Below are 121,896 nucleotides of genomic sequence, written 5' to 3' on the forward strand. Positions count from 1 at the left end.
TTCCCCTGAAATTCTTTACTGGATTATTCTATAAAGACTCCATCTCCACTTTCTAACCACTCGTTTATTTTTAACCCACTATGATGGAGTTTCAAGCTCGGGGAAGGAAAGTTGCTGTTTCTTGCATCGTATTGATAATTCCATACAGGTGTCACTTCTTAGATCTTATGTTTGGGAGTAATTGCTATGCACGGTACATTTCTGTCATGAGACTGGATCAAGACACCTGGACTTTAAGGACCATAAAATATGACTTGTGCTAGAACAAGTCATTTTGCCTAAGTAAACAGAGACAAGAGTAGTCTAAGAAGGTATGGAAAGCATTTACTAAGTACCCATCTGAGCCCTAGCATCTGTTCTTCTAATATGATGCTAGAAGTCATTCTTTTGTGCTCTGAAGACTTTCTGTTTTCCCAAATCTCTAATTACATTGCTAGGAAATACCTTGGGCTTTCATTAACAAATATCAGAGCAGGAATAGTTAGCAGCCAGTAGACCACAGATGGATAGACAAATAGGCTATAGAATCTGTGATGGGGAAAGGTGCTTCCAGAAGTGATTATGGACAGCCATTCATAACAAGTTTGCCCTACTTCTCAATCTGCAGTAGGTCTAGCCTGTATGCCAGTACCATCTCCCACAACTCTGGAAAATGTGCTTCCTTATTTCACTGCGATTCATTTTCATTGTCCCTCCTTGGCCTTTTCTATTTGTATTAATTGTGTTAATGGAGAAGATATTTTACTAAAAACTTTTGGTGTTTTCTTTCTATAACCAAATTGGAGTACTTATTAGCCATAAGTTTGCATCAGGGTTGAAATACTGTAGTCATCCCACTATATGAGCTTTGATTTTATTCAAATTCGTTACTTGAATTAACTAATTAGGATGGTCAGATAAAGTAGCATATTATGAATTATTAATATTGTTATAAAATCGATAATTAATAACATATAAAATATTGAAATTGCATACATACATGCATATGTGCATGCAATGACAGTTATTTTATATATAAAAAACCTGCTCAGTCCATGAAAATTTTTAGTTAACATTATTTAAATAGATCTTTCAGTCCAAAGCATTTCTGAATAGCCAAGTCCTATACACAAATCTCTGGTTACCTAAGAGAGAAAAATAACCATTGCTACTGGCTGCTTACAGTGCTCACACATTTCCTTAAGCTTTTATTTTGCCCTCAGTGGTAATAAGCCCATTCCAGTCCACTGGCGATCAGATAATGGGATGCATTTTCATATTTATCTGCTTTCACGTTGGTGGCCTCTTCAGGCATGCTCCCTGATTGCTCTCCAATCATTTCCCATCTCTTTTGAGAACATTAGGTATTAATTCAAGCTTGTCAAATCTTATATGATATATTCCATTTAGGAGCTAATATCTCATCAACCTTACCTGGCACTAGAAAATTCAATTTCTCAAGATACCAGCTGTTATCTTAGAGATCTTGCTTATCTTTTTGGAACAACTAATCAGAAATGTTCTTACAGAGCTTATATTTATTTATTTATTTATTTATTTACTTACTTATTTATCTATCTATTTCTTTTTGCAGCTGGTAAAGTTTTAAGAATTATATATGAAGTATATATTGGGTCTTCCAAATAAGTGAAAAAAACATCGTATAAGAGCTTCTCTGTTTTAACCATAAGTTATAGTAAGCAATACAACATACACACACACACACACACACACACACACACACACACACACACATATATATATATATATATATATATATATATATATATATATATGTATGTATGTATGTATTTTGCACCAATTTTGAGAGGATCTTCAGAACCTATTGTTATTTGATCCTAATGAAAGCACATTAAACTCTGTAGTAGTCTTTGATAAGGCTTAGGTACATTGCGTTAAGTATCTTATAGACTTCAATTATTTCTTTAATGGATGAAAACATTGAAAAATCTATGTGGAGCAATATATTGTGGCAAAATAAAATGAAAACTTCCACAGCTCATTTTGCAAGGCCAAGATTATCTCTCCAAGACATCAGAATGCTACAGAGTTTACTGCTCCAGTTATGAAAAAATTCAGTGAATCGTTTAACCTGGAGACGTGAAAGGTGCGGTCATGTGTACTGCAGCAGCAGACTAATGACTATAGTGATTTCAAAGAAGGGACATGCATAAGATGTAGATTAGAGTATCGCCATGACTGTAATCCAATGTAAAAGCATCTCTGTGGTATCAATAGTAGAAGCTGTAAATACTGTTAAGACTATGGTGGTTGGCTGTATTCCTTTATTATTGTTATTGTTCTTTTCTTTCTTTTATTTGTTTGTTTGTTTGCTCACTTTATAAATGCTGCCTCTGTCCCATCTGACAGAGCCCCTCCTCCATCCCTCCTCATCTTCCTTTCTGAGAGGGTGCCCCCCTGATATGCCCCTACCTGACCCATCAGCTCTCTCCCTGGTTAGGCACATCCTCTCCCACTGAAGCCAGACAAGGCAGCTCAGTAGGGGAACAGATTCCAGTCAGGCTACAGCTTTAGGGACAGCACTCAATCTGATTTCTGGGCAACTCACATGAAGACCAAGCTGCACATCTGCTACATATGTGCCGGGGGCCCTCGCTCCAGCCCTGTGTATACTCTTTGGTTGGTGGTTCAATCTCTGAGAGCTCCCGGGGTCCAGGTTAATTGACACTGTTAGTCTTCCTGTGGGATTCCTACCCTCTTTAGGGCCTTCAATTCTTTTTTTAAAAAAGATTCATTTATTATTATATGTAAAGTACACTGTAGCTGTCTTCAGATACCCCAGAAGAGAGCATTAGATCTCACTATGGATGGTTGTGAGCCACCATGTGGTTGCTGGGATTTGAACTCAGGACCTTTGGAAGATTAGTCAGTGCTCTTAACTGCTGAGCCATCTCTCCATCCCCAGGGCCTTCGATTATTTACCCCAACTCTTCCATAGGAGTCCCCAACCCCTGTCCAATGTTTGGCTATGGGTATCTGCATTTGTTTCAGTTAGCTACTGGATAGAGCCTCTCAGAGGACAGCCATGCTAGACTCCTCTCTACAAGCATAAGAGAGTATCATTAATAGTGTCAGGGACTGGTGTTTTGTTCATGGGATGGGTGTCAAGTTAGGCCCCTTATTGGTTGGCCATTCCTTCAGTCTCTGTCAACCCACTCACAAAACTTTTGATCCAAAATTCTTTCTGTCTAAAAGAAATGCAGGGACAAAGAAGAAACAGAGAGTACCTGTATTCCTCCTGGAAAGTAACAGTGTATTTCAGTTAGAGGCCAGAAAACAGAAATGGTTTAAAGTTTACATTTACAGTCATATCAAATTCTATGTGTGCAGTGACAAGTTTAAAAAGACCTGATCTGTGAGCTAACACATCCGAGTGCAGCATGAAGCAAAAGTCAGGAGGAGTTATAAAAGATGTGACCATGCAGTGTGGATTTCCACTCAGCCAGCACCTGTGCCATTCTGGTTAGGCATCCTATACTAAATTTCACCATTCTTCATGCAGTCTTACCCTCAGAAATTACCTTATTTTTCTCTGAACAGTGTCCTGCTGAAGAGTCTTTGCTCTTCCTGATCTCTGTACCTAGAAGAATACATACATACATACATACATACATACATACATACATACATGTGTGTGTGCATGCATGCATTTTGGTGACTTTAGATCTCTGCATAGTTAGCTCTTTAAACACCATTATTAAGGCTTCTCTGAAAAAAACAGAACTTGTGAAATGAAAATATATTGTAATGAGGAATTATGATGCTGGCTTATACAATTTGAGCTGGAAGGTGCAACAATTACTATATTGACACTGGAAAGTCTGAGAACTTGGTATCTGCTACATCAATGAGACTGGATGCCTCAATAGTTCTCTTCTTTTCAATATGTTCTTTTCTACTTAGAAAAAAAAAGAGCTGGAGACATGGTTCAGTGGGTAACAGTGCTTGTAGCTTGCTGTTCTTTCAAAGAACTAGAGTTCTGTTCCCAGAACTCATGTCAGGCAGCTCTCAAAAGCTTGTAATTCCAGTTCCATGGATATGATACCCACTTCTAGCCTCTCCAGGCATCAGCACACATGTGCACATGCCCACATAGAGGCATATATACACAGGTTCACATAAATAAAAATTAAAATAAATCTTTGAAAATAAAAAGAACTTGCTATTATTTTAAGCATTCTCACTTAGGGCAATGAAGGCTTGAAATATTCCTGAAAAGTTTCTGGTCTTTAATCCATACTAGAAGTCCAGGGGAAATGGATTCTAATGTTAGCAAAGGCAGCACAGAGTAGATGCACATAACACTAAGCAAAGGGAGGCATGCAAAAGGGATACTGGTTTGCTCTTGGATTTCTTATCTGGGAGCACTGAGGGAAGGTACTAGCCACTCTGGAAGAGATACATCCCCCTTCACCCAATCCTTATAGAAAATGATCCACACAGAGGAAGTCTTTTATTGGTACTAGATCCAATCTAGATCATAACCAAGATTAGTCATCATTGCTACCTTAACATTTTCACCAGCTGTTTAGAACTGAAATTTTAAATTTAGAGTAGCTATTTTTAATTGCAATCTCTGTCATGAGAACTAATTTATGTATAGTTAGTGTAGATATTAGCCATTCTGTTTAAATAAGAAATGCATCTATATGGCACTAACCCCTGGACAGGGCCTAAAACCTGGTGATTATAGTGTAACTTTGAGTGTGAGCAGGGAGACTGGGGGAAGTTTGTACCAGCTTGTCAGAACAGTATATTGATAACAGTAAGATCAATAGTTTGTAACCAGCCAGAGCAAGACCATCGGAGGTCTCAGCTGCTAATTCTGGTTACTTAACAGGAATGAACATATGCAGCCAACAACAGAAAGTCAAGAGCCCTTTGCCAAATGTGTTTCTCAGTACCAATGGTCTATGTCAACATGTGTGGCTCCTGGTGAAGAAAAAAACCTGACCCTTAGTTTATTCAAGATTCAATCACATTCACAACCAAGATTAACCATCACAATCACCTTGACATTTTCCCCATGGCAATGAATCTTCCAAAGAAAGATCAATGTATCCCTGGCCCTGAAGTCTCCAGATTCCTTCTTCAAGATAGCATTTGATTGCTGTCTTAGTTTCTTTTCCTGATGCCATGATAAAAACACCCTGACAAAAGTCACTTATTTGAAAAAGGGTTTGGTGTGGCTCACAGTTCAAGGCTAGGAAGTCAAAATAGCAGGAATTTGAAGAAGCTGGTCACATCACATCTACAATCAGGAAGCATACAGTGGTTAGTGTTATGCTACTGCTTAGCACTTACTCTTTTCTTATACAGTCCAAGATCTTAGCCAAATAATGATGACATCCTGAATGGATATCTGTCTTAGTCCGTGTTCTATTGCTGTGAAGAAATACGATGACATGGCAACTCTTAAAAGAGAAATCATTTCATTGGTGCTCACTAAGAGTCCATTATCATCATGTCAGGGAGCATGGCAGCATGCAGGCAGGCATGATGCTGGAGAAGTAGGTGACAGTTCTGCATCCAGGTCCACAGGTTGCAAAAGGAAACGTTATAGCTTAAACCTAGATCTCAAAGCCCATCATCAGTGACACATTTGCTCCCACAAGGACACACCCACTCCAACAAGGCCACACCTCCTAATCTTTCTCAAGTAGTGCCACTTCCTGACAACTAAGGATTTAAATATATGAGATTATGGTACCATTATTCAAAACATCAAAGCAAGTCTTCCCACTTCAATTAATATAATCAAGATAATGCACAATAGGATTGTCTCCCAGATGATTCTAGATCCTATCAAGTTGACAACACTAACTTCACAGTTATGGTATATATATATGGGTGTTATTTTAGTGCTCTTTCTCCATTATGTCTTTTTTGTCTTTGTTTTTGTTTTTGTTTTTGTTTTTTGACAGAGGGTTTCTCTGTGTAGCCCTGGCTGTCCTGGAACTCATTCTGTAGACCAGTCTGGCCTTGAAATCAGAAATCCACCTGCCTCTGCCTCCCAAGTGCTGGGATTAAAGGTGTGTACCACCACTACCCAGCTTATATTTTTCTGTCTTTTTTTTTAATTGATATATTTTTTATTTACATTTCAAATGATTTCCCCTTTTCTGGGTCCCCACTCCCCACAAGTCCCATAAGCCCTCTTCCGTCCCCCTGTTCCTCCATTTACCCCTTCCCCCTTCCCTGTTCTGGAATTCCCCTATACTCTTGCACTGAGTCTTTCCAGAACCAGGGGCCACTCCTCCATTCTTTTTGGACATCATTTAATTTGTGGATTATGTCTTGGGTATTCAAAGTTTCTAGGCTAATATCCACTTATCAGTGAGTGCATACCATGATTGATCTTTTGAAACTGGGTTACCTCACTTAGTATGATGTTCTCCAGCTCCATCCATTTGTCTAAGAATTTCATGAATTAATTGTTTCTAATGGCTGAATAGTACTCCATTGTGTAAATATACCACATCTTTTGTATCCATTCCTCGGTTGAAGGACACCTAGGTTCTTTCCAGCTTCTGTCTACTACAAATAGGGCTGCTATGAACATAGTGGAGCATGTGTCCTTATTGCATGCTGAAGAATCCTCTGGATATATGCCCAGGAGTGGTATAACAGGGTCCTCAGGAAGTGTCATGCCCAGTTTTCTGAGGAACCGCCAGACTGATTTCCAAAGTGGTTGCACCATCTTGCAATCCCACTAGCAGTGGAGGAGTGTTCCTCTTTCTCCACATCCTCACCAACACCTGCTGTCTCCTGAGTTTTTGACCCTAGCCATTCTGACTGGTGTGAGGTGAAATCTCAGGGTTGTTTTGATTTGCATTTCCCTAATGATTAATGATGATGAACATTTTTTAAGGTGTTTCTCAGCTCTCCAAAGTTCTTCATGTGAAAATTCTTTGTTTAGCTCTGTGCCCCACTTTTTAATGGGGTTATTTGGTTCTCTGGGTTCTACCTTCTTGAGTTCTTTGTATATATTAGATATTAGCCCTCTGTCGGATTTAGGGTTGGTGAAGATCTTTTCCCAATCTGTTGGTTGACATTATGTCCTTTTGACAGTGTCCTTTGCCTCACAGAAACTTTGTAGTTTTATGAGGTCCCGTTTGTCAATTCATGATCTTAGAGCATAAGCTATTGGTGTTCTATTCAGGTACTTTTCCCTTGTGCCCATGTCCTCCAGGGTCTTCCCCAGTTTCTTTTCGATTAGTTTCAGTATGTCAGGTTTTATGTGGAGGTCCTTGATCCATTTGGATTTGAGCTTAGTACATGGAGATAAGAATGGATCAATTGGCATTCTTCTGCATGCTGACCTCCAATTGAACCAGCACCATTTGTTGAAAAGGCTATCTTTTTTCCACTGGATGCTTTCAGCTCCTTTGTCGAAGATCAAGTGACCATAGGTGTGTGGGTTCATTTCTGGGTCTTCAATCCTATTCCATTGATCCACTTGCCTGACATTGTACCAATACCATGTAGTTCTTATCACAATTTCTCTGTAGTAATGTTTAAATTCTGGGATACTGAATCCCCCTGAAGTTCTTTTACTGTTGAGAATAGTTTTAGCTATCCTGGGTTTTTTGTTATTCCAGATGAATTTGAGAATTGCTCTTTCTAGCTCTATGAAGAACTGGGTTGGGATTTTTATGGGGATAGCATTGAATCTGTAGATTGTCTTTGGCAAGATGGCCATTTTAACTATATTAATCCTGCCAATCCATGAGCATGGAAGATTTTTCCACTTTCTGAGATCTTCTTCATTTCCTTCTTCAGAGATCTGAAGTTCTTGTTATATAGGTCTTTCACTTGTTTGGTAAGAGTCACCCCAAGATACTTTATGCTGTTTGTAGCTATTGTGAAGGGAGTCATTTCCCTGATTTCTTTCTCAGTCTGCTTATCCTTTGAATATATAAAGGCTACTGATTTGTTTGCATTGATTTTGTAGCCAGCCACTTTGCTGAAGTTGTTTATCAGCTGTAGGAGTTCTCTAGAAGAGTTTTTAGGGTCACTTAAGTATATGATCATATCATCTGCAAATAGTGATAATTTGACTTCTTCCTTTCCAATTTGTATCCCTTTGACTTCCTTATGTTGTCTAATTGCTGTAGCTAGGACTTCAAGAACTATATTGAAAAGATATGGAGAGAGGGGACAGCCTTGTCTGGTCCCTGATTTCAGTGGGATTGCTTCAAGTTTCTCTCCATTTAGTTTGATGCTGGCTACTGGTTTGCTGTATATTGCTTTTACTATGTTTAGATATGGGCCTTGAATTCCTGTCCTTTCCAAGACTTTTAGCATGAAAGGATGCTGGATTTTGTCAAATGCTTTTTCAGCATCCAATGAAATGACCATGTGGTTTTTTTTCTTTGAGTTTGTTTATGTAGTGGATAGCATTGATGGATTTCCTTATATTGAACCATCCCTGCATCCCTGGGATGAAGCCTACTTGATCATGGTGGATGATCGTTTTGATGTATTCTTGGATTCGGTTGGCAAGAATTTTATTTAGTATTTTTGCATCGATATTCATAAGGGAAATTGGCCTGGAATTCTCTTTCTTAGTTGGATCATTGTGTGATTTTGGTATCAGCATAATAGTGGCTTCAAAGAAGGAGTTGGGTAGTGTTCCTTCTGTTTCTATTTGGTGGAAAAGTTTGAAGAGTATTGGTGTTAAGTCTTCTTTGAAGGTCTGATAGAATTCTGCACTGAAACCATCGGGTCCTGTGCTTTTTTTGGTTGGAAGCCTATCTATGACCCCTTCTATTTCTTTAGGGGTTATGGGTCTGTTTAGATGATCTACTTGATCCTGGTTTAATTTTGGTACTTGGTATCTGTCTAAGAAAATGTCCATTTCCTCCAGATTCTCCAGTTGTGTTGAGTACAGGTTTTTGTAGTAGGATCTGATGATTTTTTTAATTTCCTCGGTTTCTGTTGTAATATCTCCGTTTTCATTTCTAATATTGTTAATTTGGATACTTTCTCTGTGCCCTTTGGTTAGTCTGGCTAAGGGTTTATCTATCTTGTTGATTTTTTCAAAGAACCAGCTTTTGGTCTTGTTGATTCTTTGTATGGTTCTCTTGGTTTCTACTTGATTGATTTCAGCCCTGAGTTTGATGATTTCCTGTCTTCTTCTCCTCCTGGGTGAATTAGCTTCTTCTTGTTCCAGGGCTTTCAGTTGTTCCCTTAATCTTCTAGTGTATACTCTCTCGAATTTCTTTTTGGAGGCACTCAAATCTATTAATTTTCCTCTTAGCACTGCTTTCATTGTGTCCCATACATTTGTGTATGTTGTGCCTTCATTTTCATTAAATGCTAAGAAATCTTTGATTTCTTTCTTTATTTCTTCCTTGACCAAGTTATCATTGAGTAGAGTATTGTTCAGTTTCCATGTGTATGTGGGCTTTCTGTTGTTTTTACTGTTATTAAAGACCACTTTTACTCCATAGTTATCTGATAGGAGGCATGGGATTATTTCAGTCTTCTTATATTTGTTGAGGTCTGTCATGTGACCAACTATATGATCTATTTTGGTGAAGGTGCCATGAGGTGCTGAGAAAAAGGTATATTCTTTTGCTTTGGGATGAAAAGTTTTATATATATATATATATATATATATATATATATATATATATATATATATATATATATATATATATATATATATAAACTCCAATTGGTTCAAAGCTTCAGTTAGTTTCACTGTCTCCCTGTATAGTTTCTGTTTTCCTAATCGGTCCATTGGTGAGAGTGGAGTGTTGAAGTCACCCACAATTATTGTGTTAGGTGCAATGTGTACTTTGAGCTTTAGTAAAGTTTCTTTTATGAATGAGGGTGCCCTTGTATCTGGGGCATAGATGTTCAGGATTGAGAGTTCTTCTTGTTGGATTTTTCCTTTGACCAGCAAGTAGTGACCTTCCATGTCTCTTTTGATGACATTAGGTTGAAAGTCAATTTTATCTGAAATTAGAATGGCAACTCCGGCTTGTTTCCTGGGACCATTTGCTTGTAGAATTGTTTTCCAGCCTTTTACTCTAAGGTAGTTTTTGTCTCTGACACTGAGGTATGTTTCCTGTATGCAGCAAAATGTAGGGTCCTACTTACATAACCAGTCTGTTGTTCTATGTCTTTTTATTGGGAAATTGATGTTAAGAGATATCAAGGAGTAGTGATTATTGCTTCCTATCATTTTTGATTTTAATTTTATACTTGTGTGGTTATCTTCTTTGGGTTTGATGAAAGAAGCTTAATATCCTGCTTTTTCCAGAGTATAGTTTCCCTCGTTGTAATGGTGTTTTCCCCCTATTATCCTTTGTAGGGCTGGGTTTGTAGAAAGATATTGTGTAAATTTGGTTTTGTCATGGAATATCTTGGTTTCTCCATCTATAGTAATTGAGAGTTTCGCTGGGTATAGTATTCTTGGCTGACATTTATGTTCTCTTAGAGTCTGCATGAGATCTGCCCAGGATCTTCTAGCTTTCATGGTCTCTGGTGAGAAATCTGGTATAATTCTGATAGGTCTTCCTTTATATGTTACTTGCCCTTTTTCTCTTACTGCCCTAAGTATTCTTTCTTTGTTTAGTACATTTGGGGTTTTGATTATTATGTGACGGGAGGTATTTCTGTTCTGGTCCAGTCTGTTTTGAGTTCTGTAGGCTTCTTGTATATTCATGGGCACCTCTTTCTTTAGGTTAGGGAAGTTTTCTTCCATAATTTTGTTGAAGATATTTGCTGGCCCTTTAAGTTGTAAATCTTCACTCTCATCTATGCCTATAATCCTTAGATTTGGCTTTCTCATTGTGTCCTGGATTTCCTGGATGTTTTGGGTTACAAGCTTTTTGCATTTTGCATTTTCTTTAATTGTTGAGTCCATGGTTTCTGTGGTATCTTCGGCAGCTGAGATTCTTTCTTCTGTCTCTTGTATTCTGTTGTTGATATTTGCGTCTATGGTCCCTGATTTCTTCCCAAGGTTTTCTATCTCCAAAGCTGTCTCACTTTGTGCTTTCTTAGTTGTTTCTACTTCTGTTTTTAGATCCTGGAAGTTTTTGCTCAGTTCCGTCATTTGCTTGTTTGTGTTTTCCTCTAATTCTTTAAGAGATTTTTGTGTTTCCTCTTTCATGGCTTCTGCCTGTTGATCAAAATTCTCCTGTATTTCTTTAAGTGATTTTTGCATTTCCTCCTTATTGGCTTTTGTATTTTGAATTTCTTTCAATGATTTTTGTGTTTCCCTTGTAAGGGCTTCTAATTTTTGATCCATTTTCTCCTGAATTTCTTTAAGTATGTCCTTCGTGTGTTCCTGTACCAGCATCATGACCAGTGATTTTAAATCCAAATCTTGTTTTTCTGGTGTGTTGGGGTATCCAGGACTTGCTATTGTTGGAGAATTGGGTTCAGATGCTGCCATAATGCCTTGGTTTCTGTTAGTAACGTTCCTATGTTTGCCTTTAGCCATCTGGTTCTCCCAGGAGTTAGATGGTCTTATTGTCACTGGCTGGTGCTTCAACCTACTGTCGATCTTTAAGGTTATCTCCGCAACACTGGATGACTGGGTTTCCTCTGGCACAGATTACTGATATGCTGCACTAAAGCTCTTTTGTGCCTTTAGAGCCCTTCTCAGTCTTGCCTCAAGCAATGTTATACTTAGGTTGACAAGGTCAACCAAGTGTTCTCTGTCTGCTCTATTATGGAGCAAAGATCCACAGGTCACTCCCTCTGTTGATTCTCACATAGGACACAGGTCCTGTGATGGACTGGCTTGCAGATGAACCACCTATGTGCTCAGTTCCTGAGTGCAGGCAGACCCCTGGCAGTTTGCACCACCAGAAATCTAAAGCTCAGGGTGATCCAGTACCTAGTGATCCTTTTCTGTCCTGGCAGGCAGCAAATATGGCCGTGGTGCTTCTCTCCTTCAGCAGCATCCTGGGCAGGACACAGGCCCCCGAGCCCAGCGTGCTGGCAGACAAACCGCCTATGTGCTCAGTTCCTGAGTACAGACAGACCCCTGGCAGTTTGCACCACCAGAGATCTAAAGCTCAGGGTGATACAGTACCTAGTGATCCTTTTCTGTCCCAGCAGGCAGCGAGTATGGCCACGGGGCTTCTCTCCTTCTGCAGCTCCCTGGGCAGGACAGGGGCTCGAGCCTGGCAGGCTGGCAGACAAACCCGCCTATGTGCACTTATATTTTTTCTTAAGAAAAATTAAAATTAAGCACTCACATTTAGGGTCAGTCCCATGAGTCTTCTTCAGCAACTTTTGTTACAACATAACTGCCACTATTATACAACTGAGTACGCAATTCCTACCTCCATCTTCTGGTCGACTTGTTCCCAAACTATTTATCTCTATCTCCCACACTATATATTTTACTTATTTACTTTATATATTATACTTTCATTGGTTATTGCTTTGCTTGTTTTTCTTATTTAACTTCCACTAGGAGTTCTATGAAAGCAAGGTTTATGGGGTTATTTTTTACTTCATTATTTCCACCAGCTGAACCATAGCAGAATTTCTGAAATTATCCAATGAATGAAGTGAAGAAAAGAGAGAGAAGAAAAAAATCATTTTGAGTTCAAGGCAGTTTTAGCTTAGCTCTGAGCCTGAAAACTAATGCATAGAATCTTTAAAAGATGGAAAATAATAAGAGTATGTTCACCTTTATATTCAAGTCAGTTATCATAAGAGACAGAGATGTTAACTGACAGCCAGCTGCAATAGGAATTGATGCACATAATCTACATTGACTTAAAGACCAAAACCTGACGTCCATAAAAGGCCACAAGTAGCTAAGCGCTTCTCTTCTGACAGTTATTTTAGCTTCTGAAGGAGACCAGAATCATTCACGTGTGGCATCTCTTTCACCTGCTTTAATACTTTCAGAAGCTTTTGTTTTTTCAGGAACTTTGCTCTAGAGGTGGGAGAACAAAATGGCATTTGGCAAGCAGCACAGAGTTTGTCAGTCAGCTACATCAGCACTGAAGCTTGGAAATCTAAGAGTTTGACAGCTTTGATGCTCCACTGATTCAAGGGTTAGGCTTCTCATCACTGGAAGCACTAGTCTGTAAATGTTCCTTCTTGGACTTCTGATCGAGAAAATGAGCATTGACCTAGAACTCTGCCCAGTTGAGCAATAACCAACTACTTCTTCTTTGTACAGCAGTGATTTCAAAACCTTGATCTGTATCAGAATCATCTGAGGATTATTTTAAGAACACAGATTCTGGAATGATAGGTCAGTGATACAATGTTACCTATCATGTGTGAAGCCATGAGGTTCATTGCCAACACCACACACACACACACACACACACACACAGATACACACAGAGGCACACACAAACATGCATGCTTATACACATACAAATATGCATACACACAGAGACACACAAACACACTCATGAGCACACACACACACACCTTTCCTCTGTACTCCCCACCCTAATTAAAACTCTAAATTGTTTATTCTGAGCTTATGGCCTAGTGTCCACTTAGAAGTGAGTGCATACCATGTGTGTTCTTTTGTGAATGGGTTACCTCACTCAGAATGATATTTTTTGGCTCCATCCATTTGCCTAAGAATTTCATGAATTCATTGTTTCTAATAGCTGAGTAGTACTACTCCATTGTGTAAATGTACCACAATTTCTGCTGAAGCAGTTAACAAGGGCCAGTCTCACTGTATATGATCAAACAGTCACTAAGAAGCAGTTAGGTCTGGTACCAGCTGGTATTAGCTTCCAAAAATCTGACTGAGCAAATATATTCCCAAGTGCCATTTTCCATGGCATTAGGTTAGTGACTTAAGATTGGCTTCTATAGACACACTTACACCACAAGACTTGGTAAGCTGCACAAATCGTATGTTAGCATTTTTCCTGTTTTCTTGTATGCTAACTTCTTTACCAGCATCAGAGACTGTTTCCAAAGCCAAAGTAGACAAAAAGCCAACTACTGCTGTGCTGTTATTGTGGTCAAGTTAAGCACTTATTAAAAACTGTCCTCTATGTTGAAAGCAGCCATCTAGGAAACACTGCCTGGTTGTTCCTCACCAGGCAAAAACAATCCCCTCACTAATTTCTGAGTCATTTTTTAATGAAAAAAAATAAATTCAAAGAAGCCCATTATATCTTTGGATCATTATTTCAAGAGCGCTCTTTGTCCACTGTGACAAGCCTATGAAGATGAAGGTTTGTGGTATAAATCAGTTTTGTTCCATTGTTGTTGTTGTTGTAGTGGTTTGGATTTTTCATTTTTGTGAGTACTAGTTATTTATTTGTTTATTTATTTATTTATTTTTACTGTTTACTTTCAATGTAGTACAGCTGCAATGAACTTGTCAGAGTAAAGGTTTCCCCTCTTAAAGTGGTTGGCTGCCTCTGGTCCTGACATGGAATGGAAGTAGCATGAGATACAGAGACTCACAACCCAAGGCAAATGATCTGCCAGCCTCATTGCACAACCAATTTGGCATCCCCACCACTGGTGGGACACCCACTGTACAACAGCTGCCTCCAATGCACAGCTTATTGAACTGAAGACAGGAAACTGCTTAGTCATTAATCAGAGGGAAAAGAATCCTCATGGACACATTTAAAGCCTTAGAACTTGAAGTATAAGGATTCCTATTGCCCAGTATTTCTAGGTGCCTTTCTTTGCAGTTACGTATGCATTTCCCCTCCCTCTCTTCTCTTACTACAAATGTTGGTGAAGTTTCACTAAACCCAGTTAACATAGAAGCCATGGCATCAGAATTTATTAATGAGCCAAAAGCCATAACAGGGAATGTTTCCATCATAAACGGCTGGCAGCTATAGGCTATGCAGAAATTTATGGAGTTTTTGCTCATCATCAGCAATTAGACAGTTTCACGGCATAACTGAGACATGACATTTAAAATGAAAAACCCCACAGTTAGTGTCGGTTTGGGAAGGTTCAGAAAGGGGAATGGCCATGTGATGCACTAGTTACTAAAATCTTCTAAAGACACAATGTGCACCTCCAGTGCCGTGTGTTAGCTTTATTTGAAGATTCCTTAGACTACACGGGGGTGGCAAATGACCTTTAAATTTAATAAAATCAATCCGTTCCATTAAATCTAGACAAGTATATCCATTATGAACTATTGCTATGAACTCTACTTTGGGTGAGTTCATGCCATGAGTGGCCTTTCTAAAAGTATAAATTTGATTTTTTTTTTTTGCTCCCTCCATATTGTCCAGTGACAGCAAGCATAGAGGACTACTGATCTTCATCTTATAAGAAATCCTGAAAGAAACGACTAAGTGTTGTCTGATTATGACTTGGTATTCACAACTATTCCATAATTTTTTGGTTACAGTGAATAGAACTTGTTTGCACTAGTTCAAGCAGAGGGATAAAAATATCATATAAAAGGGCTCTGTATGGATGCAAGGTTCCAGAAGCAACAGAAACAAAGGCATTCCAAAAAGTAATAAGACATGAATATGAATACTTACTCTGATATTCCATCACTTGGCTCAGCTGTCCATTCACCAAGTTACTATATTGTTTGATCCAAATCTCCCAGAGAAGGAATGTGAGGGACCAAAGTCAGGCCTACAGATTTACTTACTATGTAAGTGCTGCCCATATGTCTCCTCAGATCAAGGGCAAAACCCTGAAAGATAGTTTCCCATGGTTATAAATAACAAGCAGGAATAAGGTAAGCTAGGAGGTGAACTATAGGTCCACTAGCATCTTCAGGCAGTACCTTACTGAGCTCCAGATTAGTGCCATAGCCTGCCATTAAGTTTATAGTGAATGCTAATCCAAATTTACATATTCATTAGTTTCTTTTCTCCTAGCTAGAATAAAATACCTGTCAAACACAGTTTAAGGATGGACAGATTTATCTTGTGCCTTAGTTTGAGGGGACAGTCCATCATGGCAAGGAAGGCATGGCTGCAGAAGCATGAAGCAACCATTTGTATTCTGGTGCTCACATCATTTTCTTGTTTGTTCAGTCCAAGACCAAAGCACATGGGATAGTGTTGCCTATAGTCATGGTGGGTCTTCCCATAAAAGTTAATCAATTCTGGAAACACCTTCACAGACATGTACAAAAGGATATTTCATGGTGACTTTAAATGCTGTCAACTTGATAGCCATCACAACTTATCTTAAAATTTACCTTATGTTAGGGCCACCTACCTTCTAAGGCTTAAAAACAAAAGTGTACCCTGCCCCAGCCATCCAGTGAGCTAAGTCACTTGGGGAAAATTTTATGTGTCACAACTGTTCATCTGGTGACCTGCACTAGACCCACACTAAGAGAAAAAAAAAGGATTTGACATTTATGCTATTAAAAACATATTAGAATATTAATTATGCTTACTTCTGAGTGTGAGATAAACATTTTAGCTCTTCATTGCTAATTCTAGGTTAGAGAGCAGAAAATCCTTTTTTATTATTATTATTATAAAGGACCAGGCAGTACATGATTTAGGTATTTCAGTTCACATAGTCTCTGTCAAAACTCAGGATTGCTGTAGTACTAAAACACCACAGACTGTGCATGCACAATAGAGACATAGAGCTGCTAGGTTTCAGACAAAAGTAATTAGAAGAACAGAAATCCAGTAGTGGAGCTTGAACTTTAGCTTATTTTAAGGCTACCTTAGGCTGTAATTTCAGCACTTGGGATGCTGAGGCAGAAGAATTGTCATGAGCTTGAAGTCAGTGTGGGTTATATGTGAGTCCAAAGTTAGCTTGGGCTACAGGCTCAGAAGTAGCTAAAAATGATAATAGAGGGCAGGAAGGAGTTGTTCTGGTGACCAACATTTTTCAACATTTTTTATTTATTTATTTATTTATTTATTTATTTATTTATTTATCTATCTATCTATCTATTTATTGCCAAACAGTTTTACATCATTTCTTCCTCCTCCCTGAGATGCCTAAGTTGTTTTTTTTTTTTTTTAATTCACACTGTCATAGGACACAACTCACCTCTCAGCTTTACTGTACTCATTAAGAAATGTGTGCTTTTTAAACCCTGTTTCCCATCTTCCTCCTAGGCATTTTTTCACTGCTGTGGGCAACTTTTGCACTCATGAGAAGACAATTGAGATGGCGTCTGAGTTTCTCTGTCCTTGAGGACTTCAGTTTCAATGATCTCATGCTCTATTCCATAACACAAACTACCCTTAAAATGTAGATTTCAAGATGCTCACCAAGAATCAGTCTTTCTTCTAATTCTCTGTGGAAGGGTGACTCAGATGATGACAGTCCTTTGAGTCACTGAGGCCATTGAGAGTTCTGATAGCCCAGTTTTATGACATCATTATCGGCCAGCCTGCTCTTCTCAAGTCCTGCTATTCCTCCTTGCATAGTTTAGACAGAAAACATCCAATGGTACCCTCCGCGTTTACTCCATTAGATCCTTTTCCCAGTTCTCCACCTCTGCCATCCCTGTGCCTGAGCACTGAGTGTGGTAGGAGGGTAAACACAGCCACCAACCTCAGTTCTCACACACTAGCAATCATACCACATTTCTATTATTAACAGAGTTCATTTTTTCCACTTGGGGAAAACTATTTATCTTTTCTATCTCTTAATCTCCCTCAGAGCTACCACCCATACCCCAATTACATTCGGTGTAATTGAGAAAATAGGTACCACCTAAGCTTGCACTTCCCTGGCTTCCAAAACATTGCCTTTTGTGAGCTGTGACTAGTGGCAGTTTGCTGAGTGCACATGTCCTTAGGCAGGATGCCCACGATTTGATTCACTAAGGGAACTCTGTTCATTTTCCCAGAAATGAAAGCGAGAGAACAATAACATGGAAAGACATTAATTCCCCCCACACACAAATAAAAGAGAACTGTGACTTTTAAGTGGGTCCCAGAAGCACGTATTCACATCCTCTTCCCACACAGAGGCTTGAAGAGATAGCATAGAATTCAAAAGGAGCTACAGGTTCTCTATAGGAAGGCTAATCTCAAGCAGTAGGGCTTCCAGCTCCTGAATTCCATGGCTGCCTGAGCCTCTTGTCTCCAAAGACCAACAGGAGGCTTAAAAAGAAGTATCATGAATTGTCAGAGTATCCTTGCAATATTCTGGACAGCATAAAGCCTTTAACAGTCCTGCTTAACCCTTCACTGGAGTCTCTATTGTGAGTGAGCTTGAATTTCCAGACAGATTGGTGGTGGCTCATGACCAGCTAAATTCATTTCAGAGAATGACATTTTTATGTACTATGTTGAAAAGCAAGCTGCAGCCCACTACATTTGATCTTACACAATGCAACTCGGAGGAATCAATTTCTGCTGGTGGCTTTCTGAAGTGCATTCTTTTTCTTCTTTTTTTCTCTATTTACTTTACACATGCTTACTGCCCCTTCCTGGTCACCGCCTCCCACAATCCCTCCCCCTCCCCTTCCTCTCCTCTCACCTCCTCTGAGAGGGTAGAACCCCTGTGCCAGGTATCCCCTTACCCTGGTACATCAAGTCTCTGTGGGGCTAAGCACATTCTTTCACACTGAGGTCAGACTAGGCAGCCCAGCTAGAAGAACATACCCCACGGACAACAGCTTTTGGGGTAGCCCCTCCTCCAGTTGTTCAGGATCCACATTAAGACTGAACTGCACATCTAGTACATGTGTAGGGTGGTGGAGGGGCTGTTTGGTGGTTGAGCCTGTGTTTGTTCTTTGGTTGGTGTTTCAATCCCGGGAGTCCCCAGGGTCCAGGTTAGTTGACACTGTTGGTCTTACTGTGGAGTCCCTATCTCCTTCAGGACCTGCAATCCTTCTTCCTATTCTCCATAAGAATCCCCAAGCTCTATCCACTGTGGATGTCTGCATCCCTCTGAGTCAGCTGCTGGGTGGAGCCTCTCAAAAGACAATCATGGTAGACTCCTGTCTGCAAGCATAACAGAATATCATTAATAGTGTCAGGGATTGGTGCTTGCCCATGTGATGGGTCTCCAGTTGGGCCCGTTATTGGTTGGTCATTCCCTCAGTCTCTGCTCCATCCCCCATCGCTGCATTTGCTGTAGACAAGATAAATTTGGGGTTGAAAGTTTTGTGGGTGGGTTGGTATTCCTATCATTCCACTGAGGTTCCTGCCTGGCTACAGGAGATGGCCTCTGAAGTACATTCTTACTTAGATAAAATGCACAAAATGTAAAGGGAATGAAAGTGAGGGTAGTATTATATCCAGTCTTCAAGGCCAGGGCTTGGCTTCACAGCAGAAATTCTTGGGCTTCCAACTAGGATACAATAGAGATATCTTTTTTTAACCTATTAAGTTTACACACCTATAATATCACATTAAAATTTCTATAGAGGCCTATGGAACAGTGTGATTCCACTGTACTCAACAAAAGAAAGTAAAGAACAAGATGTGCTTTTCAAAGGAGCATAGAAAGCTAGAAAATCTCGTATCACCAGGAGTGAGCAAAGAAGCCTTGGATGGGGAAGAAAGTGAGTGGAAATCAATTTTACTTGCTTTGGTCTCACAATGGATTTTGCAAAGTAAAGGGTAAAAAATCAATCTTGTCAAATCAGTGAGTATTTATATACTTGAAGAAGTCTAAAGGTCTTGGATTGTGTATTCGGCCACAGAACATTCTTGTCCCCGCTCACATCATGAAGGGCTACAACATGAAGGTTGAACTCTTTCTGTACTGAGAGAACAGTGACTAGGAGTTCTGCCATGTTCATCATCAAGATGTGACCAAGGCAGAAGCCAAACCTGGTATTAGCTTTCGTCAGTCTCATTTTGAACAACTTGAAGACATTGCACCTAACAGAGGCCTCCTCCTCTTTTCCCCTCCTACTCCCCCTCCTCCTCCTCCTGCATCTGATGGGGTGCACTGGGAAGCTGGCTGCTAAACGGTATGACAAGGCTGATGTCCTGGGATCATAGCACACACCATAATGAGGAGCAAATGATTACTCTGACAGTGGCTTCATGGAACAAGACAGAAAATTCGAGTATGAAAGATGTGTGTCTTGAGCAAAGAGATACTATGTCATTCTCTGAACTTCCCTTTCCTGGGTATAGAAGAAAGATCACAGGTAAGTGCTAAAAGAAGATCAGGATAAGCAAAGAACTGTACCCTCTGTCCTGGGAAAGTTGGCCAGGAAAGTTGGTAGACCAGGAGGTGGATTTACAGGAAGTTTAATTGCAGTAAACTCAATTGCCTATTGTATGAAAATTGTCCAACATCACTTCTGGGTTCCATAAACTATAGTGAGTCTCTTAAAACATCTGTCTGGTCCAATTGCCATACTTAGACATACAGAAGAGTCATGAAAGCCAACATAAGTGACAGTGATGCCCCACCATGACACTTGGCACACTAAGCAGCGATATTAGTGGCTTTGTTCTTGTGAAGAAGTCCCCAAGGTGAGTTGACTTTTCTCTACCTCAGCTTCTCTAGCTGTAAATTTAATATACATTTTATATTTTATATCATATATTTTATATCATAATGTATTATAACTATTTTGTGTGACAATATTTGTGAAAGGTCTTTGCTCCAGGCCCAACATGGGAATCATATATTAACTGCTATATACATCTTTGATATAATAACAAAAGTAACCATCATTATGCTACTGTATATTAGACTTCAGGCAAATTAACACAGACTTGATGGCTATTGGCCATCAACAGGTATGGCCACCCAGAGGCATTCTAAAATGCCTCCAAAGCATTTGACCTTAAAGTCAGGATATTACCCAGATAAGCTTGATCTAACCAAGCAATCTATTTAGAAGCAGAGGGTATTTTCCAGCTGCTCACAGACCAGAATGTCAGGGAGATGTTTCCCTTGCTCCTGGTCTGACAGGAAGTAAACCTCAATGCTGGGACCTTCAAATACATGGCAAGGAACTCAGTGGTCTCTAGAGGCTGAGAGCAGCCCTTGACTGACAGCCAGTGTGAAAGCAGGGGTCACAGTCCTACAGCTACAAGGAACTGGTTCTGACAATAAGGATGAGCTCATAAAAAGCAAACATGACCCATAAAGCCCAGATTTAAAACTTGCAGGCAAATACATGTGTTAAGAATAATCCTGTTTGCCAAATTAATCACATTAAGAAATGCCTGAGACATTAGTGTTACATACTTTGGGGTGTGTCTATGAAGGCAATTTGAGAGAGGAATTGATGCAGGGTGGGGGAAAAGGGGAGGCCTGCCATGAATTTGGGGGAAGGGAGTACTATCCATCCGCATAGCCAGGCTGAATGAAAAAGGAAATAGGAGAAAGGTCAATGTTAGTGTCCCTTTTTCTCTGTTCCCTGGTCCACTGAGATGTAAGCAGGCAGCCTCAAGGGCCGGGGCCTCAGCTGAAAGCTGCCCTCTTCCATGATGAGTTTCCTTCCATGATGGACTGTATCTCCTTAATCATAATCCAAAGCCAAACTTCCCTCCCTTCAGTTGCTTTTCCTCAGCTATTGAGTCAGAGATGAAAGAAGGATCTAATACACTGTGGTTCCAGTCCCATAGAGACCCCAAAGAATCTAGCTCTCTGCACCTGAAATCCTGACTAGTGGGAATGATGACATAAGCACTTCGTGCTGCATTAATCTAGTAAATGTGTAACAATTTGTTGGGTAGCAGCCTAAAACTATTACAGATGGAAGGAAAACAGCGAACTCAGAAGCAGCGGTTAATATATGAGTAGTCACTGTTGCCCAAAGTGTAGGTAGTATCTCCATCACCCTATCCTGTGACTGGGGAAACATGGTCACTGGCAAGATCGGTCCACAGTGTTCTTGGCTCATCAAAAAAGAGTTAATTTGCAATACCAAATTTAATCTTCCAAGATGGTGCTGCACTGTATCTACTTGACTCACAGGAAGGTCAAGGCTGACTTGCCCCAAGAGTTACCATGCTCTCAGGCTGAATCATGAACTCCCAGAAAGCACTGTGTAATGTATAGACCATAACATTGCTTCTCAGTATCACAGTGAGACCTATAACTTAACAGACCTACTTCTCAACCCACGTTCCAAGGACCACTAGGAAACTGGGAAGGGTGTTTAGGATCTGTAGAGCAGAGCTCTGTAGTTGATTAAAGAAAAGAGAGGGCGAAGATGTGATTGGTAAGAGATTTGGCTTCTGTGTTTTATCCTGGTTTTACTAGTGGCTAACTGAGATGTTTTAGAATTCCCTTAGCCTTTCTGTACCTGTCTGTAGAGAGGGATTAAAAGTTTTATGGTTAATATAAGTCACTAATGCATCATGCCTATCTTTTTGTGAGCCCTAGGAAATAGGAGTTACTTATCAGCATGTGATCCTGACATGTTATTTTGAAACCCGTAGACTGGAATTTAATCATATTGTGAAGCCCCACCCCTGTGCCCAGAATAGACAGCTGAGCACACTTTGGTTCCTTCTTTCTGAACCGTAAGTGTCTGTTTATTGACTGACCACTCCAGACTGGTACACAGAGTACCAGACACATTAGCCAAAGCTAGAATTAAAAAGCCATCCTTTTCCTGTGCTTTTATCTTGCTTTCTTCATTTATCATAACATGAATTATGCTAGCCATGTACACCTAGTCCAAAACAAGAAAAATACTGTAATGCAGCAACATGTTAGTCTATATAACATGTTAGGTTACAATCTGAAAACAGATAGTGATGCTTGTTTTAAAAGAACGCATCATGAAGCCAAACTTACATCCATCATTCTTGTACGTGGGTACCTGAAGGGTTTTAGTGCAATAAAAAAATAAAAAAATAAAAAAAACCCACACACACATAACTAAAAACAGTTTGGGAGGAATAGGTTTATTTTGCTTATTGTTTCCATATTATAATTCATCATCAAAGACAGGACAGGGACCTGGAGGTTCCTAATATATAGGCCATGGAGGCATGCTGCTTACTGGCTTGCTCATCATAGTTTGCTGTTTTCTTATAGAACTCCAGATCACCAACACAGAGCTCACCATGGAAGGTGAGCTTGGCACTTCTGTGCCAATTCTTGATCAAGAAAGTGCCCTACAGGCTTAAAGCATTTTTTCTCAATTGAGGTTCCTTCCTCTCGAGTGACATTAGTTTATGTCAAGTTGCCATAAAACTAGCCACGACAGTGGAAAGGGGTGTTTAACTGTCATTTATACAGCTTTGATGATGGAATTGGTTACATTGCATTGGGTTAACAAAGCATTCAACGATGTACACAACTAGTAAACACAATCACATCCATACTCACAAAAGTGGATCTTTTAAAGGCGTCTTATTTCTATCCCTAAGTGAAGTGCTTTAGCATTTCCCTAAATTGCAACAAGGGACATGGTGTTAGCACTTTTCTGAAGATGACCATTTGTTGTATGGATTTATGACTTGCTTAATTGTAATATTTTTCTAGTAATTCTGTTACAGTTTTGGATTACCATAGAAAGGGTTTGTCTGAGATATTTTACACGAGACACCAGACTACTGTTTAATTGATGGTGTGTGTGTTTATATGTGTGTGTGTGTACTGTGTTCATGTTTATATATTTATGTATGTATGCATGCATAGTTGTCCCTTTATGTGTGGATATTATAGGTCAACACTAAGTGTCTTCCTCAATTGCTCCTTTCCTGTTTTCCTTTGAGACAGGGTCTCTCCTGAACCTGCCTGCAATTTGCCATTTTGGCTAGAATGTCTTTGCCCCTGCACAAAGTAGGTTGACAAGTGTTTGCTGCCATGCCCAACTTTTACATGGGTTCTGGGAATCACCCTAAATACTTGGCTGCAAGGCCTACACTTTCTGGGCCAATTTCCTAGCCCTAAACTGATGTTTTCTGAAAGAAAACACTGGCAAAATGCTCACAGCTCCTGTGTCTGGGCAAAAGCCTGACTAAAATGTAAGAGCTGGGAAACCGGGTCTGTTGTTAGAATATGCCAATCTCATTAACTTTTCCTCCTTGGTGTCTAGAATAGTGGCTACCACAGACAAAGGCATTCACTAAATAATCCCTGAATAAACAAACTCAGTGAGTGAATGGAATGAAATAAACTAGAAAATGCAGGAATGCTTCTGTTCATATAAATTCTGAGTAGAAAAAAGACAGTCCAGTTAAGACACAGACAGATTGGGGGGGGGGGTTATTCAAACTAGAAATATATGGGATGTGGCACCAGAGAAAGAAACCGTTGTTGGTAGAATCCATTATCACAAAGTTTTCATTCCCAAATGGAAATTTCCAGAGACTCTGTTGCAGACCATTTTGTGACTGGACATTTATGAGTATCAAGGCTTTTGCTTGAGTAAGTATGTGGCAATAGCGCCATCTTCTGGAAGAACTTGTGACTTTTAGAACAGTAGTCTAGACATTTTCATATAGCAAGTTAAATTAAGAAGCACCAGAAAATTATAATGGATATATCTTTCAAGATCATGTAGGCCATATGTAATCTCATACGTAATGATTTCCGTTAAATGATTGCAATATTTTCTTTAGAATGATATTAGTGGAACCTCAAATTCATCTCTCAGAGCAAGAACTACAACCAGCCATACTAAACTGCATCCTAGGTTTTGTGTAAATCTGAAACGGAAAAGCAGTTACAAATCCATTAACTGACCATCTCAGGAACCCTGTCCAGCAGAAATTTCTGCAACTATATCTGGGTCATACAACACAGTGACCACTTCACCTGAGTGGTTATAAACACTTGCTATCTGGCTGGTGGCACTGAGGTGAAGTTTCTGTTTTCCTTGGCTTTAATTGATTTTGTTTTGATTTAATTCACCATATATGTGTACTTCAGGGTCTCGGCAGCCCAGGAACCATTTTCCTGTTGATTGGATAATGCTTTGTTATGGGTGGATGCTATCCTGTGAGCCGTATGACAGCCAGCTAGATGCCAAATCATGCACAGTTGAGAATTCCCAATAGTACAAATCTCCTTAGTAAAAACAACTACAACTGTTTGCAGCCATTGTCAATATTTGAGAATGAGGGAAAGGGGCAAGTGGTGAACAATCACCCACAGTGGAAAGCCCTGGAGAGCAGCTACTATATTACCCAGCAGGGTTCTAGAATATACTTAGTACACATATGGGATCTGAGGTGGAAGATAAACGCGCTTCTATATCTAATGCAGCCAGTCATGCCATAAAGGAGAAAAGGTTAAGAGCATAGACACAAACAAAGAAACACTGTCTTTTCTTTGTCTCCCTTTCCATGTCATGGAGATGGAGCTAGGACCATAATAACAGAAAATTCTGTCTTAGCTGAAACTGTCCAGGTCAGCAGCAGACAATTTATGTTTGCATCTGGCTCCTCTGTCCTTGATCTCGGTAATTGGATATATTGATCAGTCTGAGCTCTAGTGTATCACCTGGCAAAGGTAGTAAATAGTACCCACCTGGGCAGTTGGCTGTGAAGGCTCAATTAGACGATGCAGAAAGTGTTCATTGCTTGGTGATTGGCATGTAGGACATGTTCAAAACCAATAGCTATTTTTAGAATCACGTTTAAGTAGAAGACAGGCAGTCTTCACACTCTCTAACCAACCCGATAAAGTACTCAGTGTGCTCTTATTATAAATAAGGTTATTGCTGAAAATAATTAAAAAAGAAGCCACTAGTCTGCCATTATAAACCTAAGTTTATTTGAAACTCAGTGGCAAGAGTTTCAACACCGTTTTTCAGCTGTTTGTGGATCCAGTCCCTCCACAATTAAAGGTGTAGAAGGAAGCGCTTCAGGTCTTCCGGGAGGAGGAGTCCAGTAATCTTATGATGCTGCCTGATGCCAAAGCATTTCCGGATTCTCAGGCGGCATAGTTGCATCAAAGACAGGGGTCCTAGAGAAAGAACGTGGGAAAAATGTTTGTTTTGCTAATTTAGAACTGCCTTTTCAATCATGCAATATATAACTTCTTATACAGAAACACTATACACTTGAAGACCGTGTTTCCTTGTTTTTACCATGTTTTTACCTTTTTTTGAGATATACTATAATTACATCAATTCCCTCTTCCCTTTCCTCCCTTCAAACATTCCTGTATACCCTTTCTTTCAAATAAATTCATGGTCTCTTTTTTTCATTAGTTGTTATTTGCATTTATGAAGAAGGCATTTTTTGGGTATGATCTCTCTTTTCCTGTATTTAACTAAAGATCATTAGATGTTTTCAGATATTTTTATCTATATGTATGTGTATATGTGATAGTATGAGCACATGCTTGAGGGTTCCCATGGAGGCCAGAAGAGAGCATAGCATCAACTATTTTACAGATGGTTGTAAGCTGCCACACAGAGGTACTGGGAACAGAACCCCAATCCTCTGTAAATGAAGGAGGCACTCTAAAATTGCTCGGCCATCTCCATTCCTTGTTGGATTTTAGTTTAAGACAGAGTGAAAGCTATCGAAAAGTTAGGCCACCTCACTAACAGAGGCTTAAAGAAACTAACTAGGGAATTAACAGCTATACAATAGTTCCAATCATAAAAAGTAAAACTCATATTTCATGGTGTTGTCTTTTACCTTACAAATTAAATCACAATTTCAGATGAAAGTATGTTCATAATATTAGCAACTTAAATATATTCAGATATGCTTAGCTTGAGGTAAATCATAATAAGTTCTTGTAATTAAATTGTGTTTACTTTTCTAATCTGTACTCTATGCATTCCCAAAACTTTAGCTCATGGGTGAAAAATGAACTAACATAAACATGCACAGGAAACAGACAAGAGTTAACATTTTAGGGTGATGGTTCTCAAGAGACTGGGTAGGAAAAAAAAAGAAAAGGAAGGTACTTTCTCCCTGGGGTACGTTACTCAACATCTTGAGACACTTTTTGATGATCATTAGTTAAGAAAATGTTAGCATTACTTGTTAGCATTTGTACACAGCATTGCTCCTAACTAACTCCAACTATCAATGGTACCAAGGTTTAGAATCCCTATTATAAAAGATAAGGTATGGGCAGTGGTGGAGCGCACCTTTAATCCCAGCACTTGGGAGGCAGAGGCAGGAGGATTTTTAAGTTCGAGGCCAGCCTGGTCTACAAAGTGAGTTCCAGGACAGCCAGGGCTACACAGAGAAAACCTGTCTGGAAAACAAAACAAAACAAAAAAGGTAAGGTATAATCACCATCCTCAACCCCAGTCCTTGCATCAAATTAAAATGGATATTATTCTTTGGTAATTTTTTAAACACAAAACTAGTCATAATAAATTTCATAAGTCAGTAGCTCTTGATCCATGGTGAAATTTAGATTTGGCTGGAGTTGGAGAAGTTTAAGCTATATGATGCTGTGTCCCACTCCAGAGACATTGCTTCAATTATTGTTGGTTTGTACTGTGCATCTGGATTTTGTTAAAGCATGGGCCCCAGGTCATTTTCTTGTGAAGTCAGTCTTGAGAATACATTTGAAATGATATTGTGGCTTCCACTGTCCTGTAGCCTTATCACAAGCTACAGATAAACTTAGTTATGGACCTCTCTGGTGATGGGGAACAAGAACTGAAGATGAATATAGTCAAAAGAATGTGTGCAAGGCCCTAGATGGAGCCCTAACAGCACTTTCCAAAAGGGATTGGTTGCAAGTGAAGGCACCATCAGATTTTGTTCAAGGCACAGGCGAGCAAACCTTACAGCACACACTTTGAGAGACATGGAAGTTAGTCTAAATTCATTAAGGACTTTTGGAGGATGTGACTAATCAGGGGCAACTCTGGGAGGTCCTCATAAAGGACAATGAAGAAGAGAACTTCAGAGCAAGCTTGTCGGGAGTCATTGCACATTTTCAACCTGTGCCACAAGAAAACATGTTTTAGATGCCAAGCACAAGCACGGGAGGGGTGGAGGATAGTATTCTTGAAATTCTTTCTTTTGGCCTCCAAAAAACGGGAGATCTCCTTTCCTAGCTTCCATGCCAAGCCCAACTCAGAACACAGTTAAGTTTCAGCTAATACTCCCAAGTTCCCATACCCTTGAAGAAAGATAGCAATTTAATTAAGTTGCCTCCCTGAGCGCAGAGCATCAGGTAAGCTGAATCATCAAAGAAACCCAGGGACAGAAACTGACATGTTCTATTTGTGGGTCTAACTTTTTGTGCTTGCCTAGGACCAGTTCTTGTGGGCAACTGGACTGTTAAGAAATGCCTCACTTGAATCCTAAAAGTGGCCCCTAAAGGCAAAGCAGAGGTGATTTTCTTCAGTGGCAAATTAAACAGGATTAAACCTAGAGCATTTCATTACAGGAAGCATGTACTCCCCCATCAAGAGACACTCCTGAGCCAGCAAATACATGGGCCTTACTGTTGCCATGTCAAGTGTGAAAACAAAATTAAGAAAAGTCTAGGTCTCTAACAACTGCTTGGGGAACAATGTAGAAAGGAAACACCACGCCAGGCATGGGGATGCACATCTTTAATCCTAACAGTCAGGCAAAGGCAGGGGGAACTCTGTGAGTTCAATGCTAGCCTGATCTATGTAGTGAGTTCCAGAACAGCCAGGACTAGGCACAGAGACCCTGCCTCAAAAACAAAAGAAAAAAGAGAAAAAAAGAAAAAAGGAAGAACGGGTGGGAGGAAGGAAGGAAGGAAGGGAAAAGGAAATACCAGTGAAGACAATCTGAAAATCTTATAAGATGATATGAAAAGGATATATTCATCCCACTATGTGACTTTGCTGAACCCTGAGGCACAGTTGCCTCTGTATATCACATTCCCAATATAAATATTAAAACCAGTATTTTAGAACTATGTTAGTATAAAGATGAATATAATTCTGGTTAGGTTTTATTCATCCTTCTTCTGTTTTAATAGAATTAATATATTTTAATAGAATTAAAATATTTCTGTGAGCCCCAAGGAACTGTAAGAGAAAGTAGCCCTATGTATATACATAGAAAATTTTCAAAACAAGAAATCACCAAGATGCAGACAGAAATGTCCAGTGATTATCCCACAGTTTAATGGAAAGAGAGCGCTAGTTGATTCCTTCTGCCTATATCAATCTTTCTTAGCCTGCCCTGCAATGCAAAGGCATGCAAGCAACTGCACGATAGGCAATTTCCCTAGGGCAATGGGACTAGGAATAAGTCCTTGAACCACTTTATCAGTCTACCCAGATCCAGCCCTACTTTTCAGTCTGTGGGTAGAAAATAACCAGCTTACTTGACATCAGACTCCTTCAGATAGGAAGGCCTACTTCAGAGTCCCACAGTCCAAAAACAAAGCACAGTCAACACTCTGGTAGAACAACTAAAAATGCAATCGGGTTTCCTCACAACCTAAAGGAGTCTTTGCTCCAAGAAATGTCTCTTCTCCTGTGCAGACCACTGTTTAGTAATTTGTATGAACAGCATGAGTTCTTATTTATGGAGGAGTGTGGTAAACTTGCAAGAGTAAATATATCTTGATTGGTGTAAATCATTAAACAAATACCCTAAACTCTTAGTTAACTATGTCTTACCCCCAGCAATCACATACTCAGTGATTTGGCTGGTATAAGGGGCAGTTCAGACATCTTGAGAAACCATACAATTCCTAGAAGGCGAATGCAGAATTACTCTAAAGCAGTGGTTCTCAGTCTATGGGTCCCGATCCCTTAGGAGGTTGAATGACTCTTTCACAGGGATCAGCTAAGACCATCAGAAAACATAGGCATTTACATTACAATTCATACACAGCAAAATTACAGTTATGAAGTAGCTACAAAAATCACTTTATGGTTAGGGGTCACTAGTACAGGAGGAACTGTATTAAAGGGTCAAGCATTAGGGAGATTGAGAAGCACTGCTCTAAAGCATGTCACATTTAATTTTAATATCAAATATTTTTAAATAACAGCTGACCTCTTTAAAAACTGGCCAAACAGCCTGACTCCAACACATCAAACAACAAAAGGCTAAGTTTACTTCATTAGCAATGACGTGCCTGGTTGAATTATCTCAGGTTCCCCATGCATGTTGAAGGCAGAGTTATAGACTTGGAAGTCAGAACAGAGTAAGTACCTGCCTCACACTAGGGATCAAAGGAGTCTCTATGGGTTAGGGCTTAGATGTAGGCAATAGAGAGGCACCTTCTCTCTGCAAGAAGATCTGGATCAAAGGACTCTCCAGGGGCACGAGGTCCACAGGACGTTTGCCATCAGCATTCTTGGCTTGAGCATTTGCTCCGAAGTCCATGAGCAGATGTACCAGCTCACCACTGGACATCCTGGCCACTACGTGAAGAGGAGAATCCAAGCCTTTGCCTTGATTCACAGATGCTCCTAAATAGTCACAAAACCAAAAGCCGTCAAAGAGCAGCACTAGCCATCCCCTTTCTCAAAACAAACACTCCAAAAGACTTTAAGTATGGGGAATTCATGATGAACATAATTCTGTGAGGTTGGGAATTGATTTTATTTTGTGTCATTTAATATAATAGGAAAATTGGGCAATGGATAATACAGCTCTGTTGGTAAAGTGCTTACCTTGCAAAAATGAGAATCAGTGTTTAGTCACCAGCATCCAGAGAAAAATGTGAATGTGGTAACACATGCTTATAATGAGCTGGACAGTGCAGACAGACATACCCTTGAAGCCAGCCTAGCCTAATCAGTGAGCCCCTGGTCACACTGAGAGACTGTGTTCCAAAATTCAAGCTGGATGGTTCCTGAGGGACAACATCTAAGGCTGACCTTCAACCTCCACAAGCATGGGCACACATGCACACACACGGTCACATTCACATACGCATCTCCCTCCCTACATGAACATGGAAATTTTGTTTGACAACATGACTGAAAGAACAATGTGAGCTGTATAGCATATGCCATTAATAATTCGCCACCACAGAGTATTATACACAGACATGGCACAATCAAGAGAAAGTCTGGGTAGTATGAAAGCTGACAATTCATTATTAATACAGTGTATGTATTAATACAGACCACGAATGAGGCTAGATGGAGAAACCCCGCATACATCAAGAAGCTGGGCAGCCAGCACTGCATTTAAAGCCATGGGACGTGAGACTGTGTGAGCTAGATCGTTCCTCGCCCCTCTAAGTTGGAATAATAGATTCTGTCACCACAGGAAAGGTGGCAAGTTCTCTTTAGGAGTAAGGTGGATTTCTGGGACCATCCTTACCCAATTATCCCTCCACCATCTAAATAAATCCCCACCCTTGCTCAGAGCCTGGTTCTCACTGAGGTATATGCAGGCTCCCACTTTTTACCTGAGCTAGGGAATACACACACACACACACACACACACACACACACACACATGCCTGGTCACCTGATCAACAAATAGTTTTACTTTGGGAGAGATGCCAAATATGGCCCTGACCTGGATACAAGTCTTGAAGCTTAAAAACTCTCCCTAAAATAATAGGAAGGAGGGAGAGTGGCAGAGAGAACTGAGGAATAAGAATTGCTATAAAACAAGCAAAAATAAATAGGCATGTGAAAATAGTGTGGGAAGAGACTCCTGGAGCATTAAAGAGGGTCACAATGTAGATAAAAAGTTGCCCTAGTGTCCCCAGTGTTGAGAAGGGGACCGGACAACCACAGGGGAATGAAACGGAATGATAGAGCATCCCTTCAAGGAAAAGAAACTGGGGCTGGAGAGATGGCTCAGTGGTTTAGAGCACCGGCTGCTCTTCCAGAGGTCCTGAGTTCAATTCCCAGCAACCACTTGGTGGCTCACAACCCTCTGTACTGAAATCTGGTGCCCTCTTGTGGTGTGCAGGCATGCATGCAGGTAGAACATTGTCTATCCAATAAAGAAATAAGTCTTTAAAGAAAAGAAAAAGAAACTGTTTATGTCATTATATATACAGTAAATAAATCTTTTAAAAAAAGAAAGAAAAGAAAAAGAAACTGTTTATGGCAGACTAATTCTCTAATTGGGAAGAACTGTGGAAGATGGGCCCCAAAAATGAAGAGTCAGCTACAACCCAGCAGCTTTGCAGAATTCTGTCATATAACTGTCCAGCTAGAGAGAGGCAGAGGACATGGAGGAAAAGCTTGTTATAAATGAGGACCACCCTGGCAAAAGGTATGGGTGCTATCATCACCATCTTCTTTCCTCCCTCATTGTCTTGCTAGTTAGAAGTGTGACAACTAAAATGTAAACAGTGTAGAACAATGTCCCATCAAAACAGTGGGGTCTTACTCAATCCCCCTGCCCATTACTCTCTCCTCTTGTGTGACAGGAGGATCTTTAGGGGTCAACTAATTTACTCTTCATTTTCATGATTTATTTTGCCTTACCTGACTCCAGGAGCTTCTTGGCACAGGCTACCTGCTGGTTTTTACAAGCCATATACAGAGGTGTTCCGAGGTGGCTGATGTTATAGTCGATATTGGCCCCATGAGCTGCGAGGGACTCGATGCACTTCACATGGCCTACAGCACAAAAAGAAAGAAAGAAAGAAAGAAAGAAAGAAAGAAAGAAAGAAAGAAAGAAAGAAAGAAAGAAAGAAAGAAAGAAAGAGAAGAAAGAAAGAAAGAAAGAAAGAAAGAAAGAAAGAAAGAAAGAAAGAAAGAAAGAAAGAAAGAAAGAAAGAAGAAAGAAAGAAAGAAAGAAAGAAAGAAAGAAAGAAAGAAAGAAGAAAAAAGAAAGAACAGAAGAGTTACAGCATAAATTTATTAAACAATAGTCTCTGTTTTGTGTGCGTTTAAATGTACTCCCAACATATCCATATTATTTTACTTAGAATGGAGAATCATTTTAATGCAACAGAGAGTAAATGTCTATCCCAAGCCATTAGGTCAGCTCCCAAGTGGAGATCCTAGCCCATCCATCTTCTCCCATGAAGGAAAGAATGTGGCTGTTTTTGCCTTAGTTTCCCCCAAACAGAAAGTCAGCCAAAGCAGCAGTCTCAACCATCAACAAAATGTCATTTGCGGTTGAGAGTGGAACTGCATCCACTAGCCACGGAAAGCAACCAGCAGTCATTTCCTTTTATGGATCATGTGTTTGGAACTAGTCTGATCGGGGAAGAGACATGGTGAAACGGGGCTAAAGATGGTCCTGAAGGAAGACATGGAAGGAATAACAGGACAGAGAAGGAAGCTTAGAGCCTGCAAAGGTCGGACGCACAGGGCCACAGTGAACACGGGCAAGTCTTAGAACCTGCCAACTCCCATGGAGTCAAAAAACAGCCTGGCAAACTAAGTTTGCTCAGAGCTTTAGAACTGTGAGCTAAAAGAAACCCTTTCTCTCCTAAGTTGTTTTCATCCAAGTTCAGAGCTGAATGGATAAAGAAAATATGATACAAAAATTATAACACAGAATTGTATTCTGTCATAAAGAAGAATGAGATTTTACTGTTTGTATGAAAATGAATGGAATTTGAGAGCACCATATTAAACAAAATAAGACAAACCCAGAAAGAAAAATATGAACTACACATTCATTCATATGTGGAACCCAGATTATATGTGCATACATGTTGTCTTTTGCTTTCTCACTTTCTCTCCTGTGCATGAACACATTCACTCTCTCGTCTCTCCTCCCTCCCTCCCTCCCCTCTCTCTCTCCCCCTCTCCCCATTACCCCCATTAAAAGTAGAATGGAAGTTACTTGAGAAGGAACACTGCTAGGGGAAGAAGGGCAGGAGAGGGAAATGGAACTGAATATGGTCGACGTACGTGATAACCTTGAAAGAAAATGTTAGTATGGAACCTATTGCTTCAATACAATTTAATATGGACCTTGCTTTCTATGACATCAAATATTCCACAAAGATCCATAATTTACTATGTATTTACCATCCTAGTCTAGAAATCTAGCTCTGAAAGGGTGATTCTCAAACATAAATGTGCATCAGAGGCTGGAGCAGGTCCCAAGAGTCTGCATTCTCAAGCCCTGTCATATGGATGCTCCTACTAGCAAAGCGTCTTTTAAAAACTGTTGCTCTAAAATATCCCTCTGCTTTCCTATTTCTGTAGTTAGAGCTTCCTTGAAGGACTGGGCAAAACCCCTAAATATTACCAGTGGATTTACCTCTTTTAGCAGCCTCGTGGATGGGAGAGGCCAGGTCACTCTCAGGGTGGGGAGCGGCTCCATGCTGTAGCAGCAGATTGACACAGTCCTGGCTGCCACTGATACAAGCGTTAAACAAGGGAGTTCGCCAGTCTATAGTCATGCCGTTCACCTGCAAAGAAAACCCAACTCCAGGATGAAGAGAGGGACTGCTATGAACTGAACTCGAGCTTAATCCTTCCACTTTCAAGGTGTTTTTAAAATCTTCTCTGAGTCTTAAATTCCATCTTTTTCTGTAAAATGAGAGCCACCAAATTTGGAAAGATTGTCATGGAAAAAAAAGAAAGTATAAAATAGAAGGCAGTAATAATGTTACTGAATGGTCTTTCTTCCCTGCCCTCCTTGGGGTCATGAATCTAGTAGGGAGGACTTCCATAGCATAGCTTCCAAATTAATGCCTCTATTTTAAACATCCATCCTAAGGCAGTAGCCAAAGTAATCTGAAAATGATTTTTAAAAAGAATTTTTTTTTCATTTAAGAGGATGATTCTCATGTAGATATGCTTAACAGATACAAAGGATTTTATTCAGCTTATTTATTAATGAGAGAATTGGCAAGATGGTAGGGTTAGATCAAAAAATTATATGGTTAGTCAATATGAAACTTAAGTATGTTTGCAAATAGATACAGAACTGGTTAACAAGACTGTAAAACTATAGATTTCAGAGTTAGTTTTTATTAGAATAAAGACAAATCTCACAGACATTTGCAATCTAGCATCCATGTCATGATGTTTGGACTACAAAAAAACAATAGATAGCAAGCCCAAATCCACATGGATGCTTCTATCTTGTCATATGGTCATGTGAATCTGTTAAGTTACTGTGAGGATAAAACTGAATTCACCACCACACTATCTTTCCAAGGAAGGCCAAGACCTAGGTGAGGTACAGAAGACACAGAGTGCAAATTTCAAGGAGATGCTCACGCTCAAGGTCCCATAGTGCCACAGGACTATAAAGTGACTGTTCCTTTAACGTTTCCATTCTAGTTGCTTCTTCTGTATGTGGTTTTGTCATAAATGACAAGAAACCTTCTCATCCACTCTAGTCTCCTGCTCTAAGAAATGGGTTAATAAAATTTGCCCAATTTCACTTCCAGACTTTTGTATTGGTTATGTCTTGTAGATGGAATCCCTTACTTTCCTTTAATTCACCATTTGGCAGACTGGTTCTAAGGTCCTTCTGTTTTAGATTAGACATCATTTCCTATAGGAAGCTCCTTTTGAACTCCCCCACTGGAAATAGACGAACACTTGTATGTGTTCCCAATAATCCCTGCTAATCCCATGACTCTTTGTAAGTTTCCAAACTGGCACAAACTCTTTCCATCCCACAGTGCACATTCCTTTACAATATGGCTCTGCAGCCCCTTCCATCACAAGAGTGGCTGCTAGTTCTGGAAAGGCTCAGTGCAGCAGTATAGGGCAATACCAGAACAGGGAAGTGGGACGGGGTGGATGGGGGAACAGGGGGAGGGAAGAGGGCTTATGGGACTTTCGGGGAGGGGGGAGCCAGGAAAGGGGAAATCATTTGAAATGTAAATAAAAATATATGTATTAAAAATTTAAAAAATAAAAAAGAGGGCTATTTTTCCAATACTTGAATGCAGGCTTGCCTACAAGACTTACTTTAGCCAATATGACAGTAGCAAATGGGAGACAAGAAAAAGGCCCACCCTCTTTTTCTTCACTTGCAATCCTGGCTCTCCCATCCTAGAGCCACTTGCTAATTCTAGGCCAATTCTAGGCCACTTGCTAAAGGATGAGACATTATACATGCTCTTACTCCAGCATCCCAGCCAACCCTAGCTGAAGCTCTCACCTTTTCTGCAGGATTTCATTCCCTGCCACCCAGAGACATGAAAGCAGAGATAGTACAATTACATAGCAATATGTTTTAATGCTGTCTAATAAATAAAATGGTTCATACTCTAAGCACTGCATTTGGAGTGGTTTGAAATAGACCCCATAGACCAGATGTGGTGGTGTGTGACTTTAATACTAGCACTCAGGAGGCAAAGGCAGGAGGATCTCTGAGTCAGAGGCCAACTTTGAGTTCCAGGACTTCCAGGGTACGGAAAAAAACCCAAGGAAGAGAAGAAGGAAAGGGAAGAAGCAGAAGAGACAGAGGCAGAAGAAGAGGAAGAGAAGGAAGAGGCTGAAGCAGAAGCAGAAGTACCAGAAGCAGCAGAAACAGAATGAGGAGAGAGGGAGGGAGAGGGAGAGGGAGAGAGACAGAGACAGAGACAGAGACAGAGACAGAGAAAGAGAAAGAGAGACACAGAGAGAGAAAGTCAGAGAGAGTGGCAGAGTCATAGAAACACAGAGAGTCAAAGAGGGAGAGAGAGAGAGAGAGAGAGAGGAGGGAGGGAGGGAGGGAAGAAAGGAAGGGAGGGAAGAAAGGAAGGGAAGAAAGGAGAGAGGGAGGGGGAGGGAGGGGCAGGGAGGAAGGGAGGGAGGGGCAGGGAGGAAGAGAGGGAGGGGAGGGAGGGAAAAGTACCTAATAAAAAGGTACTGGAAATTATTCAGAGGGATAGAAATAGCCATTCTTCATTTTGTGATGTTGTTTCTATTATTTAAGCTTCACATACCTGAGCTCCATGACTTATTAAAACACTTGCGCAGGACAGATGACCTCTGAGGCAGGCTTCATGAAGTGGAGAAACGTGATCCGCTGTGATGATGTTTACAGGCCAGCCCTGGAAGAAGAGAAATGGGCTGAAAACGCAGTACAAGGCAACAGTATCCTCGGGTTGGTTCTCAGATGTAATTCCAGTACTATGCAAATTCTTCAAAAAGTTAAGCTTTGGGCGGCGGCGGCGGCGGTGGCGGCGGCGGCGGTAGCAGTGGCTGCTCCAGCTGAAGGGCCATCAGCAGTGGAACCAAGGCGACACAGGGTCCAGTTAGGCCCTGCGCCCACGACCACTGACCTTCGCTGACCAGCCGGGCGGCAAGCAACTGCGGTTCTGCGGAGCCTTTCGCTGCACGGAAGCCACTTCAGAACTCGGCTGCCCGCCAGTCAGGAGAGACTCACCGCCATCTTGATCCCGGGCTCCAGAGATCGGTCAGACTGAGGTACACAAACATAATCCTAGGCCCAACACCGCAGGGGTCTGAGCCAGACGGGCGTTGGCCTGCACCCAGGCCCTGGGCTGTTCGAGTGGCCATCGGGGCGCCAACCCAGCCAGGAGTTTTTTTTTTGCCCCGGCCGGTGCACGCGCCGCCATTTTGCCTACAGGAGCCAGAGTGCTCGGGAGGGCAGAGATTGCTAACAAGCGTAGCCTGAGGCTAACAAAACGGGGGTCTAGGCCCCAAAAGGCACAGGACTGACCCCAAGAACTGGGCGGCTTGGTGGGCCATCTGTGTGTCAACCAGCCCAGGAGGTTATTAGCACAACAGACTCTCCAGGTGCTTTCGCGGAGCGCGGACGCGCACGCCCGCCATCCGGGTCACCTGGCGGACCCAAATAACAGACATAGCCCTAGGGGAACTTTGCTCGGACCTTGGCCTCCCAGGCGTTTGCCTGGACTCAGGGCCCAGGCGACAAGGCTAACCTAGTGTGCGCCAGCCCGGTTGGGGAAATCGGCTGCCCAGCGGAGTGAGCGGAGCACAGGGGAGGTCACAGCAACATTCACCTTCGGAGCTCCCTGGGGGTGCACACGGGTTCCACCTGGTCCACAGACACAATCTGGGGCAAGGCCTCAGGCAGAAGCCCCCAGCTCAACTCTCTCCGCTTCAGATCAGCCTGGGTGGCCGCCACATCTCCAGGTCCCTCAAGAGGCTAGTGGGGGCTTCCGGGCGGCCAGCTGGGAGAAGTCGGTGTGCTCCAATAAATCCTGCGGGCCCCAGCGGGAGCCTTCAGGTGCCTGCTTCGGGATCTGAACAGCCTGGACAACAGCACCCTGTCTATAGGCAGTGCAGAGTGTAAGCTGTACACCAGAGGCCAACGGGGAAGGGGCAGCTTGCACTGGTGAGTCCAGCACTGACAAGACCAAGTAACACCAGTGAGAGCCAGATGGCAAAAGGCAAACGCAGAAACGTCACTAACAGAAATCAAGGCAATATGGCAACATCTGAACCAAATTCTCCTCTACCAGCAAGTCCTGGATACCCCATCACACCAGTAAAACAAGATTTGGATTTAAAATCACTGGTCATGATGCTGGTACAGGAACACATGAAGGACATTGAGGAGAAAATGGATCAAAAGTTAGAAGCCCTTGCAAGGGAAACACAAAAATCATTGAAAGAAATCCAGGAGAATACAAAAGCCAACAAGGAGGAAATGCAAAAAACACTTAAAGAAATACAGGAGAACTTTGCTCAACAGGCTGAGGTCATGAAAGACGAAACACAAAAATCTCTTAAAGAAATACAGGAGAACTTTGGTCAACAGGCTGAGCTCATGAAAGAGGAAACACAAAAATCTCTTAAAGAATTACAGGAAAACACAAACATGCAAGGGAAGGAGCTAAGCAAAACCATCCAGGATCTAAAATCAGAAGTAGAAACAACTAAGAAAACTCAAAGGGAGACAACTTTGGAGATAGAAAGCCTTGGGAAGAAATCAGGGGACAGAGATGCAAATATCAACAACAGAATACAAGAGATAGAAGAAAGAATCTCAGATGCTGAAGATTCCATAGAAACCATGGACTCAACAGTTAAAGAAAATGCAAAGTGCAAAAAGCTTGTAACCCAAAATATCCAGGAAATCCAGGACACAATGAGAAGACCAAACCTAAGGATTATAGGCATAGATGAGAGTGAAGATTTACAACTTAAAGGGCCAGCAAATATCTTCAATAAAATTATGGAAGAAAACTTCCCTAACCTAAAGAGAGAGATGCCCATGAATATACAAGAAGCCTACAGAACTCCAAACAGACTGGACCAGAACAGAAATACTTCCCGTCACATAATAATCAAAACACCAAATGTTCTAAACAAAGAAAGAATACTAAAGGCAGTAAGAGAAAAAGGCCAAGTAACATATAAAGGAAGACCTATCAGAATCACAGCAGACTTTTCACCTGAGACTATGAAGGCTAGAAGGTCCTGGGCAGATCTCATGCAGACTCTAAGAGAACACAAATGCCAACCAAAACTACTATATCCAGCAAAACTCTCAATCACCATAGATGGAGAAACTAAGATATTTCACGACAAAACCAAGTTCACCCAATATCTATCCACAAACCCAGCCCTAATAAGGATAATAGGAGGACAACACCAATACAAGGAGGGAAACTCCACCCTGAAAAAAGCAAGATAGTAACCTTTCATCAAACCCAAATAAGTTAAGCAATCAAATTTAAAAAATAACGTCAAAAATGATAGGAAGTAACAATCACTATTCCTTAATATCTCTTAACATCAATGGACTCAATGCCCCAATAAAAAGACACAGACTAACTGACTGGATACGTAAACAGGACCCTACATTTTGCTGCTTACAGGAAACACACCTCAGGGTCAAAGACAAACACTACCTTAGAGTAAAAGGCTGGAAGACAATTTTACAAGCAAATGGTCTCAGGAAACAAGCTGGAGTAGCCATTTTAATATCAGATAAAATTGACTTTCAACCCAAAGTCATCAAAAGAGACTCTGAGGGACACTTCTTGCTGGTCAAAGGAAAAATACAACAAGAAGAACTCTCAATCCTGAACATCTATGCTCCAAATGCAAGGGCACCCTCTTTCATAAAAGAAACTTTATTAAAACTCAAAGCACACATTGCACCTAACACAATAATTGTGGGTGACTTCAACACTGCACTTTCCTCAATGGACCGATCAGGAAAACAGAAACTAAACAAGGACACAATGAAACTAATTGAAGCTTTGGACCAATTAGATTTAACTGATATATATAGAACATTCTATCCTAAAACAAAAGAATATACCTTTTTTTCAGCACCTCATGGTACCTTCTCCAAAATCGACCATATAATTGGTCACAAGACAGACCTCAACAAATATAAAAAGATAGAACTAATCCCATGCCTCCTATCTGATCACTATGGAATAAAAGTGGTCTTCAATAGCAACAGAAACAACAGAAAACCCACAAACACGTGGAGATTGAACAATACTCTACTCAATGACACCTTGGTCAAGGAAGAAATAAAGAAAGAAATTAAAGACTTTTTAGAACACAATGAAAATGAAAACACAACATACCCAAATCTATGGGACACAATGAAAGCAGTGCTAAGAGGAAAACTCATAGCCCTGAGTGCCTCCAAAAAGAAAATGGAGAGAGCATACATTACCAACTTAATGACACACCTGAAAGCCCTAGAACAAAAAGAAGCTATTTCACCCAGGAGGAGTAGAAGGCAGGAAATCATCAAACTCAGGGCCGAAATCAATCAAGTAGAAACAAAGAGAACCATACAAAAAATCAACAAAACTAGGAGCTGGTTCTTTGAGAAAATCAACAAGATAGATAAACCCTTAGCCAGACTGACCAAAGGGCACAGAGAAAGTATCCAAATTAACAAACTTAGAAATGAAAAGGGAGACATAACAACGGAAACTGAGGAAATCCAAAAAATCATCAGATCCTACTACAAGAGCCTGTACTCAACACAACTGGAGAATCTGGAGGAAATGGACAATTTCCTTGACAGATACCAAATACCAAAATTAAATCAGGACCAACTAGACCATCTAAACAGTCCCATAAAGCCTAAAGAAATAGAAGGAGTCATAGAAAGTCTTCCAACCAAAAAAAGCACAGGACCAGATGGTTTCAGTGCAGAATTCTACCAGACCTTCAAAGAAGAGTTAACACCAATACTCTTCAAACTATTCCACAAAATAGAAACAGAAGGAACACTACCCAATTCCTTCTACGAAGCCACAATTACGCTGATACCAAAGCCACACAAAGATCCAACAAAGAAAGAGAACTTCAGACCAATTTCCCTTATGAACATCGATGCAAAAATACTCAACAAAATTCTTGCCAACCGAATCCAAGAACACATCAAAACGATCATCCACCATGATCAAGTAGGCTTTATCCCGGGAATGCAGGGTTGGTTCAATATACGGAAATCCATCAATACAATCCACTACATAAACAAACTCAAAGAACAAAACCACATGGTCATTTCATTGGATGCTGAAAAAGCATTTGACAAAATTCAGCATCCTTTCATGCTTAAAGTCTTGGAGAGAACAGGAATTCAAGGCCCATACCTAAACATAGTAAAAGCAATATACAGCAAACCGGTAGCCAGCATCAAACTAAACGGAGAGAAACTTGAAGCAATCCCACTGAAATCAGGGACCAGACAAGGCTGCCCCCTTTCTCCTTATCTTTTCAATATTGTACTTGAGGTACTAGCTCGGGCAATTCGACAACATAAGGAGGTCAAAGGGATACAAATTGGAAAGGAGGAAGTCAAACTATCATTATTTGCAGACGACATGATCGTCTACCTAAGTGACCCAAAGAACTCCACTAGAGAGCTCCTACAGCTGATAAACAACTTCAGCAAAGTGGCAGGTTACAAAATCAACTCAAGCAAATCAGTGGCCTTCCTATACTCAAAGGATAAGCAGGCTGAGAAAGAAATTAGGGAAATGACCCCCTTCACAATAGCCACAAACAGTATAAAGTATCTTGGGGTGACTCTTACCAAACATGCGAAAGATCTGTATGGCAAGAACTTCAAGACTCTGAAGAAGGAAATGGAAGAAGACCTCAAAAAATGGGAAAACCTCCCATGCTCATGGATCGGTAGAATCAATATAGTTAAAATGGCCATTTTGCCTAAAGCACTATACAGATTCAATGCAATACCCATCAAAATCCCAACTCAATTCTTCACAGAGTTAGAAAGAGCAATTATCAAATTCATCTGGAACAACAAAAAACCCAGGATAGCTAAAACTATTCTCAGCAACAAAAGAAAATCTGGGGGAATCAGTATCCCTGACCTCAAGCAATACTACAGAGCAATAGTGTTAAAAACTGCATGGTATTGGTACAGTGACAGGCAGGAGGATCAATGGAACAGGATTGAAGATCCAGAAATGAACCCACACACCTATGGCCACTTGATCCTCGACAAAGAGGCTGAAAACATCCAATGGAAAAAAGATAGCCTTTTCAACAAATGGTGCTGGTTCAACTGGAGGTCAGCATGCAGAAGAATGCGAATTGATCCATCCTTGTCTCCTTATACTAAGCTCAAATCCAAATGGATCAAGGACCTCCACATAAAGCCAGACACTCTGAAGCTAATAGAAAAGAAACTGGGGAAGACCCTTGAGGACATCGGTACAGGGAGAAAGTTTCTGAACAGAACACCAATAGCGTATGCTCTAAGAGCAAGAATTGACAAATGGGACCTCATAAGGTTACAGAGTTTCTGTAAGGCAAAGGACACCATCAAGAGGACAGATCGGCAACCAACAAATTGGGAAAAGATCTTCACCAATCCTACATCAGATAGAGGGCTAATATCCAATATATATAAAGAACTCAAGAAGTTAGACTCCAGAAAACCGAACAACCCTATTAAAAAATGGGGTACAGAGTTAAACAAAGAATTCTCACCTGAAGAACTTCGGATGGCGGAGAAGCATCTTAAAAAATGCTCCACTTCATTAGTCATTAGGGAAATGCAAATCAAAACAACCCTAAGATTTCATCTTACACCAGTCAGAATGGCTAAGATTAAAAATTCAGGAGACAGCAGGTGTTGGAGAGGGTGCGGAGAAAGAGGAACACTCCTCCACTGCTGGTGGGGTTGCAAATTGGTACAACCACTCTGGAAAGCAGTCTGGCGGTTCCTCCGAAAACTGGGCACCTCACTTCCAGAAGATCCTGCTATACCACTCCTGGGCATATACCCAGAGGATTCCCCACCATGTAATAAGGATACATGTTCTACTATGTTCATAGCAGCCCTATTTATAATTGCCAGATGCTGGAAAGAACCCAGGTATCCCTCAACAGAAGAGTGGATACAAAAAATGTGGTATATCTACACAATGGAGTACTATTCAGCCATTAGAAACAATGAATTCATGAAATTCTTAGGCAAATGGATGGAGCTAGAGAACATCATACTAAGTGAGGTAACCCAGACTCAAAAGGTGAATCATGGTATGCACTCACTAATAAGTGGTTATTAACCTAGAAAACTGGAATACCCAAAACATAATCCACACATCAAATGAGATACAAGAAGAAAGCAGGAGTGGTCCCTGGTTCTGGAAAGACTCAGTGAAACAGTATTTGGCAAAACCAGAACGGGGAACTGGGAAGGGGTGGGAGGGAGGACAGGGGAAGAGAAGGGGGCTTACGGGACTTTCGGGGAGTGGGGGGGGGCTAGAAAAGGGGAAATCATTTGAAATGTAAATAAATTATATCAAATAAAAAAAAAAGACAAAAAAAAAAAAGTTAAGCTTTATGGTCAGGTAAAGCAGTCTACCAATGTACTATAATGTGAAAACAAAAAAGGCAAGAAGGGCGCATCACACTGCGCAGGGGAGAGCCACAAAGATAATCACAAAGGAAATGAGTTTCCCAGGCTCTGCTGGGGCTCGCCACTCAATGATTTCACTGTTGATTATGTACTTGTTGGTGAAGTACTTGCCATTCTCCTCAATTTAACATGAGGCGTCACCAAGCATTTACTGAGAAGGACAGGTATGACAGTGGATAGTGAAGGAAAGACTAGGGTGAGCCTCTGCTAACCTGACTTACAGTATGCCTGGGGAGCCCTCCAATGACTCTGGTCTTCTGGTGATAAACATCCCATGTGAGCTCCTGCCCTTTAGTGTGGGATTTGCTGATGCTGCCTCTTCTTCCTCCATTCTTTCTTTTCCTCTTCCTTTTCCAGTCTTGCTCACCCGCCCCTTCCTTATCCTCTCCTCCTCCTGTAGTATTCTTCCCCTCTTCCTCCACTTCTGCTAGTCTTCCCTTTCCTCCTCCTCCCTCACCTGTGCTTCCCCCCCTGGGCTATTCTTGCCCTACTCCTCCTCCCCAGTCCAATCCCTCTCTTCACCTTCTCCTTCTCTCTTCTGCCTCCTCCTCTTCCTTTAGAATGGGCTAAGGCATTACTTTATCACCAAGCCTCATTCCTCCCAAGATTTGATTCTAATTAAGAAGATATGCAAAGATGATAAAGGGTCCTTTCCAAGATTAAATGTCAGCCTTTACTGGGCTCCCTCCCTCTGTAGTGTTAGCATCACTTCTTGGCTTATTCTACTTAAACTCCTTGACAAGAAAATGAGGGTGGCCCCCGCCCAACAACCAACTAGGAAGTGCAACCACTCAGTCCAACAACTCCAGAGGAAATGGGTCTTGTCAGCTGCTGTCTCCGTGGGCTTACATCCACAGAGCTTCAGTTAGGCAAGTCTTAAAATGACTGCAACATTCGAGAGTCCCTGTCCCAGCAAAATGTTGTCCAAATTCCTGCCAGGGTCTTTAACAAACCACACATGTCTGTTGTTTCATGTTATTAACTCTGGGCCATTTTATTTTTACACAGCAAGTGGTGTGGGCCAAGTGATACAGGGTGAATGCACTAGGCAAGCCTCTGTAGATTAAAAAGTCCCGAAAGCAAAGGGACAATTGCATTCCTACACTAGGCCTTTGAAATCTCGAAAAGAGAAACGTCTGAATGTTTAGCCTTAGGATTTATCACTCTCTGGGAATACTTGTTGTCCAGAAGATGATAGATCATGAGCCAAATCCAAGAAGAACATGAAAAAGAAGTCCAGGAGCAGTTCCACAGCCCCAGTCCCACTCCATCTTAGAACACATTGTCCTGGGAGACATGGATACAATAAAAATACTTTTTTAAATCTATATGTGCTTAGGGTTGTTTTTAAATTTCGTGTGTGTGTGTGTGTGTGTGTGTGTGTGTGTGTGTGTGTGAAGGATGTGTTTTAGGTGTGCAGGTGTGATGCAGAGACACATACATGTGTGAGTTCAGGTGCATGTATCCTACTTTATCACCATCTTCCTTATGTCCGAGAGAGGGATTCTCGCTAACCCTGAGCTTTGATTGGTGATCAGAAAGTCCAGTAATTCATCTGTCTCTTCCCTCCCTACCCCAGTATAGTGCTTAGGTTGCAGGTGCATGTGACCAACCAAGCTTTTCCTGTGGGTTCTGGAGATTTGAACATGGGTCCTCATATTTGTATAGCAGATGCTCTTTCCCACTGAGCTATATCCCTAACCCTTGTGCATGGTTAATTTAATCAATGACTCAGATATAGGTTGTGAGTTTTCTTCCTGGAATAGTATAAAGTTTCCCAAAATTGTTCCAATAAAAGGCCTCAGTCTCCATTAACCCCGACACATATATTTTTTTATTTCTTGGACATTTATGACATTATTAGTCAGCCTGTGTATTTGGCCTTTACATTCTTTTTTTTATTTTCAAAAAACTTATAGAAGAACATTTTTCTAAAATAGTATAACATTAATCACATATTATATTTTTATGATATATGTAATTATTACATAGTATAACTGTATAAGTATTATGTAACTATATATAATTATACAATAATGCTATATAATATATAATTATAAAATATGTAATTATATATTTATATAATATAACTATAATTATATTAATTATATATTAACATATAAAATGTTAATAGACATATTGTTTATAGAATGCAATATAAAGTTCTTCAAAAAATGTTGGAACATGGTACTTTGAAAGTGGCCTTTATCTTCTGATCAGCAAGATCACACATTTTGAGATATCAAGTCACTCCGCTGACATCCCAGTACACAGGAGCTCCAATCAGAGCCTAGGAAAAGGTTCTGGGAGACTCACTATAATATGCTTGTAAATGAGAGGCTCCAATGCCCTTGACAGTCTTTCTCCATCCCTGTTCCTCTGTTTATGGGGAAGGAAGAGACTGTAGTTTCCCTTCCTCCAGAACCTTAAATCCCATGAATCCTCAAATCATGGCTCCCAGTGCCTGGACACAGGAAGAACTTACCTGATTGAACTAATTGGTTCCCAAGTATCACTGTGGACTTCACAACATAACACTTGATATTTGACCCTTTCCAGTATCATTCACTTATGAATTGTTTCATTATAAGGAAAGCACCACCACAGATCTTTTGGGTTGGTTTGGCTTCCATTCTCAGTGTTCTCCTATCTATCTAATCTGTCCCACTCAGCCTAGAACAAATGGTGGGTGGGGGCAGTTATTTGTTGCAAAACTGTTAACTGCAAATATATATAGGTCTGATGGCACAGGCCTACCATCTTAGCTGCTTGGGAGACTGAGATGGGAGGAACAAAATATCAAAGGCTGACTGGGCTGCAGGGCACAAAGTTCAAAGACTAACACCAGTAACTTAGTAAAACCTTGATTCAGAGGGGGGAGGGCCGGACAGCACAGTTCTGTAATAGATTGCCTGCCAAGCATGTGTAAGGCCCTAGGTTAAATTTCGAAACAAACACACACACACACACACACACCTATCTTCATTTCCTCCTGTGCAACAGAGCATGTGAAGAAGACAACTGTCCTTTCAAATGAATATTTTTTTAGTCATTTTGTTAATATAAACCCAGGAAAACACAAGGGAACACTGGAATCAGCCCCAGTGTGAAGCATTTTCCCATACATTAGATCTTCACATTATAACAGAATTCCTTTAAGTCTCCTTCTGAAAGCTGAGGACCATCAAGCCACAGCTGTACTTTCGGTGATCTTGTAATCTAACAAATTGATAGATGTGAATTATATAAATCCAGGAGGTGATTTTTAACCAATGACCTCATAGCTTTTAGTCCACAGTGAGTTCTGCTTAAAGAACACATATCGATCGGACGTCTGGTTTTTAATGGTTCTATTATCATTTGTCAACTCTTCTCAGCCCATGGCCACACACTGGTTGTGGTAGGTTGTTTGCACTGTACAAGATCAGCAACTTGACCAATACAGTGCTCAGTCCCCAGAGATTCTTATTACAACACAAAGTGTCACGTGTCCACCTAGATGAAGCCAAACAACCACAGAGAACTTTTAGGCTTTCCAGCCTTTCTGTCCATGGTTTCCAGTTCCTTCTATACTCAGCAGAAAAGAAGCTGATGGCCTCTTTCTCCCCTCAGGTTCACTCCCTTCCTACTCAACCAAGGCAATCACAGCCATTTCATGTGGCATTCCTATGACCCAGATCCCCACCTGTAAGGTCTACTTGCACCTTCCATGATCTTCCTTCACTGTGCTCTTTTCTCTGGGGAACAAATGTATGGAATTGCTCTGCTAGTCCTTGGACTTATGGGGTCCCTCCTTTCACCATGTGACCTTATGTTATCTACCGTCTTTCCTGTACCAATTCTCCAGTTCTGTCCCTGTCACATACTTCCCAGAGCCTCTGTGAAGCCATCATTCAATACCCTCCATCTTTTCACTATCCCTACACACACACACATACACACACACACTTAACTATGCCTTTCTTCTCCCCTTGCCTGATATTCCTCCCTACTATGCATTCGTGCCCAAGCTTCTCTTAATGATCTTAACAATGGAAGGGAAAATCCACTGGACGGTGAGAGACATTAATTGGGATTGGGGGGAAGAGAGTCAAGACGGAAAGTCCACCAAAACTAAGACTCAAACAAATGTCATAAGCAAACCATGATTGTATAGGAAACCTGTAAGCAAACCTGCTGCCTTGTAAACTCCACTGAAAAGAAAAGTAAAGATCACCAATGGCTTCTTCATGAAACCCAATAAGCAGTGCTCAGTCTGCCAAATCTGTCTGCCTCAGCTTTTGCTATTTATTCATTCTTGCCCTCCAGAAATCTCTCCTCTGACTTCTAACATACTGTTCTACCTGATTTCCATCTTCAGAGCATGGTTTTCTCTCTTTCACTGACTCTGACCTTTTCTCTGTACCTCTCCCAGCATGGGCTTTTCCCCAAACATTTTGTCTCAATGGTTTCCTTTTCTCAAAGTTCTTTTCTACATTGCTTGCATGTGAATACATGAGAACACACACAAACACACACACACACAATCATCCCTGGTACATTTTATAATACCACGCCAAGTCATAATTACCTAGGGACCCAACTAGCAGTAAAAACTCAGACTTTTCCAAGAGAGAGAGAGAGAGAGAGAGAGGGGAAGGAGAGGAGAGGAGAGGGGAGGGAATGGGAGGGGAGGGGAGGGGAGGGGAGGGGAGGGGAGGGGAGGGGAGGGGAGGGGAGGGGAGGGGAGGGGAGGGGAGGAGAGGAGAGGAGAGGAGAGGAGAGGAGAGGAGAGGAGAGGAGAGGAGAGGAGAGGAGAGGAGAGGAGAGGAGAGGAGAGGAGAGGAGAGGAGAGAAAAGTCTTCTCAAATCTTAGTTCTCTTGGTGGCATTAAGACCATGCTTGATCCCTAGAATTGAGACCTCAGGAGTTCAGGATGGCAGAGTGGTTCCCAAATTCAAATACCAGTACCAGCATCGGGACCTACCAAGCAGTATGAATAGCAGGCAGTGGCTTATCCCTAAGCTTCAATATGCTCATAGGTAAAACAGCTACAATTATACCTGCTGGGTAAGATTCTTGTGAAGACTTGGAAAAAGTGGATGCAAAAGTTTAGCAGTCAGTAGTTGGCAGGCCATTCCTATCTGGAATTTCTTCTTCTTTCTCATTTAGCCTTCAGCCAGTTACCAACTCCTAAATGCAAGTGAGTATCCTTGTTTCTGTCTTGATCTTTCATTGACCCTTTAAAGATGCCAGTAGGTATTTGTGCTAGCTAACTTTAAATCAATTTGACAACAGCTATAGTCATTTTGGAAGAGGGAACCTCAACTTTAAAACAAAATGCCCCCACCAGATTGACCTGTGGACAAGCCTTATTGCATTTTTCTTGATCGAAGATTGATGTGGGAGGGTGGGGCTCACTGTAGGCTGTGCCAGTCATTTTTAATTTATTTCTATTAGATATATTCTTCATTTACATTTCAAATGTTATTTGCCCCCACCCCCAAAAAACTCCTAACCTATCCTGCACTTCCCTGTCCTGGCATTCCCTTACACTGGGGCATCAAGCCTTCTTGGGACCAAGGGCTTCTCCTCCCTTTGATGTCCAACAAGGCCATCCTCTGCTACATATGCAGCTGGAACCTTGGGTCCTTCCATGTGTACGCTTAATAGGTGGTTGAAAGTGCTCTAGGAAAGCAGGCTGAGTGAGGCAGGAGTAGCAGCCAGTAAGTAACCTTCCTCCTCCGCCTGTACATCAGTTCTTGCTTCCTGGTTCCTGCCCTGACTTTCCTCACTGATAAACTGCTGCCTGGAAGTGTACCTTGAAATAAACCTTTTTCTCCCCAAGTTGCCTTTGGTGATTGTATTTTATCACAGCAACAGAAAACCCTAAACAGACAGGTAGGCTTATTCAATTTTCTGGGGGCTAAAAATCTACTTTTCCCTACTTGCTTGTGGTGAGAATTTACGGAGTAGCTGCTTGGCTTTGACTACATGAAAGAATCATATAGGAAGTTTTCAAAAAAAAATCCCAGTAGCCAGGCTGTGTGATGTCAACATAATGAAAGGAAGCTCAATTCAGCTGGCAGGTTGGTTTATTGCTACAATATACAGGCTTGAGCCTTGGCACGGTCATTCTCCAGGCAAGTGGTCTATCCCTGAGCTATATCTGAATCCTTCTTGTCTTCTTTTTTTGTTTCTTATTTCTATTTCCATGTTTGTGCTATTGTTGTTGTTGGTGGTGGTGGTGGTGTGTGTGTGCATGTTTGCATAGGTATGAGTGGATGTGTAGGTATGTGTATATACATGTGCATGTAAGTGCCAAAGGTCTATATCCTAAATGATCCTCAATCATTCTTCCTCCTTATTCACGGAAGGGGATTGTATCAGTGATACCCAGAGCTTGCTGATATGACTAGTTTTGCTAGCCAACTTGCTCAAGGGATCTCAACTCTGATTGTGAGGTTGGAATTACAGGCCACATCTACACCTGACATTTATATAGGTTCTGGTATGCTGTCTCTAGCTCTTCTGCTTTGGCTATAAGTATTTTAACCAGGTAGCCGTCTCCCACATAACTCTGGCCCTCTTTAAAAATGGGAAATAAGGGCTGAGTTGCACAGACTGGGCTTCAACATTGTCTGTAAGCTCTGCTGGCCTTGTACTTAGTCCTTCTGCCTCTGCTCCAGAGTATCTTACATTACAGGCTTGCATTACCAGGCCCAGTGATGAGTCAGCAATTTTAAAGGCTCATTCCAAACTGTACCCATAGGGATTCTAAGCCAAAAGTCTGAAGAAAAAGCTACTAAATTAAGTTCACTGTTATATCTATGGCAGCTTAATTACTTTCTGCTGACCAAAAAAACCACCACTGTTTTTTAATGTTTTTTTCCATTGAAGTAGAACTGATATGTTAAACAACCCACAAATTGTGTCACCTCAGTGAATTACCACAAAGAAAATATAGCTGTGTAACCACCAAAGAGGTAAGGAAAAAGTCAGGTACTATCCAGATTACCCACACCTCTGGTACCCAAAGGGTTTGCTGAGCTGATGTCTCCCACTAGACATTCAGTTTTCTCTCTCATGTTTAACATTTCATTAACAGACCCAGGAATCATGTGTTCTGTACATGTGTTTGCCACTTTTTAGTCAGCATGCTGGTCAGATTCCTTCATCTACTGTCACGGCTGTGTGTATGTGAGAGTACACAGAATATGTTCTTCCTTGCCGGCTTGCCTTTGAGCTTGGTCATGTGATCTGATTTACCCAATTCAATGTCAGCAGATGCAGCATATGCCGGGATTAGAAGGGTTCTGTCCTTGGACGGCTCAGCTCGCCCTGCTATGCAACAGCCTTTTGCCAGGAAAAGAAAAGCCCCCAGGCAGCCAGAGGTCAAAGAAGGATGAGAGACATGTGTGCCGCAGCTTAGAGCTGAGGCCAGCCAAGTCAGGCTTATGTCAACTGATTCAAACATTCATTAGCACCAAGTCATGGTTATTGTATCCTCCCACTGAATTCTGGGATGAGCATTTGCTCCTGAGTTTCGAGGTGGACTACTAAAGGTGGGTATTGGAAGTTTCATTTTATAAAAGCAGAGATTGATGTCCAAATATGACAACTCACTTAACTGACTTAATAGAATTTAAAGACCTGGCTCTAACCTGATAGTCAGTAAATACATGTATGTCAGATATAAACTAGCATCATTCCTGTTAACAAGTGATACATAGCGCTGAAGAGATGGCTCCCTAGTGAAGAGCCCTTTCTGCCCTGCTAGAGGACCTGAGTTCACTTCACAGCACCAACATGGTGGCTCAAAATTGTCTCTAACTCTAGTTCCAAGGAACCCAACACCTTCTTCTGTCCTCCTCAGGCACTGCACACACATGATACACAAACACACATGTAGGCAATATACCCATACACATCAAATAAAAATAAAACAGAAAAAAAAAACAAGTGGCACATAAAACCTTCGATGATCATTTTTCATACTATCCAAATAGCACAAATATTCTTTTAAACTGAGTAAACTAAACTTCTTTTAAATAGAGCTATGTGATAGAATCTATAATAGGCTGCAGCTTCCAAAAGTACCTTAACACTGTGGCTTGGGGTAGTATAAATTTTTCTTTGGAAATAATCTCTTATAGATGAATGTTCTCTTAAATAGGCCCATGAAATTGAGCTATTTTCTGAGCTTACTTCTATCTTTCTCTGCTTTTATGTGTCCTGTTATTAATAGTATTATGATACATAACAATCACGGATATCTTCAGTGAATCATAATCATTAAGAAAGTCTCACCCTGCTTAGAAATCATGGCAGTTTCAAAACCACAACTCAAACTTTAACAAATAAATCTAAAAGTCCATATGTTATTACATCACACATTTGTTTCAATTATGTTGATAGGTTTTCCATGACTTATATTTTATGAATTTAAATTTTTCTTTAATAATGAGTCCATAGATTTTGCAGGATTACAACAGAGTAAGATATATTGTTCTGTAAAAGGTCCTGGGGTCCACCCCTATCTACACACATGCATGCATGACACACACACACACAGAGAGAGAGAGAGAGAGTCACAAAGATATAATGATATCTTAGAGAACAGAAGTTTTCAAACAAAGACTTTGTTAGGATGTAAACTGCTCTTTAAATGGTATCTTTGCATAGGATTCTAATAATTTAAAACCAACGAAAATCAGTGTGTACAGGCAAATTCCACCTAAGGAGAAGAAAACTAAAATCAAACTGCTGAGAGTCGTGGGCAAGTGGGGATTTGACCAAACTGAAAATGTTACTGAAATTCTAAGACTACATATTTAAAAGACATTTTCGAGCATTTATTTTACTTTAGGAGTCTTTAGACCTTGAGCTGCTGACATTTAGAGCTGCTGAATTCTTGACACAGGCAGTCCTATGCACTGTAGGACACTTAACACGACCAGTGGTTTCCACCTACTAAATACATTAGCACCACTCTAGTATGATGACTGAAGGTGGTTCTAGCAATTATCCTCTCAGAGACAAAATTGCTGTGGCTGAAAATCCCTACTTTACATTATAAACTTCATTCATATGTTGCAAGTCTATGTATGCTTCTGGGGAGACGCATATGTGTGCCTTGTGTGCACACAGAGCCTAGAGGTAGACAACAGGGATCTTTCACTTTTGCTCAGCACCTTATCTTTTGATGCAGGGTCTCTTATTGAACCATCAACTGGCTAAACTGCAGCTCCTGAAGTCCGCTCACCTCTGTCCTCTGAGTGCCACCATTACAAACATGTGTCACTGTGCCCACTTTGTTGTTTTTATATGCATTCTGGGATTTCTGCTCAGGTCCTTAGCCTTGTACTGCTGGCACTTTACTAAATAAACCATCTCCCCCTGATAAATGTGCATGGTTTGTTTAGAAAACCGAAACAGCATGAATTACCACTTGCTGAAAATCCACTGAACAAGTATTTAGCTTGTTTCCCACTGTGCACTTAGGTTTAAAAAAAAAAACCACTGACATTATGACAGCCTACAATGAAGGAAATGGTTATTATTATAGTGAGATTCACTTCATCTTGCTGATTTTTCTGAGAGGAAATGTTTATCTTACTACCACTCTGTGATTTCTCTTTTATCATTCTGGTAGAGCAAGGGGTTACACTTGATAAGGTTATTATTATTTTTAGAACTACCTGGCTGATAAGGTTCCTCAGGGTCAGCAGCCGTCCATGGATTGCAGCATCATGAAGTGGAGACCAGTCAGACACCACATCTGCATGAAAAGGGAGAAATGAGTTACATCATGCTAAGACACTTAGACCTCCCAGCACCCAAAGTAAGGGCCAAAGAGGCAGACTAGAAAACATGTTGAGTGAGTGAAGTCAACCAAGCACAGAAAAACAGTATAACACAATCTAGCTCCTATGCAGGAAAGGAAGAAGAGACCAGTAGTCACCATAGGTTGGGAGTTAGGATTGGGGGGAGATAGGAAAGGTTGATTAGTGAATACTAAGTCACTATTTTATTGAGGAGCAAGACGCTGTGGTCCACTACTCCTCCCTAGGAACTTCCTGATACACATTTCAAAAAGGCACAAGATCTTTGATATTTTTAGCATTAAGAAACAAATAGTATTTGAGGAGACATATCTATAAGACATATTCATAATACATAGAGCAAGCCATTCAGAGTATCTCAAAATGCATACAATGTTTGTTTTTATGCATCCTTCAGAAAAAAATCTGATTTAAATTAATATTTTAAAGAGGCAAGTTGGAAGGACAGGTAGATGACTGAGCTCCCATTTTCATAGTGGTCTCAAAGGCAAATGGTCCATGTAGTTGTATAAGAGGTTTGCCAATTACCAGCATTAACTCTGATTGCCAGTCTTGCTTCCCACATGAAACACAAACTTTGGCATCTCAGCAAACAGTAGCATGCTCTAATAGTAGCAATCATATAATTACATACACCATTAGGCTTATAATAAAATTGAAAGAGAACTGTATCTATTTATAGGTTACCTTCTGTCCCAATATTAAGCACAAATCAGAATTCAGTCTAACCTTGAAATCATGGTATTATTTGTGCCCCCCAACGCGTGTGCTAATGTGGTTGAAAGAACAGTCCGAATGCAGACCCAGTTGACCTCTCTGAACAGTAGTCCCATGAACAAATTCCAACTCTCAATTTCATTTTGGGTGAAGACAGAAATATACTTACCCATGGCTCAAGACATATTAGCTACTATTATTATCTTGTCATGACACTAAACAGTGTCTTGATTACATCCCATAAGCATTACATTTAAAAGAGCAAATGTAGTGTACCACCATATAAGAGGAATGAATACATTTCAGGAAAGAAGCCTTGTAAACCCTATCCAACACATTAAGCTTTCCTTTGGCCTTGTAATTAAGTGTAGATATAATTGAATTCAGCATAGACCAGATTTGTTCCTCATCTCAGGCTGCATCTGATTTCTAGAACAAACAGATGCAGGAAGCTACAACGGGGGAGGTTTGCCTGAGTCTGCATCAATTCCAGCTCTGCCTTTCTTTGATAAGCACATCGTATGCAAGCAAGGTGCAAATGTCTGATGCTACTTGTTCCTTGCGTGAGCACTTAAGAGCTGTTAAAGCCCGAGAGAGCCTGAGAGCAGGGGTAGTTGCAAATACCTTGCAAACCGAAAGGCCATGAAAAGACAAGAACACTTAGTACCTAACTCGTGTTAGCTGAGGACTGCCTGCCACCTGGAGCCATCAGTGCCCTGGAAAATCTGTCCCAGTGAGCAAATTACTGTCCTTGCAGATGGACTCATTAAGCATTTAGTACATAAAAGGATGCTGTGTGGGCCGCCTACACACAGCCCATCCAGTGCTTTCTTACTGGGGTCACTAAGGTCTGCAGACAAAACACCTTAAGGGAAATGGCTTTTCCTGGCTCTAAAAATCTTAGGCTTGGTTCATGCCCAGTGTCCTCACAGCCTGCACAGAGGTTCCTAATTCTCTTGAGGAAAACACTGGTGCTTCTTCTATCTGGGGAGTCTTAAATTTATATTATAGATATAGAGAGATTGGCTTCTGAATTAGAATTTAAAAAAAAAAAACATTCAATACCACTCACTCTTCAGGTGCTGATAATGGAGGACACCATTTACACAAAATCTTGAGCAAGAAAAGACGAAATTTGAGAAAGGTCTTGAAAATCAGTTTTTGGTACATGTACAACTGAAGGCCAGTTGCTCTCTGAGTGTGAAATGATTAGCTTTTTTTTTTTCTTCCCAAGTACTCGGCTGCTAAGAAATATAGTTGTCAAAATCCTCCGCATCTTTAATGCTGTCTAAGATTATAATACTTGACAAGCTAAACAGTCCAGGAAGGTAATTTAGGGCCTAAATTACAACTCTATTCAGATGTCATTAAAGTACTGCAATGATATTATTAAAGGAACATTAAAAACTGAGACTTGGCTCCTACTTATTCATCAAGGAAACATTTTTCTTTGTTACAGCAAATACAGAATAATGTTCCTTCCAAGATCAAAACCAAGTCTATTTGATGCTTTGAAATCATGCAGAATTCACCATTTACAGAGCAGAGACATGCTGTGTCTTTTAGAAGTAGAAAGCATGTTCGGGAACACACCACAAGGCTAACAGTACTAATGCCCATCTCTAGATTGCTAATGAGCATCTTCATTGATCTATAACTCACATTAAGGTCTGCCCACTGGAAGGAAACAACCCAATGCTTTTCCTTATGAATACAGACTTGTGCAGCCAACACCACAATCAGTCTCACACCATTTTCCTTACCCTGTGAAGAAATCTCAGGGCCATTAAGATTCACTCCACATCAGCACCTGTGCTAGCCCGACAACCATTGATCTGTTTCTTGTCTTTACGGATTTGCCTATTCTGGACAGTTCATCTAAGTGAATCTCTGCAATGTACTGCTCCAAGCTGCATCCACCCTGTAGCATGCATTAGCACTGCATGACATCTTTACTCAAATACTCATTGTGTGGATCAATTACATTTTAGTGAACTGTTTGTCGGGTGAAAACAATTTGTGTTGTTTCCTCTTCAGAGTTAGCAAAATGCTACTACAAACATTCTTTACACATTTGGGGGTAGATCTGGATTTTTAAATTATTTGTGCCTATCCCCCAAAGAATGGGACTTATATATCATATCTTTAGCCTCTTGGGAGTACTTTCCAAAGTGGCCGCCCCAGCATATGTTTCCATCAACAATATACAAAGCTTCCCCTTCTAAATCCAATGCCATTTTGGTATGACATTTGTTAAGCCCATGCTCCCACCCTGAAGAAAAACATAGGCCTAAGCCTAAACCTTTGTTAACCTTATACAAGGACTCTGCTCTCAGCAAATCTCAGAGCATTGAAGTATGTAAAAACCTAAATGCTGATATTAGTCATATTAACACATTAACACTTTTCTAGCATTGACACAGCACAGCTTGTGCACGCAAGAGGGAAGGGAGAGAGGGAGGGAAGAAACAAGGGAGAGAAGAGGACAAACAAACATCACAATTTTGCAGTGTAGAAATAATCCACATATCCTTTTGCTCTATAATCATTGAACTGAGACTTGCTTCTTGTGAGAGTCAACAGAGAAAGACCTAGAACACATGCTCTAGTCATTTTTAGGGCGCATGCCTGGAGTAGGCAATGTGCTACAGGTTTAATATGTGGCCAGTTACATCCTAAGGCAACCTCACAACTGCCAGCTGGAAAAAGCAGAGCAAGGCCTGTTTTCCTATCAGGCTAGGGATGATGCTCTTGGTAGGAGACTGTCCATGACATGACAGAGAGATCCAAGGCCACAATTCCCCCCTTTTAATCAACCCTACCAGAGTCTTTGAAACCTAAAAGTCATTATAAGCAACAGATTATAAACACCCTTGGCATGGACTGAGTATTCATTCATAGTAGTGGTTCATCTATGGCCTATATTTGGTGCTTTTACTGCCAAAAACAAAAGAAATGCCAAATGAGGTAATACCATGAATCAATCATTGTACCTTATGGGTAAACTAGGGGGATGGACATCTTATAACACAATTATTCCACAAGTTCTCCAATTAGTGTCATTAAACTTGCCCTTTAAAAGGAAAGTATCTCTATCAAGCCTGAGGCACATTAGGAAGGTTGCTGTTTCATTTTTATTATACTTTCTGGAACAATTTCTAAGATTTCCATTATTTCAGGAGAGATTTAAAGTGCACTAATTGCTCCATTCTGAAAAGAGCTATTAAGAAAGTTCCAAGAACATTAGTAAATGTGAGGCAGTAGCATAAATCCATTTTAGGAAACATTTTGCAAGGTTGAAAGTGGGAGGGGGAAGTTGCTCTGAAGTGGCTGGAGCACCTGGGATGTGACAAAGGCACATTGAGGGGCATGAACTAATACTCCATCACTGGAGAAGAATCCTGATATGGGGAGGGTGGAGTGATCATGAGACCTCTTGAGCAAGATGCTCCGGACTACTCCATCTGTTATCCAGCCCCTTCCTCCCTTCCCTCACCTCTCCTCCTCTTCCCCTCTCTCCACCCTCCTCCCTTCAGCTCTCCATAATTTCACATCTTCACCTCTTCTGTTTATAGAGAAAAGACGCCTTACCTGCTTTCTGCTTAAATGTGATTTTTTTTTCTAATAGGGTGGACTCAATTTTGGAAAGAAAGAATTTTCCCTGGAGATAAGAGATTTCAGGCAAACAACCAAAGACAAACCAACTTGTGTCAGAGAGATGGCTCAGCAGGCAAAGGTACTTGCCACCAAGCCTGGTAACCTGAGCTCCATCCCCAGGATCTACAAGGTGGAAGGACAGAACCTACTCACACAAATTGTCCTCTGACCTCTACAGGCACATACCCACACACATACAAAAGGAACAAATGTAAAACAACTTTTTAAAATCTTAAGGGTAGACGTTAATAAATGGATGATAGGTAGAATTGTAAAGGTTAATTTACCCTTCAATGCATTTTGTGAAGTGTCTACATGTAGAGTGAATGAGTTTCTTAGAATGTTGTAACAAACTACCTCACACTACTCCAATTTGCTTACTACAGTTGTAATGCATTTTCTTTTAGTTGTCAAGGCTAGAAGTCTAACAGAAGACTGAAAGCTTCAGTAAGGCCATGCCCTTTGCAAAGTGTCTAAGAAGGAATCCTTCCTCACCTCCTCTAGCATCTCACACTTGATGCTCAGCCTTGGCTTTCCTTGGTTCCTAGACACTGTGCTCTAATGTCTGACTCTTGATGCATAGCATCCTCTCTGTTCGCTCTCCTTTTCTTATTGAAACACCAACCTTGTGGGATTAAGGATTCAAGCCATGTTATGGAGTCTTCAGTTTATCTGCACCCACTTATTTTCCCAATGGTAGTCCCTTTTTGATGTCAAAAGGCTAGTTGGGATTTCAAAGGATCATTTGCGAGGTATAATTCAATTACTAACAAAGTACTTTCTGGGGAGGAATGCCACTCTTTCCCTGTCCCTGGTACACCAGAGTCAAGCATTAAGTAAATCTCTGTGAAGAGTTGGCTGTCCAGCATCTGATCCTTTTCTCTCTTCTGGAGAAGAGGAGAAAGAAAAAGAAAGACCCATAGCCAGCCCTATGCTTGCCTCTGATTTGTCGATGTGCCAGAGGACACCTTCAACTGAGCTGAGTGTCTTAGAGCCAAGTTAAGAAACAACATTCTGAATGTTCCACATTCCACACTTCACCAAGGTCAAGGCCTCAGAAGTGTAAACAAATGTAACCAGCTACCACAGAAGTTTCCCACCCCCACCCTAAGCTGAGAAAAACTGGTTCAAAGCAGAGAGCAAAACAGTCTACTTGAAAAGAGGGAAGACCCTGGGAGGGTTGCATGGGAGCAGTGGTTGGCTACATTGGGTGTGGGAAATGGGGAGAAAATGGTCATTGTGGGTCAGAGAAGGAGAATGTAAGCAAGCAGGGATGTCCAAGTGTCCAGGCATCTATCCTGTGATTTCCATGTCTTTGAAAACTGCTTGGGACTGGAGAGATGGCTCCGTGGTTAAGAGCACTGACTGCTCTTCCAGAGCTCCTGAGCTCAATTCCCAGCAACCACATGGTGGCTCACAACCTTCTGTAATGGGATCCAATGCTCTTTTCTGGAGTGTCTGAGGACAGCTACAGTGTACTCATATAAATAAATCAATGTTCTTAAAAAAAAAAAACATTATCCCTTTAGGTCCCTTGGAATAATAACATCAAAAAAATCCCTTCCCTTCCTAATTTTTTTGGTTCAACTTACTGACCCCACATGCCAATTCTGGGCCATTGGAAAATTTCTCCTTTCACTGAGTTTCAACCACAAGCCTTCTGCAGAACATTCTGAGGCTTCTCACACTCAACCTGTATTCACTTCAAACCTTAGCCCCATATCACCAGGCTATGTGGATTAGGCAATGCCACTCACAATTTTATGTCAAAAAACAGAACCCCAGGAGAGCTAGAGAGATAGTTAATTGATTTTTTTTTAAAAAGGGGGGGGGGGAAGCTTGCCACATAGGCAAGAGGACATGAGTTCAGATCCACAGCATCCCATTTAAAAAAAAAAAACTACACCAATGTGTCTATAATACCAGCGCTAGGAAGATGGTTGAAGGGAGGATCCCTGGAGCTCTCTAGCCAATCACAGTTACTGAATCAGTAAGCTTCAACTTCAGTTGGAGACCCTGCCTCAAAAAATTAAGGTGGAGAGAAATTACAGATGATGCGAGCCATTGACCTCTGGCCTTCACGTATCTGCATACACAGGTATACTTACCCTTTTGTACACACACGCAACATGAACATATAACAGAGTGAAAGAAAGGAAACGCTGTCCCTCACCCCTCACTGCACTAAGCCAGCTCTCCTTCCAGCTTCCTTCTTACCTGGCTCTTCTGTCTCACCTATTTTGAGGTTTAAGAAAAAACAAACAAACAAACTTCACAATTTAAGATGCTTTCTCTCATTTTGCCACAATATTGAATCAAATGGCACAATCCAATTTCTCTTTCCTTCAGAATTAAAGCCCTTTCTCTGTCATATCTGAAGTTTGACCCAGGTATCAGCTGTATCCTTGGATTTGTGCAGTGGTTCCTAAGGTGTGGTCCCTGAAATTCCCAGTCTGTATCATGTAGAGACTGCTTGAGGATGAAGATACACAAGCTTCAACCCAGTCTTGTCACTTCCTCAGCAGCAATACACCTAACATAGTTCAAGGATATTGGCTGGTTGATGGACTTTAGAACTGAGACTTTTTAAACGCTACAAAGACTTCCTCCAGGCACGTGTTGCACCCATTGGCTGATGCATTGGCTAATACAGAGTCTCCCACATTCACTCACTGTAAACATTCACAGGTCCATCAACCAGCCAATATACTTGAGAAACCCAGCTTCACCAAAAATGAAATATTTAAGGGAACTTTTAATAAGATAATTTTTAGCAATTACAATGTACCTATAAGACTAAATACACACACACACACACACACACACACACACACGAACCTGAAATCTCAGCACTTCAGATGCTAAACCAGGAGGATAATGAGTTTAAGGTCAACCTGAACTACACAGGAGACCAAAACACAGCTACTTATAAGTAACTCTTAAACCTCTTATTTAATAAGTAATATACCTGAACCAAAAAAGGGTGAGTGTCTCCTTGGAGCAAAAGTTTTCGCCACTGGAAAATGCTCTGTAATAATAAACTTGTCTCACATTTATGACTCTACAGATTAAGGTATTTTTGAATAATCACATAAAGGATGAAGACTAACAATCAGTGGACATCTGTCCACCAGCTACCCTATGGAAACCCCACAGAAAGTCCTACTGACATAGCCCAGCTCTTGAACACATTAACCATCCTCCCCAACACTCTGATTTCCCATGTTCTATGACTCACCCCCCATCAATGGGTTTGAAAGAAATCTCAGGTGAGGAGAGCCTCCTGGCTTGTCATTTCTGCCCCCTTGTTCACCATCCATGGTATCTTCCCAGGCCAGAAAACTCTTAGGTTCCACTTCAGTTGTTCAGGAAAATTCAAATGCCATGCTCCCGGTGCCCCTGGGAAATTCCAATTCTGTGGTTGGTTGAACTGCACAAGTCTTGGTCCAGGCAGTCTGCGGCAGAGAACAGCACAGGCAGGGTAATGTGAGTACTACCTGTGGTCAAACAGATTCCCATGCAGATACACACACACACACACACACACACACACACACACACACACCACTTAGCAGGCTGGAGACAGGCCAACGTATACAACAGCCCCCCAGGTCTCAAGTCTGAAAAGTTGCTGATGTCACGTCCTTTTCTACACTGAGACCAATCAGGGAGCAAGCCTTAGAGTTTATCAGAAAGGAAATCCACACTTTGTAACTTTTGGAGCATGGAGGCAGCTGGGTGTAGGAAGAAGATGTAACAGCGACAGAGGTCTGTTTGCTACTTTAGGGGCTACTCAGACAAGCCCCAGCATCCAGGAGCTGAGAAAGCTGCTTTTGCAGCGGCTCAGAGAAACTGCTTGCACATGAACATGCACAGCCCAGCCTGACCATCTGCACATGTGTTTTCAATTTTGCTGGGAGTGTCTTGTGGAAAAATGTGTCTGTATGTTACAAAAAATGCAAGGGGTAGAGGTGGGAGAGGGATAGAAAGAACTTGTTTTCCAACTGGGGGTGGGGACGCTGCAAGTTCATGCCATGCCTTATTTTTGCACTTCCTGCACAGATTTGGATTGAACTTATGAATAAATGCATGGCAGGGTCACCACAGGTGTGGGAGGGAGTTGCTATCTTTCGTTAAGGTACCCTCAGTCTGCTTCCACGAATGTTAAGGTTTCAGTACAGTACGGGTGACTTTTCTCTTTTCATTTTCCACGGGACTCCCAGGTGCTGGTTTGGCTCAATCCCTGGTGTTGCCACCACCCACGACTTTGAAAGGAGCCTGGTGTGAGCAGAGCCTCCTGGTATCAGGAGCTGCTGCTTTTCCTGCCCACCACCCCCACCCCTCTACCCCCCTACCCCCACCCCCACCCCCAATCTCTTCACCATCCATGACGCTCTCCTGTACCAAGAAACCTCACGCTCCATGTCACTTGCTCAGGAAAGACTCCCTCTTTTCATCTCGTGCAGGTTAAAGAGGATGCCCGACCCTCAGAAGCCTTTGAGCTGCTCTCAAGCACCAGCTCGCTCCCAAACGCGGTAGATTTGTTTCTGTTTGAGATGTGTGGCTTCTCAATTGAAACAGTTAGTAACTAATTTTTTTAACCGCTTTGTGCTTGCAAGTGTGCTTGCTCGCTTGCTTTTGTTCAGATTGAGTATGACTGAGGGTAGCCTCAAGCTCACTAGATAGCCCGGCTAGCCTCAAACTTGTTGCGAACCTGCCTCCATCTCCAGAGTACTAAGTAAGCTCACAGGTGCACATTGCAACACCTTGTGGCATCTTTCATAATTTTAGTGCATGCCTTTGTACATATCCAAAAAGAAACCCAGTAAAACAAAACAAAGCATTTCCTTGCTAACCAATGATGCTAGCAGGACATTGCCATTTCTTGGACTACTAGATCAATATTGTAATCAGTGTTTCTGCACACATTGCTTTGGCCGAACTTGCAAGTCTTTATGGAGAAGAGATGCCTAAGAATGGAAGTACTGGTTCAAGGTTATGTTTTTATGGGGCTGGAGAGATGCCTCGGTCCTTAAGAGCACTTACTGCATCATGAACCTCACAGCTGCCTGCAACTTTTGTAGGGTAAAAGGTCAGAGTCCACTTCTGTGCGTGAAAACCTACCAAAATCCACCAGTCCCTGAGCTCAAAATTCCACCAATCCCTGGGCCTGGCTTGAAATCCCGCCAATCCCCACCCTGGAAAATCTCCACCCTGGAAAACTCTTCCCCTGAGAAACCTGCTCAGTTCCCCCCCCCTTCTTCTTTCTTGAGCAGAGACAGGCACCCTCTTGCCCCTTTCTCCATAAATCTTTTTTTTTTTGTGAGGTTTGTTGTAGGGTGTGACTATGTGGTGTTCTTTGTTTCTTGACTAACCCATCGCCTCAGAGCTGTACCACAACGCTAGCTCCATGATATCCAATACCATGTTTTGGATATCCCTTGTCACTCATGTTCACATACTCACACACACACACACACAGACACACAGACACACACACACATATCAATTTAAAAATTTATAATGTTTTAAATATGGCTGTCTCCTGAGAGGCCATGCCAGAGCCTTGTGAACACAGAGCAGATTCTCACAGCCAACTATTGGACTGAGTACTGGGTCCCCAATGAAGGAGGTAGAGACAGGACTGAAGGAGCTGAAGGGGTTTGCAGCCCCATAGGAGGAACAACAATGTCAACCAACCAGACTCCCCAGAGCTTCCAGGGACTAAACCATCAACCTAGGAGTACAAGGAGTACACATAGCTCCAGCTGCATATGTAGCAGAGGACCACCTTGTCGGGCATCAATGGGAGGAGAAACCCTTGGTCCTATGAAGGTTGTATAGATGCCCCAGAGTAGGGGAATTGAGGGTGGGGAGGTGGGAGTGGAGTGGGTGGGTAGAGGAACACCCTCATAGAAGCAGGGGGAGGGAGGATGGGATGGAGGGTTTCCTGGAGGGGAGAAAACTGGGAAAGTAGATAACATTTAAAATGTAAATAAAGAAAATATCCAAGAAAAAAAGAAAAAAGTATGTTCTTACACATGTGACAAATGATGTGAAACCAAAGATACACACACACATGACTAGATACAAATACATTTGGGAAATTCTGAAAAAGATCAGTAGGTTTTTTTTCCCCAGCACATATATGCATGTTTGGTATGCATGCATATGTTCATGTGTGTGAGTAAATGTATGTGTGTACGTGTGCATATGGAATCCAGAGGCCGATGTCAAGTGTCTCTCTCAATGGCTCTCTACCTTATGTATTGCTGCAGTCTCTCACTTAACCTCAGAGGTCGCAGCCTCAGCTAGTCTTCGCAGCCAGCATCCTCTGGGGATCCTCTGTCAAACACCAGGATGCAAGCAAGCCTCCATACCGGCATGGAATTTACATGTGATCCGGGGATCGGAAGTCAGACCCTCAGACTTATGTGGCAACCACATAACTCACTGAGCCATCTATCTCCCCTTCCCAGGAATAATTGACTTCCGGTTATGACATTGTACTGTTGCAAAGATCACCATTGAGGGAAGCAAAGGGCACAGGAGAGCTTGTTTTATTATTTCTTGAAACTGCACATGAATCTATAATCTTCTCAGTAGAAATTTTAATTTTAAAGAGAGGCTGCTCATTTAAAATCGGGATAAGTGCAGCCAAATTGCTTACTGTCTGTCTTCACAGAAGAAAGCTATGTGCATGCAAATCCTTCAATACTGTACCAGGAGAGACACACAGAACCATAAGCATACTTGGCAGAAAGTAAGAAATTTACTGCCAACATAGACGGGCTGGGAGGGATTTAAACAGAGGGCCATCGTAGGGCAGCAGGATACTACTGCCATTTGTGCCCACTTAAATCTTCACATTCCAGCCCATTCACATTAAATTTAGTTTGAATAAGATGCGATTTCTCCACAGTCAAATCTTAAGTTTCAAAACAGCCATAAAGGACATTCCCAAGTTGTTACACTAATATTTGGAAAGGAATTCAGCAGCTTTGAATCTTTTCATTGTATTTCTTGTGTGGAGCACTGCTAGCAAATAAGATGGGAGCTGGGCTTTTAAACTGCTTGATAATAGTTTCCCTAGAGGAGAACTGCATGCATTTTAAAAACTAATTTAAAAATCTGAACTATGCTTGAATGTGTATGAGCTATGATTATAGAAAAAAAAAATAAGATGCTTGACTATAACCCAGAAGACAGCAATAGTAAGCCCTATTGTACCTGTAAGTGTGTGTGTGTGTGTGTGTGTGTGTGTGTGTGTGTGTTCAGTGAAATTGTTCCAGGTTGGGTAATAACGACAACGGAAACACTGTAGTGTGTAGCAGATGGCAGGGCCACACACATTCAAAGTGGCATTGTTCACAGGAGTCTGTGTCCATGCCCCACCCTCACTTAGATGACCAAATCACACCCCACTTACAGATTAGTAGCCCATTTATCTCTGAGGATTTGGGGATCCTTGAAAGTGGCTTCCAATGGACAAGTATGGTGGCTCGCCCCTGGAATCCTAGGTTCCCGGAGACTGAGGTGGAAGGTCAGCCTAGGCGATTTATTTAGTAACACCAGGCCAGGATTGCATAACAAAGCCCTATCTCGAAAATCAAACATCAGTACACATAAGCTAGAACTGAAGCTGTGGGGAAGGGGTGTGAGGCCAGAGAGACAGGGTGACAAGAGATAAGACACACAGATAGAGGGACGATATGGGGGGAGGATACTTCTGAGTCAAGGTTGATCCAAAACCAACCACCCAGCACTTTTCCCAATGGAGACCCTTTAGGAGCTAGGAGGCTTGTCTGGGCTTCTCTGACTCAGAATTATATGCTCCTCTGGCAAAGCTGCTATCTTTCACTGATGGAAGTGCTGCAGGCCGAGCAAGCACTCTGGTGCTGCTTTAGACAGCACCCATACATTCCTGTCCACCAAGGTATAGCAGAAGGTTCAAACAAGAGTATGTTTTTTTAAAAGTTAGCATAATGGGGTATTCTTGAGGTGAATTTAAATGGCAAAATTATCTATTATCTATGTAACCATGGGTCTAGACTCTTAAAAAAAAAAGACCTGGAGGTCTATTTTATTTTTCATAACCAGTGAGTCCATTTTTCCTGCCTGTATGTGAATAAAAGAAGGAAAAGCAAGAGGGGGAAGATTGCAGGGAGGGAAAGGAGGGTAAATTGGTTCCAAACACAATATATCCATGCAAGTTTAAGAAAATGTCACTGCAAAAAAAAATAAGAAAATATAAACATTTTGTTTCATTGTTTAAAAAATATAAATAAATAAGCAGGGACCCGAAAGGCCAAATGAGCGGCTTTCTAGAATAAAAGAGAATAAAGAGTCTTCATGACTAGCTGGCCCTTGATAGAATGCTGGATGGTGAAACAAGATGAAAGACATCAGTGGCCCAGTTGAGGAAGTGTCAGTCTGCATGCTGGCTGCACTGGACTGGATCCTGTCTCACCTCCGCCTGATCAGCACTGCCCTGTGGTCTGAGAGAGAATCTCTGTGTTCTTGGGAAAGGTATGAGAGCGTACTGGGGCAGAATCGCATGGGATTATGAGGCCAAGGAGGAAATGTGCCCACTACTCTGCTTCCACACACAGAAAAGGCTGATGAATCCTCTCTCACTAGGGCAACAACCCAATCTGTCACTTGGGAATGTAAATTTGACTCTACATTGTACAGTAATGCAGGGTCATAACAACAAACAATAGCCCATCTTGCTTACATTATTTTTTTATATTTTCATCATCATTGGCTCTTAGCTTTAACACCACCACCCCCAAAAAAACTACACTATAGCATTTACCTTAGAAATTGATATTGTTGATTCCCACTTAGATATGTGAGATGGTTCAGCTAGTAAAAGGTTACTGCTACCAAGCTTGATGACCTGAGTTCAATCCCAGGGAACCACATTGAGGAAGAAGAAAACAAACTTCAGACAAGTTGTCTGTTGGCCTCCATACATGAAATTGGGTATGCACATGTGTACATGTGTGTACACATGTGAATACATAATAAATAAATAAATAAATAGATAGATAAATAAATAAATAAATGTTTTAAAAACTGCTTTTTGCCCGTCCCATCTCTTGTTAACCCTAGCCATGGTGAGAGATCACAATGTTCACAACTTACAAATAGTTCATTCAAATATATATGTGTAAGTAATTATGTACTGTTTCCCATAGAGAGATGCGCATATACAGAGGTACATATATTATACAGTAGTCACACACATATGTCTGAGAACATTTACAAATACATTAGGAGAAGCAACCATGGAAAAATGAATTAGGGCAATAAACACAAAGATAGTCATTGAGTTATTCTTGCAATTCTTGAGCAAGCTAGAAGCTTTCAAGATATAGCAATGGTAGGTGGGAATGGGGTGGCAAAATCAGTAAACAGAAGTTAAAACATGGTACACATTCTTTACCAGTTAAGTCAGTTCATTTATGTGATTAGCAATGTATTGTTTGTTGTATGAGATCATCTAAAGAAGAGAATACATTCCTACATTCATGCAAAAAGCAGATCTTGGCCATAATTTTCAATGGGAGAAAATATGAGGTCTTTCAGTTAGGGAGAACATTGGCTTCTGATGTGCTGTGGATATTCAGCGATTCCCCCCTCAGCCTAGCAGCTTCAGGCAATGTCTCTGAAGCGCTAAAGCATCGAGCATGCTTTTGTTTTTGCATTCAGTGCATGCATTCTTGACAATGAACATTGTTACCACAAAAAAGAAGGATCATACATGAGTCCTATCTACATTTGGCATGCCCATATTAAAAATATGGGGGACAAGAATTGCTTTGAGGGAAACATTTTGATAGGTAATATTGTCCGATTCATAGGGACTAGAATCACCTAAGGAATGAGGCTCTAGACATATTGTATGAAGGAGTTTCTAGACTGAGTAAACCGAGTCAGAAAAATCCACTCAAATGTGAGCAGCATCATTCCATGGTTGGGGTCCTAGGCTGAATAGCATGGAGAAAGCAGATGGTGCAGCAGCATTTATCTCTCTGTCAAGCCTTTGCTACCATATTATACTGTGTTTTGAACAGTAAGCCAAACAAATCCCTTCCTCCATATTAAGATGTTTTTGTTAGCTTATTTTACTACTGCAATCAGAAAAGTAACTAACATGGACATCTTCAATAAAATGGGAACAAAGTATTAGAAATGTTGAATGACCTATGTAAACATGGGAATTTCTTTAAGAGTTTTAAAGCAGAGGCTAGAAAGATGGCTCAGCAGTTAAGAGCACTGACTGCTCTTCCAGAGATCCTGAGTTCAATTCCCAGCAACCACTTGATAATTCACAACCATCTGTAATGGGATCCAATGCCCTCTTCTGGTGTGTATGAAGACAGCGACAGTGTACTCACATACATGGCATAAATAGATAACTCTTTTTTAAAAAAGAGTTTTAATGCATTGGGGTTTAAAACTGTTAGGTGATATAGGCAGGCTTCATTTAAAGATAATAGGGCTCTTGGAGTGGTACACACCTTTAATTGCTGCACTCAAGAGGCATATGCAGATGCAAGCAGATCTTCATGAGTTCATGGCCAGCCCCTGGTCTACATAGTCTACATAGCAAGTTTAAGATAGCTAGGGCTAAAGAAAGAGACCCTGTCTAAAAGGAGGAGGAGGAGGAGGAGGAGGAAGAGGAGGAGAAAATAAAAACAAAAGTAATGTAGCTATGCATGTAGTGTATACAGATCAGTTGTATATCTGCATAGATAGACACAAATAGTTATATATATAGTGTATGTAGTGTATATAGTGTGTATAAATATATATATATATATATATATATATATATATTAGGTTATGAAAATATTTTCCCCAGTATTTGTGATATACCTTAGTAATACAATGCTTGCCAAGCATTTAAGAAGCCTTAGGGTTCATCTCCAGTACTGAAAAAAAATTACACGATTTTCCCCCCAAAATTATTCATTGTTCATACATTCTAAATTTTTAAAATTGTTAGTTTAAATGTTTAAATACATAAAGCTTACATCTACAAACCGAAAAAGAGGTTGTCTTAGTTAGGGTGTCTATTGCTATGACAAAAAAACACCATGACCAAAAGCAATTTGAGAAGGAAAGGGTATATTTGACTTACACTGCCACATCACAGTTCATCATAAAAGGAAGTCAAGACAGTAGCCTGGAGACAGGAGCAGATATGGAGGCTATGGAGGGGTGCTACTTACTGGCTTGCTCCCTCATGACTTGCTTAGCCTGGTTTCTTATAGAACCCAAGACCACCAACCCAGGGTGGTACCACCCACAATGAGCTGGGTCCACCCCCATCAATCACCAATTAAGAAAATGCCCTAGAGGCTTGCCTTAAGCCACATTTTATGATGAAAGCTGTTGAGGCTCCTTCCTTTTTGACTGTTCTAGTTTATGTAAAATTGACATAAAACTAGCCAGCATAGAAGTCCTTCAAACACTGTGTTGAGCAAAGTAAACACAGATTTATTAAGGAAAAGAGAAAGTCAAAGAGAATCTAAGGAAGGAATATTCTTCAAAGCCTTTTTTTATAATTATAAGTTAGCTTATGCTTTTTATATATAATTTATATATAATATATAATTATATACCATAAATATTATAATTCTTTATCATTATAAAGAAATAAGGACCGGAGAGATGGCTAAAAGAACACACTAGCTGCTCTTGCAGACCTGAATTTGATCCCCAGAATCCACATGGTGATGTGAAGCCATCTTTAACCCCAGTTCCTGAGGATTCCACCCCCTTTTCTGACCTCCAGGAGAACCAGGCACATACATACATACAGGCAAAACACTCATACACATAAATATTAATTATAAAGAAATAAAGTTTGGGTCAATATCACACATGGTAACAAGAAATTATAAATAATATAAGCAGCTAACATTATGGAATATGATAGAATAATTTTAATACTAAAACCTTTGAAACTTACAAAACTATTTCCATAAGGCTTCTGAAAGAAGCAGCCATGACAAATTCTTTTCTGATAGGATCACTACTTTCAATTAGAGTAAAAAGATAAAAGACATACAGTATTCTCTCTTATCTACTGTTTAACTTCCCCAAGGTTTCAGACACTTGCGGCCAACTACCTGTGAAATCAGTGAGAAGTCCTGAAAATAACTCACAAGTCTTCATTTCTGCCCCATTCTGATCAGAGCAATGAAATGTCTCTTACTTTGTCCTACCCAATACATAAACCACCCCTTCATCTAATAATATCTGTACTCTCCACTCCACTGGTCATACCCCATCCTAGTTAAATGTCTAAGAAATTACCTTGGTTATCAAATCAGCTGGGACAGTACCACACATCTGGTGTTCAAGCAAACTGGATGTAGTAGTCTGGTGCTACATCACAATGCCCCCACTGTTCCCATCATGTCATCTGCTTACATAGGCATTGGTCGTACCATCTTACATTACCACTAAGAAATGGAGGGGGGGCTGTAGCTCAATAAGGTATTTTGGGAGAGGGCACATTCAAATATCTTTATTACTACTCTTTTAATTGTATTGTATGGATTCATCATATGCATTACCATCACTACACAGAGACATTTCCATACAATTATACAATATATGTTAAGCATATTCCTCACTGTACCTCACTGTGGTCCTCTTTTAAACCCTTCCTCATCCTGTTAGTCCCTATATCCCTGTGGTTTATACCTTCTTGTCATATATGTGTATACATGATTTTATGTATCTATATGAAATCTAGAACTACAAGTGAGACAAAGTACACACTTGTCTCTCTGGGATGGACTTAATTCACTTAGACTGAAAACAATGACTTCAAACCATATGACTTCATTCCTCCTAATGGCTAGGAAAGTGTTTCATCTTACATATATATACATATATATATATGTGTGTGTGTGTGTGTATATATATGTATACACATATATACATGTATATATATGTATACATATATACATATATAGATATATACATATATATCACATTTTATAATTTAAATTTATATTTTCCAAGAATATGTATAACCTACTGTGTCCGTTTAGTGTTGTGCATATTTACATGTGTCTAGGGCTGACCACTTAGGTCTGGATAATCTATCAGGAGCTGGTCCCCAGAAAAGACTGATTCTCTCTCTCAGCAACCACTAACTGCCTAGTTCTTCGTCTAGGGACAGGACCTTGTGAACTTCCCCCATCCAGGCTAGAATGACAATTAGTGTTGTTATTATGCATATTGTGTTTCAGCAATTGTCTTGTTGAGATGTCACAGGTACAGCTTCCCTATTTGGAAGGCACTATTCTAGCAACCAGTGCCCTGGTCCTCTGCTTCTTACACTCTTTTCATCCCCTTCCCTATGATTTTCCCTGAACCTTAGGTGTAGAGATTGTGCTGGGCTTAGATGTAGAGATTATCAGGGCTGGGCAGTCTGCACATATGCCAGATTTTTAACCCTTTCCTCTATTGTTGAACACCTATGTTGATTTATATTATAATTGTTCTATTTTACTATTATCACTGATATTCTCTTGTGCTTAGTTTCTAAAATAAACTCTATCATGAGTGTGTAGGTATAGGAAAAGCATACTAAAGACTGCATCCAAGACTACCCAGGGTTTATGGAATCCACTGGGAACTTGGAACATATATCCTACTAAGAGAGGAAGGATGGATTAATAAACTGCAAATTCATTGAAACAAATAACTAAAACCCCGACAATAAAAACTAACTAGTACATATTATATATAATAAATAATGAATAATAATTTTAAAATCCAGTTACTCTATCAGGACGTTACCTAACTTATCTAATGCAGTTGCCCATCATTGTAACTCTTTAACCTAATCTTTTCTATTTCTGCCTTTTCCCCTTCTTATCTGATCTTATGCGCTGTAAGATTCATGAAAATTCTTCAATAATCTATATTTTGTTGTTATATCTGTGTATGACAGCAAGAAATGGGCAATCCCACTTACAACAGATGAGTTAACATATTTTTGCTACTATGTAATGCAGTATGTATCCTATAGCATGTAAAGCCAGATAAACAATCTACTGGGTAGCCCAGAGAGACCTAACATAGAACCAAATATGGCTGTCTTTTAAAAAATACAATGAAATGATCATTAATGATATTCTGCTACACCCATAGATAGGTGCTTTGTCCAGTTGTATCACCATAGAGACTTCCTCTGGCAGCAGATGGGAGCAGGTGCAGAGATCCACAGACAGACATTATGCAGAGAGAAAGAGTCTAAATTGGGGGTCTCTATCTGGTCCCTCCTCGTAGAGCTCACCAAGCCCCTAGAAAGTTGGGGAGGGAAAATTATAGGAATCAGACGGGATGGGGAACACCAGTAGAACATGACCAACTGAATCCGCTAAACAGGGCTCACATGAGCCCACAAACACCAAAGCAGCAAGCATGCCCTCATGAGTTTGCACATGGTTCTCGGCGTATAATTATGGCTGGTAGCTTGGTGGTTTTGTGGGACTCAATAGTAGAAGCGGGTGCATCTCTGACGCCTTTGCCTGCTCTTGAGACTCTTTTTCTCCTGTTGGGTTGCCTTGTCATGCCTGGATATAAGGATTTTGCCTTGCCTTATCTTGTTTTGTCTTCTTTGACTGTTATCTCTTAAAGGCCTTCCTTTTCTGAAAAGGAAAGAGAGGGAGAATGTATCTGGGAGAGGGGAGAGGTAGGGGGATAAGAACAGTGAAGGGAGGGTAAACTGGAGCTGGGACGCATTGCATGAGAGAAGAATCTATTTTAGATTATTTATTTCTTTCTTATTTATAAGAAAGAAAAAATCTAGGTTGTTCCTTTAATAGCTTCTAAAAAGTGACAAGGCTGTCCTATATGTTTCGGGCTTTACTGAAGGTTTCAATACTTTATAATCAGTAACTCAGCAAGTGAGGATTGAACATTCACACCCATATTCAGAACAACAACAAAATCCAAACGGTTGCTTCCCATTCTCCACTTAGAAAGGCAAGGACACTAAGTGTTGGGAAAGAATGCCTTTTATCCTACTTACGTGGTCAGAATATTGACTTGAGAACTGCTACACGGGTCACATACAGGTTTCTTCCTTTTCATCTCTCACTTCCACATAATATATAGCATTTTGCTGTAACATTTCAATGTATTTTACTTAATCAGTATTTGCCTGTCAAGTTTTTGTCTTTGATAATATACTTTCCAAAAATGTCATCTGTTATCACATATGTTCATGTACATTTCTTTCTGGAATTTTTATACAAGGATTTCAACTTTAAAAATAACTACAGAAAGTTCAAGATTCTGTTTCAGAATATGATGTTAACACTTTACCCCTCAGGATTATTAGATATTACAAAATTAGAAAGCAGCCAAAAATGATGCTAATAGAAATATAATATAATAAGAGCCACATGTGTAATGCAAAAGTTTGCTATAGTCCCAGTTAGAGAAGTGAGAAGATGGGCTGGAGAGTTGGCTCAGAGGTCAAGAGTAGTTGTTCTTCCAAAGAACCTGGATTCAATTCCAAGCACACACATCCGACACCCTGGGAACCAGGCATGTACACATACATACATATGAATGCAAATCACTCATGCACATGAAAAATAATAAAGTAAATCACACCAAAAAGTAAAAATATGCAAACGAAATGGTCACTTCAATGTATGACTGACATCACATGTTAGCAGTAAGTTTCATATCCTGTTTTATATAGAATCTTTGAATTTTAATACATATTTTGGGAAGTGCAAAGCCAGTTAGTTATTTTATCATTTTTATTATCATTTATATCAATTTTCACAGACACCTAACACATGCTTAAAAATATTTCACAATGTAGTTCTAGACACATTTGAGACAATACTGAGAACTGATGAATCTCGTGATTCAAGACAGTATTTTAGATAGCAGGTAATCTGAAGATTTTATCATCAAGTGTTCTCAAGTGCACCACTACCCCAATATGAAAGTTAAGCTTCTGAGACCAGGACTTGTGAAGCCATCCAACCTTTAAATTGACTCTAGAATTTGTGCTGTCAGTAACTGAATCTACCATGAGCAGCTTTGGGTTTCGAAGCTGAAAAACAAAACAAAACACAACAACAACAAAAACAAAACAATCAAACCAGAGGCTTCAGGCTCCAAGAGTCTCCAGCCTAAGAGCACACGGCATCCTCTCCCATCTCCTGCGATGCTTGAGCCAGTGATGTGGAGAGGCAAACTGATTTATTATAATTTCGTACTTGGAAAAAGGTCTTCTCCTGTTTCAGGAATTAACACCTCTAAGGCAGAATGGTCTGCCTGTATACACTCTCCAATAATCAGTCAGTCTCCATCTTCAAGTGGCAGCTTTAGAAACTCGGGGAACTGGCTTTGTCTCTGTGGGCTACAGTGAGCTCAGATAGGGAGTACCTTGGTTGTAGGTTTTAGTATCCACAGATTTCTGCAATAGTCTCTCACAGTCCTCATTTATGGTGCCAATGAAATTTTTTGAAAGGACAAAAAAATTTGGACATAGGAGCGATTCATTAGGTAGCTGTTCTTTCCAAATTTAACCAAAATGGTTCTACCCATCTCCCTTCCTCCCTGCCCCAAACCTCCCACTCCCAACTAATGTACCAGTAACAGCCAAAAACTACACACATGCTAGGCTGTAAAAAGTCAGTTAACACCTTTGCTCTCTCACAGCCCAGTTCTGCAGGTTTTGTCCTTCATGGCAGCCCCATCGTTTTCTTAGCAAAGCACAGAATGGGTGCCTTGAGACATTTACCCCTTTCCCGTCCCCTGGGATGAATGTACATCTATACTGCTTGAAATGATTGAAAACATGTGGACTGCTGCATGACACAGAACCTATGCTGGACATCTTCTCAAGTCACCTCTATGGAGTCAAGACAGATAGAACTCCTTCCCTCTCCACCTGAAACCTTCACAGTCAAAGGTGACAGGGGCTGGTACTCAACAGGGCTAATTGTCGTCTTTTTTGCCATCATCCTCTGACAGGCAAGAATGCCACGATAGTATTTCCTCATAGAAAGCTGTGACAACCTGTGGGCACTTGATATAGGCTTTTTTGGGCAGGGACCAGGTCAGCCTCATCAGAATATTTCCATTCCATTAGAAACATCCTGAGTTTTGCAGGCAAATGGATGGAACTAGAAAATATCATCCTAAATGAGGTAACTCAGACTCAAAAGGACATGTATGGTACGTATTTACTTATAAGTGGATATTAGCCAAAAAGTACAGAATACCCAGGATATAATCCACAGAACTCAAGAAGGTTAACACACTGAAGAGCCTAAGTGAGGACGCCTCAGTCCCAGTTGGGAGGGAGAAGAAAGCAATCACAGGTGGGGGGAGGGAGGAAGGGACCTGGGTGGGAAAGGGGACAGAAAGGGGAAGAGGAGAACATGATCAGGTATTGGGAGGTAGGGGAGGACAGGACTGAAGCCCTGAAGTCCAGAAGAAAGAATCAAAACAGACAACTTCAGAAGGTAGGAGGTGGGGGAACCCTCCAGAATCTACCAGGGACCTGGGAGGTAGGAGACGCTCAGGACTCAAAGGGAGAGACTCAACAGGAAGAGGGAACTTGTAGAGTTCACCTCCAGTAGAAAGACAGGGCATCAAGTGGAGGGCTGGGGTTGCCATCCCACAGTCAAAAACTATAACCCAGAATTGTTCCTGTCTGAAAGAACTGCAGAGGCAAAAATGGAGAAGAGACTGAGGGAAAGGAGGTCCAGTGATAGGTTCAACTTGGGATCCATCTCAAGGGGAGGCCCCAAGGCCTGACACTATTACTGATGCTATATGGTGTGCTTACGGACAGGATCCTAGCATAGTTGCCCTCCGAAAGGCCCAACAAGCAGCTGAAAGAGTCAGATGCAGATACTTACACTCAACCAAAGGACAGAAACCGAGGACCTTTGTGGTTGAATTAGGGGAAAGGCTTGTAGAAGCTGAGGAGCTAGGAGACCCCATAGGAAGACCAGCAGTCTCAACTAACCCGGACTCCTGAGATCTTGCAGACACTGAGTCACCAACCAGGCAGCATACACCAACTGATAGGAGGCTCCCAACACATACAGCAGAGGACTGCCAAGTCTGGCCTCAGTGAGAGAAGATACACCTAACCCTCGAGAGACTGGAGGCCTCAGGGAGTGGGGCAGTCTAGTGGGGTAGGGCTGGGGGGTAGGGACATTCTCTTAGAAACAGGAAAAGAGGAATTGGATGAGGAACTGTGGGAGGGTGGACCAGAAGGGGGATAATGACTGAACTGTAAAAATAGTAGTAGTAGTAGTAGTAGTAGTAGTAGTAGTAGTAGTAGTAAAAAGAAAAATGGGTTCTCTGCTGGAGTCAGTAGCTCCAATAATTTGTTCTGGCTCCAAATCCCAGGCAACGCTTCATGGCTTTTCTAACTCTTCTTTATTTTTCTTTGGGTTGCTTTCCTCTCCCTTATCTTCAGAATCAGAATCAGCTTTTCACTTGCCTCCGTCTGATATATCTGTCTTGTGAGCTGTTTTCTGTGACTATAGAAACTGGGTCAGGGCAATCCAGGTTCTCTTTCTGTTTCGCATGTATTGTCTTCATCTAAGAAATTTTAGAAGATATTCCACTTTGCCCTTGACAACTCACTGATCAAGAATTTCCCACCACATATTCCTCTTCCTCTTCTTCTAGTACCTCCTCCCCTTCTTGTTTTGTTTTGTTTTGTTTCTTTCCTATAGTACCTCTCAGCTGATATAGAGGGCGATGCTGTGCCTGAGAGTCTGAGAGGAATAGGTGCTGTGCTATGCATTCAGTCAGGTGCTCTGAGAAAGTAGAGACCAGAGATGTCCAGTAATAGGCAGTGGTTGAGAGCCTAGCACAAACAGGGTATGACAGGTAGAGCCCACAGCCCTCCCTCCCATCAGTCGAACAAAATAGCATCCCTGCATAATATGTTTAATCAAGCCCTCTCCCATCCTTCCCACCCAGTTCCTCCATCATCACCACTCTTCCATCCCAATCTCACGTGTTCTTTTTTAAAAGATTTATTTTTATTTCTATGAATGCTCTTGAGTTAATGTGCATGCATGGTGTGTGTGTGTGTGTGTGTGTGTGTGTGTGTGTGTGTGTAGGCTTCTAAAATCCAAAGTGCATGATATCTCCTGCAATCAGAGCCACAAACAGTTGAGAGCTGCCTGGAATGAGTGCTGGGAAGTGCTAAATCTCTGCTTCAGGCTCCAGGTTGTCGTAGTTGTCATCGTCTTTGTCTTCTTTGTTGTTGTCATCATCATCATCATCATTGTTGTCATTGTCATCTACCATTTCCTTAGTCTTGGCATCCTATCTCCCACCCATTTAACCCTTCTTGTTTCATTATTTTTGATCCCCCCTCATACCATCTGCAGTCTATCTCTCCTCTGTTGAAAGCACCCCCAAAGACCCTCTACTAGTTTCCTGACATCGATCTCTACTCCAGCGTACACAGGGCTTAAGGATTCAAAGATGTTTTTCTGAGTCTAGGTTACCTCATTCAGAATTATTTGTGGCTCCATCCATTTACCTGTGAATTTCATAATTTCATTTTTTAACAGCAGAAAAATATTGCATCATCTAAATGTTTTCATAATGCATTCTTCAGTTGATAGACATTGAGATGGTTTAAATAAGAATAGTCTCCATAGGGTCACATATTTTAATATTTAGTCACCAAGGATTAGATAGAAAGGATTAGAAGGATTAGACACATCTTAGCTTTCAACTTGTGAAAAAATTAAAGAAAAACTTATAGATGTAAACCATCAACAACAGAAAGTTGATGCAAGTGTAATTAAAGGACTGGGTCAAGTTCCAGCCCCAGCAAGCAGCAGAAACTGGCAGCTTCACCCACATGGTTCTGGTTTTAGAGTCAAGGATACAAGAAAAAGGCTGTAACATCTCCCTCTGTGGCTAAGGAAAAGTCACTGAGGCCAGTGTGTGTCAGGGGCGTCTCTGCATGAAGGCCCAGAAAGGCCATTGTGTGAAGCTGTGAAAGTGAAGCCTGGATTGCCTCGGAGACCACAAGATGTTGGGGATGCTAGAGCTGTGGGATACCTGCCGAGAAGAGCCACATACCAGGTATGGAACCAGTGCAAGAGAGAGAAGTGTGCGGCAGTCACCAAACCTGGAAGGAGTTGGAGGGATGGAGTGCTCTGACATCAGACTTGGAGATGCAGAATTCCGAGTTCGTCCTGCTCATTTTCAGTCTTGCTTTGGTCCAGTATTTTATCACTATGCTCCTTCCCCCACTTTTGGAATGACAATTCATATTCTAGGTCATTGTATGTTACAAGTATGTCATCTGATTTTTTATTTTTATTTTATGGAGGATCGCAGTTAAGAGATTGCTATTAGTCTCAGAAGAGAACTTTGGACTTTAAACAGTGATAATGAAGGCAGTGCTAGACTATGGGGACTTTAGAAGTTGGACTGAATGCATTTTGTTTTTTTTGGGTTTTTTTTTTTTGGTTTTTTTGCATTATGATATGGCTATGAGGGGACCAGAGAGTACAATGTTGTGGTTTGAATAAGAGTGGTCCCCATAGGTTCATACATTTGAATGCTTAATTACCATAGAGTGGTTCTATTTCAAAGGACTAGAAGGATAAGGAGTTGGAGTAGGTGTAGCCTTGTTGGAGGAAGTGTTTCACTAGGTGTGGGCATTGAGGTTTCAAAAGCCCAAGCCAGGTCCAGGCCCAGGGGTTTCTCTCTCTCTCTCTCTCTCTCTCTCTCTCTCTCTCTCCCCTACTGCTCCAGTGCTGTGTGATACCATGTTCCCTGCCAAGATAATACTAGACCAATTCTCTGATACTATAAGCAAGCAAGCCTCAATTAAAAACCTCCTTTTATAAGAATTGCCTTGATCATAGTAACTCTTTACAGCAATAGAATAGTGCCTAAGACAAGAATTATCTATTTAGTCCTATAGCCCACCTTTAACTTGGGTTGTTTTCTTTATGTTCAATTTTTAAGTTGCTTTATAGTCTCAGTACTAACCCTCTATCTGATGCATAATTGGCAAATGCCTTTTCCATTCTGTAGGCTGCCATTTTGCTGGAATTAAAGTGTCCTTTGCTATACAGGAGTGTTTTAGTTTTATGAGGTCCTATTTAATTATTGGTTTTAATTACAGTGCTATCAGGATCCTGTTCAGAAAGTCATTTCCTATGCTAATGAGTTCAAATATTTTGCTGCTTTCTCTTCTAACAGATTCAGTGTATCTGGTTTTATGATGAGATCCTTGAACCATTTAGAGTTGAGTTTTTGCAGGGTGATAAGTATGGATCTATTTGCATTCTTCTATATGCAGCCAGCCATCCAGTTTGGCCAGCACCATTTGTTGAAGATGTCCCTTCTTTATCAAAAATCATATGGCTATAAGAGTATTATGGACTTACTGATAAATGGGCCTGGTGTTTACATCTATGCTGATTTTCCCATATTTCTATAGTGTATCATGAAATCAATGATATCTCCAGCAGAGTTTTTACAACATATTTAAATTCTGTTGATCAGTGATGATCTACGGCTTCTACTCACTAGCTATCAGTTGCACCCTCCCCTCAGCTAAAATGTCACTAGATGTTGCCAAATGTACCAAGAGGGAGTGACTTGTCTATCCTTACTTGAGAACTGAAGGCCTAGAAGAACTGAAAATAATTTATTTAGAATGAATCTTAGAAACTTATGAAAGAGAATTTTTATTTAGCTAATATTCCTACAGTGACCAACCTGAGACAATAGTTCTTACAATAATAAAAAACCCATGGAGTTCTAAGGTTCTAATGTCACAAAATAGAGTGGGGAAGGGAAGAGGCAGCATAGAAGGAAGGAAAAAATGAGGGGAGGGGAATTATTTCAAGAACCCTGAGGATACTGACTTTGAAAATATGCCAGTGTTGGATTATGACACACAGCAGGCAGTGCCTTGGAGTTCAGGGTATTGGGAGAACAAAGTTGCACAATCCTAGAGCTGCTTACATTTTTACAAAAGCATTTAATATCACAAGTAACAAGCAATAGATTTCAACCTTTGGGTGAGCTAATTTCTTCAACTATCTTTCATATTCACCAAAACTGCAGTCCACCAGAAGCCCCATTTAATTTTGATGTTTCTAAGTTACCAAGTTATTTTTTTAAGCTTCATTTATTTGTATTTTTATGTGTGCAGGTGTTTTTATGTCAGTGCATCATGTGCATGTAGTACCTGTAGCAGCCAGAAGAGGGCATCAGATGGTTGTGAGCTGCCACAAGAGTTCTGGGAACCAAACCAAGCAGTCTTCAGCAAGAGCAGCAAACGCTCTTAACTGCTGAGCCATTTCTCCAGCCCTACTAAGTTACTGATATATTTTTAAAAATTAAAAGAAATCAAAATCACTGCAGAAATTTATTTTAAGAAAACAGTAAACTAACAAAACTTATTGGAAAAGGAGTGAATTGAGAAGGTTCCTTAAGTAGTTTAATTTAATCTTATCTACCTGTGTGTATTCATTATTCAGAATGCTGACCCCAGTGCCAGGTACTGGAGGGTCCTGAATCATCCAACACCAGACTATTATTTTCCCTCTATTTCAGTTTCATTTTAAATTGATCAACAAGAGTTAAAAACTAACCTCTTGGCAATCATTAAAATAAACCAGGAGCTTGTTCATGGCAAGTGTCTGGATTTATGGAAGCTTTATTCTAACTGGGTACGCAGACTTTTAGGATAATAGGTCAAGCTACCTAACGTGCATACTAAGTGTCCTACAGCAGGCAACAGCCTACATGTCTCTAACTATTGGTATAAGAGGAATTTTTCCAGCGGTTCTGGCAGACCTAGTGCGTAGATGGCTTGATGACATGTTCGGCCCAAGCATTTCCGGACACACAGGCGGCAGAGCTGAGAAAGAGCAGGTGGACCTGGGAGAGGGAAGAAAAATGGCATGAACCTCACAGTGGGGTGGAGAAAGAGATTTGGATACTAGAAGCTTAATTGAATGGGAGAGGAATTACCAAATGATGGGACGTCTTACAAGCAGTGGATTCTGAGTTGCCCTTTTGTAGCAGATATCCTTTAAGTTGATCCTCTAATAGTAACTATTATTGAAAAATGCACTATCTGTGGGCTAGGAAAGAAGTGTGGGTCTGTAGGGAGTGCATCTCCCTCACTATGGCCTATGTTAATAGGAGAGATAAGCCGGACAAAGTGGAAAAACACTGGGGTGCAGGGCTCTAAGACAGAGTGTCAGGACAAAGGGGCAACTACAGAGAAGCTGTGAGCAGAAAGTGTTGCCTCACAGTTACTGCTAGGAACTGGAACAGGGACAAAATAGTCCTCAAAGTACCCCTGGGGCCTCCTACTGATTGCTTATATGGCAATCCTGGCTTCCTCCACATACCTGAAAGAGCCCTCTGTTCTTGCAAGGGCTCCACCTCAATAGCTATGCATACAAAGGACTCCAATCACATTGACCCACTGTTCCCTGGATTTAGTCTCATGGAATCTACTTATAAAGGGACAGTTAGTTACATTATCCTATTATCTCCTTGCCTGTCTATCAGCAAAGACTTCCTCAAGTGAAACTAATTACTTACTGGCTTATACAAGCCCTTATTGTAAGTAAAGTCTACTGTAACAGCATTATAAACGATATGGAACAAAAGAAGCAGATACACATGCAAATAGTCAGATAACATTCAGGATTGATGTGAACAAGGAACATGTGGTGGAGAGATATCCAGAGAACCAAACATTCATCTTTAGTTAAAATGTTGGGAATTGAGAATGGCAGAGATTCCCACCCAGTGCCCCTTAAATCTGGAGAAAACATACAACCAGAAATGAAGTAGCTAAGCTAGAACATGACAGTGCAGGCAAACTGACCAGTTTTCTCAGAGACACTCAAAAGTAATGCTTGTTGCCAGGCAGTGATGGTGCATGCCTTTGTTCCCAAAACTTGGGAGGCAGAGGCAGGCGGATTTCTGAGTTCAAGGCCAGCCTGGTCTACAGAGTGAGTTCCAGGACAGCCAGAGCTACACAGAGAAACCATGACTTGAAAAAAAAATGAACAAACAAACAAACAAACAAAAGTAATGCTCCTGTTTATGAAGCTTGAAGACTTAGAAGTTTGTCAATAAGTAATGCAAGTAACCCCAGTCCTGAAAACACTCCCAATTTGGGGGAAGAAAAATATACAAACTATTACCAGCTATGTTCTCAGCTAACAGTTGCAAAAAGAACTTTCCAAACTGGCATCTGGTAAATTGCCACTAGCCATTTAAATCCAGGAGCATCATGACTAATATAGATCAGTGCTAATTAACGTGTGGGAGCCAGCTAAGTAGATAGAGTTTAGGACTCCACTTGGTCCACTTGATGAAAAATCTGTATTTTAATAAAGTCTCCAGGTGATTTGTTGGCACAGTCTCGGTTTTTGAAAGCACTGATAGAAACTGTTTGCAAAACAATAAATCAGGTATTTCACTGGGCAAGACATAGGACTTGGGAGGGTTTCACAAAACACAAGAAAGACCCCTTGTTGTGCACATTGCTTCAGGAGATTTGGATTCAGGTCTTGGAATTTGGAGAGTGCTTGTTGTGGGGTCAAAGGGCTTGCCTGGCATCCTAATGCTTCGTTCTAATAGGTTGTGACCCTCTGGAAGCAAATTCCTCTATGCCTCACTTTTCTCATTCATAGCTGGAATCTCGTGTTTCTATAAAGTTCTAAGCACTTTTAAGAATTCAATGAGATTAGTCTTTGTTTCAAAGTAGTGTCCATGGAGGCAATTGTATCACGGAATCATTACAATCACCCTTACTACTCGCCCTGGCACCCTCCTCTGCAAAGGCTCAGAGAATGTTCTCTCGATGTATGGATGTGAAAAGGGTTCTCGTTTTGAGTGTAGCTACGAAACATTGCAGCTCGCTCTTCATCTTCAGCATGTATAGTTTCTATTCTTGCCTAGGGTGAAAATTAGAATAAGAGGATGGAGCATGCTGACCCCCACTACTCCCTGATCTGGAGAAGAAGTAATGCACATCACTATTTGGTCAGCTTTCTGAGACTTATCACCTATCCTCCCTACAGTCTGAACTCAAATACAATCAGTTGCCACTTACCCAAACCAGGTAAGTTCTGAAAAACACATCCTTAGCTATATAGTCAACACTGTGTGAACACCATAGAAAGCATTCACACAAACCAAGGTGCCCATGGTACTATGCAGCAATTTGATCTTATGGGACCACAAGCTGTATGCTTAGCCATTATTGATAGCCCTTATGCAATATGTCTATTTTGTCTAATATGTGAGGCACAGCCTGCTCACAATGTTACAAAGATGAGCTTTGATTTATTCAATTAGGTGCTTTTTTCTATGTTAAACATGGCTGTTGAATCTTTTCCGGATGAAAACAAAGTTGTCTGACTATTTTCTTGTCATGGAAAATAAACTGCAACAACACAGTCTGTGAAATAAACAACAACAACAACAACAACAAAATCTGAGGAGACACTGCAGTGAATCCAGGACTTGACCATTCTCACGAAACCATGCTCAATTAAAGGAAGAAAGGAAAAAAAGGAATAGTCTAGGGCAGTATGCTTAGGGGGAGGAGCAAACGCCCAGACCTTCTTACCTTCGTGGAGCAAGAGCGCCTGCTCCACACTACTCTTGGGAGCAGCAAGCTCAAGGGCACTTTTGCCCTGCGCATTTCTGAGTTTCAGGTTAGCCCCATACTCAGTGAGCAGATTGATGACCTCCACACTGGACTGCCTCGCTGCAGCATGCAGTGGGGTATCCAGCCACCGGCCATGGTCAACACTTGCTCCTTAATAAAGCACACGGTCACAGTCAACACTGAGTGTGAATGGAAGACACAATGAGCCATTGTATATAAAGACATCTTAAATGCCCTGGTGTAGTTAAGCAATCTTTGAGACTATGTGACTTAAGCCCAGAATGTCAGCAATGCCTGTGAAGACTACTCCAACAAGACAGTTCAGTGTAAAAAAGTGAAGTTAGGTACACACACACACACACACACACACACACACATGCATACACGCACACATGCACAATTTTAACACACAAAACAAAATATTTGAAGTTCCTGTTACGTGGTTATTTGGAGGGTTTTTTTTGGTAAAAGATGGGGAGAGATTTATTTAGTATTTATCTCATTGGAGGCTCAAAATGAAATTTCCAAAATCAACATAAAAATCATAAATGATATGAGTAAAATAATAAAAAAAACTTAGAGGTTAAATTTCTCAAATAAGGTTTCTTCCTATAGGTTACACGTTTACACCAGTAGCTAAGTGTCTTAAATCACAAAGCAAGTGAGAGTTTTGAAGTATTTTCCTTTTCCCTCAAATGGTGGTTTCTGTATATGACACTCTGGAGTGGAAAATGACTGCCTTAGCAGAAGACAGGTAAGGTGGTCTGCTACAAATGACCACCACATCTCATACATAGCTTTCCCTTTGGAGAGGCATCCTCTTGTGATTCTCAGTTCATGAATCCTGAGAGAAACCTAATGACTGCAGAGAAAACTGAGATGTAGCCTTCAGTCCATCAGTAGCCTGTATTCCCTTTGCCACCATGATCGCTTCAGAGATACCTACGCATGTGTCTCAAAGACAGCCAGTATTCCTTCTGATTACAAGCACACGTATTTATGGCAGCCGTATTACCAACAAGGGGAAACATACTAGCTCTATAAGGCCAGCATCAATGGAAGCAGAACTGAGAGATAAATACAAATACTTGCTTCTCTAGAGGAGTTCTGCATCTAGCTTTCAAGCATCCAATGCAATCAAGATTTTTTTCTCACCTGATAAGAATGCTACCTTTAGAGGTATTTAATTATTTTTTTAAAAAGCCAGGCAGTTGTGGCTCACTTCTTTAAGTCTATTACTTGGGAGACAGAGGCAGGCAAATCTCTGTGAGATCAAGGCCAGCCTGGTCTACAGAAAGTGTTTTAGGACAGCCAGGGCTACACAAAGAAACCTTGTCTAGGATAAAACAAAACAAAACAAAACAAAAAAAGCCTAGCAGGCTCATTTCATTAAGAATATTCTAATAATTACCTAGTTCTAGAAGCTTCTTCACACAATCAACTCTCTGGTATGTACAGGCCACATACAGAGGAGTTCCCAGCTGAGGAATATCTTGCTCAATGTTAACGTTATTTGCCAGCAGAATCTCCATGCACTCTCTGTGACCTGTGGAACATAAGAAAACCTCACTCACATAGGAACATGCTGAATATGCACAGAATCGCAGGATTGCTTTCTAGAATGGGCTTTAAAATTTTAATTACAGAGAAGGTGGGTGCTTGAGAGATGGCTCAATGGTTAAAACTCTAGCTCCTGCTCTCCCAAAGGACCTGGGTTCAATTCCTAGCACCACAAGGTGGCTCACAACTGTCTCTAATTCCAATCTCAGGGAATTGATACCCTCTTCTGGCCTCTAAGGGCATTGCATGCATGTGGCACACAGATACACTCAAACAAAATACCCATATGCACAAGATAAATCACTAAATATTTTCAAAAAGAAGTAACAGAGCTTTCTTCTGTATTAGAAGAATAAAAATACTTGGTTTTGGAAATCATTAGAAGAAATACGCAAAAAAAAAAATTATGAAAATGCTTGAGCCAGGGAAACGTCAGAAGCAGAGAGATAAATGACCCCTGTTATTTCTAGTGCTCAAACCAAAGCTCAGTCTTATACCCTGTCCATTACTAACCACTTCTTCACCCACACCTGTAAAGGAGAACCTGCAGTTTACTCGGGTAGACTGGAGGAAACATATGAGAATGAATCCAAAGCTTCAAGTATAGAATATACCCCAAATAACTTACAAATTCACTCACTACGGATAATTCCATAAGCAGGCATTCTCGGTGGAGACTTTGCCCAGTGACAAGATCCACATAGGCAATCTTCAGTATATCAGTGAAGGAATTCTTCTGAGGTACTGATTAAAGTTTGACAATAGTTTTAAATGTTTCCTCAAACATTTTATCAGTGAGGTTGGAAGGATAGCTTGGTAGTTAATAGCACCTGCTGATCTTGTAGAGGTCCCAGGTTCAATTCCCAGCACCCATATAATAGCTCACATCAGCCTATAACTCCAGTGCCAGGGGGATCTGATGATTAGGCCACTGTATGCACATGGTGTACACATACACACACACATACAGGCAAAACACACACATGTACATATGCATTCATTCATGCACACATGCTCACACAAGCTGTAATTACTAATTAATTCAACCAGCCGTTTCTTTAGAGAAAACATAATCAGAACCAATTTTACTTCTGAATAAGTCATATCTCTTTAAATATTTTGGCAGAACAGAAACTGAGCCTAGTTTGAGTTACACTTAAAGACCCTCAAGAAGTTTCAACTGTAAGTATACAAGCCCAGATGTGGTGACACATGCCTATAGGTGAAAACATCTGGACCAACACTAGACCGCCATTTCACACAAACTGCAACAAGCCCATTGCTACTCTGTGTGCCCTGGGGTGGCTTACTTACCTCTCTTCGCTGCTTCGTGAATAGGTGAAGCCAGGTAGACCTCAAGCTGGGCCTTGGCTCCAAACTCCAACAGCACATTGACACATGCAGCACTGCCACTGCAGCAAGCATTGAAGAGGGGAGTGGCCCCATGAACAGTCAGTGCATTGACCTGATGTTGAGCAAAGCAAAACTCACAGGATTTACTCCTTCTCACCAAATGCATATGCCTATGCCTGTGTGCCTGGAGAAACTCCCTCATGCTGACAAAGGTCTGAGGGCATCCCATACCTTGATGGAATTTTAAAAAACCCATAACATTGTTGATAGATCAAGTGAGTTATTCTATGTGAAATACTTAAAATAGTGCCTTTCTATTTGATTTCCTACCATTCTCTCTCAGTTCATGTCAGCAAGCATTTACTGTGCACCTTACTAACTGCCAGTGTAGGAGATGGAAGTCGTTGCCCTATGTGTGTGCTTATTGTCTGTGAAGATTAGAAAAAGGAGTCAGATCCCCTGAAGATGAGTTACAGATGGTCGTAAACCACCATGTGGATGTTGGAAACCAAACCCCAGCTCCTCTGGAAGAGCAGCCAGGAATTTTAACTGATCTCTAGCTTCCAGCTGCCAATGGTTTGAAAGCAAAGGTAAGACAACTAATTACCTCTTCTTAAGTAAATTTAAATTTATCAAGGAAGAGAAACATACACAGAAAGCTACTTTTGATGAAATAATAAATTCTTCAGATCGCTGTGGCAGAAAAAGAAAGGAAAACATAAATCAGAGAAATAGGAAGCAAAAGTTACTTGGATTTTATGAAGAATTAGATAGAGCATCAGCAAACGAAAGATGATTCTCAGGCCTAGGAGACCACAAAGAAATTTTACCCAATCTCTGAAACTGAAGCCTAAAATAAAAATAAGCCAGTGTAGAAGGAGGGATATGACACAGCTCAAACGTACTGGGTCTGGGGTATTGATGGGTCAGCCAGCTATGAGGGCTGTCTACTGACTGACCCACTTTCTCCTGTTCCTTCCTTGTTCTTTTTTGTTTGTTTGTTTGTTTGTTTGTTTTGTTGTGTTGGACTTGGTTTTTTCGAGACAGGGTTTCTCTGTGTAGCCCTGGCTGTCCTGGAACTCACTCTGTAGACCAGGCTGGCCTCAGAACTCAGAAATCCACCTGCCTCTGCCTCCCAAGTGCTGGGATTACAGGTGTGTACCGCCACCACGCCCGGCTCCTTCCTTGTTCTAATAGAACTGTTAAAGAGTAGGATGGAGCACTTATCAACTATTTATGAAAACCATCAACAATGAGAGACCATTGGTTTACTATTCTCTTTCTCCCCTACAAATACTCTATTCTAAAAAGGAGAAATATCTACCATCTTCCACCAACAACTGGCTTGTGACTCCAGGCACAGACTTTGAAAGCAAATGGTTGTCTTATAGCTTCCCCTGCACCATTCATTACCCATGAACTACTAAAGCAGTGATCTGGAGATGCACCATCTAGCAGACAAGTGGGAATGACCATGAAGGCCCTGGACTATGTTGTTGTTCAGAAGACTTTCATATTCAGTTTTACACATAGAAACTCAATGTGCATTTAGATGTAAAAAAAAAAATCATTACCAATACTTAAAGATCTTATAGCTCATTAAATAGAGGGTACAAGGACTAGAAGCTAGAATAGAATTGGTAACAATCTGGAAACTAAATACAGTGTCACTGAGATTTTCAGAAGCTGTAATAGTTGTAAGCAACTCAAATAGTCTCCAAAAAGTTAAGGTATACACGAGAAATAAAGTTTAAGTTATGCCTTGTATGTTTGTCAATTTGGCAAAAGTTAGTATTGTCTAGGTGATGGACCTCCAGACATGCCTGTGGAAGATTTTTTTAATGTTAATTTCATTTTTAATTATGTGGCTATGGTGGGGACCACATGTGGGCTCAGGTGTCCACAACGGTCAGTAGGTGGTGTAAAGCACCTGACGCTGGAAGGTCCAGGCAGCAGTGAGCTCAGTGTGAGTACCAGAAATCAAACTCTGATCTTCTGGAAGAGCATCAAATGCTCTTAATCACTCAACCATCTCTACAGTCCCAGGATTATCTTGGTTACCTTATTTGGGGTGGGAAGACCTGCCCACTGTGGGTGGAACCATTCCCTTGATAGAAGACCCTAGACTGCATAAGAGTGGAGAAAGTAATCTAAGCAGTACTGTGCAATGTATTCATTGTTCTCTTCTTCTGCCTTCAGACAGACTGTGACCAGTTGCTTCAGACTCCTGACACTGTGACTTCCCTGCCAGCCAGAATGGAGCCATGAGCCAAATAAACACTTTCTCTTTAAAAAGTTTCTTTTACCACGGTGTTTTATCACAGCAATAGGCAAGAAGCTAAAACAGTTCATCACATGTCTTCTCTCACAAACTCATTTACTTTGATAATGTACAACTGCAATGACGGTTGACTTAGGGAACTGAATTATTTTTCAGTGTTCTCTTGGAATTTTCTATTTATGTTTTACCACAAAATGCGTTTTAATGAACACACCTGAATATTCACAGATAGATTATATAGACTGAAAAGAGAATAGTAACCCAAATGATGACATACAGATATGAATGGTGCCAGAGTTTCCCATTGCTCATTGAGTAAACACCCTGGAAGGTAATGCCTCCTTAGTGAATGGGGCAGACAAAGCTAACTGAGCCGGTGGGGGCAGTACTCACATGTGCACCATTTTCCAGCAAGGCCTTAGCACAGGCCACATGACCCCCAAGGCATGCCTCATGGAGAGAGGAGACCAGGTTGATTGTTACAAGGTTCACATTGATGCCCTGCAGTTTGGAGAAAAGAAAGTTAAATGCTGCATCTGTCATGGCAAATCAAGCAATGCTGTTCAACAGGTTTCTATTGTAGACATCTGGCTGAGGGCAGTGATACCAGCACCATAAGGAATAGAGAGTAGACACCATTACCATGAAATTCTAAACACAGCACTGGGGGACTGGAGAGATGGCCCAGCACTTACAAGTGAGCACTGTTCTTGCAGAGAAACCCAAGTTTGGTTCCAAACACCCAAATCAGGCTGCTCACAACTGTCTGTAACACCAGCTCCTAGTGGATCTAATGTCGCTGGCCTCCTAAGATATCTGCATTCACACAGACAGATGGAAGGACTGACGGACACACACACACACACACACACACACACACACACACACACGCATGCATGCCTCTGAAAAAAGAATAAAAATAAACCTTTAAACACAGCATGGAGCCTCAGAGTCATTTGTTCTGCCCTGGGGAATGTGCTAGGACATAGGTCTTTAAAGTGTGTGGTCTGATCCTTTGTCCTCCAAAAGTCTACTCTGGAGGAAGAAATATGTTGTTCATGTTTTTATCGTCGTCGTCGTCGTTGTTGTTATGCAAGATAGAGATAATATTCTGTTATAGGAAGCATTTTGAAGCTTATTCTAAAGTCTCTTTTAGGGAGAAAAGATTGCCAGATAGAGACATACATGCCTTTAATCCCAGCACAGGGAGGCAGAGCAGGCTTGATATCTATGAGTTCAATGTCAGCTTGGTCTAAAGAGTGAGTCCCAGAATAGCCAGGACTACATAGAAAGATTCTGTCTAAAATATACTAAATAAATAAATGAATAAAGTAAAATGTTTTAGGGTAAAAAATTTGTGATTTTTTTAAAAGGGTAAATGTTTGATCTGTGTACCTATTATATGTATAGTCTCTCTCTCTGTCTCTCTGTCTCTCTGTCTCTCTCTCTCTCTCACACACACACACACACACACAGTGGTATAGAAATTTCTCTGGTGGAAGGTGATATTAAGAAAAGAAAGTTTAAAAACAAGGCTTCAAAAACCCTACACATCTCCCAGTTAGGAAGTATCAAGTATCTTCTCCTTTTTCCTTTATCTTCTCCATATATGATTTCATTTTAAGAAAAATGTACCTGCTATTCAGTGATAACTGAAAAGAAAAGAGGAAAGAAAAGGCAAGTGGAAGAAAGGGGGGGAATGAAAAGAAAAGATAGAAAACAACAATTTGAAATAGCCTAGTCCACGAGGTGGCAGCATTGCACTAGAAACAAACCTACAGTTCAAAACTCAAGAGTCCAGCATTGTAAAAGTGACACTGGCCAGGCCTGAAAGACTGTCTGAAGTAGTGGTCCTTAACCTTTCTAATGCTGCGACCCTCTAACATAGTTCCTCACGTTGCAGTGACATAGCAAACATAAAATTATCTTCGTTGCAACTTCAGGACTGCAATTTTGCTGTTGTTATGAATTGTAATGCAAATATCTGATATGCAGGCTATCTGACATGTAACCCTGTGAATGGATCTATGACTCACATGTTGAGAACTACTGATCAACATAGGACTCTCTGAATTGTGCATAAGAAAATAGACATGCAGGAAATGCAAATCATATATAAGAGTCGAGGTTACCCAGCTGTCAGAGACAGCATGATAACTAAGAAGTTTCCAAACTAATGCTTTACTTGAATTTATTCAAGGTGGTTTAATATTTTACTAGTATTTTTGCACATGACCTACCTGTAAAACAAGTCTTTGAAGTGTAGAATATATGGGCCAGCATGATAGCTCAATGTAAAAACATATGCCATACCCAATAAATAAATACATATATGAATAAATAAAATTTTCTTTTAAAGAAAGATTGTAGGTGGCTGGAGAGATGGCTCTGCCATTAAAACATTTGGTTTTTTTCTAGAGGACCAGAGTTCAGTTCCCAGCGCCCACATCAGGTGGCCCCCAACTTCGGCTCCCAATGCATCCTGGATTCCAAGGGATCTAAGATACACATGGCAAACACACACACACACACACACACACACACACACACACCATTCACATACAAACAATAAAAATAAATCTTAAATAATACTGGACTCAAAAAATTTTCAGTAGTTACAAAGGGCAAAGGAATGGGATTGTAGCAAGAAAAAGTTCAGATTTTCTACATATGGCCCTACACACTTAATCGCACTACTAAAATAACATATTCTTAGTGTAGAGGTGCTGTCATAAAAGACATAGCTGGCTTGCTTGTGCATGGCTGTAACCCCAGCACTTGTGTGTGTGTGTGTGGGGGGGGGTGAGGCAGCAAGACAGAGTTTAAGGACAACCTCCATTACTAATGTGGAGGCCTGTCCAGTCTCAAGGAGCAAAGAAACAAAAAAAGTAATAGAATCGGATGAAGTTTCAAGCGTTTTAAAATAGACAAACCAGTCAGTGGTAGTGTGCGCCTTTAAACCCAGCACTTGGGAGGCAGAGGCCAACAGATCTCTGTGAGTTCAACGTCCAGCCTGGTCTACAGAGTGAGTTCTAGGACAGCCAGGGTTACACAGAGAAACCCTGTCTCGAGAAACCAAACCAACCAAACAAGAGCTCTCTGTGTTAGAACACTTGACTAGCCCATGTAAGACCTGGAGCTCCCCAGTCAGCACCTAAGAAAACTGTCCTGAAGTGGCAACCAGCAGATTGGGAAAAGATCTTTACCAATCTGATAGAGGGTTAATATCCAATATATACAAAGAACTTAAGGAATTAGACTCCAGAGAACCAAATAACCCTACTTAAAAATGGGGTACAGAGCTAAACAGAGAATTCTCAACTGAGGAATACTGAAGGGCTGAGAAGCACCTAAAGAAATGTTCAACATCCTTAGTCATCAGGGAAATGGAAATCAAAACAACTCTGAGATTTCACCTCACACTAGTCAGAATGGCTAAGATCAAAAACTCAGGAGACAGCAGGCTCTGGTGAGGATGTGGAGAAAGAGGAACACTCATCCATTGTTGGTGGGATTGCAAACTCATACAACCACTCTGGAAATCAATCTGGTAGTTCCCCAAAATACCACTCCTGGGCATATACCTAAGGATGCTCCAACATATAGCAAGGACACATGCTCCACTATGTTCATAGCATCCTTATTTATAATAGCCAGAAGCTGGAAAGAACCCAGTTGTCCTTCAACAGAGGTATGGATACAGAAAATGTGGTGTATTCACAGTACTAATCAGCTATTAAAAACAATGGCTTCATGAAATTTGCAAGCAAATGGATGGAACAAGAAAATATCTTGAGTGATGTAACCCAATCACAAACTCATGGTATATACCCACTGATAAGTGGATATTAGCCCAAAAGCTCAGAATACCCAAGATACAATTCATAGACTTGTGGATCAGATGTAACAAAATCAGTAGATACAAGCTACTGTTCTAATGCTATTGCTGCCTGCCTACTACCATACTCTGTGACATAATGGGTATAGACTCTAATCCTCTGGAAATATAAACCACAATAAACCCTTTTTCTATAAAAAAAGAAAGAAAGAAAGAAAGAAAGAAAGAAAGAAAGAAAGAAAGAAAGAAAGAAAGAAAGAAAACTGTCCTGTGCTGAAGAGGTAAGTCAGTGAATGGTAAAGAATTGCCTAGCATGTGTGAGGCCCTGGGTTCAGTCAGAAACACAACTCAAGGGGAAATGGGTTCATATCTCATCTTCTCACTATTTAATGTATTTTCTATTTATTTCCCTTTATTTTTTATTTATCTTTTCCTTTATCATTGCTAATGGCTCTGTTTTCCTTTCATCTCTAGTTGCACTTTTATAATAGTTTTGAAGTTCTGGAGCTCAAATGGAGAGGTCAAATGGAGCTCCAGCTTGGTGTTGATTATTGCTTTGTAAGAAATGACAGAACTCTGAAGCTGGACACGGATGTGAATTGGTCAAATAATTGCCTAGCTTGCATGAAAACCTCGCTTTGAGCCTCAACCCAGGATAAGTCACGTGTGGTGTGTGCTTTAAATTCCAGAACTTTCAAGGTGCAAGCAAGAAAATTAGAAGTTCAAGGTCATTTTGCTAGCAGGCTGGAGACTAGCCTGGAATATCTGAGACCCTGTCCCAAAAATAAGGGACTGGGGGGATGGCTTGGCAGGTAAGCACAGTTTTCACCAAGCCTGATGACATGACTTGACCCCTGGTACCCATATGGTAGAAGAGAACCACTCCAACAGAATTGTCTGCTAAATATGCCCCTTCCACCCCATACATAAATACACACATAAATACATATTTAAGGGAGGCTGGAGAGATGGCTCAGTGATTAAGAGCACTGACTGCTCTGCCAGAGGTCCTGAGTTCAATTCCCAGCAAGCACATGGTGGCTCACAACCATCTGTAATGGGATCCGATGCCCTCTTCTGGTGTAGTCATATAAATAAAAATAAATAAATAATTTATAATACATATTTAAAGGCAAAAGGCAAAAATCAGACAGAAATAACAAATCATTTTAAAAGAGAAGGACGTGCACAAACTATCCCTATCCCAGCTGTTTAAATTCAAAGGAGGAAAAAAATTTTAAATGTCGATGTGATAGAGAGGACATGGGAAAGAAAGCAGTAACTCACTTCCACTGCTCCCATGTAGAGTCCAAAAAAATAAAGCAAAACGCAGAGTATACTTTTATTTATTTCCTAAATGTTTACTCGGATATTTGTTCAACACACAGGTGATACTGTCAGCAAGATAAACACAGCGTTGTTAGTAGCTAAGACTTCACTAAATCTTCCCCACGGCCTAGGATTTATCTGATTATTAACTTATTTGAGAGCCTAATCTTGAACTGTGTGTCTTTATTGTTGCAGTAGGGCAGCCTCTCATATGGTACCCAGTGGTGCCCCGTTCCTAATCCTGCCTCACTTGGATAATGCTTTCTCTTTCAATGTGAGCAGCACTTACAGACTTACATCAAATGAATGCATGGTAGGAAGAGAAATGATGGCAGGTCAAAACAGGCTCAAAGGGTTAAAAAGAAAAACAAAAGCAAAAAACCATGAGGGCGCTGGAGAGCTGGCTCAGCAAAGAGCACTATCTGCTCTTCAGGAGGACCCAGGTTTCAGTTCCCAGAGGAACCAATACCCTCTTCTGGCTTCCGAGGGCACTGCATGCACATGGTCCATGGGCATATATTCAGGCAAAACGCCATTACTCATAAAATTAAAATAACGTTGCTTAACTTTTTTTTTAAAATGTAACTTAGGTACCTTCTCTGGAGAAAGTCAGCTGCTATCTCATAACACCGCCCTGTGGTGAAATCCAAGTGATTTCGCGTGAAAAACCGATCTCCCCTCCGCCCATCGTGAGTCAAGGCATGACCTAAGTGACACTTCACTGACTGGAAGCTGCACCCTGAGCCCTTAGAAACTTCAGTAATCCAATTGTTGTTGACTGGAGTTACCATGCTTTGATGTGATTCATAGGACACCAGTCACCTACAAATGCAATCTCAAGACGGATGTCTCTAATGCACACTGGAAAAGCATGAGATAAGTTACCATAAATTTCCCTTAGACGGAAACTTCCTGCTGGGAAAAGGAGGACCCAGAATGAAAAGGAGGAAAACTAGGAAGAAAATGAAGCAGTTCCTAAAGAAAGCAGGAGCGAGGGGAACACATGGGGGTGGGCGGGGTGAGGGGGTAGGGAGGGGCGGGGGGGGGTAGGGAGGGCGGGGGGGGGGTAGGGAGGTCGGGGAGGGGTAGGGAGGGCGGGCGGGGTGGAGGGAGGGAGGAGGGGCTGGGATGGAGATGCCAAAATGGTGGTGCTGGACCTGAGCACAGCTATGGCCAAAGTTACTATGGAATGATTCTAGATTAGAGCAACAGCAAGCAGGACAGTCTTTAGTTTACTTACTTGTGCAATTAAAGTTTTAAGAGCCAGTAGGCGCCCCTGGGCTGCAGCCTCGTGGAGCGGGGATCGATCAGCCCAGCAGTCTGAAAAACAAATAAACTACTGGTCAAAGTCTGGAGGCTCCCTCCCCCAAGCTGTTCATGCTACCCACCCACTGCGGGGCTTGAGGGAAGAGAAGCAACCTAGCCTGTACCAAACAGCGGGTCTCCTCAAATCCAGGGAGCTGAGCATAGTGGCTACGGCTGCCTTTCCATGTGCAGTTTTAACAAGAAAGATATTTTTTTACTCAAATAAACAAAGCTAAGGGCTTGGCCCTGATAACACTAATGTCAAGTGAAGGACTAAGGGGGCCAGTTCGCTTTGTTTGTTTCCCATCATTTCACTTCATCCCCATTCATACACCAAAATCCAAAACCTGTGTAGTACAAAGTAAATCTGAAAAAAATATTAGAAAAGAGGGTTGGAATATGGCTCAGTAGAAGAACACTTAGCCAGTGTGTGCAAAGCCGAGAGAGAGAGAGAGAGAGAGAGAGAGAGAGAGAGAGAGAGAGAGAGAGAGAGAGAGAGAGAGAGTTTTCCTGAATTGCTGAGGTAATTTTCTCTGATTCTTTTGATAATGCTATTGCTATCTGTGTATTTTAAGGTAAATTGCCCCTTTTCAAATGGTGTGATTCCCAAACATTACCCTAGGAAGCTGTGCAGCTTGGGCCCATAGAGCCAGGCTGCCAGGACTCAAGTCCCACTTGGACTACTCTCTGCTAAAAGCAGTCTGTTGCGGAAGCATTTGAATCTCAATGTTCTTATCTGGAAACCAGAGATATAGTAATCTACTATTTGGCAGGGCTCTCAGAAGGCCAACCAAGTACATCCACAGTCAAGTGCTCAAGGCCACTTTGGACCAATTAATAAGGAGACATTGCAGGGCAGTTCTCTAAGGGACAGCCTCCAAACTGGTTTAGGAGTACTTTTTTTTTTCTGTAATTGTTTCTCTGCCACTACGACTAACCTTAGCTTCAATGGTCATTTGAGAAGTAACTATATATGAAAAATGACAAAGGATAATCATTTGTTTTGGAAACAGACCTGGTCCAGTTTTCAAATTCTGTGCATTTTCAAACCCCAGACCAGAGGAGAGGAGAAAAATATAATATATAATATTATGGCCTCTAGCATCTTCTAGAATGGAAGAAAGGGTAGAAGATGACTCAAAAGGACTTCTTCTAGTCAAATATTCGACAACTTGCACCTCAAAATAAGCAATACCATCAAAACAGGATCCTGTAAGTCCTTGCTGATATAATATATCAATATAGACAATATGCTTCTTCCTAAAAGATACTAGCTTAGAAAAATGTGGAAGAAATAACAGGATGAGGCTTAAATTATCGCTGCATGAATTATAAAGGGAATGCACATAATATTATACAGAAAAAAATATAGAAACAATCTTGGCCAGCACAGAAAACCAAGCAGTGCTAAAACAAATTGGTATCACGTGCTGTAAGATTGAATGCAAGGAGCTGCAACCTATGTCATCAGAGGGAACGCAATGTGAAGAGCTCTTCATGGCCACAAAGCATAGTCTGACTCTTAGGAACACACATTGAAGCAACTCACATTGAGAGGCATGCTATAAATGAATTGGCCTGGAGCCAGGTGCAGGAGAGATGGAGACTCAAGGAGAGTGTGGGAGGCCAGACACATTATCTGGAAGCCCTTTGACCTTGGCGCAGGACCCCTTCGCTTGAAAAGATCTTAACAGAACAGTTAGCTAAACATAAATGGAGGGCTTTGGCAGAGGACTGGGGATTCCTTGTCCTGATCTTGTAGCTCTTCTGTTAAAACTAGCTCCAGAAAACAACTTTGAACCAAGGGAAAAAATAAATAGATAAAAATTGTTTGTCATCTCATATTCTTGTTGTGAATGTGAAATACTTTTTTATAATAAGGAAAAAGTATGAAAGTATTTAATAAAGATAAACATATGCTGTGCCTATTATATATCTTCACTGATTTCTGAGTTGGATCCAAGCTGGTAAGTGTGACAGTTTACTTTGAAGGGAAGTGTTTGCTACTACACTGCTCCCTTTTTCCCCTCTTAGGGTTTCCAAGGAACACCTGGAATTGAGGTGAACTGTTTTTGGAGAAGGACCGGACCTTTGCAAGGCTAGCACAGGGTGTGAGAGTCAAGTTGGGGAGAAGGATATAGGGTGAATTTGCATTACGTTGGTTCTTTTTTTTCTTTTGGTTTTTGGTTTTTGGGGTTTTGGAGGGGTTGTTTGCTTGTTTGTTTTTTGTTTTTTTGAGACGGGGTTTCTCTGTGTAGCCCTGGCTGTCCTGGAACAGCAGGGCAGTGGTGGTGCATGCCTTTAATCCCAGCACTTGGGAGGCAGAGGCAGGTGGATTTCTGAGTTTGAGGCCAGCCTGGTCTACAGAGTGAGTTCCAGGACAGCCAGGGCTACACAGAGAAACCCTGTCTTGAAAAACCAAAAAAGAGGAAGAAGAAGAAGAAGAAGAAGAAGAAGAAGAAGAAGAAGAAGAAGAAGAAGAAGAAGAAGAAGAAGAAGAAGAAGAAGAAGAAGAAGAAGAAGAATTACATTGGTTACATTGGTTACATTGGTTCTTAAGGGACACCCAAATTAACACATTCAAACAAGTTTCCCCAAGAGCAAAACCTTATACCTTGTAGCAAAATGGAGCCAAAAGTACTCCATACTAGTAAACAGAAGGACAGTGCTAATTGTGGACATAAAAGGGAGAATGAAATTTTTAGTCAATTTTTATTTGTTTTATATATACTTTACATCATGTGGACCTTGATTGGCTAGCCACCATTGACAATGAAAAGTAAACTCAGAGACTTAACTCATTCATCATTCTCTATACTGTGCCTTTGTTTTCCTTTACTGAATACTGTAGCATTTCATGCCATGTCTGGGTATAAATAATAGCTGCAAATCAATTCTAATCACAAAATGGTTAGCTTAGAGGACAACCCAGCTGGTGAGCAGAATATTTCTAAACTTCTTCAACATCTCTCCATAGCATCTTTAGTCTCCCCTTCATACATCTCCATCTAAGGCCTCTGCAGATGTGCTCAGACACGCCGTATGTGAGCACAGACACTGGAGACTTGAGGACAGTCCTTACCCATGCTAACAGCTAAGCAGCCTGAGCAGTGGAGGCAGCAAAATCTTCGGTGTCACTTTGGCATTCTGTTCTTCTAACAATAAGTTAGTCAACCCACGGGGCCTGAATAACTACAGGTTAAATATTTCTACTCTAAAGATCAAAATCTAGAGCACTCCAAAATCTAAAACTTTCAGACTGCTGACACAACACTACCATGCATAGAACATCTCACTCCGTGAAACTCAGATTCATTCCCCCAAATGATTTAAAATGTTACATGAAACGTTATGAATGTATCTAGTATTTTAGCTAAGGTTCCCTCCCCTAAGATATCAAGTTTTCTAAACTCTGGGAGAGAGAAAAATCTGAAATCTAAAACTTCTGGTTCCAAGCATTTTGTGTAAGGGAGACTTGACCTATAGAGGTAACCTGCTCAAACACAAAAAACGATTTAAGCGGTCACAGACTCCTAAAAGAATTAGCTTAGGATATCAACATGAAATGGATTTGTGATTCCTAAACCTTGCCTCTGTTTAGGCTCTGATGATCTCTTTCCCTGTAAGAAGCAAGAACTTTAAGTGCATCCTTCAGACAATTCCGGACTTCTAGTAACTTCCCAGTATTTACCAGTCCCATTAGACCCAACCCTCAGGTGGTATTTGGATAAACCACACAAGCCCAGTATTGAGTGAAAGCCACCCTACACAAAAAAGTGTGAACTTTGGGGTTCTGTTCCTGTCAAGGAAAGAAGGAAGGAACACTCACCTTGGGCGTTAGGAGTCAAAAGCAACCTGAGGAAGGATGGGGGCTGACAGAAATGGGGTGTGGTGGGAGCCATACTGACAATAGACTCTCACCCTTGGGTTCTGGCTCTGCCTGTGTTCACTAAGTCCTCGTGTACTTCTCTGTACTCAGGTCTTTAAAATTACTCCACCCCCTCCTAGCCATGCATCATCTCCCATCCCTCCACAGTTCACGGTGTCTCCCCACTCCCGTCTTTCTCTGGTCCACCAAGCAGCTAGATGCCCAAGGACAGCATGTTCTTCACAGGCTTCCCACCGCCTCCTTCCAGGTGCCAGTTTCTCTGATGCTTTGAGGATGAAAAGAAGCAAGGGGGACAGGGCAGGTGACTCCCAGTCCCACTCACTGGGCCTCAGGATGTCACAGGACGAGCTAGCATCCAGAGTACTCTGCCTACCCTTGTTGAAATGAAAATTAGGACACAAAAACTGATTTTGAAAAAAAAAATTGGATTTAGTACACTCTGGCCAAATTGGGGAAAACAAACAAACAAACAAAAAACCCTCCTGTTTTGGGGGGAGTTGTTTTCTTTTCATTCTGAGGTCACTTGGTAAGCCTGCGGTGCCATCTGCCACTGCACCAAGAAAGAGGGAAGGTTGACGGTCTTGGGCTCGGTCCTCACTTCATCTCTGCTCTGCAGCTCCTTCTCCAAGCCCCACTCCCAAGATATATAGCACAACAGGACAGTTCACTCAGGGAACTGCCTGAACATTCTTACCTATTTCAGACACCACCTTGCCTAAAGCCTCACAGCCTCCATGAGAGATGGACAAGTGTGGTTTTATACATAAGAATACCCCAAAATAAATGAGCACTTTGTTTCAACTAAAAAGTTCTCATGGCTGGTTAAGCGCTAGAAATAAAACCATAAAGTCAGGCTTAGAGACTTGAGAAAATATCCTTACTCTGTTTTTGAGAACTACTGGTTTCTAAATTCTGCCTATCCTGGGGCTACATTCACTTGTATTTGGGACACTTCAGCATCCGGTTATCCCTGCTATGTGCTGGGGAAATAGGAAGCTAAGTTAGAAAAGTGTTGGCCCAGCAAGCAGGAAGCCCTGGGTTTGCTCTCTGGCACTGTATAAACCAGGGGAGGCGGGGCATGCTGTACGCCAGAGAAGGAGGCCCAAGGATGAAAAGTTCAAGGTCATCCTTGACTAAGGAGAGCCTGAGGATAGCCTCACTCTGACACTGTCATCTGTCATCCTTGCAGGCAGGAGGCAGGGATCTCTGTGAGTCTGAGACTGCCCCGGTCTGAGCAAGTTCCAGGCCAGTCCAAGCTGCATTGTGAGAGCTTGGTTTTTAAAAATGTGTGATAAATCTGTTGTATTTCCAACTGGAAAGAAAAATCACTCTCCCGGAAGTAACCTTTCCTGTTCCCCTCCTGATGACTGTCCCCTACATGGACCGGAGGGTTTTCACACAACCGTGCCCCTGAATCTGCCACAGGGAAGGTCCCCTGGTTTTTATTCCTGTTCCCAACACAGTATCTCATTGCCCTTCACACTGTGCGAATTGGAGCAAACTGTAAGAAATTAAGGATTAAAGGTTTTGGCAGATTCAGGACTTTTCCATTACTTTCAGTAAATATGTAACCAATCTTTCCAAGTGCATGAATACTTAAATAGGACTTAATGCCTTCTAGGGCGCTCTATTTTTACTTCCTTGGCACCCCGCCTGGGTCACAGGGCTGCAAATATATTATGAAGATAGTTTACAAACATGCTCACTCTTGATGAGATGTGTGGAAAATGTTCAAGTCCTTTCCCCCTTCTTCTTTCAAACTGTGATTTGTATCTCTAGTTCTCAGATTCTTTGAATAAATGTCATAACAATCTCCCCTCACCCCCAAATTATTTATTTAATAAGGAAATCCATTCAGACAGAATATGTTTAAGTTCCAAGAACTCAAAATAAGAGCTGGTAATTCTTTTACATTTTTCGAGGATGTTACTTTGTCAGACTTCAATGAGAAAGTGAGATGATTCTAAAAGACTGCCTGTTAACAGCCTCTGGCCCCCCAGGGTCTACAATCTGTGTTCCAGTTTGGAAATCATAGAAAGCAACATCTATGGCATTTATCAGAGAGCAAATGTCATGAGTCCCATTTCAAAACAATGGTAAGAACTTAGAATTAATGAGATTATGAGAAAATGGGGTTCATCAGGAAGAAAACAGGGCAATGAAAATTCTGAGATACCTAAAATGTTATAAAATAATGAAGCTAAATGACTATTCACCAGTGCACCCAGTTCTGATCAGACGATGAAGTGTGGTCAATGACCTGTGTTAAGAAGGCTCCTTTGAACCCATTAGGGGTGGGAGGGCTGAACTACAGGTGACTTGTGGAGGCAGAACCTCTGCCAGGAACTCGTTGTCCTTGCTTGGAAATAGTCAGCAGGCACCTGAGATATTAACCACTCAGAGGACAGTTAGGCCAAGGTTTCATGAAATAAGGAGGGAAATAAATACGGCAAAAGTCTAAGAAGACCCTGGGACATAAAACCAAAGAAAGGCAAGAATACTGAACTGGAATGGACAGGAGTCAGACATAGGGGTAGCTGTCCAGGACCAGTCCCTTTGGAACAAAAGCTAATGAAACGTGGAAAACAAACTAATGCTTTAGCCTTCCCTTAAAATTGCTTCTTTTTTTTCTTTTAAAAAGATTATATTATCCTACTCATATATATCTGCAAGTATAAAAATGTCCCAACTTCTAAATCCCCCACTCAGTTTTATGGCTATACCTTCAGCAGCAAGGATTCGGGTTAAGCAATAGGTAGCCATGGCTGTCCTGGAACTCACTTATATAGACCGGGCTGGCCTTGAACCCACAGAGATCTACCTGCCTCTGCCTCTGCCTCTGCCTCTGCCTCTGCCTCTGCCTCTGCCTCTGCCTCTGCCTCTGCCTCTGCCTCTGCCTCTGCCTCTGCCTCTGCCTCTGCCTCCTAAGTACTACAATTAAAAGGGTGCACCACTACTCCCAGCTCACAAAATGTTGCTGCTGGCTTAAATATGTAACTATATTTAATGAACTATGTACAATGTCAAGAGAAAAATAACTGTTAGAATCATGCAAAAAACTCGTTTCAGTGATGTTATTGCTAGTGTATTACAGAAAGACATATCAGAGTGTATTCTTATACATGCAAGAGGTATAAGGACACATATATACGTAGACAAAGATATGTGTGTGTATTTGTGTGTGTGTGTGTGTGTGTGTGTATAAACTAGGTTTATATGCACCAGTCTCACCACCAGCTGTCCATCTGTGTTTAACAATATCTGAAAATGGACACAGTTCAGGAGATGGAACAAAATGTCTAGGTTAGAGGGTGAATGAATCTCTTAAGGAGATTTGAAGTTTGGCTTCAGATTCAAATCCAAAGCATGATTACACAGGTTCTGAGCACTCAACATCCATACTTCATACATGAAAACAGGAGTCATGCACAGGAACAACTATAGAAAAACTTCCCCACACTCAATCAGCACTATCCCCATTAGATTTTATCTAATTTTATCTAATGCCATATCTAACAGAAATGCTAGGAAGCCTCTGCCCAAACTGATGGCAAAGTTACCTTTCTAGTTCGTGCTTAATTTGAAACTTAAAAAAAAAAAGACATTAACGTTTTTCAACCAAAATTACATACCTCCCTGAAATGTGTGACATATATAATCCCCAAAAGAAATCTCTTTCCACAGTCCAGGCCTTCTGACACCTTCTTCACAAGCTAGTTGAAGCATTTCGCTGCTTCGTATTTTGGAGTTCTTGTTTCTCTATGTGAAACCACTGATGTCTAGTGTTTTCTTGAGTTGTCTAGTGCATTGAAATCAGAAAGCATGTCTATTTTGAAAGAGAATCCTGGATGCAAATTGAAACAGATACCAACTAAAGCATGATGCAATCCAGGAACCCCTGTGAACACTAAAAATACATGGGGCAACTTTCGACAATTTTAGAATCCTCCTCCTCCTCATTACTGTCTGCCTCCTGCATGAAGTAACTGAAGCCTCTGCTAGAATTGCCCCCAAAATCTTAGCAGTTTCATATTGTGATGATAACCTTCATTTTTAGTGCTTTCTGTGGTCCCACTGATGTATCACTGATGGGTCTAGTGACTTTTTTTTCCTGTAATAAATGGTCAATCAATTCCATTTGCAAAGGACACCACAATATGCATACATACAGCATGGCAGAATGCTTCTCAATCAAATTAATTGGTCATTGAATTTCCCAAGGAAATTAAGTCTTAACTACAATGTTCTTTCTTGTTAGTTAGACTAAAAATATCTAAGAGAAATAATGCTCTATAAGAACTCTTTGGGTTAGTAGAAAGTCTCTGCAAGATAGCCTTTAAAACCCACTATTCTGCTTACTTCTTAAATAATTGTGACTAGATCCACCCACTGCCAAGGAAATAACGCCGAAGATCCTTCACAACTTGGTGCAGTCAACATATTTGCTACCTTAAGTGAAAGGTACATTTAAAAACTACCCATTCAGCACAAAAGTACAAGGAAATCTTACCTTCTAGAAACACTATTCACCGTAAATTTTAAAGGAGGAATTTGTGGAGGTGCTGGGAAGAAATTCAAGTATTTTTACCTGACAATCCACCATAGATCTCCTCTGCTATCCTAGCTGCCTCTTTTCTGTTTCCTTTGACGATATAGAAATGGGTTAGGAGAGCCAAGAAAACTTTAATTAAAAGCTTGAAGAAAAAAAACGTTGCAAACATTGTAAGAAAAATGTTTTTAAAGCCATAGAAAGCAGGACCATCTTCCATTTTGGCTTCTTCTCGGCATAGGTTCCTACGGCTGCACATTTTTACTGAGTTATAATTGGCATCATATGACATCTATTTTAAACCTCCTAGCACACAGTGCTCCTGTTACCGAGAACTCTGTCTGTAGGTTCTAATCTAACTCTGATGTGGTGACTGGGTGTGCTGATATTTATGGCAATGTTTAACAACTTCCTTCTACTAAGAAACACTCAGTGCTGGCCTGGAGAGAAATGGATGCCACTTCCGGCACATGGCTCAAGGCCATCTGCAACTCCAGTTGCAGGGGATCCAATGCTCCCTTCTGACCTCTGTACGCACCAGGCATGTGCATGGTCCACATATACACGTGGAGTCAAAATACCCATACACATAGGTGATCATTTTTTAAATACTATTTATCATCTATATTGGATTTCACCAAAACATTATTAGATACATGTATAGAAGACTCAAACAAGAAAACATTAAGGAATTCTTAATCCAGCCCATTCCCTTTTTCCTTCTAAATCCTCATTTTGGGTACAGTATGTTGGAAAACAGGGTTGGAAAGATAAAGGGAACTTTTTCTACATTGCTACAGTAGCAAACCAATTCCTTTGTGTTCATGCAAGAAAAGTGGTAATATTCTGCATCAGTCATAGAAAATACTGTTCCTGGTGGTATTTTGTTTGCTTTTCATGTAGATGTTTACAAAGGATTAAGGACAAATATAATCTATGTCTAATCAAAAACAAAACAAAACAAACAAACAAACAAACAAACCCAGACATTTGTCTTTAAGGTAATATTGAGCACAAGGCCTCTCCCAATTAAAGTTTGAATGCAACTGAAGTGCTGAGGCGATGCTGGTGACAGGTACTAAGGTGGCACCTGTGACAAGGTCCTTCAGCATTCATTTCCTGTTTGAAGCTTCAGTGAAGAGGGCAGCTCCTTCTGGAGCATGTGCCCAATCCTTGACAAGGGACTTGTGACAAGAACATGGATGACCACCCTTCATAGCTTGCAGGTGAACTTAGCAGAGCCCACGAATCTGTATCCTCCTTAGCTGGGCGGTGTGCTCTTATCAGTTGGCCAATACAAGGAAAGCTCATTTGGTTTTAATCTCTCTCACTAATTAGTTTTGTCTTTTATTCTTGTTTATATGTGGTTTCGTCACATATGTAAAATCTACTGGAAGTACATTAGTCAGGGTTCTCTAGAGGAACCCTAGATCTCTCCATATATTAAAAAGAGGATTTATTAAAATGCCTTACAGGCTATGGTCCAGCTACCCCAACAACACTGATCTACCAATGGAAGGTCCAAGAACAGAGTAATTGTTTAGTCCCTGACACTGGATATCTTGGCTGGTCTTCAGTATATGCCGTAATTCTGAAGACAGACTCTAATGCCAGGGAAAAAATGGACTTGCTAGGAAGAGCAAGAACAAGTAAGCAAATAGCAAGCTTCCTTCCTTCATTTCCTTTATATAGGCTGCCAGCACAAAGCATGGTGGATCCTTCCATCTTAAATATCTAAATTACAAATGGGTTTACTTACTCCAAATGATTTAATGGAGAAAAAAAAAATCCTTCCTAGGTGTACCCAGCCATGTGGGTTTTAGTTAATTTCAGATGTAGTTAGGCTGACAACCAAGAAAAGCTCATCAACAAGGTATTACCAAGGGATGGTAATAGGGATGGGCTCGGAAGATGAACACTTACTTCCCCGAGGAACTCTTGGCAGTCTATGGTTGCCGGGGAAGGATGTTACTTTGTTCAGTGCTGTAGCCACTGATGAGCTGTGTGTGCTCCCAGAACTAACCTCCCACCCACCTATCCACTTACAAACAAATGTAGTTAAACTCAGAGGGTTACACACACACACACACACACACACACACACACACACACACACACACTGAGAGGAATGGATGAAAACTTGGCAAGAAGGCTTTCAGTGAGAAAGGAGGGGAAATGAGAGGGTAATAAGGAGCTGGAAAATAACTAAAATTCATTATATAAATGTATGAAACAGTCAAATATAAACATATTAAAAATTCTTCTGAATTCTACCTGTCAAAGAACCCAGGATATAATAAAAACATTCTACTCTTTTCTTAAGTGGATGCTTATGGAATGAGACCAGGCGTGGTCAGCCTCTGTATGTCCATACAGACAAGTATGCGTTCACACCTCCCATCCCTACAATCCAGCCACAGGATCATCTTCTCATTTTAGATAAAGCCATCTGGGAGCCTGAGGAGTGGCTCAAAAGGTAAGATCAATGGCTACCCCCGCAGAGGACCTGGCTTCAGTTCCCAGTACCCACATGGTGGCTCACAACCATCTGTAATTCTAGTTCCAGATCAAACACCTTCTCTTCTGGACTCCCCAGACACCATGTATGCAAGCGCTGCACAAATTTACATGAAGGCAAACCACTCATACATACAAAATTTTAAAATATCAAAGTACCTTAAGTAAAGATCAAACCATCTTCTTTTGTAAGACAAATCTGAACACGAATGAAAATAGCTTCTTCCCACAAGTGGGGAATGCTAAGCTTTGTTATGTAAAGTGAAAATTCGAGTATCTTTTTTAAAAGAAAGATTTATTTATTTATTTTATTTATGGGAATACATTGTCTTCAGACACACCAGAAGAAGGCATCAGATCCTATTACAGATGGTTGTGGGCCATCATGTGGTTGCTGAGAATTGAACTCAGGACCTTTGGAAGAGCAGTCAGTATTCTTAACCTCTGAGCCATTTCTCCAGCCCTCAAATATCTCTTAAGACAGCTGGCAACATAAAAAGTGTAATTACGTGGTTCACACACACAATAGTGTGTGGATGCATTCATTTGCCTTCTGTGATGACTGGCAGCAAGAAACAAGGGCTTATTAGAATCAGGAAACAAAGGTGCAATTGAACTTTCTATTTCAAGAATACAAAAGAGCATATATTCTAGAAATAAAAGATGACAGAGTGGTACACCAGACAAAGGACACTTCCTCTTTTACTAATAGACCAAGCAACACATTAGATCCACTCAGAAAAGGTGGAGGAGGGGTTATTCCACGAGCAACATCCCGTCCACAAAATAAGACAAATGGAGACTAAAATAAGACTATTAAAACAGCGTTCTCATCTTTATTATTGGACATGAGCATGTTTTAGCAAATTGGTTTCATGTGTGTGACTGCAACATCAAAAGCAATACAGTGTCTTTCCAACAAATTCCTCATCCGTGCTAATTTCCTTTTCATGTAATTATGAGTAGCACAGTGGAACAGTGTTCCCACCTGCTGACCAGTGCAACATTGACAGTTAAAAGTATTCAGGAAGCCTGAAAATGGTTTCTGTCAGACAAATTTTATTTTTACTTGTTCCAAAATGGAAAACAATTTTAATTCATAAAATACATATTTACCCACAAGAGCAAATTAATTTTCAATTCACCTTTCATCTTAAATAAAGAACAATTGAAGTATTTAATGATGATTTTAACAAAAGCTAGAAGCAAACAAAAAAGAAGAAATAATAGTGTAGAATAAATACAGGCAAGTGTTACACATGTCTCAGTCTACCGTGGATATTGGCACCGTTACCTGTACGCCTGTCTCAGCACATAAAGATTCAAATAAGACTGAACGGTTTGGACAAGGTTATTTTTCTCCAATAAAAGAAGCCCTAACTTCTATATTTTAAAAATTACTCTCTACTATTTGTGTTTCCATAGAAACCAAACACAAATATATCTCTTTTATATCAGTGGCAACCAAGAAATAGACATGTTAAGATACTCTTTAAAAAGTTTTGCAAATGTCATCGTTAAAAAATCCTGTACAGAATCACAATACTGACAGAATGGAACACTCACAAGTGCCTCATTGCTTTCATTTCAGCTCGTTCACCACACAAACCCATGTGAAAGACTTCCAAGGATTAATAATACATATCATATATAATTTGGGATTAAAAAACCCATGGCTCTGGATAACCATAATTACGATTGAGAAATTCCACCTCACAAAGAGCCTGAGAGCCCTGACGATTTTCAGAATTAATACACTATAAATAAACCATTCTGGAGACAAGCCTTGCCACACACTGGCAATACTTCTCAGAGATCTAGACCAGAGTGACAGGAAGGGGCTTCCATAGAGGACAGGAATAGCAGCTGGTTTTGAGATGGCACACCTCTTCTGTTCTGCTTAGAAACCATAAAGGCATTTATGGGGGACTAATCTGTGCACTATAAAAGCAGAGGGTTGGCCGGCACGAGCATCAACAGTGGTATCGGTCAATCCATAGAATGTAAAAAGCAACATCTCTTCACACACACACACACACACACACACACACACACACACACACAGAGAGAGAGAGAGAGAGAGAGAGAGAGAGAGAGAGAGAGATATGAAGGAAGACAAGAGCTCCTAGAGAATGCATATACAGAAAACAGGTTCAGAGAGGTACTTGGTGTATGCCGGTGATGATTTCCTGTCATTCAGTAGCTTGAGCATTTCAGCATGTTGGCTGTTTTACCACTTCTCATTAACTAGTCCTTAGTCTCAGGAACCACCTAGGTCAACTTTCATACACAGCAGGTGTTCAAACATGCTGGCAACCAATAGATGGTCTTGCTCAAGAAATCAGATTACATGTATCCCTTGAGTAGACCCAGTAAGTGTCAGAAACACGATTTCAATGATGTCCAATGAAGGATACATGACCATGACTTAAAACAGTTCACATAACTGTTGTACCTCCCTAAAGAAAGCTTGTAAACATCTGGTAAATGTGAATTAATGGTATAATGTTAAAAAACTGGCCAAAAAAGATCCAGAAACATTTGGCCTTTCAGCACCCAAGGCTCCCAAAATATAATGTTAAAACATCTCTGCTACAGGGATCTCAGTAATCTGAAAAATGTCCTACCTGAGTGGCTAAACCATTATCCCCTAAATTTTAAAGAAGTGCAAGGAGTTCCCACACTCAGGAATTGCATAAGTATTTATCTTTTTCAAAAACAAAAGTGAACAGTACAGAGGTAGCATAATTTACAAAACCAACTCTAAAACCCAAAAAAACAAACGGAGCAAAATTATTTTCAAATGCTAACAGGACTATTGCAAGTATCTAATAGGACTTGTTAACTTGGGCTTCCTTCTACCTGCTTTTGGATACCTTATCATTCTCATCTCTTTTCTTATCACGAGGCCATTGATGAGTCCAGGCTCTCCTTGGCCCAGTAGCATCTATTGCAACATCAATGATAGAGTCTGGGGTCATCCACTGCAGGAAAATGAGGAAGAGATAGCTGAGCACAGCCAGCAAAGCAAAAATGTAGCCTGTCACTGGGCCACAATGAGAGATGAGCCTGTCCAATCGCTTGTGCATTGGCAACACAGTTTCCTTCGACACACGCTCATATACCTGGAAGAGAGAAGGTGACAATGAACACTCCAAGCCACCACATGCCTGTAACAAAGGGCGACCTGTGACCTACACTGACCGGGAGCAACTAGCAAACATGGGTAGAAACAAATCACCCCTGTTTGATGTTATTTAGAACAATGCTTACCATTGACTTAAATCTGGGCTGAACAATGAGTGACCCATAGAACAGGTGATAGTCACCTGACTACTGGAAAACCAAAGTCCTCTAAGGCCAGAAAGCTTTTTCAGTAGGCACATTGTTGAGCTGGGCCAATGCCTTGACTGGGTGAAGAAAGCTCTCATAAATGCTTAGCACACAGCACACAGACAGTCACCAAGCTGGATTGCTTATGGACGGTGACACTACAGAGAAGCAGCTTCTATACTGCAAGCAGGAAGAAAACAGCAGATGCTGAGTCACAGAGCAGGTGAAGACAAAGTGCAGTGTGACCATAGTGATAGGAAGGGGCTTTGGTGCCTAGCTTTGTGCAACCCCATGGATCCCACATTCTGGAAACAAGCAAAACTGTCTCCTTGTAAATTCGAGAAAGTCACAATCGTCAGTAGGAACTCTTCTGGGGTGGGGGTGGGGGGATGGGGGTGGTCAGTGGCCTTCAAAAGGCCACTAGATCAACATATACTGAGGTTACAATTTTCCTACTTACTTTTCAAAGTAACCCAGTCAAACTAGGAGCTGAAAAGGATCAAAATGTCCTCGAGTTAAAAGACAAACTAACCTGTTTGTCCATCTTGAGGTCAACTAATTTATGATCTTAAGCAATAAATTATTTACCACTACAGAGGGAACATGACTATTATAAATGAGGATTTACTTTTTTTTCTGTTTGTCTGACCTGTTGAGATAAGGCAGCAGAGAACTAGCCTGGAACTCACTGTACAGACCAGTTGGGCCTGGGACTCGCGGTCATCCTCCTGCCTTAGTCTTCCCAGTGCAAATCATCATGCCTTTCCTTCCTTCCTTCCTTTCTCTCAAATGTGAACTATGAATTAGCAGAGATTATAAAACATATAACATGCTTTACTATTATCTCAAAGCATATCTACAAGAAAAAATATTATTACAGAAATGCTAATTAGCTCCTTTAACACTGACTGATACACTACCACCATCATTCCTTCCCAAGTTGCTTCCCAACAGCTCAGTCTTTGGAGGTGTGTAAGATGACAAAGTCAAAGCACAATTTGCAGAGCTATGATTCTAAATCAGGGTGGAGTCCAAGATCACCAAAAAAACCTGTCTAGCCAAATATTCCTGCCAACTATAATCCAAATTGCATTTCTGTTCCATGAGGAACAAGTCAGGATTTAAGGAGTGGTTGGGGAGGTTAAGGAGACACAGGATGGAGAATGTAATCTGAAGAGGCTAGCCATGTGATTCTGACACACTCCCCCACAGGCAAATGGTACTCAGCCCAACCTCTAGAAAAAAAGGTAGCTATTTTCATAAGCTCATATAAACCTTCAGTCAAAACTATGTCTGCTTCCAATACCTCCTGTTAATGAAACATATATCATATGACCAGTTTTAGAAAGAGACTGCACATATAAGAACTAGTATCTCAAACCAAGAAGCATTCTCCAAGTTGGAAACTCACTGCTCCACCATATTGAATGCCAATAACATAAAACCCAAGACTAAACAAACTATGACCTCTCCATGCTCCGCCTGACTGTCTTTCTGGTACAGAATTTCCACATATTAAAAAAGTGAGTTATTTCCTTCAACGTGGCATGTGATAACACGAGGAACAAGAGGTAGACACAAGGGGGACCTAATAGATGAAACGGAGTAGAATGAATGTTACCTGAGACGAGGATTAAGAAGCATTTCCCACAAGCTTCCTCCTCTCTAAGCGGCCTATCAAGCCTGGGTGTGTTCTTGGAAATCCCCTGCAGCTGATTTCTTACCAGTGACTATTTGCCCTTATTTTCACATATATTTTGAATTCTAATATTGTGTCAATCAACCTAAAGTTGTGAAAAATCTTTTCTGGCATCAGGAAAAGGGCTACTAGAATTTCAGGAAGCACTCTTAATTCAACATTCACAACTTTAGGAGGGCCCTGCGATCACCCACCCTTTGCTAAGAGACCCCACGTGCTGTAGAATTATAAACAGCCCCAACACGATGATTTTATTTCTGCTTCCCAGTACTGCAACTTCTAGAAACCTTTCCCTCTTCTTTAGAAAGAGTTTAATGAGACTAGCCTGTGCTGTTATAATCTTCAGCATCCAGGGGTAGTAACTTATGTAGAAATGTAGCCAAGCGTATGCCTCACACCTGATGCATAAGCAATGACTTTCATTCGGAAGGACCCATACACAGCAACAGAAATGCACGGGGGCGAGCTTCCCTGCCCTAGAAAGCAAATGGACCCGCAAAGCATCAAGGAATTTGGACAATTTTCTTCCTGGCACGTGACATACTTTTTCAGTTCTCTCTGCCACGTTCCGCCAGGTGTAGAAAGTCTTCACTACATTGTGGATATTTTCTGGAGCTGGCAATGTCCCCGACTTCACTTGGAAAATGGCTTTTTCCAGACCTTCACACAAAGATTTTACTGAAGGTTCACATAAAATAATAAGACTTTCCGGAAGGACTTCGGGAATCCCGCCAACCTTTGTGCTGACGACCTTAAAAAGACCAGAGAGAGCACATGATCTACTGGACTCATCAGGAAAAGCAAAAGACCAAGATGAAAAAAAAAATTGATTTGTTTGACATGGACAACAAACACAGAACCCCCCCCCCCCAAAAGCCCTTAAAAGTGTTTTACCTGCAAACCACAACTGGCGGCTTCCACGATTGCCATGCAGAAGGCTTCAGTGAGGGAGGTGTTAAGAAAAATATGTCCTTGAACTAAGACATTTCTAACATCCTTGTGTTCTAAAGCTCCCAAAAGCTGCACCCTAATTTTTGCAATAAGAGAGAAAGAAGGGGGTAAAAAAAAAAAAGTCATGCCAGGAAAGAAATTTACTTTCTAAATTTCTCTGTGTAGCTCTGGCTGTCCTCGAACTCACAGAGATCCATCTGCCTCTGCCTCCCGAGTGCTGGGATTAAAGGCATGTGCCACCATGCCCAGCTAATGGACATATTAAAAACACATCTGTAATTAAATGTTAAAAGTGGTATTTCTAAATGGGGAAATAACCCTTTCAAAATCAGCACTTCACATATACACACACTGTGTGTTACAGAAATTATGGAGGAAAAGAGATGTCCAGCCCTGCACGTGCACAGCAATTTACATGGCTGGATCACGACATTTAAATCACAACTAAGATGACTTCAAAAGCTGCAACCATTTCCAACCAAAGTCCTCCCTCCATCCCTGTGCCTTTCATCAGGGCTCCAACAACCACCCCCAAGTCAATATTCGGCTAATGAACAATAGTTGTGTATTCTGTGAGCTTTCTTATTTGATAAAAACTCACAAAAACATGCCTTATATTTGTATGCCTCTTATAAACAGAAGCAGGCGCACACCTAAGTCAGGCATGTGGTCAAAAGCAAACAAACAACTGCCACTTTTACACCCACAATGACTTGGAAGCCACGAATACCTGTCATGTAGTTGGTATCTTTCCCGTACTTCTTCCAAAATGATTCTCTTTGGTCCCTCTCCTCCAATTAGGAAATTTAATTCTTGGTATTTCTGACAGAGTTCAGGTATTATACCACTAAGCAAATCAGTCCCTGAAATTATAAGATTGAATATTAGAAATATTAATGTTTAACATAAAAAAAACCTCATCAGAGTGCCCATCGGTTCCCAAGTACCGCACTTGGAGACACAGGTTCTGACATGTGCTGCTCCTGCCACATACCCGAATCATGAACAATCCTGCTTCAATTTTGCAGTCTTTAAGCCATTCACTTGTTTATACAGCCTTCTTGGAAAAGTGCTATTTAATTAACACGGCTTCTCCGAAGCACACAGCTGATTAGAAATCTAGGTCTAGCTGAAGCTTTTTTTGTAGTTTTTAAAACCACCCCACCCTCTCATTATGGCCTAGTAAATGCAGAGACATGTATACCTAAGGTCCAAGGTCTCTGGCTATAAAAACCAACAGGTCTATGATTCCACTTCCTGCAACAGGAAAAGCCTAAGCAACAATCTAACTACTGCCTTCATTCTGTTCTGAAGGCAGGTGATACAGAAAATTTCACAATACCAGTAAATGAAGGTGCCAGGGCCTTGACTCTAAGGTCACTAAGGCTACATCTTGCTTTTTTTCTTTCTTTCTTTTTTTTTTTTTTTTAGTTTTTTCGAGACAGGGTTTCTCTGTGTAGCCCTGGCTGTCTTGGAACTCACTCTGTAGCCCAGGCTGGCCTCAAACTCAGATATCCGACTGCCTCTGCCTCCCAAGTGCAGGGATTAAAGGCGTGAGCCACCACTGCCCGGCGCTTTTTTTTTTTTTTTTTTTTTAAGAAAATGGTTTTCAAAGACAAAAAAATTTAAAAAAATCGTTTTCATAAAACATGCAAATATAATCTCGGGGGACATAAAGTAATGGAAGAAGTCAAACCCTGCTGCTTTAAAGAGTAGAATAGCTATTCAAAGCCACAGCAGTGCTGACACTATTGGGGAATTTAGTTCATTAACAATTACCAACCATACACTCAAAAGTAAACATGAAATAATCTACTGAGCTGGGTTTATTCCATTAAAACACACACATATGCATTTGCATATGAACACAAACGACATTTTCCCCCATCAATCTTCCTCACCATAAGCACATCAATTATAAGACATGGTGGGAGAGCACAGGCTCATCTGGATTTTTGGTTCTTTTTTTTATAGATCATACACCCACACCTTCTTTCATTTTGCATGGAAAATGTGGACAATGACAAATCCCTAGAGCTTTGCATTCAGTGTTCTTTACCTAGCTACAAGGAACAACTGGATGCTGGGTGTGGTTTTAGGCCATTGCCCAACCATACTACCCAGCAAACTCTTGGGCCACTCCGAAGCCTCGGTTTTACTCTCAGGACAGCCATCCCCTGATTCTTTGAAGAGATCATTAGGGATCCAAAGAAGTACATTTCATAAATTCTACCTACGCTCCAGATAAAGGAGATTCCTTTATTCTTTATGTTGAGATATTGAACATACAGACAAAAACACCTGTTCTGTGGATATGAAACCTTTTCTGCTCTAAAATTCTGACAAGATAAACCGTAACAATATCCTTTCTTCCAATGATTCTTTCCTTAATAAGAAACTTAGCTTTGGCTATTGTGAGCTTTTAAAGTGGCCTAGGTCTCTGGAAGCTGCTCAGAATGTTGTCACACATGGATTTTCAAAATGATCACATACACCAAAAATATTCAGACATATGTTTTCTGAAAGGCTTGCCATTGGCTGGATAACCAGGACATGGCTTAGTGCCACTTAATACTTAGCTTCCTAAATTTTGCCCCTTTTCCTCCTTTAAAGGAAAACATCAAGTGTCCACTCTTCATGAAGCAAAGAACCGAAAATCCAGATGATCCTGTGTTCTCCCATCATGTCTTATAATTGATGTGCCTATGGTGAGGAAGATTGATGGGGGAAAATGTCGTTTGTGTTCATATGCAAAAAAATAAAGCAATCATCATAGCTACATTTACTGAACTCTTGTAGTTCATTTACAACCTACTTCAAATGGTCATTTAATCCTGATAAAAAAACCTTATGCAAAATGAAGCCAGTCATTGTGTTATTATATATTCTAGTAATACAGCAGGTTTTCTCTCCTCACTATAAAACACCAAACCAACAAGCTTACTGAGGTAAGATTCTAATGACTGCCAATCACATTCATATAAACCAGAAAAAAACCCACCTCTGAGTCAAATAGACTTCGCACAGCCCTCACCATGTTCTAAGGAATGTTCAAATCTGTTCTAGGATACCAATGGCCAGACTGAGAGTAGGGACACTGGGAGACCCTAACTCAAGAGCTGAACTCTTTGTGATCTGTTACTTACTGTGTAACCTTGGGTGAGTTACTTACCCTCTCTGAGACTGTTTCTTTGTTACATGCAGGTAACATCTACCCTACAGTTGTTGGGGCAAGTGAGGTACTGTACCATGCACAGGCTTTAGCAACTGCAGAATACAAATGTTAAGTTGTCATTACCACTACAGTAAGTATCTGGGGGTGCCTGCACCCACAGAGAACAGTGGGAAGCCCCAACTACATGGAAGGAAGAAGGCTCAGAAGCCAGTCTTTTCTCCATAAAAGCTGGGCAAGGAGAACATAGCTTTATCCTCTTAATCTACATCAATGGGCCTTGAACATCTGGTCCACTGAACATCTCCCAAGCGAATGACCCTATTAAGAAGGAATAAACCATTAATATAACTAGTCACATTTGGGCCATAGGTGTGGCCATTTCTCCTCAAGTTACATTTTCAGGGTCCCTGGACTATGGAGAAGGTTCAGTAGATTATCTGTTGAGTTACTGAACTGAAAACAGGAAAGGGCCAGGCAGTGGTGGCACATGCCTTTAATTCCAGCACTCAGGAGGCAGAGGCAGGTGGAGTTTTTTAGGTTTGAGGCCAGCCTAGTCTACAGAGTGAGTTCCAGGACAGCCAGGGCTACACAGAGAAACCCTGCCTTGGGAAAGCGAAGAAAAAGGGAGAGAGACAGAGACAGAGAGGCAGGCAGGCAAAAGAAGCAAAGGAAAGACCCTACCTCTGAGGCTAGCTCTGGCAGCTGAAACCCATGAGATAAGGAGCACGTTTCCTCTCTGTATGAGTAAATGTGCTAATCTTCAGTCACACGAACCATCATTCTTTCTCATTTATCTCACCAAAGTAAGCTATTTAATTAAAGAAAAGAAGTTGGGCAAACTTGTAAGGTTATAATAAATGCACAATGAATATCCCAGCAAGGGTTTTGCATACAGAATTCCATCCATGTCGCCTTGATTAAATATGAAGACATGATTTCCTTCACCCCAGAAAATGTAACTGAAGTTCTGTTCTAACCAACTTTCACTTACATACTTACAACTTCCACTTATACTGGCCACTGCCAACTCCTGATATACCGCTACACGGCACAGCAGAGCCTGTTGGTATTTCTGCACAATTCATAGGATGCCCATTTTCCTTATGACTGTATTGAATAATTTAATTAAATAGTGCATAAGCTGACAAGTTTCTATGAAAGCTAAATAACTTGAAAAGGCAATAAATGTCAGGAGGGAAAATGTCTCTGTCAAATGAGAGGTGATCTAAACTGGAGTAAAACTGAAAGCAAGGTAAAAATCCAGCACATAGCCCCACTCCCACCCCTTTAAAGGAAACTCAGAGTGACAAGGGTCTGCTCTGTAAAGGTGACCCTGCAATATGACACAAGCAGAGTCAGTGAGCTAACCCTAAGGTGCTATGGCTCTAAACCATGCTCTCTACAACTCAGCATGTGCTCAAATGTTTAAAAGTCATAGTTCAGGGGCATGTGTAGTATTGGTTCCTGCCCCCCCCCCAACACTTCACATGATATTTCTGATTATTGGGCAGCTTTTCAATTAGCATCCAGGAGACCATTTCTATATTAATAAGCAGGTTGTTTCAAATGTGTAATAAACAGAAATGCTACAGTGAAAAACCATTAGGGTCACAGAAACTTAAAAAAGCCAGCAAGGAAAACAAAATACTCCTGAGGGATACAGACAGACTGGGGTAAACGTAGCCTAGGCAAAGATCTTTTTAAGAGCTGTCTCTTAACCTTCACAAAGTTCCTGTTCTGACCTAAACGAATGAAAAGACGGACACAGAGCTATTGAGTAACCTGTCCTAGATCAGTGATAAGCCAGGTTTTGACTCTGGGCCACCTATTCCTTTCTTTAGTCACTTGATTGCTGATATTAATGCCTTGCATATGACTAGATAAAACCATCAAGCCACAGGACAACCATGGGCCCAAAAGTCCCAATGATTCTGAACATCATGTACAGGTAGGTGCAAGAAAGCCAAGAAGTCACCCATGAAAATAGTCATTAAGGCCATCTCTGAATGAAATCGTCACAGATGCACTAGGTGAGCTTTGCAAACACCTGCAATACAAAGCCATTACTTCTGCGATCTAAAAAGAAAAAGCCACACAGCACATTCTTACCTGCACAGTGATCTCTTAATTTTTACAAAGATCTGATTGGAGGACATCTGGTCAATGACTTTCTTTTGTTTGGTAACCATTACAACATCAAAAGTTTGGCAGCATTTATAGCCACTCTATGCATTTCTCTTCTTAGTTGTATAAACTGATTATCTGACTTTCCCTTGCAAGAGTTACCAGTCATTATAAAGCAACCATACAGAATGAAAAGACAAGCAATCATCACATACAAGTATTGAACAGTTTCCGACAAGAAATTAAAAAAAAAGCTGTCAATGCAAATAGAGCTACTATGTCATTACCTTTTCTGTAAACAAGTCTGCTGACAACAACAACAGTTATTACACTATCATGCCTCCTAAATGGTTCTGGAGTGAAGTCAGTAGGATCTACAGCGTTAGGAATGACGGACACTATTTCAGGATTCAGTGCTGCTCTGAGTACAGTGTTCTCCTTACTAGTGTAAGAGACACAAATGATGTGGTTTGTGTCACAAAGAGACACAGTTAGAAGCTTGTTTGTAAGCACCGAGCTGACATCAGCAAATCCGAAAAGGGAATGGTCTGTGAAGACTGTCTGAAGCCCCATTGTCTTGGCGTGGAAGAGAGCATCATGGGCCATGGCAGAGAAAGAACTGTGGGAATGGATTATCGTAATTCTCTCCCGAACAAATATGTACCTGAGCAATGGCAGACTGTGAAAGAGAGTCGTGGCTGTAGATTGGTTGTACATGACTCTCAGAGGCAAATAGTAAACTTTGAGGCCATTGGTGAGGTAACGGATGCCCTTTCGGTTTCCATAAGCATGGGTGACAGTTATGACCTTGTGCCCCCTCTCAATGAGGCACTGAGAGAGCTGGTAAATGTGGCTTTCCACACCTCCCATGTTTGGGTAGAAAAAGTCAGACACCATGCATATATTATGGGTGCAGGTCCTATCGTTGGAAAGACTTTCAGAGCTCCCTGGGGAAGGCAACTCTGAAGGAGGATGGCTTTGTCCACCCCCTCTCCTATTGGCCATGCTGAGGTGGTTCAGGCATCAGTTCTCAGAGCAAGCCAGTTAAGAAATGTGTCTTCTGTCACCTGAAAGAGAAAAGCAGGACATCAGCTTAAAACCTAATCTCCTTTCACATCTCAAATCCTGTTAGAAAGAGGTTTTAATGTTAAGGCATATTTTTTTAAAGCTTTTCACTTAGAAATAAAAGCAGAGCACACTATAAACATATTCATTTGACAACATTTACTTGCTTAGCATGGTGATGCCACACGACAAAAAAAAAATGATTTTCTGCAATGTGTTCATTGAGCTGGGAAATTGGTACATTTTAAATGTTATATCATAGTACGTAATAGTTTGCTACAAAACCAATTCTTTCAAATAATTAAACATATTATTTCCCTGCTTCTCTTATCACTTTTATCAGCTTATTAAGCTTTATAACCTATTAAATCACTATACATTCAATGCTACACAGACTAAGAGTTTTCTATATGTGATCATAGTGTAGTTGTCAGACCTAAACAAGGTATCAATTCTATAGTATAAATGCAAAGTCTAAAAGTATAAAGAAGTTAGATAGAACACAATGTGCCAGGCTATTAGTAACCATATCTTTTTAAGCCAAGTTTTAGCTTATAGCTCATGCTGACCTTGAACTCAACACTCCTGGCCTCTGTCTCCTGAGGGCTGGGATTACAGGCATGCACCACCGCACCTAGGAATCTTCCCTGCATTTGGACCAAGTAAGCCACAGGACATGGTAAAGGGGACATGTACATCTTTGACCTTGATTATGAAAGGTTTGATGGCTTTTACTTCTAGAGTTATCACAAAAGTCATGCCGCTACTGGGCTAGGACGACATGGGGGGAGACAATGAGAGAAAAAAGGGCTTACCAGCTACGTGGAGAGAGACAGGGACCCAGCCACCTCTACATTCTTACCTGTGCCCAATTTCTAGCCAGACCACTAGCTAAATGCAGCCTTCTACAGCAACCCCTGAAAAGAATCATAGAAGAACCACTAGCTAAGTCTAGCAGATTTCAGAGTCATGAAAAATAGCAAAAAGGCTGTTGTTTTATAGCACTGCCTTTTGTTCTGAGCTGTGAGGCAGAAAAGGCTACTAAAACAGACTAGGATGTGAATCTAATTATACTGGCACATTGTCTATTCTTATGAACAAATTTATACAGGAACCTGGCTTGCCCGTTCAACTTATGTGAATGGCTACTTCTGTGCTACAATGGCAGAGTGGCTTTGAAAGACACCAGATGACCCACGGAGCCTAAAATATTTACCCTCTGGTTCTTCGCAGAAAATGTGCTGATTAAGACTGCACGGCTTAGCTAGTGACCCAGTACATCCCATAAGATTCTGCTGGTATTAGCTTTGTGGTCTCCATTAAAATGTACCTGGTACTAGAACTTTCTTTTTAAGAACACCCTCTTCAAGTGTTACCTGGAGCTCATGCTGCAGACAATCTGGTTTCTCCTTCCTTATTCAAGGACAGTTATACTCAAACTGCTCCCTTCTCTTCTCCAAACCCTTCTTTTAATTATGTAGACCTTTCCCCTATGAGTGCCCTTTCAGTGTAGACTCTGAAAGGAAACAGAACAGGACATGGGTTCTATGTGTGGGCTCTTTCCTACATCTAAAGCTAGGATATGTTTCCTTTAGGAGTTCCCTAAAGCTCTGCTGATATGAAGTGCTCATTCAATATTCTGTTCTATAGATGCTGAGACTTTTAATACCACAGCTTTGGAGAGCTGGCAAAAATCCGCCTTAGTTGAGATCTACAAGGCTACAAAAAAAAAAAAAAAAAAAGAAAGAAAGAAAGAAAGAAAAGAAAAGAAAAGAAAAGAAAAGAAAAAAACCTCAATGGAGAATTACTATCCTAAACTCTGAGTTTCAGGTCTCACCTGCAACCGTATGTGCCAATTTTCTCCAACAAATTCATCTACATTTAAAATAGTCTCAGATATACAGAGTGAAGAGGCAGGAAAGGCGCATGCATGTGCTCGGGAGACAGAGAACTTAGGATTCTAGTGCAGGTAAAACTGGGCTACATGGGAGCATCCTGACACATAAACTGGAAAAAGAAGGAGGGAAGATCAAATTTATAACCAATAAGTAAACAAATAATGAAAGCAAGAAAATATGAAGTTTGCAAAAGGGGAAAGCAAAGCCTCAAGTGGCTAATGCTCTTCCACTGTGCTGTGTCATCTAAACCTGGACCTTTGGTCCTATTTAGTTTTAAGAAGTGAATGATAAGGAGAACTGAAATAATGAACCAAATCAAAGTATGTGAAAATGCATCACCAACCTCCAATGTTCTGAGTCTACCTGCCATCAGGTTATTATATCTAAAATCTTCATTGTATATAAAAGCTCAACAGATTGCATACTCACTGAATCTTGGCTTCTATAAGTGAAGAGAGGCTGTAAAATCTGGTCAATTCTCTCTCGAGCCATAATGCTAAGCGATCTGTACAACGTCCCTACCCAAGCCACGTAAATGACAAAGTCAAGAAGTACTCAAAATTCTCAATCACGGCCAGAAAACTCCCTTATTAGTAGAAGCTCCAGAGGATCCTTAGAGGGGAACTCGGACAAGGCTGAGAAATCAAGAGAAGTATACTTTAATCCAGTCCCAAGGCACTAGAGGCAGTTCGGTTGCGCTAGAGCCAAAGAGGGTCAGCCCGGGTTCATCAGCCACCACCCCAGGATGAGACAAGATCCAGCCAGACCCAAAGGGAGTCGGGAAAACGTCTTAAGATTCCAGTCCCTCGCTCTACTAAACTCAGCCTAGGAACCAGCTCCAACCCTCAAGGCACCCTCAGACCCATTTGATTACGGAGACCCTCGGACCCGACTTCTGGGCCTCAGATAGAGTAGGCTTCACCTCTTCCACTGCCTGCCACACTCCTTTGAGAAGGACACAACCCCGTCTAGAAGGGACCGAGAACGTCGGAAAGGACAGCTAAGAAGCGTACTTACCCTCGAGTCCCATGGCCGCCACTCTCCGGACCTCCCGCGGCTGTAAGCAGAATCCCGCCCCGCTGCTACAAAGCACCAATCAGAAGCGTCCGCGACCAGAGCGCCGCGCCCCCAGGGTAGCCAATCGCACAGAGGTTCTGAATTCACGTGGAAGAGAGACGCCCAGTCATCCCCAACTCTCTAGCGCGGGATTGTAGCGTCAGCGAGCGCAAAAGCACGTCTCCTAAGAGCTGCGGAAGGTCCCGGGTGTAGGTGCCCTGGTTGCCTAGTTACAGCGTCTCTTTTCAGGAAGCCTGCTCTCTCCCCTCCTCCTTCCGGTTAGAGAGAGGGAGGTGGGTCGGAGATGAGAGGGCGGGGATAGGGAAAGGGCGTGTAGGGGGCGGGGAAATCAGGGTCAGGGCGTTTTCCAGTCAATACGGTACTACAGCCAAACCAACCACGTTGATTCTGGTTATTCTGGCAGGATTGCTAAATGCAATGCAAAAAAGTACACAAATAAAGAAAAATCACAGTAAGTCAAAACTAAACTATGAACTTTGAATCTTAGATCTACATATCTGTGCATGTCCCAAAGATTGACGACTTTA

At 41.1% G+C, this 121,896-nt stretch overlaps 3 protein-coding genes and 1 pseudogene across 8 annotated transcripts; all 4 read right to left on the reverse strand.

The window, feature by feature from the left end:
• Positions 1-25,678: 25,678 nt before the first annotated feature.
• Asb9 (ankyrin repeat and SOCS box containing 9) lies at positions 25,679-61,023 on the reverse strand. 2 transcript variants are annotated; one of them, XM_052171636.1, is made up of 7 exons: positions 60,942-61,023; positions 53,186-53,265; positions 36,586-36,693; positions 33,954-34,104; positions 32,216-32,350; positions 30,035-30,226; positions 25,679-25,803 (listed from the first exon to the last, which is right to left on the reverse strand). In XM_052171636.1, the coding sequence occupies exons 1-7, from the start codon at positions 61,021-61,023 to the stop codon at positions 25,679-25,681; spliced, it is 873 nt and encodes a 290-aa protein (XP_052027596.1). The 2 variants fall into 2 exon arrangements, with proteins under 2 accessions (XP_052027596.1, XP_052027597.1); XM_052171637.1 differs by lacking the exon at positions 25,679-25,803 and having other exon boundaries at positions 30,003-30,226; positions 32,216-32,320.
• A 13,684-nt stretch (positions 61,024-74,707) lies between these two features.
• LOC127674396 (chromobox protein homolog 1-like) lies at positions 74,708-76,423 on the reverse strand (annotated as a pseudogene).
• A 3,541-nt stretch (positions 76,424-79,964) lies between these two features.
• Asb11 (ankyrin repeat and SOCS box containing 11) lies at positions 79,965-102,767 on the reverse strand. Its single transcript, XM_052170904.1, has 7 exons — positions 102,614-102,767; positions 95,028-95,107; positions 89,014-89,121; positions 86,301-86,451; positions 84,838-84,972; positions 83,385-83,576; positions 79,965-80,665 (listed from the first exon to the last, which is right to left on the reverse strand). Exons 1-7 carry the CDS (start codon positions 102,705-102,707, stop codon positions 80,541-80,543), a joined length of 885 nt encoding a protein of 294 aa, XP_052026864.1. The 5' UTR covers positions 102,708-102,767; the 3' UTR covers positions 79,965-80,540.
• Positions 102,768-106,855: 4,088 nt separating this feature from the next.
• On the reverse strand, positions 106,856-121,363 carry Piga (phosphatidylinositol glycan anchor biosynthesis class A). 5 transcript variants are annotated; one of them, XM_052171253.1, is made up of 9 exons: positions 121,310-121,350; positions 120,722-120,927; positions 119,771-119,910; positions 119,257-119,311; positions 117,617-118,396; positions 112,761-112,893; positions 111,974-112,106; positions 111,624-111,830; positions 106,856-109,172 (listed from the first exon to the last, which is right to left on the reverse strand). In XM_052171253.1, exons 5-9 carry the CDS (start codon positions 118,332-118,334, stop codon positions 108,906-108,908), a joined length of 1,458 nt encoding a protein of 485 aa, XP_052027213.1. In that variant the 5' UTR covers positions 118,335-118,396; positions 119,257-119,311; positions 119,771-119,910; positions 120,722-120,927; positions 121,310-121,350; the 3' UTR covers positions 106,856-108,905. The 5 variants fall into 5 exon arrangements, with proteins under 5 accessions (XP_052027213.1, XP_052027215.1, XP_052027214.1 ...); XM_052171255.1 differs by lacking the exon at positions 120,722-120,927 and having other exon boundaries at positions 121,310-121,363; XM_052171254.1 differs by lacking the exon at positions 119,257-119,311.
• Between the last annotated feature and the right edge of the window lie 533 nt (positions 121,364-121,896).

Source organism: Apodemus sylvaticus, chromosome X (genome assembly GCF_947179515.1).
Source record: "Apodemus sylvaticus chromosome X, mApoSyl1.1, whole genome shotgun sequence".
NCBI lineage: Eukaryota > Metazoa > Chordata > Mammalia > Rodentia > Muridae > Apodemus > Apodemus sylvaticus.

What these genes read in the sequence shown, in the direction of transcription:
- Asb9 (XM_052171636.1), bottom strand. Translation starts at nt 61,023, where the DNA reads ATGGATGGTGAACAAGGGGGCAGAAATGACAAGCCAGGAGGCTCTCCT. An exon ending in TTCAAACCCATTGATGGGGG is followed by an intron (nt 53,266 to 60,941) that starts GTGAGTCATAGA and finishes CTTTTCATGCAG; the next exon opens with ATGTGGTGTCTGACTGGTCT. An exon ending in GATCTTCTTGCAGAGAGAAG is followed by an intron (nt 25,804 to 30,034) that starts GTGCCTCTCTAT and finishes TTCTTTCTCTAG; the next exon opens with GACCCCTGTCTTTGATGCAA.
- Asb11 (XM_052170904.1), bottom strand. Translation starts at nt 102,707, where the DNA reads ATGCTTCAACTAGCTTGTGAAGAAGGTGTCAGAAGGCCTGGACTGTGG. An exon ending in TTAAAACTTTAATTGCACAA is followed by an intron (nt 89,122 to 95,027) that starts GTAAGTAAACTA and finishes TCCAAACTGCAG; the next exon opens with GGCATCAATGTGAACCTTGT. An exon ending in TCACGAAGCAGCGAAGAGAG is followed by an intron (nt 84,973 to 86,300) that starts GTAAGTAAGCCA and finishes TATGTTCCACAG; the next exon opens with GTCACAGAGAGTGCATGGAG.
- Piga (XM_052171255.1), bottom strand. Translation starts at nt 118,334, where the DNA reads ATGGCCAATAGGAGAGGGGGTGGACAAAGCCATCCTCCTTCAGAGTTG. An exon ending in CAGACTTGTTTACAGAAAAG is followed by an intron (nt 112,894 to 117,616) that starts GTAATGACATAG and finishes TTATAATTTCAG; the next exon opens with GGACTGATTTGCTTAGTGGT. An exon ending in AGATACCAACTACATGACAG is followed by an intron (nt 112,107 to 112,760) that starts GTATTCGTGGCT and finishes TGCAAAAATTAG; the next exon opens with GGTGCAGCTTTTGGGAGCTT.